The 126723-nt window shown below is 43.0% G+C and overlaps 2 protein-coding genes across 2 annotated transcripts; both read right to left on the bottom strand.

Moving 5' to 3' along the window:
- Window positions 1–23675: 23675 nt before the first annotated feature.
- On the bottom strand, window positions 23676–101244 carry LOC131259368 (putative polypeptide N-acetylgalactosaminyltransferase 9). Its single transcript, XM_058260845.1, has 11 exons — window positions 100938–101244; window positions 97587–98062; window positions 64562–64798; window positions 31450–32317; window positions 31024–31389; window positions 30790–30954; window positions 29958–30151; window positions 29657–29875; window positions 29358–29591; window positions 29073–29183; window positions 23676–25799 (listed from the first exon to the last, which is right to left on the bottom strand). The coding sequence occupies exons 4-11, from the start codon at window positions 31901–31903 to the stop codon at window positions 25530–25532; spliced, it is 2013 nt and encodes a 670-aa protein (XP_058116828.1). The 5' UTR covers window positions 31904–32317; window positions 64562–64798; window positions 97587–98062; window positions 100938–101244; the 3' UTR covers window positions 23676–25529.
- A 3286-nt stretch (window positions 101245–104530) lies between these two features.
- Window positions 104531–116430, bottom strand: LOC131259367 (sodium-dependent serotonin transporter). The gene is made up of 7 exons (XM_058260844.1): window positions 115854–116430; window positions 107957–108428; window positions 107494–107767; window positions 106927–107400; window positions 104985–105185; window positions 104753–104920; window positions 104531–104611 (listed from the first exon to the last, which is right to left on the bottom strand). Exons 1-7 carry the CDS (start codon window positions 116428–116430, stop codon window positions 104531–104533), a joined length of 2247 nt encoding a protein of 748 aa, XP_058116827.1.
- Window positions 116431–126723: the final 10293 nt, after the last annotated feature.

The raw sequence follows: 126723 nt of genomic DNA, 5'->3' as shown, positions 1-126723 counted from the left end.
CCTTCTCGCAAAATCAATCATGCTGCCAATCAACGACAGTTCCCCTGCGATGCGGGAAGACGTGTCCCGCTGAGGGGACGGATCCGGTCCATCGACTAATTGCGTATCAAACGCGTATTTTCTGCTACTGACATGTCTGGGTTGAAAATGTTTTTTTTTTATTTCAAAACGACTGACGTAGTTTTCTGGAAGTGGAATTTTCCCTTCAACAAATGTCGGGAAAAGGGACAAGTCATCTAGGAATCAATGAACAGACGTGGATGGATGAATTGTGATAATTTTTGCATTGACTCGGTCAAACAAAAATAAATAAATATTTTTAAACACACGAAAACGGATTCGTAGAGACACAAACACACGCTTGTGCGTCCTTTTTTCCTTTTTCTTAGTCGCCGGAGGAATAGGCTAACAAGGTTTATCATAACGGAAAGGACAACATTTATGAGATTGGCTTTGTCAAATACACGCGCGACGCAAAGGAAAACAGTGAGCAACTGCTCACCAACACAAACAGTGGGGAAAATGCCAATAATTCTGTCACTAACACCAAACGGTGAGCACAAACAACACGAGCGTTCGAAAGGACGATAACAACACATTACACATATACACCCACACGACATAACGACGAACGTAAAACATACGAACCTGTTGCAATCTTTGAAAGCTTTTGGACAAACGATTCCGACAGGAAATATGATGATTATGGTGGTGGTAGTGGTGGTGGTGGTGGTTGTGGTGTTGGGGATATGATGTATATGCTACTCGTGCAACCGGAAGCGGAGGGAGAGAAGAAGAACAAGAAAATAGACAAGGTGTATGAAAAAATGGGAGCAGAAGGAAGAACGAGAGAATTGAAACAGAAAAAATACAGATGGGAACAACGTGAGAGAGCTCCATGGGAAAACACTCTCCCGTGGACACGTGGTGGTGCGAAATACAGTGCTCGAAGGTATTCTAAGCGCAACCTTTAGCTCCTGTTTTTGTAACTACGCTGGAAGCTTCGTATTTCTAACTAAGGAAAAAAGGAAAGGTGCATCTGCTTTTATTATATTCTTTAGAATAACATTTCATAAGTTGTTTTCCTGAATGTAATTTAACTTCCTTTTGGAGAATATATTGATGGTAAAGAAATAATTTTCAGAATGTATATTATAAATGTATAAACAAGTTTTAGTAAATCAAGATTCTGTTACAGCCGAGCTTAGAACAATCTCGTCCATCTTAGGAAAATTTGAATGTTTATGTACCAAAATCAGTCACAAAATTATTTTAAAAACACATAATGCTTTTAGCAAGTATGCGGACTTATTTTGTAGACAGTTTTTCTACGGTTTTAACTTCTTTGTTTAAATTAATGACACATTTTTAATTTGTAACAATTTAAAGAAGCGACCTTTACGGGTGAAATATAGCTTCACTTAAAGGAATGACGATCGCTTTACACACACTTAATGGTTGAATAATTGTGGCTTGGCTTGAAAAAGGTCAGGCTTCAACGCTCCCAACCTCCTCTCCTCTATACAACCACTGTCCTTCCTACAACCTCTTAGCTCACGTAAGGGTGAATAAATCTGTGCGAATAATCCCGGAGAACTGATAAGGTTTCGAACTGGAGCCTGCGGGCAACCACCATCTTGTACATCCCGGTTGACAGCTTTATTTCCAACACACGCACAAATAAAATGCTACGTCGTAGCGATGCTATATTTAACATATTTCATACTATTAATAATTTTTATGCTTTTATTTGGTTATTAGTTTAGTCTTTCACTTTGTTTTGCTCATTGCTTATACACAGACACGTAGCACACACACACTTGCTTGCCACAAAAAAAACTTATTCTCTCGCACTCGAAGTTGACGACGATGAGGAAAAAGTAGAAGCCTTGGAGCTGTTGCTCCTTTCAATCGTTCTGATACTGCTTTGCTTCCCCGGGAAGGGTGGGTTGTCCTTGTTGGCTTTTTATCTTATAACTTTTTTTTTATTTTAAGCTACTGTCCTCCTATTTGAGAAACAGCGTTCCTACGATAAGGTTTTTGCTCATCTGCTATTTAATTATATTTTACTTTTCGTTTAACATTTTTTTTTCTCTACAGGACTGTACAGAAAACGGAGAAAAAATTGGCAGCTAGTGACTTCCAGGAACGGTTTTTAGATTTCTCTATACTCTTATCGAGCAGGCAAAAACGTTTTCACATGGATTTTCCACAAGGAGTTCCGTATGGAAACTTTTTTCTTCTTGCCTTTTTTCTTTGCACTAGAGCGACCAACCCATCACCAGCAACGATTGCAACACTTTTTCGCACCTTAAACGTATCACGACCCACAAATGAATGTAGTTTTACCCCAACGAAAACCCCGGAAAAGACGAAGAAAATTCTACCTTTATAGAAAGTGAACCGAACCGTTTTCCACCTAAAGTGCAAATTTGCGCACACACAGGCGCACGCACGCACACACACGCACACACCAAAGCTACCCGTGACCAGCCACGGGCCTGTAGTCCGTCCGACTTGTCCGAACGCGTCCAACAGAATGAAACCCCGTCGGATAGATGAATGAGTTTTTCCACCAAAAAGCCCCCGTTGGTAATGGAGGCGCCTGGTGGTGCACGGCAAGGCTGGCGTGGGGAACGGAATCCTGGACGCATGCGCCCGTCGGGGGGTGAGGAAAATGTCGGTTCCTGTTTGTTGTCAAACGGGATGGTGGTGTTGGTGATCCAAGCGATTTACACTTGTAAAGTGTAAATATTGACAAGTATGAGAATATCCACAGGTGCTTCCGTTGTCAACGCTGTTGTTTCATAACATTTTCATCGGGGAAAATGGAGGAAATTGGGAAATAAATGTTCATAATTTGTATCGCGCTGGTATTTTACACCAAAACATATTCAGAATCCAGAAAAAAATTTCTACGAAAAGAGAAAACTGCACAATTTAATATTTAAAATCGGCAAGCAGGTTCCTGGGTTGACATATAGATGGCGCACGTCTAGAAAAATTTGAATGTCGTCGGTTGAGAAATGAGCATGAGTTGATAAATGGGTTGTGTCTAGTGTTCTGTCAACTAACCCTTTTTGATGTGCCGTACTGTGGTACCACACACAGTTTACTGTGCTGTGCATTTGTGGTAGCACAGTAAAGTGTCATGCAGTCATACAACGTCTCTATTTATTCAGCAACCTCTTTTCGATTCAAGAGTGTGTGAGTGTGCAGAGTGGTGTAATTAAAAGGATACAAAAATATCCCAGAATTAAACAATACAAAATTGGTGCACAATTTCTAAGGAACAACACGGATAAGGTGCATAAGTTTGCTTGATATTAGCATGGTCGATAAGGGCTGTAGCTTAACTTTAATATATAATCCATAAGCAATTAGAGCCAGTGTTTAAAATGTGTTCCTTATAAGAAATCATTAGTTATTAAAAGCTAATGTATTCAAAAATCATGCTTTTGGAATTTTACATTGCCCTACTTATCGAATAAAGCTTTTCCGTAAGCGGCTATTTTAGCGCGGAGTGCCGTATCATACAAGATCGAGCAGAATCGAGTATAAATCGATCAGTTCTTACTTTACACATGCGGCATCATACTTTGATATATTATCACCGTGTGGGTGCCTGTAAATCCCTGAGCCGTGGTAGCTGCAGATGTGTAAACAGGTTAGTCTTCAATCTTCTTTAGTTAGAGCAATTGTCCTAAAAAACGTTCTACAGTGAAACAAATATTGAGCAGTTTTGTATGGTATTGCTCGAAAACGTCCTACTTTTGTTTCGATATATTTTTGTTTTACCCACATACAAAAAAGTAGGATGTTTTATGACGATGCCTAGCAGGTTCATGGAAATGGCTGAGAAGATGAACATCAGCTAGATAGTTGCGTACCGTCCTTCCCTGACCCAAGTCATAAGAGCACATTATTGCATGATCGTTCATCACGTTTCCCTAGTTTTCTGCGTTGGTACTCAATTATAAAAGTCGCCAATAGCATCCATTTTTATAGAAAATTATGGATTTGTCAATTCGAGATGCCAAGTTAATGCTTCATATCGCTTTTCCATTTCACTAGTTGCCAAAATAAATCAGACTGATTAAAATATCGTTAAATTTTATCGTGTGTTCGATAATGCCGCAGTAGCTTCTGGGCCGCAGTCTTCGAGAATCATCTCTCTTGATGACATGTTTCTAAAATGAGGACGTTATCACCAAGGCCATCCCACGTAGCAGCCCAATCTGCAATAATCTGTAGGAAGCTTTAATATTTGCATGTATTGTCCTATCTGTACACGGGCCAGCAGCTCACTCTGCTTCCCTCTCATTTCTCTTGAGCTCACCTCTCCAACAAAGTTGAAGATGAAGCGAGATTCTCACTTGGATCATTCTGCGTTCTTTCGCGTTTAGCAGCGTTGACCTTCAACTTATGCATTTCTTTTCAATAATTCTTCCACTTTGTAAGTAAGTTGAAAATGGAATTAAAATCGAATGCGTTATTGAGACACGGCCCAAGGCGAAGACCTATAGACACGCAAGTAAAATCGCACAGTTAGTTTTTTTTTGACGTTTGGTGCCCTTTAAGTGACTTAGGTCGTTCTAGCACCACACTCACGAGTTGGCCACTATTGTTCCTTGTAAATATCACCAAGGCCAATCCACGTAGGAGTTGAATTTTAGAAACCAAGTTTAAACAAAGCACGCCATGCGCTTCTTCGAAAGCCGTGCTGTTACAATAAAGTAAGCTACGTCGCAAAACGCGAACGCAAACAAGGATGACATGAAGAAAATTTTATCACGTTATCGCAGCTTAAATCGGATCTAAAAGCTTTGGGAATGTACATCTTTCGTATTAATGTTAGGTGGTATATAGATTGATCAGCCGGGATTCCACTTCCGCAACGTCACATACGTGGTAACATAACAGTAGACAATTATTTCGTGGTCGATACAAGTAACTATTAGATTATTCTTTGCAAAACTACAACAAGTGAGCCAATTATCCCAAATGGATTATACAATTGCAGTGTTATGTCAATAATTATTTGAATTGAAATTCAACAGTTTTGTTTCAGTTTTATTAAAAATAAACAAGATTTATTGTTTAACAGATTTTAAATAGATTGTCATCTGGAAAATAATTGATATCCAAACCGTGTATCGCGGAACGTCTCTTAACAAAGATAAGGACCTATTTGGGTTGAAGTTATTGTAATCTACAAAATAACACAGATCTTACAGTGTCTGGATGCGAGATTTTGATAATGTATTTTTATTGTTTATTCCAAATGTTATTCTTTGCCATCGTATGATGGTTTTTGCTTATTTACCGGATGTGTAGCTACTCACCTGCTTCACAGTTTCACAATGCCATCATCAGTTCATATCATGACAGTTTTGTGTATGCGATGGGAATTCAAAATACTTCTTACACACAACATTAATACGTTTGACATGGAGGCGCCTAATACTTCATAAACTGTAAGCATCATAAATAAAGTAAGAAAAAGGATTAAGGTCGCGCTTGGACGCAGAAAAAAGATGGTAGATCATAAGTGGGTATGCATCAAGTTGAAATCTTGTCCTTTTCTTAGCAATGGAGTTTTTCGAAAGATTATGGCATAACACGTAACAATGAGCTTTGATTCAATCAAACAAAACATAATTTAAAACAGAGAGGTCCAATAGTTTAAATAATGACACGAATTGATTTAAACTTGAAGCTAGACCTGGCTTCATAGAAACTTTATCGATAAAGATCCTTTTACAGTAAAGCCGAAGTATGCCGCGTAATTACGCCCAAAGTGATCGCTTTATCGTGTTGCGCAAAACTATCCTTTTCTCTGCTTTAACTAACTACGAGGCAGAACTAGTAGGCTGGTAAGAACATTCTACAACGGTTAGTTTATCATCTTGAGGGTGATTGCTTTTATTTCAATTATCATCGTGATGTGGGCTATGATTGGACGGGGACTGAGACTGGGAAAAAGCATGCGCCAAGTAGCGTCGGGATCGGTTCGAACGAACTGTTAACGGTTGTACAATTAACGTGTAGACATGTGATAATATTAAGTGAGGCAAAGCGATGAGAATATCGCGTCTTTTGTTTTGCATCCCATGCCCCCGGTAGCTGCAGTTGTGAAAACTGGTTGACCTTCGATGACGTTGGCTGAGAAGTTGCACACCAGGTAGATGTATGGTTCGTTTACCTCGGTCCATTGTATTAGAGCACATCCCACCTTTTTTGAACGATCGTTCAGAATATTTGCCTCGTTTTCTGTATTGGTACTGAATTGTGAAAGAAGAAAGGCCATGAGTTTTTATTCGAACATGACTGTATCCCAACATTTAAATTACTTACGATGCCGAGTAACTGCTGAATGATCCTGTCTCATAGAGATAGTAGAAGATGTTCAAAGTAGTGACAGCTAAATGATAAATTTTATTTGAAGAGATCTTATATCCGACGAAAGATCCATCGTCTTGAAAACCAGATATCAGCTGCCCTACGTTGGAGTAGCCTGGAATATTCCGACAAGCATCTCTTCCGACGACGCAAGAACGTGCATTGTGACCGGCCTGTGTGGCTAAATTAGCGTCCCACTCGAGCGCGAACATTCGTTTAGCCGGCTCATTTCCCATCATTCCCGAGGCAAATGATTGGCGGTTTCCATTAAAAATTTGTAAGATGACAAATTGGTCTGGTTCGCGAAGCTCAATTACTTGTGAACTCTTTAATGTGATATTAGTTATGGTTAAATAACGTGGAACGCTAGATGGATGAAGTTCAGTTTCCTTTATTAGGTCTTCTCTCTTCCGAATTCAAGACACGACTGACAATTCTTACAGTATTTACATTTGGTAAGGTAAGCTCACCTTTTCCCGATTTGACAGCAACGTCAGGTTGCGTCACTTCATCATGTGGCGGACATTGTTTATCCCAACACCCCCGCTCAATGTTCGGAACTCATTAAGCCCAAATTGCTTCGATGTTTTTGAAACAGATATACAGGTAAACCCTTTGTCATTATATCCGCAATTTGTTCACCAGTAGGGATGTATCTCACCGAAATTAGCCCCCGCTGAATTTCATCGTGAACGAAACGATGCTTCACGTCGACATGCTTCAGTCGACCACTGTCTCGTTCATCCTCCACCACACGTATGGTTGATTGGTTGTCTTCGTGGTACACAACCGGCAATTCTGGTTCTTTATCCAGTTCTCGCAGCAACCGCACAAGCCATTTACCGTGACAAACAGCTACACTCAACGCCATTAGCTCTGCCTCAGTTGACGACAATGCAATTGTCGACTGCTTCTTTGTAGACCAGCTCACAGTAGCACAGCACACGCGAAATAGGTAGCCCGTCAACGAACGCCTGTCCGTCGGATCATTTGCCCAATCGGCATCAGCAAATGCTTCAATATTAGGCGCCGAATCCTTTTCACGGAATACAAGTTCAAAATCCAACGTACCTTTGATGTACCGAAGAATTCTTTTCGCATGCTTCCAGTGAGCTTCTGTGGGACAGCTCTGAAACTGGCTCAAGTAGCTAACGGCTGCGCACAGATCTGGTCTCGATGTCAGCATCACATACATGAGACAACCAATAAGCTGTCTGTATGGCTTGTCTGTACGTTCACTTTCTTCTCCTTTCTTCAAACGAAGATGACACTCCATTGGTGTAGAGACTGGCTTGCACTCATGCATGTTGAATCGAAACAATAAGTTTTTCAGAAAATTACGCTGACTTATTCGAAGACACTTTTCCTCTACATTTCGTTCAATTTTCATGCCAAGAAATGTCTTTACCTCACCAATATCCGACATCTCAAACTCGTTGGACAGAGATTGCTTCACTTCCTCAATAACACTCACTCGATGGCCAACTACAAGCAGATCGTCTACATAAAGCACTAGAATTACTTTATTATTTCCAGTTCCCTTTATGTATAGACACATGTCACTCACACTTCGCCGAAACCCCAGTTTTACAACGAAACCGTGGAATCTTGTGTTCCATGCTCTAGAAGCTTGCTTTAGCCCGTACAGCGATCGGTTAAGCTTGCATACAAGATTATTTTTTAGAACAACTCCTTCTGGTGGTGTCATGTATATTTCTTCCTCTAAACGACCATTGAGAAAAGCAGTTTTCACGTCCATTTGATGAACTACTAATTTTTCATCATTTGCTATGGCTAGAACAACTCGCACTGTATCCAACCGCGCAACAGGAGAGTAAGTTTCAGCATAATCGAAACCAGGTTTCTGGCTAAACCCACGCGCCACTAATCTCGCTTTGTACCGGTCTTCACAGCGAGATTCTCCACGTTTTATTTTAAAAATCCACTTGCAAGTTATTGGAACACGACCATGGGGTAGTTTGGCAAGGGTCCACGTTTTATTCTTTTCAAGAGAATCCATCTCTTCGCCAATAGCAACTTCCCACTTTTTCCAATCAACTGATGCTTTAGCTTCCGCAAGTGAGTTTGGCAAATTATCTACATAGCTGGCAGCATTAAATGCAAAACCTGTGTAGTTCATATCGTAATCTTTATGCCAATCTGGTGGCTGCCGATTTCGCTCACTGCACCTCCTTTGCGTTTCTGAATCCGATTGCTCTTGGCTATCACCAACACAACTACGGAAACTTTCCTCACATAGATTCTCAACCAATGTTTCATCCGGTCCGCTGACACTTTCAATCGGTTGTTCGGAAACGACATCGTCCTCAACATAACTACGGTTGATAGATTCATTCCGAATCGTTCGAACAAGAAATTCATCATTAGTATTGCCAGACTCTGATGATGAAGGTAACTCATTTATGTTTGCGTTTTCCACAAAATCTACGTCTCGCGCAACAACAACTTTCTTTTCGCTTAGATGCCAAATGCGGTACCCACAGGAAGCGTATCCGATAAAAATTCCTTGCCAGGATTTTTTATCCAGTTTGTTTCTGCGCTCCTTTGGTATATGCACAAACACAACACTACCGAATGCACGCAAATTGCTGACGTTAGGTTTACGTTTTTCCCAAACTTCGTATGGTGTCTTCTGATCAAGTGCACTAGCCGGACTGCGATTTACCAAATATGCTGCTGTTTGAATCGCAGGAGCCCAAAACTCTTTGCCGATGCCACTATCGTTGATCATTGAACGAACCTTTTCCACGAGCGTACGGTTCATTCTCTCACTAACACCATTCTGTTCCGGAGAATATGGAACAGTCGACTCGATTTTAATACCCTTCACTTTGCAGAAGTTTTTAAAAACACGACTTTCATATTCTCCTCCATTATCGCAACGTAGTCGCGAAATTCTTTGACCGAACTTTGCTGTGACAACTGCTTCATACGCGATGAACTTGTCCAATACTTCATTTTTAGCGGCGATAGGAAAAACAACGGTAAAACGACTCCAATCATCAATGAAACTCACGAAGTATCGTTCACCATTTAATCCCACCGGTGATATTGGTCCACAAACATCTGAGTGTATGAGCTCAAGCACACGATTCGATCTTCTGATTTCATTTGTAGAAAACGGTTTTCGCGTCTGTTTTCCCACGTGACATGCTTCACAGACAAATTCACTTTCCGGGTTCTTGACGCTTGTTTCCATACCGAGCACCATCCCTTTGCTTATGAGATTTCTTAAGTTTTTCGCACTAAGATGCCCATAACGTCGATGCCAAAGCTCCAATTCTTTAGGCACACGACCACAGGAATAAAGACCCGCACTATCATCACAAGTTTGCCGATAAAGTACAAGTTCGTACAATTTACCGCGGCGTTCACCTTTTGCGACGATTTCCGAATCGTTCTCTATTGTTACGACGCCATTCGCGAACAACACTTTCAACCCAGCAGATTCCGCTTTTCTTACGGACAATAAGTTGACACGCGCTTCAGGGATATAAAGAACGTTTTTCAACGTAATTCCCCTCGGCTTACCTTTTTTCGAAAAAGCAAACAACTGCACATCACCATACTCCTTTGCAACAATAGATTCACCTTCTTTGGCAACCGATATGCGCATAGGTTGTTTCATCGGAATTAGCTTTTTGAAAATCGACCGATCGTTCGACATGTGCTCGGACGATCCCGAGTCAACAATCCAGCTTGCTTCCTCGAATTCCATGCTATTGTCTCCAAAGAAACATGTATCGCTGTTCACTAAATGCGCATTATTTCCTTTCACATTCTTTTGTTTGTCTTTTTCTGGGCAGTCAGCGACTTTATGCCCCTCGCGATGACAACCGAAACACTTCCACTTGATGTTTTTCTTTTTGTTGTTCTTCTGCTGTTTCTTTGCACTAGTTCCTGCGAATGCGGCATCGTCCAATTTCGATTCTCGCGACGTTCCACTTTCCTTCGACTTTTGCTTGATTTCTTCATCAAGAAGTCTGCATTTTACAAAATCCATCGTCAAATTTTCCTCTGGCATGGTTTCCATTGCTGTAACGACTGTAGCAAATTTTGATCCAATTGTCAGCAGCAAATAGCAAACAACGTCGATTTCTTCTAATTTGGCACCCGTGGATTTGTATTCGCGAATCAAGCGGTCAAAAACAAGGAAATGGTCCTGAAGACCACCACTAGTGTGTCGCAACGTTAGAAGCCTCTTTTGCAAGTGAAGACGGCTTGCAATACTTTTTCTCTCGAAAACGCGTTCTAACGCTTTCCAAATTTCTTTGGGAGTCGCCTTGTCCTGAATGTATTCTAACAAATCATCACTGACTCTTGAAATTAACAGGGATTTACAACGGCGATCTTGCTTCTTACGAGCTTTGCGTTTCCCTTTCTTCGACGCTGTATCGTCCGTGGCGTCCTCAGTTGTTTCGTCCAAATCTACATCCGCTTCTATTTCGATGCACTTTTGGAGTTCTAGCTCCTCCAAAAGAGTTCGCATTCGAAACTTCCACTGCGGATAATTTGCACCGGTCAATAGAGGAACACGCGCCACTTCACTTTCACGATCCATTGTCTTTCAAATTAATTTCACTTTCATCAAACTAGTCACTTGTGCACTGGGCCCATAACCTAATGTGATATTAGTTATGGTTAAATAACGTGGAACGCTAGATGGATGAAGTTCAGTTTCCTTTATTAGGTCTTCTCTCTTCCGAATTCAAGACACGACTGACAATTCTTACAGTATTTACATTTGGTAAGGTAAGCTCACCTTTTCCCGATTTGACAGCAACGTCAGGTTGCGTCACTTCATCATGTGGCGGACATTGTTTATCCCAACACTCTTCCCATCGCAACCCGATCCTCCAGTGATTGGAGGTGGGTTGCATCCGACATTCGTAAGCCCTGTAGCACAGTAGGCATTCAGAGCACAAGAGTCCGTCGGACCTGGATCTGGAGTGAGGCCTCCAAGGAGAAAACATGCTGTGAAATAAGTCGACGAACGAGATCAAACGATCAACACTAAGTTCGCTTTCGAAAGGCAACGGAAACGACCCATACTTACAGAATACTAATTTGTCCATCTTATTGTATGCTTCCCTGTGCTTTAAAGAACAGGTCTTTCGAAACACAATAAGCACTGCCGAGAATGTCAATGCCTCTTTAACAACGTCTCGAAACATGCCCCTTTTAAACCGTTGAGGTATGGATATCTGCTTCTGCGTGGCGTGTCTTAACAGCTGGTTTTTAAAAAAGTGCACATTATCACCAAGGTCAATCCACGTAGCAGCTTTCCTAGAACCAACCGTAAGAGAAGCACTCCCCTCTTGTTTTGAAAAACAAGCATGGTTGCTAGGAAAAGTACTGGCTGGTAAAATAAAGTAAGCTATGTCACACAACGAAAACAAACAACCAAATTCTGACGAACTTCGGCGTAAGACGAAGTAAAATGATCAGGTTTGAATCAAAACATGTAGCATTTTTGTCAGTATCCGTTTAAATGCCAGTTAGTGAACAGTTAAAATTTTACTGAAAAATTTGTGAACCCTTTACCTGAGCCACGGATAAAATGGAGTATACGAAAGTTCATCGATGTATGAGATGCTTTTTCATCGGAATGGCCACAAAAACTGGTTTATTGCGGAGAAGCTGATGCTAGATGTAGAGCCAGCGTAGTTCAAAATCCCTCGTGAGATATTTTTAAAACTCATGTGGCGAGGCGAGATGTTGTAGGTATGCTGTTGTACATCTGTAGTCGTGCAACCCGTGGCTTTGTCGTCAGCTTTGTAAACAAGATGGCTTTCGATGAGATTAGTCGCGATTAGTTGGGTCAAGTAACACTTTTTGATGTGCCGTACTGTGGTACCACACACAGTTTACTGTGCTGCGCATTTGTGGTAGCACAGTAAAGTGTCATGCAGTCATACAACGTCTCTATTTATTCAGCAACCTCTTTTCGATTCAAGAGTGTGTGAGTGTGCAGAGTGGTGTAATTAAAAGGATGCAAAAATATCCCAGAATTAAACAATACAAAATTGGTGCACAATTTCTAAGGAACAACACGGATAAGGTGCATAAGTTTGCTTGATATTAGCATGGTCGATAAGGGCTGTAGCTTAACCTTAATATATAATCCATAAGCAATTAGAGCCAGTGTTTAAAATGTGTTCCTTATAAGAAATCATTAGTTATTAAAAGCTAATGTATTCAAAAATCATGCTTTTGGAATTTTACATTGCCCTACTTATCGAATAAAGCTTTTCCGTAAGCGGCTATTTTAGCGCGGAGTGCCGTATCATACAAGATCGAGCAGAATCGAGTATAAATCGATCAGTTCTTACTTTACACATGCGGCATCATACTTTGATATATTATCACCGTGTGGGTGCCTGTAAATCCCTGAGCCGTGGTAGCTGCAGATGTGTAAACAGGTTAGTCTTCAATCTTCTTTAGTTAGAGCAATTGTCCTAAAAAACGTTCTACAGTGAAACAAATATTGAGCAGTTTTGTATGGTATTGTTCGAAAACGTCCTACGTTTGTTTCGATATATTTTTGTTTCACCCCCATACAAAAAAGTAGGATGTTTTATGACGATGCCTAGCAGGTTCATGGAAATGGCTGAGAAGATGAACATCAGCTAGATAGTTGCGTACCGTCCTTCCCTGACCCAAGTCATAAGAGCACATTATTGCATGATCGTTCATCACGTTTCCCTAGTTTTCTGCGTTGGTACTCAATTATAAAAGTCGCCAATAGCATCCATTTTCATAAAAAATTATGGATTTGTCAATTCGAGATGCCAAGTTAATGCTTCATATCGCTTTTCCATTTCACTAGTTGCCAAAATAAATCAGACTGATTAAAATATCGTTAAATTTTATCGTGTGTTCGATAATGCCGCAGTAGCTTCTGGGCCGCAGTCTTCGAGAATCATCTCTGTTGATGACATGTTTCTAAAATGAGGACGTTATCACCAAGGCCAACCCACGTAGCAGCCCAATCTGCAATAATCTGTAGGAAGCTTTAATATTTGCATGTATTGTCCTATCTGCACACGGGCCAGCAGCTCACTCTGCTTCCCTCTCATTTCTCTTCAGCTCACCTCTCCAACAAAGTTGAAGATGAAGCGAGATTCTCACTTGGATCATTCTGCGTTCTTTCGCGCTTAGCAGCGTTGACCTTCAACTTATGCATTTCTTTTCAATAATTCTTCCACTTTGTAAGTAAGTTGAAAATGGAATTAAAATCGAATGCGTTATTGAGACACGGCCCAAGGCGAAGACCTATAGACACGCAAGTAAAATCGCACAGTTAGTTTTTTTTTGACGTTTGGTGCCCTTTAAGTGACTTAGGTCGTTCTAGCACCACACTCACGAGTTGGCCACTATTGTTCCTTGTAAATATCACCAAGGCCAATCCACGTAGGAGTTGAATTTTAGAAACCAAGTTTAAACAAAGCACGCCATGCGCTTCTTCGAAAGCCGTGCTGTTACAATAAAGTAAGCTACGTCGCAAAACGCGAACGCAAAGAAGGATGACATGAAGAAAATTTTATCACGTTATCGCAGCTTAAATCGGATCTAAAAGCTTTGGGAATGTACATCATTCGTATTAATGTGAGGTGGTATATAGATTGATCAGCCGGGATTCCACTTCCGCAACGTCACATACGTGGTAACATAACAGTAGACAATTATTTCGTGGTCGATACAAGTGACTATTAGATTATTCTTTGCAAAACTACAGCAAGTGAGCCAATTATTCCAAATGGATTATACAATTGCAGTGTTATGTCAATAATTATTTGAATTGAAATTCAACAGTTTTGTTTCAGTTTTATATAAAAAAAAAAGATTTATTGTTTAACAGATTTTAAATAGATTGTCATCTGGAAAATAATTGATATCCAAACCGTGTATCGCGGAACGTCTCCTAACAAAGATAAGGAACTATTTGGGTTGAAGTTATTGTAATATACAAAATAACACAGATCTTACAGTGTCTGGATGCGAGATTTTGATAATGTATTTTTGCCATCGTATGATGGTTTTTGCTTATTTACCGGATGTGTAGCTACTCACCTGCTTCACAGTTTCACAATGCCATCATCAGTTCATATCATGACAGTTTTGTGTATGCGATGGGAATTCAAAATACTTCTTACACACAACATTAATACGTTTGACATGGAGGCGCCTAATACTTCATAAACTGTATGCATCATAAATAAAGTAAGAAAAAGGATTAAGGTCGCGCTTGGACGCAGAAAAAAGATGGTAGATCATAAGTGGGTATGCATCAAGTTGAAATCTTGTCCTTTTCTTAGCAATGGAGTTTTTCGAAAGATTATGGCATAACACGTAACAATGAGCTTTGATTCAATCAAACAAAACATAATTTAAAACAGAGAGGTCCAATAGTTTAAATAATGACACGAATTGATTTAAACTTGAAGCTAGACCTGGCTTCATAGAAACTTTATCGATAAAGATCCTTTTACAGTAAAGCCGAAGTATGCCGCGTAATTACGCCCAAAGTGATCGCTTTATCGTGTTGCGCAAAACTATCCTTTTCTCCGCTTTAACTAACTACGAGGCAGAACTAGTAGGCTGGTTAAGAACATTCTACAACGGTTAGTTTATCATCTTGAGGGTGATTGCTTTTATTTTAATTATTCATCGTGATGTGGGCTATGATTGGACGGGGACTGAGACTGGGAAAAAGCATGCGCCAAGTAGCGTCGGGATCGGTTCGAACGAACTGTTAACGGTTGTACAATTAACGTGTAGACATGTGATAATATTAAGTGAGGCAAAGCGATGAGAATATCGCGTCTTTTGTTTTGCATCCCATGCCCCCGGTAGCTGCAGTTGTGAAAACTGGTTGACCTTCGATGACGTTGGCTGAGAAGTTGCACACCAGGTAGATGTATGGTTCGTCTACCTCGGTCCATTGTATTAGAGCACATCCCACCTTTTTTGAACGATCGTTCAGAATATTTGCCTCGTTTTCTGTATTGGTACTGAATTGTGAAAGAAGAAAGGCCATGAGTTTTTATTCGAACATGACTGTATCCCAACATTTAAATTACTTACGATGCCGAGTAACTACTGAATGATCCTGTCTCATAGAGATAGTAGAAGATGTTCAAAGTAGTGACAGCTAAATGATAAATTTTATTTGAAGAGATCTTATATCCGACGAAAGATCCATCGTCTTGAAAACCAGATATCAGCTGCCCTACGTTGGAGTAGCCTGGAATATTCCGACAAGCATCTCTTCCAACGACGCAAGAACGTGCATTGTGACCGGCCTGTGTGGCTAAATTAGCGTCCCACTCGAGCGCGAACATTCGTTTAGCCGGCTCATTTCCCATCATTCCCGAGGCAAATGATTGGCGGTTTCCATTAAAAATTTGTAAGATGACAAATTGGTCTGGTTCGCGAAGCTCAATTACTTGTGAACTCTTCCCATCGCAACCCGATCCTCCAGTGATTGGAGGTGGGTTGCATCCGACATTCGTAAGCCCTGTAGCACAGTAGGCATTCAGAGCACAAGAGTCCGTCGGACCTGGATCTGGAGTGAGGCCTCCAAGGAGAAAACATGCTGTGAAAGAAGTCGACGAACGAGATCAAACGATCAACACTAAGTTCGCTTTCGAAAGGCAACGGAAACGACCCATACTTACAGAATACTAATTTGTCCATCTTATTGTATGCTTCCCTGTGCTTTAAAGAACAGGTCTTTCGAAACACAATAAGCACTGCCGAGAATGTCAATGCTTCTTTAACAACGTCTCGAAACATGCCCCTTTTAAACCGTTGAGGTATGGATATCTGCTTCTGCGTGGCGTGTCTTAACAGCTGGTTTTTAAAAAAGTGCACATTATCACCAAGGTCAATCCACGTAGCAGCTTTCCTAGAACCAACCGTAAGAGAAGCACTCCCCTCTTGTTTTGAAAAACAAGCATGGTTGCTAGGAAAAGTACTGGCTGGTAAAATAAAGTAAGCTATGTCACACAACGAAAACAAACAACCAAATTCTGACGAACTTCGGCGTAAGACGAAGTAAAATGATCAGGTTTGAATCAAAACATGTAGCATTTTTGTCAGTATCCGTTTAAATGCCAGTTAGTGAACAGTTAAAATTTTACTGAAAAATTTGTGAACCCTTTACCTGAGCCACGGATAAAATGGAGTATACGAAAGTTCATCGATGTATGAGATGCTTTTTCATCGGAATGGCCACAAAAACTGGTTTATTGCGGAGAAGCTGATGCTAGATGTAGAGCCAGCGTAGTTCAAAATCCCTCGTGAGATATTTTTAAAACTCATGTGGCGAGGCGAGATGTTGTAGGTATGCTGTTGTACATCTGTAGTCGTGCAACCCGTGGCTTTGTCGTCAGCTTTGTAAACAAGATGGCTTTCGATGAGATTAGTCGCGATTAGTTGGGTCAAGTAACACTTTTTGATGTGCCGTACTGTGGTACCACACACAGTTTACTGTGCTGCGCATTTGTGGTAGCACAGTAAAGTGTCATGCAGTCATACAACGTCTCTATTTATTCAGCAACCTCTTTTCGATTCAAGAGTGTGTGAGTGTGCAGAGTGGTGTAATTAAAAGGATGCAAAAATATCCCAGAATTAAACAATACAAAATTGGTGCACAATTTCTAAGGAACAACACGGATAAGGTGCATAAGTTTGCTTGATATTAGCATGGTCGATAAGGGCTGTAGCTTAACCTTAATATATAATCCATAAGCAATTAGAGCCAGTGTTTAAAATGTGTTCCTTATAAGAAATCATTAGTTATTAAAAGCTAATGTATTCAAAAATCATGCTTTTGGAATTTTACATTGCCCTACTTATCGAATAAAGCTTTTCCGTAAGCGGCTATTTTAGCGCGGAGTGCCGTATCATACAAGATCGAGCAGAATCGAGTATAAATCGATCAGTTCTTACTTTACACATGCGGCATCATACTTTGATATATTATCACCGTGTGGGTGCCTGTAAATCCCTGAGCCGTGGTAGCTGCAGATGTGTAAACAGGTTAGTCTTCAATCTTCTTTAGTTAGAGCAATTGTCCTAAAAAACGTTCTACAGTGAAACAAATATTGAGCAGTTTTGTATGGTATTGTTCGAAAACGTCCTACGTTTGTTTCGATATATTTTTGTTTCACCCCCATACAAAAAAGTAGGATGTTTTATGACGATGCCTAGCAGGTTCATGGAAATGGCTGAGAAGATGAACATCAGCTAGATAGTTGCGTACCGTCCTTCCCTGACCCAAGTCATAAGAGCACATTATTGCATGATCGTTCATCACGTTTCCCTAGTTTTCTGCGTTGGTACTCAATTATAAAAGTCGCCAATAGCATCCATTTTCATAAAAAATTATGGATTTGTCAATTCGAGATGCCAAGTTAATGCTTCATATCGCTTTTCCATTTCACTAGTTGCCAAAATAAATCAGACTGATTAAAATATCGTTAAATTTTATCGTGTGTTCGATAATGCCGCAGTAGCTTCTGGGCCGCAGTCTTCGAGAATCATCTCTGTTGATGACATGTTTCTAAAATGAGGACGTTATCACCAAGGCCAACCCACGTAGCAGCCCAATCTGCAATAATCTGTAGGAAGCTTTAATATTTGCATGTATTGTCCTATCTGCACACGGGCCAGCAGCTCACTCTGCTTCCCTCTCATTTCTCTTCAGCTCACCTCTCCAACAAAGTTGAAGATGAAGCGAGATTCTCACTTGGATCATTCTGCGTTCTTTCGCGCTTAGCAGCGTTGACCTTCAACTTATGCATTTCTTTTCAATAATTCTTCCACTTTGTAAGTAAGTTGAAAATGGAATTAAAATCGAATGCGTTATTGAGACACGGCCCAAGGCGAAGACCTATAGACACGCAAGTAAAATCGCACAGTTAGTTTTTTTTTGACGTTTGGTGCCCTTTAAGTGACTTAGGTCGTTCTAGCACCACACTCACGAGTTGGCCACTATTGTTCCTTGTAAATATCACCAAGGCCAATCCACGTAGGAGTTGAATTTTAGAAACCAAGTTTAAACAAAGCACGCCATGCGCTTCTTCGAAAGCCGTGCTGTTACAATAAAGTAAGCTACGTCGCAAAACGCGAACGCAAAGAAGGATGACATGAAGAAAATTTTATCACGTTATCGCAGCTTAAATCGGATCTAAAAGCTTTGGGAATGTACATCATTCGTATTAATGTGAGGTGGTATATAGATTGATCAGCCGGGATTCCACTTCCGCAACGTCACATACGTGGTAACATAACAGTAGACAATTATTTCGTGGTCGATACAAGTGACTATTAGATTATTCTTTGCAAAACTACAGCAAGTGAGCCAATTATTCCAAATGGATTATACAATTGCAGTGTTATGTCAATAATTATTTGAATTGAAATTCAACAGTTTTGTTTCAGTTTTATATAAAAAAAAAAGATTTATTGTTTAACAGATTTTAAATAGATTGTCATCTGGAAAATAATTGATATCCAAACCGTGTATCGCGGAACGTCTCCTAACAAAGATAAGGAACTATTTGGGTTGAAGTTATTGTAATATACAAAATAACACAGATCTTACAGTGTCTGGATGCGAGATTTTGATAATGTATTTTTGCCATCGTATGATGGTTTTTGCTTATTTACCGGATGTGTAGCTACTCACCTGCTTCACAGTTTCACAATGCCATCATCAGTTCATATCATGACAGTTTTGTGTATGCGATGGGAATTCAAAATACTTCTTACACACAACATTAATACGTTTGACATGGAGGCGCCTAATACTTCATAAACTGTATGCATCATAAATAAAGTAAGAAAAAGGATTAAGGTCGCGCTTGGACGCAGAAAAAAGATGGTAGATCATAAGTGGGTATGCATCAAGTTGAAATCTTGTCCTTTTCTTAGCAATGGAGTTTTTCGAAAGATTATGGCATAACACGTAACAATGAGCTTTGATTCAATCAAACAAAACATAATTTAAAACAGAGAGGTCCAATAGTTTAAATAATGACACGAATTGATTTAAACTTGAAGCTAGACCTGGCTTCATAGAAACTTTATCGATAAAGATCCTTTTACAGTAAAGCCGAAGTATGCCGCGTAATTACGCCCAAAGTGATCGCTTTATCGTGTTGCGCAAAACTATCCTTTTCTCCGCTTTAACTAACTACGAGGCAGAACTAGTAGGCTGGTTAAGAACATTCTACAACGGTTAGTTTATCATCTTGAGGGTGATTGCTTTTATTTTAATTATTCATCGTGATGTGGGCTATGATTGGACGGGGACTGAGACTGGGAAAAAGCATGCGCCAAGTAGCGTCGGGATCGGTTCGAACGAACTGTTAACGGTTGTACAATTAACGTGTAGACATGTGATAATATTAAGTGAGGCAAAGCGATGAGAATATCGCGTCTTTTGTTTTGCATCCCATGCCCCCGGTAGCTGCAGTTGTGAAAACTGGTTGACCTTCGATGACGTTGGCTGAGAAGTTGCACACCAGGTAGATGTATGGTTCGTCTACCTCGGTCCATTGTATTAGAGCACATCCCACCTTTTTTGAACGATCGTTCAGAATATTTGCCTCGTTTTCTGTATTGGTACTGAATTGTGAAAGAAGAAAGGCCATGAGTTTTTATTCGAACATGACTGTATCCCAACATTTAAATTACTTACGATGCCGAGTAACTACTGAATGATCCTGTCTCATAGAGATAGTAGAAGATGTTCAAAGTAGTGACAGCTAAATGATAAATTTTATTTGAAGAGATCTTATATCCGACGAAAGATCCATCGTCTTGAAAACCAGATATCAGCTGCCCTACGTTGGAGTAGCCTGGAATATTCCGACAAGCATCTCTTCCAACGACGCAAGAACGTGCATTGTGACCGGCCTGTGTGGCTAAATTAGCGTCCCACTCGAGCGCGAACATTCGTTTAGCCGGCTCATTTCCCATCATTCCCGAGGCAAATGATTGGCGGTTTCCATTAAAAATTTGTAAGATGACAAATTGGTCTGGTTCGCGAAGCTCAATTACTTGTGAACTCTTCCCATCGCAACCCGATCCTCCAGTGATTGGAGGTGGGTTGCATCCGACATTCGTAAGCCCTGTAGCACAGTAGGCATTCAGAGCACAAGAGTCCGTCGGACCTGGATCTGGAGTGAGGCCTCCAAGGAGAAAACATGCTGTGAAAGAAGTCGACGAACGAGATCAAACGATCAACACTAAGTTCGCTTTCGAAAGGCAACGGAAACGACCCATACTTACAGAATACTAATTTGTCCATCTTATTGTATGCTTCCCTGTGCTTTAAAGAACAGGTCTTTCGAAACACAATAAGCACTGCCGAGAATGTCAATGCTTCTTTAACAACGTCTCGAAACATGCCCCTTTTAAACCGTTGAGGTATGGATATCTGCTTCTGCGTGGCGTGTCTTAACAGCTGGTTTTTAAAAAAGTGCACATTATCACCAAGGTCAATCCACGTAGCAGCTTTCCTAGAACCAACCGTAAGAGAAGCACTCCCCTCTTGTTTTGAAAAACAAGCATGGTTGCTAGGAAAAGTACTGGCTGGTAAAATAAAGTAAGCTATGTCACACAACGAAAACAAACAACCAAATTCTGACGAACTTCGGCGTAAGACGAAGTAAAATGATCAGGTTTGAATCAAAACATGTAGCATTTTTGTCAGTATCCGTTTAAATGCCAGTTAGTGAACAGTTAAAATTTTACTGAAAGATTTGTGAACCCTTTACCTGAGCCACGGATAAAATGGAGTATACGAAAGTTCATCGATGTATGAGATGCTTTTTCATCGGAATGGCCACAAAAACTGGTTTATTGCGGAGAAGCTGATGCTAGATGTAGAGCCAGCGTAGTTCAAAATCCCTCGTGAGATATTTTTAAAACTCATGTGGCGAGGCGAGATGTTGTAGGTATGCTGTTGTACATCTGTAGTCGTGCAACCCGTGGCTTTGTCGTCAGCTTTGTAAACAAGATGGCTTTCGATGAGATTAGTCGCGATTAGTTGGGTCAAGTAACACTTTTTGATGTGCCGTACTGTGGTACCACACACAGTTTACTGTGCTGCGCATTTGTGGTAGCACAGTAAAGTGTCATGCAGTCATACAACGTCTCTATTTATTCAGCAACCTCTTTTCGATTCAAGAGTGTGTGAGTGTGCAGAGTGGTGTAATTAAAAGGATGCAAAAATATCCCAGAATTAAACAATACAAAATTGGTGCACAATTTCTAAGGAACAACACGGATAAGGTGCATAAGTTTGCTTGATATTAGCATGGTCGATAAGGGCTGTAGCTTAACTTTAATATATAATCCATAAGCAATTAGAGCCAGTGTTTAAAATGTGTTCCTTATAAGAAACCATTAGTTATTAAAAGCTAATGTATTCAAAAATCATGCTTTTGAAATTTTAAATTTTTAACGAGTTTATTTGTGCGTCGTGTGTGGTGCCACACTTTACTGTGCTGTGTGCGTTGGATAACACAGTAGCACACGACCCAACACTAGTTGTGTCTATTGGTGGATAAAAATAACTTTTTGCTGTGTGATATGTATTACCTCCTTAAGAAAACATCCATTCTTTTTTTTCGAAATAAATTTTGTTTAATTACTTTATTGTATTACAGTTTCTATCTCTCTTTTGTTTTCATCGGTTCAGTTTGCATGTAACGTTTGTGCCTTACAGTTTTTGGCTTGCACACAGTTTCCACAGCTATTTTTGCCCCTTGCGACTGCCTGTGGTTCCGAGAAACCTCCAAACGATCGCCGCACTTATGAATAAACGCTATTTCCTACACTTCACTTGACCTCCAACTACTCGATCTAACCGTCACAAGTACAAACTCTCTGCTCTAGACGCTTGCAAACTGTTTGTTTTTCCTCGAGTTTCCCTAGCAAATCATGAAACAAAATAAAATAAATCTAGGGAGTCGGCTCGAGGACCTCGAAAAGGTTTCACGCACCTGTGATGTAATGTCATTGTGTTCCCGACTATCAAGTTTACTGGTGTTGGGTTTTACACCATGTAGAAAAGAAAAAAAAAACTATCCTTCAACACACTTCCGCAATACTGCGAGTTTCGTTCTTTTCATGATTGATTATTTGTTTAAGATTTTCACTTGTTACGTCCATAACACATCGTTTCTTGCTTCTCTAGTTTTTCCATTTTTTTTTCTTCCATTGTTTTCTTCGCTCAATAGTTTATCTTCATTTTTTTTGTTTTTTTCCTTTTTCAACTGCATTTCGTATGCATTTTGTTTAATTCATTTCGTAAAAGATATGTGTATGTGTATGTTTTCGTTTCTTTTTTACCATTTGTTTTTTTTTCCATTAATTATTTACATGTCTCTTATTTATCTTGTCTAGCCACGTCTTTGCGTATTTTTTCCCCCCCTCTCTACCTCTGTCTGCTAATTAACGCTCACTTCCTAGGAAAGTACAATTGCCCGAATCATATTATCGCAATGATATGCACTGTCGCGCGAATACCTACACACATGAAAACGAAACTAATCATAGTAAAGATAGTTGGAACTTTCACTTGAACTAACCACATTGCACGCCCTCGCTCCTGGAAGTGTAGGAAGTTGAAGGAATTATTTGGAAACCGTTTTGCATTGCATTTTGGTTCACCTTTCGGCCACCGTTCACCCATCCCGTCTTGTAGTGGTAATTTATAATGCGTGATTTATAAAAAGGCACATTGAGAGAAATTGAAGCATTTCCCCGGTTTAAATATTTCTATTTGTAGTCACTATTGGGCTGTTTGTGTCGGCTACCTTCCTGCGAGCAAGAAGTCGCACTCGACGTGGCCGACAGACGTGGAGAGTTTACTTAACTCAACCAAGTTTTTCATACTAGAGTTGCTTGCAAAATGTTTTCTGTTTGTGGTTTATATATGCACTTCGCCATCTCGTTTTTCCATTTATAATGAAAGTAGTGTTTGAGGGAGATTTATAGAAACATCATTGCCATAAAAGCATGGAAAACAAAACTCTACGTTCTATCTCTATTTGAGGCATAATCGGTTGGTGCATTTAATTGTATAAGACAGGTGGAAGAAAGAGTCTCGTTGTTAGAAAATGAACTTGTGTTTTCAACCGATATCGAAGGTGGATATGTAATAAGAACCGGAAGAGCTGGTCGAGGAGTTTAAAACTGTTTTTTCGTCCGCTTTGTAACTCGGCGATATGTTTAGTACACTTGTCTAACGGGGCTCTATGTATGAACAGCTCAGCTATAATAAATCAACATAAATGTCCAGCAGTTTCTGATATGGATTTGAAGAGTATCTTTTTCCATAACGTCTTCCTTTACTTGTTTCCTTTCACCTATTTCTTGCCTCCGTTGGAATGAATGAATGATACTGTGGTAAAGTTTACTCATGGAATTCGTTAGGATTCAATTGATATGTTGAATTCGTTACACCCGATCATACCGTTTCCCGTTCACTCGCTTTTTTACTATCCCTTTCACTCACTAATGTACTCAAACACTCAACGCCCTTCTTTTGCAAACCAATGTCCACTATAGTACTGCCTCGGTAAACTGTATTCGTCATCATCTCGTGCCTCAAATCGTGCCTTCAACCGGAAGCGACTTATCGTTGTGAGTTGTGCTTTTGAGCAAATTTTTTCCCTTGGTTTCAGTATTTCTATCAAAACGGTAATCAATAAACCACAAAACAGAACCTCTATGGCCGTCATCGACCAACTGTTTAACTGAGTCAAACTCATTGAGAAGATAAGATGGCAGTTTTAGTATCCATCTGCAGTGGAGGGTTAGAGTTTTGTTTGGAGTTTAAAATGGGTTGTTTCATCGTAAGGATTGTCTGTCGAGCGGTTTCCCTTTTCGTTTCGCTTTTTGTTCCGTCTGTTGTTTGGTTGTGTTTTCAAGTGTTGAAATCTTCCGTAGCTAAGTCTTGACGATTGTTGCATTGATTGGGAAATAACCTTTTCTTGTTCGGAAAGCTTTTTAGGTATAACTAATTTCATTCCATTTTGCTGGCTTCCTATCTCAAGTGTGTCTGATTTTTCTTGATTACAACTTTTTCCCTCTTTTTACATACATTATTTTTCCCATCTTTTTCTTTTTTATCAATCGATACTTGGCCGTCGATTGCACGATTATTGCTAGCGAGAAAGAAACAAACAAAAAAAATAAACAACTCGCATTCTCACGTCTCGTATGGCAGTCGTTTTTTTAAAAATAGGTGTAATAGTCACATTTCGCCGGGATTTGTTTTCGTTTTTTTTCATTTCACTAACAAACAAATAAACAAATATTACGTTAAATTAAACAAACCACCTTACGTCCCTTTCTTGGAACGGTTTGTAGGGGTTCTCCTGTCGCTCTATGGAGCAAGCATTTTTTGTTTTCCAGGACAAAAACCAAACGGAAGGCGTGTTTCTTCACTTTTCCATAGCTCCAGAACGTATGTACTTAAATATATACAAGAAAACAGAATGGGTTTAATACTAGTTATCCTCGCGCGTTTAACGTTCGAAGTCTTTCTGTTGTAAGTGATTGTGTTTTGCCTCCTCCGTTCTCTTATTTATCTGTGCCATGTAGGTTCTTTGCGGCCTCAACGTTTGCGACTCAATGTTTTTACATTTGAACGTTTTCTAGCTGGTTAAGTTCGACGCATATTGGCAAGTTCGAGATAACGACGATGGCGAGGAGGCGAAACCGAACGAAACGGTTTTACTTATCAACACTTACCAAACATCACAATCGGGTGGGGTGGTTGGGGGAAGAAAATCAAAATCCTAATTCGCGCTTCCTTTTTATGTCTTTCGTCGTGAATTAAAATAAAATATTCTACCAGCAGCACTCACGAAATGTAAAGTCGTTTTTGTCCGGAACTAATCGCCTGTTTGGAACTTCAAAGCGGATGGAATGGAAGCGTCGGTTCCGGTTCCCGTTAACTTCTTCTCGATTGTGGCATCACCCCATGGAACGGAGGGTTCTAACTAACGCACCGGGAACGGCCATCGGTATCGCATTCCGCTCCGAGCTCCCGGCGTTCACGCGGCGAACGTCCGGACTCACAGCTTGCTCGCGTCGTAGTTCTGGAATGACCACCGTTGCGCCTCGACGGCCGTGTTGCAGTCCTGCATGATCAGCTTGTTCTTCGCCTCGTTGATCGCCAGGCAGCGGTCGGACGAACCGTGGCGCAGCAGGTGCGTGTCGGCCGAGAAGTTCCAGTACTGATTGCCCCGGGACCCATGGCACGGGTACAGCACGACGTCATCGCCAGCGTAATCGAGGCACGCTTCGTCCCGCCGGATTTCGCCCGTTTTGCTCAGCATCCAGTACTGTGGCCCAGTTTGTCGTTGTCGGACGTGGAAGGGACGTGTGTTAGTGGGAAGTTGGCGAGAGAGAAAGGGTTATCGTGAGGTAGAAAGGAGGGAACGAATAGAGTTGGGAAGGCGGGTGGTCGGGGGAAGAAGTAAAATATATTAATAAATTTATTCTCTCATGTTGCTTGGAAAATAAAAAACCACTCTAAAACTATTCTATATAGCGTAACAAACTAAGCAATAGAAAACACAATCCGTTAAGAGAATTTCATTCATTACGGCCCACGGTTAGTCCTGCTCGATGGTGGCACCACTTTTCATCTTCTGATGGAAAACATGTCTTCCCAAGATGACGACAAGGGCCGGTATTCCCCTGATGAGATGGTGTGTGTATTTCTCCCAGTTAGAAATGGCCGTTCTGTTTCGATTCAGTATCTCCCATTTGTTTGTGTTATGCAGTGTGTTTGTTTTAAGGATCCTTGTTCTTTTTAGTGGTTAGTGAATTCTTTTAAAATATTCCCTTTTTTAATACCCATATGGCGCTTCTATACAGGATAATTTGAATTTTAAAACAAAACATCCCACAAATGACTCGATGTCTAACACGATCATGATGATGAGATCAACTACGTACGCGGGAAAACATATGCTGATCGGGAGCGCCCATATTTCCCTGCAAGGATAATCGTTGACCATTAGTGGATACCATAGTTGATGAAAGGAATGTTTTTCCAAGGCTGTGCCAGTTGTGCCAATCGAATGGGAAATGGGCTTACATCACAATGCAAACGAACAGTATGGAAAGGCGAACGTTGACGTTGCGGGACTCTTACAAATGGGGTTAAAGCATTTTTTGTTGTTGTGTACTGTTTTGGTATGTGTATGCGTGTGTGTTTGTTTTAATTTTCATGACCACCATGACGTTGTGAATGAAATTCTCTTACACTTCGGTAGATTGGTGTGTTCTATTCGCAGAACCATCTTCCACAATGAAAGATGAACGTTGCTGTTAAAACCCATCTGCCCAGGGGGAGTGTGGAAAAAAACACGGGTAAATTATGTAAAAATGCCAGGTGAAGAAACACCCTTACACCGCGATAGTATTGATGAATAATACAAATTTTCTTTTTTGTTCTTCAAAGCGAAAGATTTTTAACAGCAACAACAACAGCGGTTCGCATCAGCAGCTTTGGATATTTACAGAGGGACGGAGAGGGGATTTCAGTTTACCAATCATCACCACCAGTTCTTTGATTTTGTTTTTTTTTGTTCTGTTTCCACAGATTTACCATTTTTTTGTTGCGTGTCGTCGTCTTCGAACAGTTTTATAATACTATATTTTGTTTCATTTACTTCTCTTTACTTCTCGATCAACAAACAGGACGAACAGTAAGAAAGGAACCATCTAGAGGGAGGTACGAAATGGAGGACATGCATTTACTTTGCTTTTGTACTGGTCTGGCCAAATTCTTCCTGAACAGCATTAATCGATTAAATTTTAATTACTTCATCGGGTTACCATAGTAACGCGTTGCTATGATTAGTCGATGGAAGATGTCCATTTTGTCGATTGATGTTGTTCGGGTTGGTATGTCGTGTTCGCAAAAGTTTTCTTTTCGCGATTGTTTTTTTAATTTAAGTTTGTGCTGTCCAAATGTCTAAAGTAAATTTTTCGTTTCTGTCTTGGAAGAATGTTTTCGTCAAATTTTGCCGAGTGTATCGTTTTAAATGATCTTATTTGGCATTTTATATACGGTCAAGCACTTTTCCGCTAAATATTGTCGGTTGGAACGAGTTTCGTGATGCATATATATCTACGCGTGAGAGTTGTTTGCGGCTGTCCGATGGATGTTGATCTAAAGTGGCAAATTTAAGGTGACGGCTATATCGTGATGAAGTGCGTGGAAGTTTTACCACACATGGGTGATGTGATTTTTTAAACGTTTTACCTCTTAGTGACTTGTAGTGGTGACGTTGGTACTACAGTTCTACAATGAATTAGAGTCCTAATTAAGTGGAGGACTAAGTGTTTGTAAAGCGTTTAATTTACTGCTTTTTAACAAGCGAAGAAAAGAAAGCTTGAAAAGAATTATATTCTAGAAAATGTTTATGTCGAATATTCTTATCTCATCAAAACAAAACATCGAGGAAAATTTCCCCACTTATGTAAATTTTAAAACATCTCCTACTTTGCAACTTTTGTTTTGTTGTCATCATCGGTTGGTAAGAATTAAAAACATAGAACTAAACTGTAAAATAAGCAATTAATAATTAGTACTGCCTCACCACCAAAATCGTTCGTGTTAAAACGATCCCAAAAGCGACTGAAAGCGTTTTACTTTCTCACGAAGAGAACCAAGAAGCGCAAGGGGAAACTGTAAGAGAAGAACCAAACCCCAAAAACCGCAACCCAAATTTGTCCTTGTTTGATGTGTTCATGTCCGTCCCGTCCCCGTTGGGTTGTCAGTTATTGTCCCGTGTGTTTAGGATGATTTTTGCAATGATAATTTAGCGTTTGTTTTAGTAAAGCGTTCCCAGGTTTTTGTTCCCAGCCGAATGCGTTCCAAATATGTCAGTCGTAAAGGTAACCGCCAAAGAAACAAATGTCCTTCCAGTGTGTTGTCTGTCCGTTGTCCAAAGCGTAGTAGAGGGTAAAAGGAGTCTCTGAGAGCTTGTTTGCGTGTAGGTGTGTGTATGTGTGTGTTTGTGGGTGTAGTGGTGTGTGCGTTCGGTGTTCGGTTGCGTTTGGTGTTACAGTACCTGGTTGCCGCCGGCCTGGTGGCATGGCCAGATGCCTATAGGTGAATGCATGTCCTCGGGCTTTGCCGCCGAATCGATACACAAATTGGACCACTCGTTCCGAATCTGCCCCCGGTCGGTACAAGTGAGGAAACAGGCGCGATTTTCGGTTTGAAATGTCAATTTGACCGCGGGGGAGAGGAAAGAGGTGACGGGGACAATACAAACAAAACACGCAGGGTGGTGGGAAAAAGGAAGAGAGAGAGAGAAAAGAAATAATAAATCGATTAAATGGAGCCAATTGAAGTGACGAATCGAGAGTGACTTTCGGGGGGGCGCATCGGAAAGACTTCAACGCTCACGCAAGCGAGGAACTGAAAATAAAACAAGTGAACGAATACGACGACGACGATGACGAATGCGGAACTGGTTCCGGGTTTGACGATGGTGCTGGTTGTTGGTAATCTGTGGCCCTCTCCACGGGTTTGTTACGCTATACGGTGGTGGTGGCACTACTAGCGAAGCGATAGGTAAAAGGAGGAGCATTACTTGATTGCCACCCTGGTTGTGGCACGGGTACAGTCCGACCGGTTTCCGCAGGTTCCGCTTGCCTCCCGGCGCATCCAGACACGTTCGATTGCCGTAACCCATGTTTCTTACCTACACAGCAAAGTATTTTTGTTTGGGTTTCGTCGAGGAAATAAAATGGTTAATTAAATCAGCTTCAAGGGGGGGAGCAAAACTCTGAAGTTCTAAGAGAACCACTGTTCCAAACAGCAGCGAGGGGAATAAGGTTAGGTCCCTGGGATACACCAGGAGCGAACCGATCATTACCTCGCCCGATGCGACCGCATCGCCCGGCACGAACAGCTCCGGATAGATGTTGTCCAGATACCAGCGGAACGACTTGCAGCCCAACTCCTCGCGCAACTTCTTGCGTGACGTGACGTCGCCGTAGTCACCCTTATCGTTGCCGATACGCTGGTAGTAGTACTGTGCGTACTCGTCCATCCACACCTCCGCCAGCCGGACCGAGTTACGCTTGATCACATTCACGCCGGTTCGCCACTAAAAACAAAAGCAGGAAAAAAGTTTTAGAATCACACACAAATCCTTTGGTAAATTATTAATACCTTGTAGGGTGAACGCTTCCGGAAGATGTGGCCGACGTGCGAGCACGGTATGATCTCCAACGAGCCGCCGCACATCCACGTCTTGAACGACAGCTCCAGATTCTCGCCACCCCAGATGTCGAAACCGGAGTCGTACGTGCCGAGCCGCTCGAAGAACACCCGATCGATGGCAAACAGACCGCCGGCCATCGTTGGCGACCAGACGGGTTCAGCGGGACTCTGTCGGAGTATGGGAAGAAACCCCCGAAAATCTCGGTTAATTCATCGACTACGTAGAGCGGTAGGAGGAGAGGAACCTCACCTGATGCTTTCGCTTCTCGCGCTCCGGGACCGCGTGCCAGTTGAACTGAAGGTTCCAGTCGAACCCGCCAACGTTAACGCCACCGGAATCGCGGTAGTGGTACTCCAGCGTGTTGTCGTCGATCACGTCGATCACCGGGCAGACGACGGTCGTGGAGTTGCGCGCGATTCGATCCAACAGTGGTTCCAGCCAGCCTGAAGGAAATAGGGAAGAACAACATATGGTTAAAACCATTCATGATTTGGATTTAGAGGATAAAGAGTACCATTGTTTAAGAATTTGTTTAAAATGTACCACACAGAGTTCGTTTTTTGAAACATTCGTACGAATTCTTTCAGTTTCATGAGCATACAACATTCTTTTAATCCAAAAACAAAAGCGATTCGATGTTGAAGCGAAGATAATTGAAAGGGACCCATCTTTCTTATTGATAACAGGGAAACTAATGAACTTGTAGAGAATAACAAAATACAACAACACTGTATCAGCATGTTCTATCAAACAAGCTACAAGGTCAGGATAAGCAACAAAAAAGCAAATAACTTACTCTACGTAGGGTTTCAAGTGATATTTAGTTCCGACTGTAGAACTCGGAGTTGACAATACTTCCTTTGTTCGAACAAAAACTACACGACGCACACTATTTGCTATGCGAACATCCATCTCTAACTCGTCTTTCAAAGATTGTAGAGACTAAGCATTTAATATTAAGCCTGACTGGGTTTCGTTATCGTAGTTTACGTAGTTCCCTCGGAAAGAGCTATATTCGAACCGTTACATGTGTTTCACTTTCTCTTATGGAACAACATGGAACACTGATAGATGCACTTACCGGTGGTACATTCACAGTGAGAATCGAGGTAGGTAAGGACGGGTGCCGTTGCATGTCGAGCACCGAGCAGACGGGCACGAATAAGACCCTCGCGTTTGGCCGCCCGCACGATCTTCACCTTCGGGTAGGCCAGGAAGTACTCCTCCAGTTGTTTCTGCGTGTGAGCTGTGGAAGAAAACATCCGAAAGGTCAGTTGAAGATTGACTCAAACAGCAACCTGCTTGTCACACTTACGCATGTCGGAAAAGTCGTCGACGAGGATCACTTCCGCGACGAGATGATCTGGCGATCGATCGAGAACGGAGTGCACGGTACGGAGCAGTACCGACCACGCCTCGTTGTGGAAGCAGATGATGACGGAGGTCGGTGGGAGGTCGTCCCGGTAGCGATTCGGATCCTTACACCAGGCATCCCGTGGATCCGGCAGCGATCGCCGGATCGAGATCATGTCCGCCACGTACTGGTTGAAGGCGTTCTTGGTCCAACCTTCGTCGACTAGCTTCTTCACCTCGGGCGAAAGATCCTTCGGTAGGATGACTGGTTTGCCGAGCTCACCCGGTCCATCGCTCGGCGGTGCGATCACACCGGGCAGTACTAGTGCTGGGAAGAGAACAGGCATTGGTTTAGTATATGAAGTTCTAGTTGCTTACGGACACTTACCACCTCCAATCGGTGACTGTTCCTGCATTCGGCTCGGCTTCGATGGCACCTCCTTGGCCGTCTTCACCACCGGCGGCTCGTCAATGTCCGGATCAACGGCACCGCCCATCTCACCCCCGTTATCATCGTCCGCTCCGTCCAACCCGTTGTGGTCGACAAAGTTCACGTCACGCGCTGGCATCAACGGTTCCTCCGGTCGGTTCGCGTCCTGCCGTGCGTTCTCGATGAACTGATTGAACTTATTCCGGATTCCTTCCAAGGGTAGGGCTCGCCGTGGCGAATCATACTCCATCGCACCGCCACCACTGGCTGCCCCACTTCCACTACCTCCGCTCGGTACAGCGCCCCGACTTCCGTCGTCCGAGTAGAGCACAAACACGGCCATAAACCACAGCACGGCACCAAGGGCCGCTAGTTTGAGGAACGAAGATCTCCGTCTACCGAGGAGTGCCATTTTGACGTTGTGTGTATTGTTTTGTGCTTTCCTGAAGGAATTTATACTGTGTGTTCCAGCTCACTTGGCTGGCACAGAACTTGCTCGAGGAATCCCTTTCTCCAATTCCACTCTCTCTAATGTTTGTGTTTCCTTTCCTTCGCTCTTTTTTAAAAACAAACTTCCCGTGATCCTGTGTTACGTTCTCCGATCCAACGTACGATCACCGGTACGCATCGCTCTTTCTGCGTACAGCTTCTTCTTCTCCTCCTACGATTGCATCCAAAAGGTGGATATGTGTCTCTCTACACGAACGTTATATGTCGAACTTGTCTCAGCAAGTTTCCGTCATCAAGATATGCGACGTGGGGAAGATTTCGTCGTAGATATAAGTTGAGTATGGTGCGTTTCAGGTTGCTGATATGTTGCAATTTCCTAAAACGAGAAAGAATAATGAGAGTTTTAGTACATGAGCGTTGACAGAAAAGGTAAAGTAAAGGTTTCAAAGACAATCCAACCCTCCCTCTCGAGTACCCAAGCATGTCGATTGAATACGTGAACGTTATTTGTAACTTTTTCGGCCGCCAACACACCACCATCGCATGCCTGCACGCTAACATAAGCTTTCGGTATCGCTTGGATGTGCCGGCTTTTTAAGGGAGGGTAGAGAAAAAACCCCTCCTCGTACAAGAATGCGTTCGAAGATTTCACGCCTCAACGCGTAACGCGTCCGTCCGCCCTGCTGGAACGCAGACGTCTTAAACTGAGGCCGGGTGCAGAAGCCTGTCTGTCTCTGTGTTCCAGCAAGCAGGTTCACAGACGAACTGCGTGGTGTTTTCATGGTTGGTTGGTTGGTTGGTTGGTTGGCATAGATTCCTCGGCGGTTCAAGCGAGCGAAAGTGAGTTTCTGGCGTAGAGAACGATAGAAAGGGATAGTGGAGTCGGTCGAAGCTAGAGAGTCGGTCGAGCATCGTTTTGGGGACTTAAAGAAAACAATAGCGGCGCGCATCTCCCAGCGAGCGGGTGCATCCCTCCCATTCCGGAGGGTGTTGCGCAATGACTTCACCGGCAAGATTAAGTCTCGGCTGCGCCGTCGACCCGGGACGGTACGGTGTGTGAAATGTTTTGCCGTGAAATTGAGAGCGCATATATATATTTTTTAGTATTTGAAGGTGAGCTGCTAGAAGTAGGTAAATGCTAACAGAAACTGAACATTAGAAATACAACTTTTTCTATGACGTGTTCCATTTCATAAAATATGGTGGATGTTTCCCATTCAAAATACAGTAAACGAAAGAGCATGAGCAAGAGAAAAATTTCGGGAAAAAGGTTATAAAATCCGTGGTACAAGTTGCAAAATAAATCTTGTTCAGTACAGATAACTCACTTTCTTTCCGAATTTTATATGATGAGTAGTTGGTCATTTCTTGAGTTTGTGATTAAATCAAAGACACTCTTGTCATGTTTTATAAACAAACATAAAACAACCAAATAGATAAAAAATAATGTAAAAAAGCTGTTAAATTCTTATATGTTCATAACTAATCTGGATTCTCAGCTGTAAAGCTAGGTTCAGAAAGCGAAAAATGCTGAAAATCACGTGAAAATATCAGTTTTGCTGTCATTAATGTTAATATTCGTGAGCAAAAGCGCTGATAGGCAAAATATTCGATTCGAAAGATCAACAAAACAGTTCTTTTGAACAGCGATAAGCAAAAGAAGGTAATGAAAAACACTAAGCTAAGTCGTAAAACTTATAGAAGAGTTATTATCTTTTTTCGTTCGTAATAATTCCGATAGGAAAAACGAAGTTATGTAAATTCAAGGAAAACATGAAATCTTCTTCGATAAGTTTATTCTTGTAAAATATCAAATCACCTACAATAAACTCTTATCTTAAAGCATTTTATCACCCAATAAACTCTTATCTTAAAGCGTTTTGTTCTTGTTCAATCTTGTTATTGGTTTTAACAGCGCTATTTTTAAATTGGAAGAAACCAACCATGTATTGAAAATTGATAAAATTGTAGGCCGATTAATATAATTTTTTTTTTAGTCATAAAACCTCATCACCGAAATTCAACCTAAAAATAAAACTACCTTTTTATGTTGGCCCCTGGTTTTTCCCCAAAACTTCTTTCTCTTCGATTTCCCAGAACAAACGAGTGGAAAAGAAGGAAAAACTAAAACTTTAATTTCGCACAGAAGCATAAATTTAATTTCATAACGCTTATCTACCTGATTTGCCACACGCTACCAACCGTCGGCTCCCCCAACCCCGCGTTCGGGACCTCCTATCCCCGGGTGATACCGAACGCCGTCTATCGCCTTTTCCCCTTTTCGCCAGTAGGAAAAAGGGCTAAATTACATAATTGGCACCCTTGGCGGAGCGGCCCAACGAGGCAATCGGGCGCGGGCCTTTATTTTTCCACCCGGCATAACAATAATAACTATCTCATCGGGTTACGGAATTGGGCAGAAGAAGCCAAACCGCTCGCCACACCGCTCCCTTTCTCCGCTCGCAGGAATGCCCTCCCTGCCGGTAGCGCGGAGTAAAATCTGCAAATTGATACCGTCGTTCCGTCACCATCATCACCTTCCACAAAAGCGATTGACGGGCGCCATAAGCGTTTCTTCGTCAACGTTTGATGCGTTTCCAACTGCAAAGCAGACAACACACGCCGTCTCTCGATTTATGTGCAGCATTTTCTGGGCTGAGGTGAGGAAATAAAATGCAACCGACTGCCAGCACCTCAAGTCCGCCCCGACGAGGGCTGTGATTATTTGCGCGAAATGATTTATTGCATCCCCGAGCAGCCGGCGAGAAGATGATAATTCGATTTTTGATGTGCACATTTCAATTCACTCGCTTCGCTGGTAGCCCGGTTTCGTAAATTGTAGATATTACTCATCCGCAGTGGAATTTGATACAATCCATTTGAAAGCATTTAATTTTTATTTTGTAATTTAATGAAACAGATCGGTTTTCAAAGCACAGTTTAAAACACAAATGAATAGATTGTGCTTTGTTTCTTCGTGTGGTATTATTTTCAAAAATGTTGTAACATTGTACTTCGTTTCTTCATGTGGAATTATTTTCATACTCTATTGAATGTTCGTTTCTAATGCTCAGTATTATTTTCTTTTTTTTACTTATTCACTTTTCACTTTTGAGTGCTTGTATTTTTATATTATCAAAAACTTTGAAAGGTTGAACTTTGTTTCTTCATGTGGAATTCTTTTCAAAAATTATTGAATGTTCGTTTCTAATGCTCAGTATCAGTTACTCTTTTTTTACTTATGCCACTATCCACTTTTGAGTGCTTGTTTTTTTATATTTTCAAAAACTTTGAAACATTAAACTGTGTTTTTTCAAGTGGTACTACTTTAAAAAATTATTGGGTGATCGTTTCTAATGCTCAGTATCCTTTTCCTTTTTTTTTGAGTTATTCCATTATCCACTTTTGAGTGCTTGTTTCATTCTTACTTACGCCATGAATGAAAACATGGCATAAAATCATTTTCCTCACTTCGATGTCCACTTTTTCCCACGGCCCAATCAAACGCAAGCATGGCTAGTGTTATAACACGCTCTCCGGCCGACACTTTCCATCGAATCGGAAAATAATGTGAATGAAGCCTTAGATGACAACAAACGCTCACGACACATGCATTCCTCGTAGGGCGGGATGCCAAAAAGGTTTTGTTTCGTTCAGGAGCTTGCGAGCAGAGAAAAAACGATTAGCTTCGTTCACCCGGGACACGAAAGCCGAGTCAAAGGTTATGTCGTCTTCTGGCGCGCGCGGTTTGCGGTTTCGAACGCCGAAAAAGAATACGCCAATGAAATGGAGAAATGCGAAGCGACCAAAACAATGATCGCACGTAATTATGTGATGAGATTGAAAGTTATATCGTTGATGGGAATTTATAGAAATGGCGTGACAAACACACTCACACACACGGGGACCCACCAACGGGGAACGGGGGAGGGAATCATAAATTTTCGTTTGTCAGCCGGCGCAGCGGGAGGATGGTTTATTTTCCTCGCGGCAGCGTGTTTTCCTTTTTTTTTTGGATGGAAAAACACCCCATCTCCCGGGTTGGGCGGGGCAGATTGCGAAGACATTTTGTACAAAATAAGCATGCGATCATTTTCTTCCGCGTTCCGCTGTGGGGAAAACGTTGTTCAGTGCACTTCAATGGTACATTGTTTGTTTGTTCCGTTGATCTGTTTGTTTGCACCGCTTTGAGATGCTCTCCGTTTCTTTAGGTTAATTGAATGGTTCCTCTTTTTTATTAGTTGTGTCTCTGGTTTACGGCTTTTTATGTTTACTCTTTTCCATACAAGGTATTTTCCTTCCTTTTGCTTCAAGCAACCGAAAAACAAGACAAACGAAATGAAAATTGATGGGCGGTATTGCGAAGCGCTCGGTTTCGGCAGAAGTATTATTAGCATGCAAATATGAGCGGATCAGCCGCTCGTTTGCCATAGATCACCAAATTATACCTTCCATTGTCGACCATTTTCCATGGTTCGCTTCTTGGGGTGTTTTTTTGGGTATCTTCCGAAAATTGTGCCCTTCTTCTCCAATTCCATGATCCACTTGTGTGGAACCAAATTTGAACGGATTTTTCCCCCTATTTTTCCTTGTCTCACCATGTTTGGGGGACAATTTGAACTGACCTCTGGACCTCCAAAACGCATCAATTTTCTCACGATGAGACTGACTGAGGGTGAAATAAAAATTACCCGATGACCTTTCCGAGCTGAACTCGACGCAATTGCACACCGAAGCCCTAGAAGAAGCACGAAAGTAAAAAAAAAACACAAGCACACGTGAATTTAAATCAATTTCTGACGACCAAACATTTGATAGTTTAAATTACTTTCCTAGAGTGTCATTAACGGTCGGTGGAAAAAAGTAAGAAACGAACGTTTCCATGAGCAGGTTCACATCTCAGCCGGCTCCCAACAGAAAGGGACAAGGTCGTGGGAGAGTAAATATAGCTACCGGCAGGTCGGATATTAAACCTTCCATTAATCTAGCCCCCGCCTCCATCGGAGGCCTTTGGTTTCGAACGCATTAGGGGGTTTTAATATTTTCATTGAGCCTAATATGGGCGGTGATGTGTATCGACGCTTTGGGGTTCCTTTTGGGGGCTTTCTATGCTATGCTAATATTTCCATTTGGGTCAACAACGACAAAAAAACCCTCTTCAATAACGTCGAGAAAATGAAGCTGTTCGTGTTTGCGAGATGCCAAAGTTGTTCTGATTTTGCATTCATCGGTTTTATTTGCAAATAAAAATAAACAGGGAATGGAATGAGTTTGTTTAATCAAATACAGACATTATCGTTTCGTTTTTAAAATAAATACCATTTCATTAAATAAAACTATATATAATTGACGTTCCACTACTTTTTCATTGCTTAAATAATCCACTGTTCAAAGCTCGCCTCGATCACATAATAAGTTATCGTTTTCCTTCAATTACCGCCATCATTGAGTGGAATTGAATGGAGTAGCAAAGCGGAAAACCCATCCAAAGCACCCAACAGCGTGGGGATGGAAGAAAATCCAATCGCTCATTGCACGAAACACGAACGATTGTAATTATTAAACGAGTAAAAGTGTGCTATAACGCCTTGCGAACGTTTTATTGACATTTGCCATCGGGTTTTATTTTGCAAAATAAAACTAAAAAATTTCCCACGAGAATTAGAGTGTAAAGTAGTAGTGTTTAGCCAATTATCAGTCATAAAATTGGCAACAAGTAAACTTAACCACTAACTTTCCTTGTGCATTTGGGAAACGAAATAAAAACTTCAACGATGAAGCGTTCAGCAGAAATCCAGTAAAGCATCCAGTTTTGGTTGTGATTTTTTTTTTTGTTTCCGCAGCTTTCCGCCTATCAATTTGAAAATGACATAAAACGATGCTGCCGATGACAGCTCATTTGGATGGAAAAAGGCGCGATCGACGTAATCCGAAAACCGATTACCGACCGATCAGCGGCGCTATCGGGCTTCGGTTAGTAAAAGTTTATGGGTGATATCACAACGGGAGAAGAAGGAAAAAACGGAGAAGACATCTCACCGTCTCCAAACTCCACCAAAAAAGGCGGAAGACAACACGATATTTCACACGACGATGGCGTTTCTCCTTCTGCGTTTATTTCTTTTACCTTGTTTTTAGACGCGTCCCGGTGCCATCTTCATCAGTTTGTCCGTCCGTCCGTCGAACACGGGCGTTGATGTCATTAATTATGCCGCTCGTTCGTTTGTTGACTGGCCCGGGGGGAGGGAGGGGGAGTTTGTGGCCTTTTTGTTTTCCATAATTTCATGCGGTACGATTTTTTGGCATTTTTCAAAATTGACCATGAAGATGCAAAGTGATGAGGCTCATTAAAGCGATTCCAAAAAACGCCAATCTTCGAATTTGCTCCGTGGCTTCGCGGGCGTTCGTCGTGAAGGTGGGGGGGAAGGTGGGGGCGTGTTAGAGAGAAAATCGCATTAATTGAATTCGAATTCGATTTTCCACCGGAATGCGGACCAGAAAAATAACCTTGGCGTGTGTTACCGATGAACCGTGCAAGACGGACGTTTGCTGCCATCGATTTTCTTTTCCGGATGGCGTTATTTTTTCCCACACTTTTTCGGACGGGAACTTTCCTTTTCTATCCGGAACGGGGGGGTGCACATACACTGTTGCATGCATTCGTTTCTGTCCCGTTGCCTTTCGCTGCGCGCGATATGTATCAAACAGATGCACCGAAAAAGGGGGAAGAAGCTTTTGCAAGCCTTCTCTTCAATGTGACATTTGAAAATATATTGCACAGTGGTGCTAGAGCGGGCGGAATCCGGATGGAAAGATCTTCCGAGGTGTCCCCCTTTAACGGCGACTTGCCGATGCACATGTCGTCCTCCGGTAAACTTTCGCTCAGCCGGTCACGGATGTACGCGAAAAGGTGGAATTTGCAGCGCACACGTGACATTTTTTCTGCACCGCGAAGGCGGTTGGGTTCCTGGTTTTCTAGACTTCTGGTGTTTTGCCGCCGGTTTATGGCAACGTTTGCGATGCCCAGCACGTCCCCACGGATGTCAAATCATATATTTCTTGCCATTCCTTGACGCCCGACACGGAGAAACCATTCTTACGTAGTAAATAGGTAGGGTAGTAAATCTCCTCACGGAGGAGAACGAGCACCGTGACAGAAATAAAAATTCAAGAGAAAACTATAAACGGTAATAAATTTTGAGTCCATTCACCCAATAAAAGATATTTTTTGTGTTTCCAAATGATCGGGATCAAACATTTTAATTTGTAAATATATCATCCATAGCCATGTGCGCTTTAATCATCCAAACTTCTGTATTTTGTGTTTTTTCTTCCTTTACTACATCTTAAATTAAGATAATATTTTATTTTTTCTCACCTATAATTATAAAAAACTCTTTTTCTGTTCCATTTCGTATTTTTATGTTATGTAAGATATGTTCTTTTATTGAGTGGTTCTACTTTTCCTCTCTGTTGAGGCATTACTTTCGCTTTCTATATCTGGTTTTAGTTTTGCACTAAGATCCAATCCATTTTCCTTTCTATTAGATGCCTTTTTGGTAATCACGATAACTTTTAAACCATGTTAGACATAAACTTCGTTTTTGATAACGTTTCTATTATATTGAGTTCGGTTCTTTCATTTTAAAGTAAGTCTATCAACACTTTTCAGTTGTTGTAATATTGTTTGCGTCCTCTAAATAATTTAAGTTGCATCTACGAAGTTTCTTACATTTCATTTTTCATTCGGTAGCTATTTATAGTTCTTTCGTTTAGATTTTTAACATTTTCCCATTACTTTGTGCAACGCAATGTTGCGTTTGTAAGTTCATCTCACACATGTTTTAATACCCCGCACCATCAATCAAAGTGCGTTTCGTTTGCAGCTGGGAAAGTCGGCAACCTTTCGCTTCACATTCGCCGCCGCGCGTGTGTTGCTCATGGACGTTAAACGCCGAATTGCTGCCCTTCACTTTGCACTCCCGATGGTATGTTTGGTGCACTAGCCGAACCAAACATGAAAACGCGACATCTTCTCGCGGTATGGAGAAGAAGATCCATTGCGTTTCGTTGCCCGCATCCATCCGAATCCGATGATCGTTTCCGTATTATGTTTGATAATCATGTGGAGTGTCATTTTTCTCCGCGTTTTGTCCTTTCGAAAATGCCGTGCAGTGCGCACTTTTACGTTCCGGGAACGAGTGTTGGTCATCGCGGTTATGCAGTTGAAAAAGATTAACGTCGGCTGTTTTGGTGTGACGGTTTAAAGCGCGCCTAGTTTGAGTTTTGCGTGACAAATTTTGTCTCATCGCCGGAAAACGGGCAGTTGGATTGGCTTGAGCTTGCCGGAGCTGGTCGCCGTATTTTCTATCACGTTTTGTTGTTTTCTTTCCCATCTCTTCACACCCACCCGTGAACGTAAAAGTAAAAGTAACGCTCAAGAGTCGAGACGCGCGATCGAAGGAAGATGCGCGCCGTCGAAACGAAACCGAACGGTCATTACGGGGTTGTTTAACTTCTTCAGGGAGTTTGATTGTTTCATGTGGTGTTTTTTTTTTTTTTATTCGCCTTCCTCCTGTGGGAGAAAGTTGCCATCCCAGCGGAGCCTAGCATTCCAAATTCCTCCCCGTTACCGCAGACGTTACGAGACGCCGGACCCGATGGTGCGCATCATCGTCGGCTTACGCGCTTTACGTGGAATCGGGCGGATCGATTAATTAGGCAGACAGTTTCGAGCCCGTCCTCCGCCCCCGGGTCGCATTAATCGATCCTTGGATCGCGATCCTCACCCACTCCGTGCATTTACATACGGCTAGACAAAACCCCGGTTGCGCTGATAAGGGATGACGACGGCAGCTTTTGGCAACTTTCTACCAAATTTATTCCGTCCTAAAGCTCATCTTTCGTGGAGTTTTGAGTGGGTTTTAGTTTTTTTTTTTCTTTTCGTTTTGCCTACAACGACACGAGCTTACCCGCTCACCGGAAACATTTTGTTTGGCCAAAATAAATGATGCGGAATGACATAAAACACCCCCGCCAACCTTTTACAGCGTGAATATTGTGTGGCTAAATATCTGACCCACGAAAATCTATCGGGTTTATTGTTGTCCGCAAACACACCGAAAAATAAGGGAAGCTTTCAAAAAAAAAATGTCTCCTGCCCCGCTTGATTTGGTTGATTTTGCATGCGCAAATAAATAAAACGGCTTCGGTGTTACATAAATTGCTCCCCCGAGGGAGGAGAGGGGGACCAGGGGGAGAGAGTGTCGGAGATGGCACACATAATTAACCGTTCGATTTTTTTTTCCCGCTCGATGACCATTTTTATGCAGATGGCCTCCCCGAGATGGATGGTTTTAAGCCGGGGGTAAATTTTTTGTTCAATTTATAAATTTGAAGTCACGGGTTCGAAGTGGGTGGGAAGGTGCGGGGGAGGATGCTATGAAAAACTTTCGTAATTTGGCTCATCGCCTCCGGTGAAGGAAGGAAAAAAAAGAGCGCTCGAGAGTACACTCGGATCGTTTTGGCAGAAAACTTTGATTTACTGCAAGCGCGAATGAAAAGCGCTGCTTGAAATATGTTTTTTCACTTTTTCCGGCGGGTGGGAAAATTTAAAAACCGTCAAGCGCGAGGCAACGGAAAACATGATAACACTCTTAAGGGCGCTTCAGGGGATGGGACGGAGATTTTAAATTGTTAGCGTGCGGGAAAAAAAACTCCCCATGAAAATGTGTCCGCATGATCGCCACCAAAAGTTTGGTTTCTTTTATTTATTTTGGAGTGTGGTTAGTCCAAACTCGCCCTTAACGACTGCACTGGGGCGGAGTGCCTTTGGATTGGAAACACCACTCCGAAGGCGTAAGGATTTTCGGTGGCGAAATGCTAATTAGTGTCGACACGCAACGCAAACATTGGGAAGGATTCTTTCCCCTTTAAAAAGCGCGCACGAAACGGTTTCCCATTGAAGGTTTTTTTTTCGGGAAATGGTTTTCCCTTGACTGACGTGCTGGCTCAAACACCGTCGGGGCTGTCATTTTCAATCAATTTAACATTTAATGCCCACAGTTTGCTGGGAAATTCGCGTCAATTATGGGCTAGTCCATGAGTCCAATTAAATAGGATCAAAAGAAAGCGTTTGTTTTAAATTCAAAATTGCTTAATTATTCAAACAATCTCGGGAGTGGCGAGCAATAAATAAAGCGATACAAGGTATGTGCCATGAATATATAATTTTCATTTGATTCGATCGACCACGAGATAAGGGCGTTTTCGCCTGACACGGACATTATTTTGGATGGACGTTCTTATCGGCCGATCGAAACAAGCCAAACATGCCTCCAACAAGCGAATAAAAATGTATCTTCCATTCGATTTCCCAGCGGGTTCATCAGACCGACATACACACACGAAGAAGGCAAAGGTTAAATTCCCCCCAAAACCCTAACGGAGCTTCATCGAAGGGAAACTATCTCATGGCGCATCCAACTTTTCGCCCCTCATTCGGATCGAAGAAAATGGAAAGAAAACATACAACATCAAAGATGGAGCGAGGTAAGAGGTAAAGCTTTTTGAACGTGTGGCGATGATGTTTAATGTTCGCTGGTATCGAACCCCTCTCGTCCGAAAACCCCCCTCATCTTCGAGATGCACACGTTTGGGTCCGCTGCACACATAATTGGCGAGTCACGCCATCATCGAACCCATCATCGCGTCATCTGCTCCAGTCGTCGGCTTGAAGACAACTTCGGTTTGATGTTGTTGCGCGGTGCGAGAGCTTAAAACTCTACCCCGGTCGTCGTGTTTGTTTCAATCGGCAAACGTTGTTTGCGGTGGGAATAAAGACGGGGTGTGTTTGAAACTCCATTTAAGACATCACCTTCTCCGGGTAGATATACCAACAACCGACGAAAAACATGAAGCCAACTCCTTCACGATGCTGATATTTGCCGATTTCCCATGACTGATCACCTAATTCAATGGTTTTAACTCCGCCAAAGGTTCGTCTTTGCTGATAAATTGAGGAAAAAAGCGGGAAAACAAAAACAAACTCGATTAAAGGACGATTTCAATTATTTGTCGTTCAACTCATCCACGGCTTTCGAGAACTTTATGTGGATTATTTTTAGTAGGATTGGCCTACGGTGTACATGTACAGGTTGGTACACGATCAGAACGAGAAGATATTGCTAGCAGAGCCCCAGTGAAACAATTTGCCAATGTGCAGATTTGTTCGGCAAAGGTCAATCCGCCATAAATCTTTATCTTCTTCTTGGCAAGCATTTGTCGTGACTTTGATGTGGAAACAACTTTTCAACAGCTTTTAACATCAATATCGATGGCCTAAATTTTGTCTGTGCCTAACAAAATCAAAATTGCTGTTTTTAGATGAATTCAATAAATATTCAATTCAAGAATTTGTTTTAATGTTTACTCTACAAAATTTGGATTTAGTTCTATTTTTTCATAACCAAAGTATGAAATTATTTCACAATACTTGTTTAGATTAGAGTTGTGTAAATCTGATTCAGATTCATGAATCTGAATGAATCTCTGCCTTATAAGGGATTCATGAATCCTAAAGACACACCAACTGATGAAAAGTCACCAGCCAAAAATGGGTTGAGGGACCCTTTTTTTGTTTGGTCGTGATTCGTGACAGATCCATGAAGATTCATTAAGGTTTCGAAAGATGCATTAAGCTTTGAAGATTCGAATCCGCAAAGATCCATGAATCCATCGGAATGAATCTTTGGTGAAAGATTCATATGAATGAATCTCGCCAAAAGATTCATTAAGCACAACACTAGTTTAGATATAGGACAGAAGGATAGAATAGATAAATGCAATCAGTATTATATCAATTATTTGTAGGACATAATTTTCCCAAAGACTAGAAGGAAAACCACAACTGTGAAATGTCAAATCGAGCTGCTCGAATTGGCTGATAGTGTGTGTTCGAAAGTGGGGAGATCAATTAGCACCAGGTTGGAAGTGAAACCCGTGTTTTCTTTCCTGTTTTCCTTGTCGCCGGGCCGACACAGGAGATTGGGAAAAGTGGCCATCGGTTTGCCAAGCTCAGCTGCACTGAACCGGAATCGGACGGAGCCGGCTAGAAATTGACAGTTTCCTCCAGCGCAATTAAGATGATTGGTCGATAACAACGCTAGTATCGCGCAAACCGCGGTTCTCTAAGGTGGGGATCGACAAAATCAGGAACAACTGCAAGCGCCCGGGAGGCGTGAGGGGGGAAAGCGGGAAAAGTGCATTTTAATTAAGCCATAGCGTTAGCCTTCCGCCCCTTTTCTCCGCACCGGATGGAAGGTGTTTGTTTGGAAGCGATTTACTACGACAGGCACGCATCGACGCGCCATCTGCTCCTCTGCTTGGCCGGCTTTGGGTGTGTATATGTGTGTCGGACAACGGTTCCGGTCACCGCCAGCGGAAGGGAGGTGTGGTCGCGCGAGATCGAAATGTAGTGGAAAACTCAAAGGAGGAAAGAAAAATAGCATAATGGAAAATAAAACGGTCCCCCCATAATCAGACCGGAACTAACGGACATATGTGTGCGTATGCTGGCGTCCGGTAACGTCCCTTCTGTGTCAGTGTTTTTTTTTTTTTAGGATCATCCGAACGCGTGAAAGCTTGGGTGGGTGATGAAAATAGCGTCAACCCAAAAATGAAAACTGCAATACGCCGGGCAAATGGGGATAATTCCCGCTATCAAAACACGGATGTGTCAGTTTCAATAGATTTCATTTGTTCAATTATCAATTTCACTGCCCATCTCTTGCTTGCGTGGTTGGTTGCCCAAACCATTAAATATTCTATTAAATTTTAGATACCTTTTTCTCACTATTTTAAATTATTTGAGCAGCAATTTATTACGTCAAATTAATTAATGTCGTTATTGTCTTTGTTTAAACGTAACTTATTGATTATAATAGAATTAATTTGACCTCTGTTTGGAGAACATAAGTTTTAATTTTTAAAATGGTTGTTTTACGTTTCTTTATCAGTTTGTTATCGCCTCGAAATCTGTAATTTTGGCTTTTCTATTTTTTCAAAATCTTATTTATTTTCTCGTCTTACCAGAGGAAAAAGTAAAAATGCCGCGTGTAATTTTTGAGTAATTTTAAATCGCTTTCATTGTTTTAAAAATTAATCTAGATTTGCAAGATACGTAAAGTTGTTTTTCTCCTTTAAAAGACTAAGAGATTCTCTTCATTATCCAATTTGAAACTTGTAGTTAGTAAAACTATTAAACTAAGTTTATAATGCAAACCAGTCAGTATAACGAAATTGACAAGCTCATCTCAATTATCATTATTCAATGGAAGCACATCACAATTAAACTAGGTTATCTGATAAAGAGCAAAAAACAGCAAACAATTGCACGAATCTGTGTCACACAACAAGAGTGATGCATATGAGGGAAGTGCAAAACAGAAGTTAAAACATTAAAACAACAGATTTCATCATTTTTCGATTCTGAAGGTCCTTTGCAGCCGTTGTCTTCCATCGACATTGCCCTTCGTCGTTGGAACAAAAAAAAAGCGCGAATGAATGCATCGTTAAACTATTACAATTAAACACCATTTCGAAACACCACGTCCGTCCACCATCGGAATGAGCGGAATCTTGATCTTAATGTAAATCAGTGGTATTCAAAAAAAAGGTGGGGTAAACCACCCCGGATGCATTCATCAACCGAGCGTGACGCGGATTGTGAAAATATAAAACACCAAAGCTTAATAACTCTCGCAAAAGGTGGAGAGAATTGAAATATATTTTAATTTACACCCACACCGGCGAGTTGGACGGTGTTTGACAAAATAGTTGAAAAAATAGAAGGGTAAACAATTAGCAAACAATTGGTCTTTTGTGGGGACGAAAGGGTTCGTGGCTTGCTGCCATCCCTTCCCGGGGGTGTCGATGTTTGTCGTTCACGCGATTAACCTTCAATTGAATCTCGAGCTAGCGTCCTCCCCGTTTTAGGCCGGTTCGTGTACGCATTCAAATTCCGACCCCAAACTCACCCCCGGTTCTTACCATTTCAATTGGAATTGGTTGTGTTTTTTTTTTTTTTTTGTAAAACAGTGAACCTTGAAAAACGAACCTCACCAAAACGTCCCACATGAAAGCGAAATGCAATTTGGTTTTTGTAATAACATTATGCACCGCGGTGCTCTTGCGACAAATCGAGACCTATTTGCGCACCACCATAGATTGCACGCGAGAGTACGCAACTTCCGGTGCGGAGTAGTGGAGGGTTGATTTTTCCAATTTTACAGTTTACAGACCGTGCAGCACCTGGCTGACCTTCGAGGTCAACTATCATCCGGCGTGAACATTCCAACACTCCTTCCCCACAGGGGGTTTTGCGCCCCTTATTGGGGGCTGACGATGGTGCAAACAACAAAAAGTTTGCGGGCGCCAATTTGCATCGCCATCGACATGTTGATCGTCGTCTTCGGCGATGTCGAAGGTTTTAAGCGCCTGGAGGGGAACGTAAAGGAAACACAACGGCGTGCGTAACTGTGGCGGCACATCCGTTTCAACAATCGCGTTTAGACAACAACCTCCGGCACCTTTCCGGACGGTTGCGCCGCCGTTGCGTATCGTTAGCGTATTTGCCATGGCAAAAAAAAGAAATGGCCACGCAAAGAAAAAGCCATCTTCGACGGTGGCTTTCGCGTATGTAAATTCACCTGGTCGGGAGTGAAATGAATCGTGAAAAAAAAATATTTCCGACAGGGGAAACGTAAAACAGGGTGTCACCAACCCAAGGGTGGACACGGAAAATCAATCTCGTTAGAGCAGGCTTCGTTAGGCGGTTCGTTTTATTTCACCTTTTTAACCATTATTATTTTTAATGCCTCCGGTTTTTTTTCTAAAAATGTTCCCGCAAGAAACGTAAGAGGATAAAAAAAAGAGGATGAATAAACGATTCACCACCACGAGACACGGAAGAAAATCGGATCGGAAATTAAGGTGACGAAATGAACAAAACACCAACAAAACAGCAAACATACCGCAACGGATATGCAAACAAGGTTTTGCTCGTTGGAAACGCAGGAAAAAAGGGACACACAGCTGGACATCGGGAAGCCGGATAGATAAAACAACAAACGACGTAGTCTAGACAACGAACCCCCCCGCACACCACCCGGTCTGGTTGGTCTGATGGGCACAAATCTTTTCCGTTTTCTTTGCATTAAATTGATGGCCGCATTAAAAATGGCAAACCGATCAACGCGTCGAACCGGTGTGAAGTGGAAAGAAAGGGGAGAAACATCGAGCTGCGTGAAGATTAATTCCATCGTTCACCACACGGCGGGAGTATGGCGCGCATAGGAAATCGAAAGAAATCAAAAGAAGTAAAAAAAAAAACGTAACACCCAAAGGCAAAGGCAGGGTACCCAAACACGTGAATTCCAAGCAACATGCGAGTGAAGTTACACCCAAGGGCTGTTGAACTAGGTCGAAAGACGGAAAGCGAAAGCTATTTTCAGCGCTCCTTCGGAGAACCACTTTAATGAAGCTTAAATCCGTGGGGAGCAACGGGGACAGGAAGGAAGGATATTGGATGCGAAACGTGAACAATGCGTTTAGGAAGAGGATCGATCGAAACACGGAAGTGTCCAAGATTAACTAAACATGAAACATTGGAGAGATTTCATCAAACAAATCCAAACGGTAAAATGTTTCCACATTGTTTGTCAATTGAAAACAATTAGATTTTATAATTACATATAAAATTATACCAAAAACTTGTAAACATAATGTTTTCTTCATCCTTCAACTGCAGATGTAGTTTAAACAACAAAATTCCACAACAAACAATTGTTTTTAACCACCTTCCATTTCATATGGAAGCAACTAGAGAGATATGATAGTTACAAAATATGCACCGAGAGACCTTTTTAATTATGAAAAATGGTACCTTCTGGTGTTACGATGGTCCTCTCCAGTTTAATCCCACTTCTTCTAGAGCCATACTCCCACAACAACACCGTAGCAGACGTGTTGCTAAACAACGAAAACATTCCCGCTTTTTTCTTTCCTCCTCTACCGTTGATTGTTCGCGCTCGAGTGAGGAAAGAAGAACGGCGAGTGGCTAGACGACACCGTGGTGGGTGAGGTAACAACCGACCGGGTTTTATGTAAATGTACGATGATGATATTTAACACACGGCTTATGCTAATACATCGTAACAAGCTTCAGCAGGTAGAAGAGGTTGAAGGAGTTTGGATTTCATGTGCTGCGGAGAAGAAGAAGGCGAAAAACCCCCTTTTGCAGATCACAAAAGGTGGAGGTGTGTGTATGACAACATGGGATAAACAAGCGGGTAGCGAAGAAAGTAACAGACACGAGAGCCAGCGCCACGGTAGCTTCCAAAAACGGCCCCTCAATCACGTGCGCACTTTTTGCGACTAATTTCTTTTCTATCGCTCCTCGGAGTCGGAGGCTGACTTTTAACGCCCCGTGATTAGTCATTAGCGTAGAGAGAGAGAGAGTGAAGGTGTGGGGGTGGTTTTGTCACGCGGTAGTAAAATGCCACCCTTACTCCAACGGTCGAGGGTGAAGAAAGTGATGCTGGTTCCCTGTGAAATTTGTTGCATAATTTCGTTCGTCGCCGGCAAAAGCAATTCCGGCCAGCCGCCCATAAACATCTTGAGAAGCAACGAAAACATGTGCAATAAAAACATGACGCGAAAGACAAGAGGGGGGGGAAAACGCACGCGATCCACTCCGTCCGTTCCCAAGAGGGTGTTGTCTAATGCTTTATTTTCTGACGCACACCTCCCGACTGATAGGATTAGAAGATGCGCGCTTTTAGGGATCTTTTTTTTTTTTGTTGGGTTGCTTTATTGTTTTACCACACACTTCCAAGTGTGGTGGTCACGAATCGTAAAAGTCAGCTATCAATGTAATTAAGCTAGTCCGATTTGACACCTTCACCGCTGGGTTTTGGTTGCGTTATAAAATTATATAAAATTTTATCATTATTCACCAGCTGGGAATGCGTTATTAACGCCTGATTAGTAAAAGAAGCTAATAACAGCACTAACGGTAGGGCGAAAAAATTAAAACCATGAAATCATATTAAACAAAAAGAAAAAAAAAAGATTAAAGACCACATTTCAAAAATCGCAAATGAATTGCTAAATGAAATAGAATATAAATAAAAGAAACAACACAAGGTAAAAAGGTGAATAATAAAATTCAAAGTACAAACTGAGTGTTTTTTTAAATATAGTAAATCAACATGTACAACAAACCATTACATCAGTGGAAGCAAAGCTAATTTGTTGCAATAACATGTCGAAGGAAACATTTAACTTGCCCCTTAAAGGGAGAAACACAGGTTTGCAAACTTGTTAACGGACCGTGCAACAAACAAACATCGCCACTTCAGCAGCAGAATTATGAACGCAAGCACTTTTTTAAGCACCCGATAGCGGACACTGATTATTCACGCTCACGTACGGCCCTCGAATTTAGGCTCGGAGTGTGTCTGTTTCTTCCCGTTTTTTTTCACTCCTCCCAACCTCTTCCTTTTTGTTTTGGGCTCCGATCACAACCCTTTTCCCTTTTCGTTCTTTCCCGTTTCAGCAAACGTGACGTTTTGGTCGAGTGCGTCGATCGAAGTGCGTCGTACACTCGACGAAGAGATGCACGATGTTGGTAAACGTGGCTAGAACACACTCTTCGCTACATGACGACAAATTCAAACAGAAAACCCCCCCCCTCCGCCCGGGTGCACCACGTGCTGGGAAACTGTTTATCTTCAGGCAGTTGGAAAAATAAACATAAGATAACACGAAAACCCCTCCACCGGCCGTTGCGTGTTCTAACAAGAAAACGAAAGTTACAACGAACGAAAAGAAAAAACAACACAGCACAAGCTACACCGGCACGGACGATTTGCCGGTGGAAAGGCTATTTCCATTAACAATTTCCACGAGCATCGGCAACACCATCTTCATCATCATCAACACCATCAGCAACACACCGCGGCCGAAGCGGATCATCTTATCTCACCGCACAAATCGTCCGTGGTGAAAAATGCTCAACGTGGGCTCCTGGTTATGTTTTTCGGAAGGTGCCAAAAATTGTGTTCGTGTTCGTTGAAAGCGCAATCGAGTGGATTGAACCGTTAAAACGAAACCTATCGACGATGTTTCGGAGCTGCGGGATGAGGTAAAACGAGCCAGGGTGGGTGTACGCTCGAGTGTACATATTCAATTAACTTCATAATATTTATGTTAAGCTGATGGTTAGTGTTGTTGGAAGCGACGATCTCTAAACATAATGCCCAGATGAGTGTAATTGACGGAAAATATCCAGATGATGTCATTAAACACAGAAATCAAAGTGATTTTATACGAACAACCATGACAAACACAACTCGACAAACTAGTAACGAGTAAGTAAGTATTCAAAATCTAAACCCTGTGTTTATCAACTGATTTCTTTTTGTGGGAAAAATGCAATTATACAAATTAAATCCTCTCACTAGCGAGTCATCGTACTTGAAAGGTTTGATGCGGCAAAACTGATTCACAAACGTTCAACAACCGCACCGAAACCGGTGGGAATGTGCGATCGATTAAACTCGAACTTTCTCAGATCTTTAGCGCGAAGAAAACCATAAGAGCTAAAGAAGCACAAACTCCAGAGAGAAAAAAACGAAAGAGATAGATTCAGGGTTTTATTTACACACATTTCCCTTCCTGATTTACATGCGCTTGAAGCGTTTCAGCTAATAACACACATTTCGGAAGGCACCGCACGGGATTGCAGGGAAAATCTGCTTCGCTCCGATCCGGAAAAACTTCTCCGGCCGTACCTGGATAGGCTTTCGATCTCATCGCATCAACGGAAAATAAAACAAATCACAATACGCCGTCGTTTCTGGCACTAGACTTTTTACCTCTCTTGAGGTGCGTTAATTAGCTTGTAGCGAGCGAGCAACAGACAAGTCTACATGGCCCACGGAACACGGATGAAGTGCGTAAGAGAAGGTTGCAGCCAGGGCGCGCATGAATTTCCCGATCTTCCCCGGCGCACAAGCGGAAGCGCGTCCGGCTACGGGAGTTGCGAGAGGTAAAACGAGAAAATAAAACAGAACGACCAAAGCGGGGGGGAAACAGAACGGCGGGAAACGTAAACACATGGTAAAAGGGGGTAATTAATAGAAGTGTTAAGGCGTCGGTTTCTTTCTTTTTCTAACAACATGAAATGACTTTTACTAAAACCGGTCTGCGCTAGTTCTATTTGAGCGCTTGAAGAAATTGTGTTGATCTTTCAATAGATCTGTGTGTAACACTTTTTAAATTAACGCGTTGAGTACCAAGCGTTTTTATTACAATCTTTTTTTAATATATTTTGTTTGTTACATTAGTTAAACCGATGGTTTTCGAAGGCCAAGCAATGACTTGGCCTCCCAAATAACTTATTTTTAATATTACTATAGTTTTCATGTTGATTTTTCATTTATTTATGGGTCACCAACTTTCTAGAACTAGTTGCTGATGTCACCCACTTTTGGGTGACGTGGTACTCAACGTATTAAAGATATATATAAATAAATACATTGAACAATAAAATATTCTGATTAAAAGGATACAAAAAACCCACAAAGATTTGAAATAAACACATGAGATGAAAATTGAGGTACTTCAGACAATAAAAGATTCGATGAAAAAAGTAACTCCTAGGCAAACAGTTGCTTGCTTCCTTTTATTTTCTATTTTCTATTCTATTTTTTATATTCTTCTTAGATGTACGTCTATTTTTTGTTGTGTGCTTAGTAATTTTGGTATTATGACATTTGTTTTGTCTAACAGGCTTCAATTGCTAACCTTTTTATTAACAACTTGTTTTCTAAAAGATGGTTGACAAAATTAACCGAGGAAGCTCGCGATAGAACATACTCTGATATCCAAAATGTCAATGTTAACATACTGACTCTAACATTACATAATTGACACACTGTTTTCAAAAAAGTTAGTCGTATTGTACCAAACGCTTTCTACCGAATCATGTTTAAATGTAACTACCACAGTTTTGCAACCCGTTAAGGATGAGTCATCAAAAATAATGAACAAACACCACAAAAAGATCATCTGCTTTAGTTTAAATACCATATTTTAAACCCATTCCTACAAAGACTTCCCTGCTGTAGAATTCCTCATCCATCACGATTCGTAGATTTAAATCACTCGTCACATTTTAACAAAACGCACCCCATAACCATCAACGATCGACGAGCGAGTGCGACGACGACACCAAAAAAGCAAACGCAGCCAAGCTTGATGAAATAATGCATACCTGTACCGTACCGGCACGATCTGCCCGGTGATCTTACGAGAGAACTCCCGGCGGAGACCTCATTAGTCAAAGCCAGAGTCAGCATAATGTCCGTCTGAGCCCGAATCCACAAGCCACTATAGTTAACCGGTCGTGCTGTGTTGTGCTCGTCCGGGCATTAATTTGATGTTCCGAACCACGCACTTCGATGATTATGATCATTATTGTTATGATTGTGATGCGGGATGGAGTCCGATGACGATGCGGTTCACTTTGAGCCCCCGGTTCCCCTATTAGTACCCAATCTCATCATCGGGGGGAAAAATGAGGGACATAATTGATCAGAGCTGCAACAGGAAACCTTCGGATACCTTTTTTCTTTTCCTTCTGAGTGCATTGAAAAGCAAATAAATAATTAAATGTTTAACCATTGGCTCTGGAGGACTGAACTATATAAGCTTTCAACAAGCTTAGGGGTTTGAGTGCTCGATGCACCTTCTGTTTCTTCTGCATGGCTGGTGTTAAGTCGATGAAAACTTGCTGCCCGACGACGGGGGCAATGTTCATGATCGATTAATCTGCACGGCGAGCGAACCCCTGTACTTAGCGGTAGGGATATGATTAAGTGAGCTCGAGGTGTAGTGGATACTTTCCAAATATCCAATTCCCTCCTGTGATCCATTGACTCCATTTCTATCTCTATTTACCTTTCGAACAAGCAACCAAACAGCTGTTTGCAGTGACTTAAACCGCACAACGGGGCGCGTTCAATGTTTCACTCTCTATTTTGCGCTTGGTTCATTCAACGAGCAGCCCCTACAAACGGTGCTTAGGACAACGGCGCTGCCGGAACCCTGACCTGCATTACCGCAGGATTATTGCAAATATTTGTTTTACAGTTTAGTGCGCCCTCCGAGTGGCGTGATTTTCAAGCCAAACAACATGCTTACGCCCGAACGAACAAATATGATCGATTTGTAGTTTGAAACACTTCGCCTTTTTTTTTGGTCTTCAAAAATTCACTGCACAGCGATGCCACGGAAAACACGCACCCACAAGCAAAGGGATGGGGAGAAGGAAAAACACACAAATATACAAAACCAACAAGCCGCCACCGTTCGGTCGGTCGGTGATCGAATTTCCCAACACGTCAAACATCGCGCCCGGCACGAGAAACTCAACGCGCCCGTCATTCGTGTGAAGGCGAAAGTCAGGGGCGCGACTTGTTAGAAAACGCTGGCTGGAGAAGGGGGGGAGAAGAAGAGGGAGAGAGAAACAAAACGGTAGGGCTGGTCAGTGCCGGTGTCTAGCGACTTGCGCCCCGGCCTTCCCGGCCTGCCAACGAACCGTTTAGCGTAGTCGGCAACACTTGGTGGTTTGAACAACGCGCTAGGAAAAATGTGACTAAGTAGGAACGATAACAACAAAAAAACTAAACAACCAAACCAAATGGAAATCGCACGATCGCGGAGATCACTGACCGCAGAACGCGCGAGGCGGTGGGCTGTAAGTCAAGGTCCGGTTGTGCGTGCGTACCTTGGCGAAGGACACACTGTCTAGACCTAGTTTCTAGTTTCCGTAAGCCGTTTCTTGGCAAGAATGCAAAAGCTAACCTTAACATAAAATAAAAGAAACTAAAGTGGAAGTGACCCAACAACAGGTTTGGTTAATTAGTTTAAACAAAACATAAAGAAAATATTACGGAACCATTTAGAAAAATAAAACCCCAGCTTCTACTGATAAGCATCAAAAAGGAGAAGAACTGCTACAAGTTCACAATCCTGAACCTATAGTTACCTCCTCCAGTTTATTCCAGAGAACCTGAAAAACCCGTTCGTGTTGCTAAGGGGCTTTGCAGTAAAACATGTCACGAGTGTTGTCAGCTTCTTCTTGCACTCATATTTCTGCGAGAGTATGCTTTGTTTGGTCAGGTGAATCCACTCTCCTTTCGACCTTCAACAAGCTTCTCCATAATGCAGAGAAAAGAATCAGTCTAATACTTGTAAAGCAATAGAAAACCTTTTTTGTTTTTATTTCATATAGTTCTATTACTTTTCCTAATAAACGTCCGTAATACTTTTTACCTATTATTTGTTTTACCTATCCACTTCTTTTTTCGTTTTTGCTATATCTTTCCTCTCTCACTTCTCTCTAATCTTTCCTCTAATTTACATTATAAACTCTTCTAAAATTGTTAGTTATTTTTATTTCATTTCATTCTATTTTTGAGTTGTAATATCATAGTTTGTTTGATTTTGTTTGGATTTGTTATATTCTCTTTTTCTCCAATTTTTTATTATGTTTTTTTATTGTATTCTATGTTATATTAGCATGTTGAGAAAAATTTCCTCCCTTTAAAAGCACATCTCCTTCTTTCGAGAATATATAAAAATTTAAGTCAATGCTATGGAATGGCTCTTCTTATTTTCATTTTCCAAAGAAAATACGGGTATACGCAGACATTTTTTTTCGTTCGAGTCTCTCGCTTTACTGAACTAAATTAAGAACGCATCGTTATCGAACACGTACCAAGCCATGTCTCGGTGGGAAAAGTAAAGTCAACTGTCAAATGGGAAAGGTATCATCATTTGCCGATTAAATCATACTAGCCGAAGCATTCCTAGAACAAGCAAATGGGGCGGTAATTCACTGTCATTTGTGATTGACCATTCACACACGATGGAACGAACAAAAAAAAACAGACCGACTATCTGATCTGTAGTTAGGAAAGCAAACCATTTTGCGCCCTTTTTCGGAGAACGAAACCGGAGCAGAACTGTTGCGTCCGGGGAACACGCAGATAGCAACAGGGAGCTTTGCGGGGGCATCCAAAACGTGCCTGATCGATCTTTAATGACCAACCGTGAAAGAGGTTGTCCGACAACCGATGCTTAACCCCCTCGTAGGTCCCCCCCCGGTCCCCTGCATACTGGTGTGTATTATGTGCTGCTTAGCATAAACTCCCAGTACCCTCTAATCAGCTCTTCTTTCTCTCTTTTTGGGGCCACTCCGCCAGTAGAATGATAGTTTGATGTACATCGTGTGTCTCCGACTGGAAGCGGAAATCAATATGATGGGTTGATGGAGGCGCCCAGCGTACGCCCCTCAATCATCGTTTGCATCGGACGTTCGGGCGTTAATCGAGTGTTTCGGAGGGGATGGAAATTTGGGTCAAACCCGGGAAGCCCCGGGAAACAGGGGGGGTGTATTTCCCAAGAATACACTCACGGATAATGACTGAAATGCGGGTCGTCGGGGGGGTAATGGAAAACATTAAACGGCAGACCGTCATCAATGCAGTTTTTTACCAACGGCAGTATGTCAAATCGATTTAGTACAAATTATTAAACACAATCTTTCGAAGTGCCGCTTCCTGTGAGTGAATGTTTTACTTCGCTCGTCGTCATTTTTGATTATTCGACCCTTTGACAGCCACACGTGCATGTCAGATTTACGAGTTCATGCTAGGAAGGAAAAAGAAAAATTCCTCGTTCCAAATAGGAAACAAATGACTCGAGCACTCTGAGGCCGCTCAGAATAAGACGCACGCGAAGACGGAACAAAACCAACGGCTTCTGCACATTTAAGGCAAAACGCAGACCCGAAAGGCTAATTGTTGCAGCGCGTGTCATTAAGTGGAATTATAGACAGAAGCGCGGGGCAACACGGAGGGCACCGTTAGGGAGGGCAATTTTCTGGCACGTCCGAAAGAAACAGCTTGGCCTCAGAAGTATGTACCTTCCGCGCTTGGAAGGGTCACCACGGAGATCATCCTACACAATTACTCGCCGGAAAAATGCAACACAGGTAACGATATATGTTGAACAACATGTCATGGTCGGCTCCTCCTTCGCGGGGAGGATGAGGGCATAGTAAAGTGGGTCGTGCTGCGCAAAAACCTAAAGCACGCACGCACAAGCCTTCGGTCAAGCCTAAAACAGCATAATCGGTGGCCAATTAGAAACCATCTACCGGCGCACGTGTGCGAAACCTCATACCCGGCCCCCTTCTTGAAACCGAAAACGGGCCCCTCCGGCACGCTGGAAGAAAGTTATCTCCCCAATGCCATCGGCGACAAATCTTCGGGCAAAAGCCCGTGCATCCGCAAAGCGATGCAAATGAGCAGAAGAAAAAGGAAGGAGGGCGTATGAATTTGCATCCCTAACAAACTGGCAAAACCCGCAAAACAAACGTAAACCCGTGGCAATTATGCACCTTCTACCCTTCGGTGCGGTGGAGATTACTTTCGGGCCACGGAAAAGATAACCGGCTGGCGATGGAGTGAAAAGTTCACTCGTTAGGCGAACCGGCCAAAAGCTGCTGCGGTTTGCTCGAACTGTTTTTCGAGCAAAAGCCGTCATAATGACGTTATGTAACCGATTAGATTACAGCCATCGCCACAAAGCTTCTTATGTGCCACGTTGCATCAGGTCTGAGAAGATTGGAAGAATGCGAAAAGCTTTCTGAACCAGAAGGAACGTGTTTCAACAGAAGTTATGTAATTCCAATGTGCCGGTTAGTGATAGTCAGCTTTAAACAAGATTTCATCTCTCTAGAATTCGACAACTTGATCCGCAATTCTTCATTTATTTTATCAATTAACAGATACCTGTTAACTTTTTTTCAAAACCAGAGGCTACATAACAACAAATCACTACATTTTTAAAATCTTTTTTTTTTTAATTTAATCACAAGAAGTATAAAAAGAATTTATGTAAAATGTTCGCTACTTCACGTTTCAAAGTTCAATAAAAAAATACACAAGTTATTCAATATACATCCTTTCCAATCTATGCTTTTAAACATTCAGTACCAGTTTTATATTATAGTGGAAAATGCGGCAAGATGCCCCGGAGTAGGGGAGTAAAATGTACCGAACCTTCTTTAACCGAATTAAGCCATTTAAAACAAAGCGAAGTAATACCATATGTTTCTAAGAATGTCTAATACAGCCTAAGCAACAACAAATGATAAAATAAAATATTGCAAACAAGCAGACATCCATCAAGGCCATATGTTATTTCACGAAGACTGAACAGAATAGAGGCAAATACAACCTCAGCAGGAGTTAATATGAGATGGGGTAAAATGAACTGCTGTAAATGTTTAGCAAAACACTCAAGATACCCAAGTTCCAGCTAAATTAACTCAAGGTTGTATGTAGTCTGCATCCGCTGCGCAAACATGATTAATTATCGATGTTCCATATAGAAATAAATTAAGTGAAATTGATACCACAAATTTTTATTTAAATATTTTTAAAATTGAGATACTCGATTTACATATCTTTAATATGTAGCTCAAAACCTAAAAGTCTCGAAGAATAGCTCTTATTAAATATTTATTAACAAGCGTTCTTCCCAATTTTGACCTTTTTCCCTACAATTTTACATTACGCGTAGCAAAAATAAAAAAGGCAAAAAAATCTTCGTATTAATAACAACCTAAGAGTGTTAATATCATTTTATTATTTTTTTGTAGTGAAAAAGAAGGTAAATAATTTATATGTGAAGCTTTGGATTATGTTTCATGCATTGATAGAAGAAGAAAATAAAAGAAACAAAAGTTCTCCGCTCAAGGGGGCATATTACCTCACATTACCTTACTTAGTACAAGTTTAATCAAACTCAAATTACCGACATTTATTCCCCGGCTCAAGAGACTTATAATTTTTTGTAAAAATAGTTTACGGTACTTTTTCGATATCCAGTTTCGCTAGCACAAAGAGAATTATTTAGGTGATTTCTGTCTCCTCCCCTTTCCACCATTACGGTGTGTTGTGTTGTGTCTAGGAACAAATTGGAATGGGGTTGTTAGCTCGTTAGCTGTCGTAGCCTTCTTATCGACACTCCACTCACTCGCTGCTGCTCCGTAGTGGTCGGCATCGTCCCCGGGCTATTTGAATAACAGGCCGGTGGGTCGGTAGCGGGTAGCGGGTAGGGGGCTGTTGATATGTTTATCGTGTTCTGCGATGCAGCGTCGACGACCCAACATAGCGACCGCGCGCGTTCTACGGGCGCTCTAACTGTTTTTTCATGCAATTTGAATCGTCGTCGTCGTCGTCGTCGCCGTCGCCGTCTTTTCTTTTCCAGCCCACCCTGTTTGTTTATGTATGATGCATCCAAGGCTACCATCTTCCCCGGACCCTCTCTCTCTTCCGTCAACCACTTGAGAGGACTGGAGTCCGATGTCTGGGAAACCAGGAAGGAACGAGAAAGCCTGTGCTCGACTGCCGTGTGTTGATTCGAAACGCATCGAAAAGGTCAATGCACTCGATTGACTCGGGGCGGTTGCTGCAACCGGTTGCAACAGGGAACGGTGGAGGGAAAAGAAATAAACGGGATATGCATCGACCCGCCACCGCCAGATTGCGGACCCCTTCCGCGGGTTTCCATGCGTCCCATCGGTTCATTATCATCAGCACCAAACCCGTTCCCCGAACGGTTCTGGAAGTTGGAAGACTGGCACGATTGCAAAGCGTGGCTACGAATCTCTGAAGAACCTCCTCGATCTTTGAAACCTCTTCGGTGAAGTTCGTGACCGTGACCGGTTTTGAAGATATTCATATTCCTCCACCCAAGAGACAGAGAGAGAGGGAGAGAGAGGGTTTCTTCCTCTTTCATGCTCGGAAATTAGCTCCTGCTAACTGCTGATGTTCACGACAAGAACTCGACTCCGGAAAAATTCACCAGAAGAGAACAACTTTCTCCATCAACTCAGTCAAACAAACTGGAAAAAAAATACTGGAGATACTCCAAAACACCGTCCCGTGGGAAAGCGGCCATAAATATGCAAAGATCATAATTTGCGAGAAGTGTTCATTAGACATAAAACATACAATAAAACTCCCTTCCCTCTCACCCTCACGAACGCACCCACCCTCATGTTTCGCTCGCCCCGTCATGCAAATTTTCGAGGCCGAAGTGGTTTTGCGGCCTATAATTTAACCATTTAACAGTATTTGAAGCTGTGCGTTGCCGTATTTCTTAGCGTTTTAGCTTTTTTCTTTTGGTGCTGGCACAAACTTCCAAAAACGCGCGCGCCCACGGGAAAAGGACCCGACCGGGACTCGGGAGAAGAACAAACTTTCTTCCTCCTAACGGGAAGTGAATGTTTCACGGGTCGCTTGTTCTCGGACGGTGGTTGGGAAGTTTTAAGCTGATTTTTTGTCTCATTCTGGTGTTCTTTTCGCCATTTTTTTACGGAAGAGTTGTGTCGTTTCGCAACCGATCGGTTAAACGCATCGAACTTTTTCGTTGCACCCAAAAAAACCTGTTCGGGTACTTTTTGCTCCGTCTTCCGCACGGTCCGCGTGAGCTTTCTTTAAGAGGAGTTGTTTGGTGTTTGGGAGTTAATGTTTGTCGTAAATTATTCAACAAAAGAATTCCGTTTGAAAAAAGGGGTTTCCCTCGACGAGCTGGGAAGCGACGAGATACCGACTTTGGTGAAAAACGGTGTTGATTTTAACGGTGGAAGCTTTCGAGCGTGCAAAATAGAATCCAGTTTTAGTGGTGCAGTTAATTTGAGTTACCATCATTTAGTGATTTAGCGTTTTTGATTTTTGTCTTTTTCTCTTTTCCTTCCTGACAAATTCCTGATCATCTCACCCGCTCAAACAGGATTACTTTTTTAATAAATGAAAACAGAATTCGAAAGTATTCAAGAAAACGATCATTGTTCCCAATTCTTTTTCTTGGATAAAAATTAATTCCAACATTTACAACATAAAATTATAACTCAGTTACTTTTGGAAGTTCATTTATAAATGCTATCTTCAAAGGTTGTCGCTTTTTCATTTTATTCAGTAAAATGTTTAGCATCTTAGTATTGATATTTAACCGTTCATATACGCGGTTCTACTTTTATAAAGTAGTGTAGATGTTATGCAAGGGCATGTTTCTGTATTATTATATTGTATTGTATTACTCTTTTCTATAATTTGTTAGACTGCCTACACGTTAAAAGGTTGTTTTTAACTTGCATTCATGATTATAAAATAATGAGCAAACAATTTTAAATTTAACTTTTTAAATCCACAATGAGCAACAGAAAGCGAATCACATCAGAATGTATATCAAGTCGTTTAAATGGTGAATCAGAAACAAGTTCGAAGCAACTAAAGGTGAATTTATCATTAATTATCAGATTATCATCATAGGGTTATAGCAGAAATGGAACCACAGAATATAAAATTAGTTACAAGAAAACAAGAATGAATCAAATCACTACACAAAAAGAACTATTTAAAAAAGCAAAGCATGGAAAATATCATTAGTTGTGGATCTCAAATACGAGGGTAGTGTTCAAACAAAAATATGTTGGCTGTCATAATAAATAATCCTTTCTAAACGCTTAAAATAATAAGCGACCTTCTTTATAATATCCGAAAATAATCTACATAAAGGCTCCGACACATCCTCTAAGCATTCCAACACTTAGGATGCCTTTTTTGAGTGATCTACTTTTACGCGCTCCTATCGATAGCATAAAATCCTTTCTTTGTTCTCTTTTCAAAAAACCTCCCAACCCTACACATATCACTCCGATTAAATTTATCACAGCCTTCACCGGCGCGCGTCCGAAAGTACGTAAACCGAGAAGCGCAAAGCAGTTCATATCAGTATCCCTTTTGTTCGGTTTATTTCCGTTTTTTTTTACGATGGACAACGCACGGGAACCCAATTTGTTCCCACAACCGAAGCCCGCTTAGCATTGTGCGGCTTTTGTGGGCCAATTGTTACGGCATTTTATGGAGCATATGTTCGGACGTCCTTTCCGATTAAAATCGTGCACGATGGCGGATGGTGGTTGAACTTTTACAACCTGCCCCACCGTATCGTGGTTCCCTGATCCTGGCGGGAAAACCTAGAACCTGGTGGGAACATGAGGAGGATCGACAAAATGGCGCGCTTCACTTTCAATCGCATCATCTGCGGAACACGACACGAAGCTTTGGGTTTTATATCACCCGGTGCCATAGGATGGTCCGACATGAGATGGTGGCCGATCAAACTCCCACCACCTTGGGAGGGTAAAATTGGTCCAGATGGGGTTCTACACCCCAACACCCATTCCGGCCATAGACCGTGACGAAGTCATCTCATTTTAAAATCAAATTTACCGACTCTCGGAGCGGGCGGAGAAAACGTTCCGAACGCGATATCCCACAAAAGCTTGCGGTTTTTTGTTTTATTTGTTCTCTCTATCTCGCTTTTCTTAATACATTTTATTTTATTCGCAGCCAAGCTGTGTTATGTTGCTTTTTATTACGCATCTCCTTCTTCTGCGCGTCTCTATCTCCGTCGTCGATGGCTGATGTGATCCACATACGAATTTAGGCCAACCGAAGGCCTACCGAAGAGCGGACTTTTCTTGCTGACACAACACACACACACACACTATCGTGTTGCTGTTTGGAAGCCTATTAATCGGCTGTTAAAATTTTAACGACTGCTGAAACGGTATCCCTTATCTCTGCTATTTCTTTTTCCCCTAAACAAACCTATCTGAAAGTACTTCAGTTCATTCGTTCCCAAAAACTCCAAACTATCAACCCAAGCGCGTCAAACGGATGGGCGTAAGTGCACTCGGTCTAGTACACTACAAATTGTACCGTACCTTCCCTCGGGCGACCGTGACCTCACGGACCTGTGGGAAACCCTAGCAGTGCGCCGTGGCTCAGCTTTCACCCCTAGGCCTGAGCACGGTGGTTATCGATTAACAAATTATGATGTACACTTTGGTGTGGCGCTTGGCAGGAGAGGAAGAAATTGGACCCGATTTGGGGATGAAGAACAAGCAGGAAAAAAAATTTAGGACACCGGTACGGCCGGACCAGAGATGATTCACTGACACACAGGATTTTGACACACCAGAAGACGTTCACGTCTCCTACGGTGGCGTCTTCGATCCGAACCAGAAAAAGCATCAACTCGGTATGCTTTGTGCTGGCCAACCTGAAAAACACACACATCAAACCAGGCCAGCGCACGACGGCGGGGCGTGGAAAGGCCAGCAGCAACAACGGGATATATTGGACGCTAACATCTTCCTCACCAAAGCCGGGCGAAGAACCGGTGTAGCGATCGCGCACCGGTTTGGCCTTTCCGTCGTGATCTAGCAGCTTGGGAGTGGTGGAAGAGAAAGAAAACTGGTATATTAACGAAAGTTGCCCACGGCCTAGACCATCCATCGCTGCACGGAGCGAATACATTCGCTTATCCGTTTACATGTGGTCTTCATAGACAGCGATCGCTTCGAGCCTATCATGACTTCCCGGGTTCAAGACTTACCCAGCAAATACCCAGTTCCAGTTCCTATATCTCCAACCCGTTGGTAACGCTAGAACCAACCACAAAGACCACTCCTCGACATTGGCACACCTCCAGCGGAAGTTGTTGGTTGGTCCCTATCTGCCAACGTCGGATCATCTTGCCACGGGCATAATTAAAGAAACCCTTCAACGCTGCACATACCAAACGCTGCAGCCCGATCCGGTTCGTCGACACACAAAACGAGTCCTCTTAAGGCTTTCCCAACACCAGCTGAAGACGTCGTCTGATGGTATCATCCAATCTCTTGCACGACGCATCAATCGTCGACGTCGGCGAGCGAACTCCGATAGCAAAAGCAATCAAATTGCGGACTTAAAGTGGTCCTATTTCTCGCGACCGCAAACCTGTTCCCGATGTGGGCCCGGTCGTGCCGGAATGGTTTATCACCACAACAGCTAGCGAAAGTTTCTTCAACACCAAAGACTAGGACGAGCCTGATGGAAGTATGAAATCGTTGGAACTTATAATGGGCGATTTTATCCGTAAGAAATTGTCAAAAAATCTTGATAGTCCCGTGAATTGCGGTGATTTACGGAAACCATTTCCACTACAGAACGCAAAGCCACCATCAAAATACCTTACCGTGGAGTGTAATTCGTACTGGATGCTACAAATTGCCGGCAGGGCGATGAACTGATCCACCGTGCTTATGAACCTCTCCGCAAAAGTTCAAGGTGAAGCGAACTGAAGCCATCCGATTAAAAGCTGGCAATCGATCAACCGTGAACTCCTCTATCGTGCCTTTGCCATCCACCATCTCTAGGAAGCGGAACATCACGAAGTGGTGTTTTATGGATCCGTGGCCGGCCAAATGGGAGCAAAAAACCGACACGAACAGTTCCTTGGAAGGGTACGTTGGAATCTTCGTTTTCGCAATCATGTTGATCAATGTCCTAAAGCAGTGACTGTGGAGGACCTTGAACCGTATGCAAATTGTAAGAATGTAAAAGATGTTCGAACAAATCTCCAACGAAATCACAAACTACTTTAAAGGTTTTGAGTACTTAACCAAATTAATTCCTCGAAGTCGAAAGATCTTCCGTAGGCCTTCCATTTATCCCATTCAGAATAGCATGAAGAGCTTCCGACCAAACTCACCAAAAGGTCCCCCGTAGAGACATGGCGTGTAGAAGAAGACAAATAGTGCTGGAAGTACCAGGAAATGGCCTCTAAATGTGTGCCACTGGAACTCTGCTCTAGCCCCGCGGTGGTGCGTTTTGCGGTCTTCACGAAAAAGTGGGTCTTCCCGTGGTCCGGGCCGGCGAGTGCAAGGGAACCTGAACTCCCAGACTCCCGGCGATCTGATACACGTTGTCTAGGTCTCGGTCAATCAGAGAGATCAGAGAGAGTGGAACGAATCGCCCGGAATGGATACGTTTGAAGCCGTTCCACATCCGTCGAAGAACACGACGCCTATCATCTGCGAGATGCCGAGGTGCTGGTGCCTACTCCACATACACACACACACAAACACATAGCCATCCAAAAAATCATCAATGTAATCGTAGATCATCAGGAGGAAGCCTCCAAAATGCGCCTTTCTGGCCGACGAATACAAAGTAATTGAACAGGTGTAATGAGATGGGATGACTCCCGGGCACAGAGCACGGGGTTTACAACAGATGAGCTTTTCCTCCACATTTTCCCGCTTCGAAACGGTTTTCTTCATCTACCAATCTCCGGGTAATAAAATTGCCTCCTCCTGCCCCGGTGCAGATGTACCTTTTGGCCAACGCCTTCAGCTCGTACGTTTTTCCATCAAATCAAGTTGATTGCGGCATCTCTACCGAATTGAGGCCAACCGTCTTCAAACCGTGAGCTGATTCTTGCACGTTCTAGTTTCTCGCAAGCACACTTTTCGCTTATTCGCCCACTTTTTAAATCGCACCTCAAAAGGATCAATCTCGAGGTGACCCTCTTCTTAGATTTGTTTTTCCTCCAAACGCAAGAAGAAACTCATTTGACTTACCTTTTACAAATAAAAGTGACGTGTATCTCGCGCTGCAGGTGCTTGCGTTCAGCCTTTCCCTTTTTTTCCCGTCGGTCGGTTGCCTATTGCCACTCTAACACAGTCACGCGCTTTTCGGCGAATCTTGTTGGCGTCTTTTTTGGCATTTGGCGAGTTTTAAATGAACATTTTATTATTGCTCTCCACTTCCCGTTCGCTGCGTCATTCGCTGCCTACTTCGACGCTCCGGTGGAATATCTGCGAGAGGAAAAACAAGACACGAAACATGGAATGAGTAAAAACAGGCTGCTGTGGTAGTTTAAAGTTAGCGGACATATAGAAAAAAAAACAAACTTAAAATCCCCCTATATTTGCCTGCTCAGTTTTTTGACTGCTAAACCTAATTTGAATAAACGACCACCGGTTTTATTGAAGTTCCCGATATTGAACGTCGCGACATAATTCTACCAAACAACGGATTCGCATACACACAAGGAAAGGAAAGGCGAAGGACGTTCAAAGAAATGATCCACTTTGATTCGACATTTTAACGCTGGGCGGGGTGCATATTGGCGAAAATTAAGGAAATTTATGATACAACGTTCACTTCGTGATCCGTTCGTGTGCCACATTCGGAATGTGTGTAAGACAATAAGACCACAAGTGGAAGATGGAATGGTTTCTTTTTGACATTTCATTTGATTCTTCTATTGATCGATTTTGTCACATTGAATATTGTTTCCACAAATGTTTTCATTTTACTTAAATACTTTATATTTTCAATATTTTATAGCCTTCTTGAATGGAATAATTTTTAAATGTCTGCTCCTAATTTGAAAATTCAACTGGAAAATCACAAACGAAAGATGGAATGGTTTCTTTTTGACATTTCATTTGTTTCTTCTATTGGTCGATTTTGTCATTTTGTTGTGTGATTTTGTTGTATCTACAAATGTTTTCATTTTACTTAAAAACTTTAAATTTTTAATATGTTATAGTCTTCTTCAATGGAATAATTTGTAAATGTCTGCTCCTAATTTGTAAATTCAACTGAAAACCATTCTCCATGAGGAACTTATGCCATCATAAAAACAAGCATAACTACTTTGCGACCGTCTGGCTTCGATAAGGCTCTGTCTCTTGGTTTCTAGCTCTAAGATACTCTTTAATGACCACCGGCGTTACTATTGTCATTATCGAACGGAAGCTATAAAAAGCACGAACTGTACTAGAGCCGGCATCGAAGGAACTAAAGATCATAGAAAACGCGACGAAGATGCCCAAACGACTTCGACAGCGACATAAAAATTAAACCGAAATAAATTGCAATGGACCAACCCGAGACATCAACACCCGACCTCAGCGATGCGACTGATAAGCTCGAGCAACCACGAACGGGTGTTTGGAAGCAACTTTTGCGAGTGAAAAGTTTCTACACCCTCTCAAGAAAACTACCACCGCTTGCAGAAGGTCTCGAGGTGTAAGGGTGGGGAAAATACCCCAAAGTTGAACCACAATAAAAAGGATCCGAAGAGTCTATTACGGCGAAACGTTAATGGCGTCGGGCAGGATTGTCCTTTTCGCTATCAATGTTTCTTTTGGTTCGGTGAGTTTAGAAGCGGTTACGTTTTAAGACGCCCGCCGAAGGCAGAAGAACAAATTCACTCCGGAAGCGAAGAGTGATTAAGGTTTTGCACTTCCACTGACCTCAATTGGTAGAACTATTAGTACCAATTTCACGATGTTAAATACATTTAATTTACAAAGTTTTTTAAGACGTGAAACATTCCTTAAGGCCAAATTGAAAATATTGAAATTATCAACATGTTTCAGAACAGTTGAAAAATATTTTATAATTCTTTGATAACGGATTTGATTCTACAAACATCGCAACAAATGCCATCCTAGACTCGCTACGTTACACAATCCACAAGCTAAAAATGGCTTGCCAACAGGAATGTAAATAAACTTCAACAACAACAACAACAAAACGGTCGAGACCTTCACTTGCGCGCTTTTCAAGTTTGCACTTTTTTGCGACGAAGCGTAAAACGAACCAACACATGGGAGGGAAGGTTTTTTTTAACACTTAACCGGCGCTGTCTGAAAAATTGAAAATTCTAACCGAAATGAATTTTTGCTGCAGCTGCAGAAAAAGCAGAAACGAAAATTAAACCATCACCAGCGGAAAAACCGCAGTCCGAAAGCGTGGTGGGGGGGGAGCTTTTCCGAAAACGGCGTCCGGACGCCGAGTCCGAAAGAAATTTTTCGACAAAAATGCACAAATGGAATCATAACATCACAATTTGTACGCCACCACCCCGCTTCCCGCAACCCTTACACACACGCCCGAGGTTCTATTTCGCCGACGTGTGGCCTATTTATTTTCCTACATTACCTCCTGCTATTTTGAGGAGGAGGTTTTAAATTTCCCGCTCCAATGTCAGCGGTGTTTCATGCATGGTGCATTTTTGCAACGGCAGAACATCGCTAGACTTCTGGGCCTCCCCGGCTTCAGCTACGGTTCCACAAAAGTCTCCGCAACGAGATGATGCAAATTAAGCGCTAAATGGTTTTTCGTGTTAAATCTTCAACAACGAAACTTCCCGCAGGTTTGAGTCACTACAGGGTTTTGGGTATGCCGCAATATCCGCAGTTTTCAGGAATTTTCCAGAAACTGGATATTTTTCTGTCCGTTTTCTAATTCTACTTTCAGCTTTTAGTATTTCATCTTTGATAAAGGAAGTACCAAAACATTCTAAATCATTTCTTGTTATTTTATTTACGACTTTTTCATCTGACGAAAGAAGTTCTGAGCAATCCAGATTACAACTTAAGCCTTTAAATAGGTTCAAACAACATTGTCTGAGTGGCCGAATTCGGTCCGCATCGCTCATCCACCATCCATCGAGCTACAACATTGTTTCTGTTTACTTTTCCCACTGATCCGGCACAAAGAAGCACGAAACGTCAATGAAGTTCCTTGAGCTAGGTCGGCACACGACACTCCCGCAGCTCTTCTGTGCGTGTGTGTGTGACTTTGGGTGCGTGAACCATCTTCTCCGAGACGCACACATCTCCGCGGAGGAAACCGGTTCTACTTCTCTAGGCCCTTCAGATTGTCCACCCGTTTCTAGTCCAGTCCCTATCTGAGGAACCTGCTGCCTCACGGAGACTACAACACCGTTTACGCTAATGGTGGTTAGTTTCCTAACAAAAAAAGCACAGGCGTCTCGTGCCGCTTGTTATTTTCTCGCCCTCTCGCTCAGATTCCGTCGACCATTGTCGCCCCGTCCTCATTAGCGCCGACAGCCTTCAAGTTCAATCCGCGACTCGCGCTTCCACCGAAAGGCACCCGTTTTGAAGACCGTTCCTTGACAAAGTTATCGGAACCCCCCGTGTGATCATCTTCCTTACCCGATTCCATGGACCACGAGTTGCAGCTGAAAGCATAAAGAACCGGGGGTGGGGGACACTACGCTGAGGTCGAACAATACAGTTAATTACGTCCATCATCAGAATGAAGGTAGGCAACAGGCAAAGGCCAACCCCGTACGAGTTGGTCACGACAAACTTCTCATGGAAAACGGTTTCCTCGGTGGTCTTGACCTCCCAACCATTGGCGTCGGTAAAGGCATCACAATGTCTAGGCTAATCTTATCGTGGATCAATGAGCGCCCTGCTCCTTTATTTCCCGCACGCCCAGGAATTGATTCGCGGAAAAAGGAAAGATTTTCCTTCCCCGGAAATCGACGTCCGGTAATGGCTTTCCTTTCTCCAGCCCGCGATGACGACGGGCTTTCGGCCGTCGAGTGACTTCATCAAAACAGCCTAATCTCTTGAGGCTTTCGCCGGAGAGATTTCGTCGTATGCCCACTAAAGACGCCTAATCGGACCGTCCTTATCTTCCGGTTAATCCGCCACCAGAGAATTGCGTGTCCATGAGTTGGGGAACTTGCACGGAGGAACAAGTTTTCCGAGTAATTCGAGCTTGCAAGGATTAGGAATGGGTGTTTTGTGAAAGCCTTTAAGCCGAACACAGTCCTACAATGAGCGTGTTATAAAAATCACCATATCTCCGCCTGAAGATGCCACCATTTGGATCTTCACATTTTCATTTCGTGTTTTTCATGATTGGTTCTGCAAAATCTTTCCACTCTACTGTTGCCTCTCTTGAACTTGCAAAGTTCAATCACTTGCACACCGAACTCCACATGCCTTCGAACGTTGGCGAGGAATTCGTGCCTCCTCTTCATTCTCCGCAAAGTGGCCGAACGTGGAGTGAAGTATACACCGTGAAGGCAGAATACCGATGCCACGGCATCGAAAACGGGCAACAAAGAAAGCTTCTGGATCCACCACTCCGTTCCGAAAAACCAGTTCCAGCCGGGTGTTCTGATACCACAAACCGATCCGCTCGCATCTCCATCATGTCCAGCATCTCTCGATGGTTTGTTTCACTAATGACTTCTTGTGTTGTTTTTGCCTTACCTTCCCGCTTTGCGTCGGTAAGCTGATTTCCAGTTTCCGTTCGATTGTTCACAAGCGGTCCAGAAGATTGCCGACTTTGCGAAGATGCTTCTTCGAAGAGTTTGTGCGGATCGCAGTTCGAGTTCGAGCCCAGTGCGTTGCGGGTTTCTTGAGGTGTAAGCTCAATTCGCATAATGTTTTCCGCCGGGGTTTTCTCGCTGGTCCTCGATCACCGAGCAAAAAGGGCATCAAATGGCCTTAACTCTCAAGTTCAAGCGAACGGTTCGGCGCCTGACTCTGGTGCTTCCCCTATGGAGAAGTGTTCCAAGTCCACGAGTTATTGAAAACTTTCGAGGGCACCGTGGAATGCGCGACTCACGATCGAGAGATGGAGAAAAAGGTGTGCGACATGGACGAAGGAGAAACAGAGATGAAGAAGGTAGACTACGATGCTTCCAAAATAGACTTAACCGGACCGGACAGTTACAGGCATGGTCAGAGGCCCTTCTCGGCATAGTCTAGCGCTCAGCAGGAACCGCTTTCCATCTGCAAAAGACGTTTGTTTTTTTGGAGCGACGACTCCACGACAACTCCAAACCAGATGCAGAACCCCAACCGGTACACACTGCCGCGTCTTAATGCGCTAATTGTGCGCCTGTGTGTCCACGAACTCACCCGCTCTTGCCCCTCTCGTGGAACGCCGGCATTTATCCACACCTTCACGACCACCCAGCGATCACCCGCGGCTCCACCGAAAGGTGGCATAGTTTAGCGATGACGATGTATGATTAATCACGGGTCCCCTCTCTCTCTCTCTCGTTTGCTGCAAATATCTTACCCCCGGCTTACAACTGTTTGATGTTTGCAACTACTGGAGCATGATCATGTACCCCAGTCGTCTGGTCGCACCTTTGTTTACCTCTCTTTCAGTTCATTCAATTCAACCTTCCGAGGGCACAGAATTGAGAACCATCAAAACGTGACTTTTTTAAGCAAATAAGCCCACCCCGGATGGGCTTTCGTTTTGCACGATCTCTTGTTTCTGTGAGGCATGAGCGACGTGCTTCGGAAGCGAAGCGAATGCATCTTGCGCCTTACCCATATTTTCTCTTGCAGTTGAAATCAGTATTCTGTCCGGTTTTTCCGAGCGGATTTATTTGGGGCTCATTCTGCTTTTGATTCGCCTCTTATTTTACACTTTCTTTTGATTACCAAAACTGAAAACTCAGGAACTATAATTTATTCTTCTTGGACATCTTAAAAGTAAAATGTTATTTGTTTCATCTTCATTTTCAATAATCTATTTGATTATTTTTGATTGTTTGATAGGTGTATACACTCGTAAACTTGTTGATTAACTTTTTTGTACCAATTTTAATATTTTTGAACTCGACTATACCAAGTTATGTTGTTGTTTTATCGTCAAGAACTAACAGTTACGTTACTTGAACTTGATAAAATATAAATTATTATTCAGTAAATCTACTTTTTTAACAATCTATTAACATGTTTTACCAATTTAGATTATTTTAAACTTGTTTATTTCGTACTGGTAGTTGTGTTGTCTATAAGAACATACGATAAAAATACATTTTGATTCAATCATTCTTCTTTTTACACATCTATTAACTTGTTATTAAAAATTTGAACAAAATGGTTTCCATCTTTCCACATTCATTCTCGATAGCACTCCAATTGAAACTTGCTGCTCGCCTCATAGGCAAATTCCACTTTAGAACCAATTACACGAGCAACGCCGCAGGTAATCAACCTGGCCGAGAAGTCGAGAAACTTTGCCTTCATTTCACACCTGTTATCGAATTAAATTGCAATCCGATTCCCGAAATCCCGAGATACCGAAAAACAAGCCAAACCACCAAAACAAACCAATATGCGCAATGGGATGTAGAGAGAAATTAAAAACAAGAAAGGTGTGTTTTGCACGAATCTCACGAACCAAATCTGCTGCTCTACTGTTTCATCCGTGTTGTTCTGATTATTTTTACCAAATCCGCGCGTCAGCCATAGTTTTTCCCGCGGGCGGAGGGATTATTTTCCCGAGCAACGGTTGGGGAACTCATCAAAACTGTTCTATTACTCGGAACCGCGCCGAGCTACATCGGTTTAACTACATTTTCCTCGCATGGGCGTCCCGCGGGGAGGCCAGATAAACGGGGGAAGGGGAGGGATGCTGCCGCTAATCCAATCATTCGCAAACCCATGTGTTCTGATTATCCCCGAAACACGCACCCGGTGAGCCAATTTCCCCACGCCCGATTGCCTTTCGGCCACTTTAGCGCGGTAGTTGTTCGCTTCTCGGTTTGCTCCTTTTGTAATATCAGTTATGGGTTGTGTTGTGTTTTTTCTTTCGCAAAATTATCCTTCCACCGTTAACCGGGATGCCCTGGTACGTACGTATATGGTCAATTGGATTACTTTTATCGAGCATATCTCGTTCGCCTGCCCGATCTGCTATGACTCTAACGGGTATACACTTGGTTAATCTGCTTTGCTTTCTTCATCGCGCAACAGCCGACCGGGAACCACGATACGCAAATAGGTGGAGGTTCGTTTTTGCCAAATGTTATTTGCTCTATTTAAACCGAAAGCAAAAAAAATTAACAAAAAGAACACAAAGTAAAAACCCGATTCATTATCTTTAACAGGATGCTAAAAATACAGAAAAAGAGGAAAATATCTGCAATCGCAATTACACCCCACAAAAGATCCACCCCATTATAAACACATCGCAAAAAAGTAAACGTGCAAACAAAGTTAGGGAAAAAGGTGCGTGAGAAAGATAGAAAAACAAACTTTCGGGAGGGGGGTGAAAAACCAAACTTACACAAAACGAATCAACAGTGTTGTTTGGGGATACAAAACACCCCCCTCCTAAAACGGGAGCAATGCACAACTAACGCGCACTGATTCAACACCGCGATAGTGACCGCGAGGAGAAGGAAAAACTACCCAAAACTGATCAGGGAAGAAAGAATGGGCCAAAGAATGGAACAAATCAACGGAACACGCGTGTGTTAGGTAAATAGGAGGAAAAAAAAATATGAAAATCTACCGGATGCGATGCGAAGAGGCAAATTAAATGAAGATAAAGCGAGAAAAACGGGGGGGAGGGAGGGAAAAAGAGAGAATGAGCAATTGCTGTTGCCTCAAATGGAAGTTCAGAGTGGAAAAGTGTTGAGTAGGTGAGAGAAGGGAAAAAAAACGTAGCGGGGGAAGCAAAATGACCACTGAAACTTAATGCGAGGTTAGAATGGAAAAGCGTGACGGAATGGAATGGCCGACTTATTTTTATGCCACCGGGCAGGGGGGCGTGGGTGGTGGTGGTGGAAATGTGGGGTGCAAATGGTTCCACAGATGGGTACTTCTGCATAAGAATGCGCAAGAACGGCGATTAACCGTTCCGATTTGCTGGCCAGGGCGAAAAGGGTGGAGAGGACGACTTGCTCAACGGTTTCCGCGGCCTCGCGCGAGAGTTTCCACGCCCAACCCTCCCCCTACGGTGGTGGTCATTGCGCGGTCAATTAATTTCGATTTCCCCAACCTCCTCCCGCCCCCCTCGACACGCAACTCGCGTGCCGTTAGGGTCAGGTCGTGTATGGACATTAGCAACCGGTTGGGGAATTTGTTTCGATTTTAGTTTTTCCGTTTCTTTTTTTCCCATTCGTTTTTATTATTCCACGTGCCGTCGTTACGAGGGGGGAAGGTATGGGAGGAGGGGGTGGAGTGGTAAACGGGAAGCCATACGTTGGTGGAAAAACCCGCTGGTTCACGTTCTAGTTACTCACCGCGCGGCACAGATTTCCACAGTTCGTCACCCACACACACCCGCTTTTCCGACGCGGTCAGTCGTCCCGGACTCAAACTGACCCTCGGGGAGCTCTCTGGTACTTTCCAATTTGTCTAGGCCAAAAGTTCGGGATGCATCCGTTCTGTTTTTTTTCCTGTCTCCTTTTGTATTTTATTTTTCCTTTTCAACCCAACTTTGATTTATACCATTTCCCTTTAACTGTGACCATATTTCACCCGCCACCGAACTTTTATCCCCCCCGGGGGGAAGGGAAATGGTCCCACGGATGGATGTGGATCTAACTTTTTTTATTCTTCCTTTTTGCTTCTTCCCTTCCTTCGGAAAAGCGTCCCCCCGTTCACATATGTGTGACGTACAACGTAGCCACCGGATTTTTCCCGTTGGTTTTCGGTTTTGGAATTTTTAATTCCATACTTTCCCAAAAACCGATGTGTCCAAAAGGCCGGTTCCGTTGTTTCCGAATTGCTGATGAATTGCTCCCGGGGCCCCCGGTTTGGAAAGCAATTCATTCCTGTGTGTGTGTGTGCCTGTTAGAAACGGTTCGAGCTGTTGCGAAAATGTTTCCATCTTATCTTGTCTTGTCCAAAAACAAAAAAAACCTCCGGCGCGCGGACGTGAAAAGCGCGTTCGGCTACAATTTTCAAATTTAAGCACAACAGCTGTCGGGTGTTTGTTTTTTCTCGGTGTATTGCGCAACTCTTTGTTTTCCTTTTCGTGCCTTCTTTTTTATCTTCTTCCTTCTCACTCTAACGGAACTACGACACCTCTTGCTGGCAGTGATTTTTGGCCGCGCGTTTTCGGGGCGAATGTTTTAGTTATTTATTTCTTGCGCCTCCCCTCCCCCAAACACCCACTTTGCGACGGGGTCTGTGTGGCGTCTCATGGGATTGTTTTGTTGTTTTAAAAGCCAGCCAACAGAAGAAAAAAACCTCACCTCTTCATCAACCCTCCTCCTTACCGGGGAACAAAGACTTCCATTAGAAACATTGCAGCACACGATGCTCTCTTGTGGCGCACTTGACCGCGACTCTGCTTTTGGTGAATTTCCTTTTCTCTTTTTTGCCATCCGACACTCGATGCCGTTTCCCCCGGAGGGAATAAGAGCCGGGCACAAATTTATGATAACGATGAAGGATAACGGGAATGTGCTCCGACCGCTTGACGCCGGAAGGATATTCTCGGCTGGCGCAATAAAATAAAGTTGCAGTCGGAAAAATAAAGCACACGAAATGCGCCTGCGGCATTATGATTCGGGATTAATTATGCGAATGGAGGGACGGGCTTTTTTTGTATCTACCACCAAAGTGTCATAATTAAACGCGATGAAAATTCTTTAATGGAAATTTAAATTGGAACAAACCACGTGGAATGTCTTTAAGCCATAACATTTCATCGAATACAAGAGTTTCATTCATACAGGGTTTTTCAGAAGAATTCATAAGCAGTAGCAGTATTTATTCCAACTGCAGCACGTGATATTCCAATAGCGTCAGTTGATTTTATAAAGCGATCATGTTTATTACAACTTTGTCGGATGAAATCAGAATCGTAGCAGTTGATATTATAATCCTCCTGGTACAGCAGCTTGAGCGAAGTAGCGAGTGTAAACGTATATCGCACGAATGACAGTCCAACGTGGATCTACATAGCAGGTGGGTTCATGTCGAATGAAGCTCTTCGATTTCATTGAAACGAAACAGCTTACAAAAAAAAGAGTAAAGAATGACATGCAGTTAACACGAAAATTAATCAGCACTGCTTGACCAAAAATTCCTTTCGTTTTCTAATGAAACTGAAGCGATTCATACGAGACGAAGCCACTCGATATGTTGAACTACCTAGAAGTCTCATTCGTGCGATATACGTTTATACTTGCTAGTTAGGCGCATCGCTCGACCTTCTATACCCACTATATAATATCAACTGCTACGATTCTGATTTCATCTGACAGAGTTATAATAAACATGATTACGTTATAAAATCAACTGGTACAGTTGGAGTATCATGTGCTGCAGTTAGAATAAATACTGGTACTATTTTGATATCATCTGAAAAACCCTGTAATCTCTACTTTAATAATTCTCAGCTATAAACATCATGTCCTCAACTATGTTAAAGTGGACGTTAAGCATGTTTTTTTCGAATGTGAATTCTAAGTGGAAACGGAACTCGAACCCTGGAAAGAGCGAAGCCATGGTTTAACGTTCCTTCCAGAGCCAAAGTTATTAAATCGAGAGGAAATATCGCTACTTGCTTGAATAAATTGCAAACTCTTTTGCTTCAAAGCTAAGATATAAATTTCTTAAATGAGTGATTTATTCTTGGAACTATAAAATGTTTCCAATAAAATAAAAGCGGTTGCAGTCATCTTCATCAAATTACATTGCAATACTTCCATTCAATTCAATTTTCTCCGAAACATTATTAAATAAAACATCCCCGAACCACGGCTCTATGAAATTGCATCCTTAGAATACAAAAGTCACTGAAAGCGAAGCAGCAAACCCGCTCGGATCATCTACGGTATAAAAGACGCTGACATATACTCCCCCCGTATGACATCCATCTTTTTCGTTCGCAATTTCTTGCAGCTGAACAAAAAAAAAAGAAACAACGGCAAGCCGAGAACGAGCCATCATCACCATATAAACGGCCGGAGCGAGCGAGCTCGGTGATGATAAAAAGCCGGAAAACTTACCAAATTGAAAACCATCCATTCAAGGGCGGGTTCGGTGTTGGCCTTTTCGCCGGCGAAAAACCCTCCGGAAGCGATGGCTTCCTACCGACGTTACTGTCGCCCAAGTGAACGGCTGGAGCACGTGCATGTGTACGTGCGTGGGAGGCCCAATGTGACAAGATGCAGGAAAAATTACTTTCCATCGATCCGGGGCAAGGGTGCGAAGGAAGAAGCGAGGAGAGTGGTGGAAAACAAGAGAAAAGTTTTACAACCCAGTAGCGCACCTTGGAACCGGTTTCGAGTGGCCAAAGGGGGGAGGGGCAAGAAGAGGTTGTGCAGGCAAATGAAAACTCTTAGCGTCAAAAGTTTCCCTGCTTGACTCTTCCGACCGGGGGGGATAAAGGAAAAAAAGCAGTTGGAGTAACATTTTCTTTTTTACTTTCATTTAACGTATTTTTTCCTACTTTATGATCCTACGCTAGGAGTGAATAAAATTCCTGCACTTTTCCGGTACATTTTTCATTCAATTTCTCCCATTCTTTCTCTCTCTCTACCTCGCACCTCTCTCCTTCAATCGCACTTTATGAAAGATGTTCTTAGCACTTTTGCTCGATATTTATTCTGTTCCCTTTTTCTTTTTTTGCTTTTCACATTCAGCTCCTTTTTCCGTTCTGATTCACATTGACTTTTTCCGGCACTTTTAACACGTTCCCACCGGTTCCCCACAGGGATACGCATTTCCATCCCCACTCCGCTCTTTTCAAAGGACACATATTTTCCTTCGAAAAGAATGTCCCGTACGGTGGAAAACTCTTTTCAGATTGATGCACCGTGAAAGCTTCCCGTTTGCCACCCGACGTGTTTCCCGTCGAAAGGGCATCTTGAAAGACATTTTCCAACTCGCTCTGATGTTTGTAGCAGCACACGCCTACAACTAACGGTAAATGGGGATGGGATGCACGAGATTTCCTTTTTGTTTTTCTCCTATCTCCACTTCTTTACAAATCCCTCTTCAAGGATGCTCCGCTTTGGTAAGTGTAAAAACCAGGAAATGAAAGACATCATCTCACTCCGCATGCTCGTATGAAGTAATGCTGCATCCTTGCTTTGGTTTTCTGCACCAGGGCGAATGTTATGTGTGTGTGTTTGGAATGTTTTCAATGCATTAAGAGGAAGGGTGGCCCTGTATGACCCACATGTCCCACTTTTCCGGCGCTAAAAAAAAAACACAGACAAACACACAAGAACCAAAGAACCATGCATGAAATAACCATCACCTCGGCTCTAATCTTTCGCCAGCCAACGTGAGAGATGCTCGGGCGTCCTTGGGTGTGAAAGTCAAGCAGCACCAAAGTGCACCAGCCTGCAGCTCCGCAGGTCGCGAAGGGTGGAAAACCCAAACCCGGACTGGGACCGGATGCACGTCGTCGAAGGAAATGAGGTTAACATTTCCATTCGCCCGCGTCCATAAACCTAACGACCAAGCGTTTGTGTTTTTTGTTCTAACCATTTGGAGCCGTTTTGAAATGTTCAGGAAGCATGCTTGTACCTCTTCAGAAATTGACGTCATATGAAGAAGAAAAAAAAGACCGATGTTTACAGTAACGTTTGAAGTATCAACACGAAATTTCGGAGCTTTAAGAGCAGGGATGTCAAACATGATCCTTGAGTATTGGCTTTCGTTTGAATAGCAAAATATTTGTTGTAAATGGTTTCACGAACTGCGAATTGCAAGAAAACTGAACGAATTTCAATTAAAACAATTTCTTCAAGAAAGTGATATACAACTTTGATTCACATCACGCCGATATATTGCGATTGAGAAGAGCAAAGGTTTACACAGATTTTTTGAGACAAGCGGATAAATAGTGTTTATAGAAAACAAACGTGATGAACTTCAAGAGCATTCCAAATAAAATAACAGATGTAGAGCAATAAGTTAGCTATAATAATAATACACCTTTACTTTTCTAAAATCTTTATCAATATACACAATAGTGTTGAACTGCAAAATATATTTTAAAAAAAAACTTGATTTGAATTCGTTAAAATTTGGAAAACGATTGACAAATAAACCTTCTCTTTTACTCGAATTTGTAAATTTTATAAGAAGTAATATAATATAAAAAAAAAAATGGGAAAGTGTAAAACATGATTGACTGTTAAGATAAAACCACACAGATAAGAACATATTTTCATCAATCCAATCAATTACACGTTTTGGCCCGCGAACCTCTTTTTTTTGAGGTTTGACATCACTGTTTAAGAACAATCCAAGCTTTAAAACTTGACAGAGACAAGTTTTCTATTCGCTACGCCACACAGTTTTCTCCACTCGCAAATTTACACTTCATGCTTATCCCTTCATCGCTCGACAACTTTAAGTTTTATTTTTAATTATTCATGCTCCACGGCATCGTCGGCGTGAGCATAATCGAGCGCCAGGCATCTCGAAACGGGCCCTCGCCGCTTCGATGCGGCGTGTTCCGCTGACGGAGTTTTTCCTTAGTGCGCCTAATGTTTATGACGCTTTGCGCCGTTTCCGCCTTCCCGGTTTGCTTGTAGTTATTTGTCACACTAATGAAAACACCCGATCGTGGGCGATCGTACAGATAAGAGCGTTTTTCCCCCCCAGGGAGAAGAAAACTCGAGCTCAAGCGGTGGATGAAAACTTTAGCAGTTATGTTTTGAACTTTAATAACTTACCAAGTCATAGGTTTAGTTGCTTTGATTAGTGAGTGGAAAATTTGTTAAACATTTCCAGAGATTTAAACAATGTGAATTCAATGGAATCTACTAAACTTCAAGATTAGAAAAATCTCATCTCTTCCCAAGCATATCTTCCTCGTTATTAGCCTCGCACCGCAAGGGTTCTAATAATTAAATAAAATCCCTAAAATTACTCCATCGACAGCTGTAGGGCGTCGGGCCTACGTCCATGCGTAAACTTTTGCCCTTCGCCGCTTTTCCATGGGACAAGGCAGGGCCGCCAACAAACCCACACACACACATATTTTTTCACCTTCTGTTTCCAATTAGATTGTGTTTCATTTGCGTCGCTTGCCTGTATTTTTCCCGGCTTTTTCTTCCCCGTTTTCCCAGCAGATGGCAATGTGGAGCTGATGCCTTTTGCCTGCAATTGAATTATCCAAATGATGGCGCAACGTGTCGTGGGCCTGTTTAGTGATTTTTGTTGTTGTTGTTTTTCCATCCCCCGCCGTTCGTTTTGCTTATCCACTTTCGCGTACCGAAATGAAATTAATTAAACGAAAGTGAAATTCCCCAAAGTGCATGAGGTGGCGGGGGAGAAGGGAGACGAGCGAGGCGAGAAATCGAACGAGATTCTCTTACACCTAGCATAAACGAGATAAATGACATTAAAGCAAAAGATGGGAAAAAAACCGGGGCGACGGAAAAATCATTGCAAATCTCCTCGATCCTCGCGGTGTGATATAAAAGATGCTCATTGCCTTTTAGTAAGAAGAAAAATTGGAGAACAACAGTGGTTGCGAAGGAAGCATCGGAAGAAAACGAAACTCCACCACTTTATGCCGAAGCAAATCGAATCCCGAAAACGAGCGAAACAAGCGTTCGCCGCAAAAAGCACAAAGGTTACGGTTGCCATTAATGTTCGTCGTTTCCTCCATTTACTTTTACTCTTCGCGCAGTAAATTTTGATCTAAATTTCCGCCTTTTCCTTGGGTCTTTTCACCCGGTGCACTTCGTGGAAATTTAAATGTTTCCACCAACTGCCGAACATTCTCAACCGTTCGTGGGAGATTTTTTGTTTAAAGTTTATTTTAGGTTCCATCACTTTTTTTTTCCTCCCGCTTCTCTAATTGATACCCCATGCCGGTCCTTGCGAAAAGCTCCACCCATTTATATTTTCATTCCCTTCCTTGCGATTCCCTGTTGCCCTTAATTCCTCGCGATCTGTTACCCGGAGCGTAGGAGGAAGGGAAAAATTGAATGGATTTAAAAAAAAATGAAAAAGTCTTCAATTGAATCCAGGGACGCCCACAAACACGTCTAATTTGGGAATTTTTAATAAACGGGGGGAGAAATTATTGCACCCCGGACGCAGAAACAAAAGTGCACACACGCAAGAAACGCTTGATATCAAGCAAGTTTACGCTTCATTTTACGTTTGTTGGTTTTTGTTTCCAGTCCAATAAAAATGGCAACAGCTCGTAAACGAGGTTTTTTGTTTGATCTTGTGATTTTGCTTCAATATCTTTACAACGATTCCACCACCTTCCGCCCGGCACATGGGATGTATAATTATTTGCCTTTCCCATCGGCATCGACCGCTGTTTTGCTCGTTATTTGCTCGTCGTGCAAAGAAAATGTTTCCCCGGATCGTCGGGAACGCGTCGGGAAAAGTGGATTGGAAAACGTAACGCCACTGGAAGCTGCATCTCTTCCGAGCTTGTGCCCGACATTAGCGAGTATACCACGGCATCGGGAAACATCATCCGTGAAGGCACAATCCCAACAACAACACAAAAGTCACGGTTTTCGCCTTTTCGTTTCCGAATCCCATCCGATTCTTCTTCCTTTCGGTCGCGTAAGCATTTGTTTACCAGCATCCCAAAGAAGGTCGTCACCAAAACGGGGAGGGAAACCCGCTGGAGTGCTTCGTTCCATTTCGCAATTGAAAATTTACTTATCGAAACTCGTGGGAAGCTTGTTATAATTAACGGCAGAAATCTATCCAGCGGAGTCGCGATTTGCGATTGCCATCGCAGCAGAAGAAGCCAAAGGGCTTTAAGGGGTAATTAAAGATTCTGTAGGCGTCTTACGACGGTGTGACATCCTCCCCGGGGGCGGTTGAGGTGCTTAATATTCAGTGGAATTCAATAAATCACACGGTTACCGACAGTTTAAGTTCCATGAAAGTATCACCACTTTAAAAGAAAGATTCAATATTACTTAACGGAGGAAAAAGAAGTTTGTTTATCACTATTATTGTTTAAAGTTATTAACCAAGAAACATTCAGGATTTCTTCAAATTCAATAAAATTAAATTTCCCCTTCCAATGCAACGTAAAGAACTTCCATTAACTTTTCAATTCCTTAACCTCGACCACGTCACTCGAAGCCAAACTCGAGCAAAACGTGGCGCTGCAGCTGAGTCGTGGCCGGGTCGCGGTATCTTCGTTGTCAGTTTGCACAGTTGGCATTTCTCGAAGGCATCGCTCCCTCTCCCCCCACCCACACTCCCCTTGGTGGTACGTGATCTACCTACATTCAAGTGACATTCAAGAAGCTCTCGCCCCGCCGTCGGGCGAGCCTTACGAAATCGATGACACGGTTGTCCGTTTTCGCTTGTTCTCTTCTCGCGGCCTGGTGTCTGTGGGGCGATGCTCGAGGTGCGATCGAAAGGACGGGGCGAAAACTGGGTGTAGATGTGTATTGCCGTTCTATCGAGATGCGCCGGAGAGAAGACCCTAACGGTACGCCACCGCTACGCTAGTAGATCGTGCTAGTCGTTCGCTGATCGCTACACCCGTTTGCGCAGCTGGCAGAGGATCGCCTTTCTGGGTCGAGGCTATCGGTGGCAGCTTGGGGGTTTTGGTTGTGCCGCAAAAAAAGAACGAACCTCAAGATCGAGTTGCATCCACTTTTCTTCTATTTTGCATGTTTTCCTTTATTTTTTATATTTTAAATTAAGCTCAAGGAGTGCTTTCAGTGATTTATTAAGCATGAAAAATGCGTTAAGCTATTTGTTTTATTTTATGCATCACTGTCGACTAAAAACTCGAGCCAAGTATGGTGGAAGAAAATGGTTGATCAGCACGTACTGAGTTTTACAATGTTAAACAGTTAAAGAAAAACGTCTATGTAGAGTTATCGCAAGTGAAATAAAAACAGAACAAACTTAACAAAACAAAAAGAACACAGTAAAACTTATAAGATGTTAAAACAAAATAAATAAAAAACTGAATAAAACGCAATATCGAATCATAAAAATATCATTTAAAAAGGAAGTAAAGTATAAAAGTAAAAGCAAAACAAGTAACAATCAAACACAAAATGAACCAATTTATAATTTAAGAAACATACAACACTAAAATCATTCACAAACTTCCAAAAACTAGAGTGAAATGTAGAAGAATGAACACAGAAAAACCATGCAAACTACAAAAGATAGATTGAACTCAAAACTGGTGAATAACATTAATTGTGAAACTACAACAGAAATACAGAAAAATCTAAATGATTTCGGAAAACAATATTTTAAAACTTTCAACTTGTGTGTGCTTATGTTAATATTTAGTTTAAATATTTATTTTCCGACATCCAATTCTTTCTTCTCTAAACTCTACCACCATTCCACCTTTTACAACTACCTACAATCCTACACCGTTGTCGCGTAATTGCTACACATGTTCCAGCGCGTTCGATTATTAACAAAATTCCCCCCTTTTTCAAGTGCTTCAGATACCGTAATCGGCGCGTTGTGGTAAACAATGCCAGCCACATTCCTCGACGGTCCAAACAACGGGCAAAAGTTCGTTGCCGAGGGGAAAATCAGCTCCCGTTTGTTAACTCGCGGGCTTGGCCGGCGGCGAAGAAACAACACACGCTAGATTACGCGACATCAGAAACCATCATGGCATCATCGTGCTCCCGTTCTGCGAGCACAAGTGTGTGTGTATGTGTGTTCGGTATGTGGGAACGTTGTTTGTTAACATCAGCAAATAGTAACATGCTAGATTTGTTACATACCGCATGTTCACCGTGCATGCGGCTCATCTTTTCTGCTATTTTCTCCTCCCACTTTAGTTCTTTCTTTCCCACAATTTTCCCTCTGAAGATCTTCCCTTCCCCGGACGCAATCGGTGTTACTTAATTGTTGATCCAGTCCCTTCCCAGCCGCTTCCATCGGTCTTCTCCCGTCTTTCGCGATCGTTTTCCTTTGTTTTCCACATTGTTTTCCTTGGCGGCGCGCGTGAAACATTCGCGTGGCATCATCATCATCGTCGTATCAGGCGCCCGGTAGGCAAAGCGCTCGAACGACTCCGATCCGATTGCGACACCGATCGATTCTTTAATGCTAAGCCGTTAAGCCAATTGAAAGCCTTCCTCCCGCTGGCCCCATTTTCCTCTCTCCAACCCCTGCTGGGAAACCTTTTGCGAAACCCGAACCAATTGTTCGTTCTGGATTATTTTCCACTTTGATGCTTCTTCGGAGATCAAAGAGGGAGTTTCGAAGGGGTTACGGTGGCCGCTTCCGGTTGCCATTTGTTTTCTACCCTTCTCCCCCGTGTCACCCACAACCACCACGATCGTGGAACAGATGATCTGCTTCTGTTTTGCCAGTTTTTTACCCTCGTCCCCTCGTGATTGATGCGATGAGTTCACTGGGAGAATTTGCGCAATCGTGCCAAATCAATGAAAGTGAAAGGAATGAAGACGCGATCGGCGACGAAGGTCTTGCGCATTGGTTCGTGGGCATAGGGCCACCCGAAAAACAAAAGCCCCGCAATGAGCGGAAAGGGAAACACTTCAAACCGCGCACGAATGGCGGCAAGCAGGCAGGCAAGCAGGCAACCAAGCAAGGTGGATTGATGTGAGTCAGTTGGGCGATTTCATCAGATGTAAATTTAAAGTCGCTCCGTTTCTGACGCCAGGCTCTGAGGCCGAGGCATTACAACACACTGATTTCGATGGCTGGCATATCAATTTATCAAGTCGCTTGAAGGAAGCTGTTCATCGACAAGCTTTTCATTTGACAGGTACTTAATTGATGTTCCTCTGGAATGATTTAGTTGTTTACTGTTGGTTTTTATTTCGATATGATTGCCAAATTGTATTGAGACTAATTGCAGATATTATAAGTGAAGGACAACATTCACTTAATTCATTAAAGAACCAATGTAATACAGGGTTTCGATCCATATAATGGAATGTTTCAATAGGTAGAGAGAACATTTTAAAAGCATAGGGGATATTTTCAACCGGCTGAAAGAACTTTGCAATCATATAGAGGAATGTGTCAGATAGCTAGGGAAATTGTGCAAACCCACCGAGGAGCTTTGCAACCGGTTAGGGGAGTAAACTGTAAACCCCACAAAAGTCCTCGTTTGTTGTAATTTGTTTGTTTACTTTGATCCATCCCTGTACGTTCACGCAAGAAAAGTAAATTAATTACTGTGTATTTTTACACGTCTATTAATTAAATTGAAATTTGTGTCTTCAATTTTTCCATCAACTAGTTTACATTCGTTTATCAAGCAACGAATTTAGTACGCTAAACGCGGAGAACCTCACATCGCATATCGTTGACATTGGCTTGCCACTTTGCGTTCAGCAGATCGATTGTTTGACCGAACCGTTCGTAACAAGTCGAAAAAGTAGATTTGCACGATTCCCCTAGCTGTCTGAAACATTCCCTTATATTATTACAAAGTTCTCTCAACCGGTTGAAAATATCCCCTATGCTTTTGAAATATTCTCTCTACCTATTGAAACATTCCATTATATGGATCGGAACCCTGTAATAAACTTTCCTCTAACATGTTGTTCACTTGAGAGAAAACACCATCCGGTAAACATTATTTTCCAGTAAAAAGAAGTTTAATTAACAAGAAACCATATAAAACAACTGCTCAGTACGATTAGATAAGACAGCATAAGTTTTAAGGCCAAAAACAAACGAACCACTAGACGCGAAGTGTTTCGTCTGTTTTAATAACTTTCTTTGCCATGTTCATTACCATGTTCATTACCATGTTCATGATACGTGTCAATTATGAGCTAACTGAGTTGTTGTTTTTCTTTGCCAAAGAATTATAATAAAAGTCACGTCTCCCAAGGGAACCGACAGCTTTTCGCCGAGAAAAACATACGACGAGTCACAACACTGCACATTCCAGTTTTCATCACCATCGCCAGGAGAAAAACTCGGCGCCCGGTGCTTTTCTCCTGGCCAAGACGGTGCGCCCGAAGTAGTGAAGGTGGAACTAATTAAAATCATTTCCTGGCACCCCCCCTCCCGTCGCACCGGGAGGACTTCTCTCGGCGTACTAATTAACTTCGACCGAAACTTCCCTTTTATGTCACCGTTTACCGGCGCAAACGACGGGCTCTCGGCATCGAGGTGGCCATCTGCCGGCCGGCTGTCGTCCCTGCAACAGATTGCACTTCTTCCCGGAGATCTTCCCGATGTCCTGTGGATGTGTGTGTTGGTTGGGTTTTAATAGCTCTCCTAGCCCGACCGACCGACCCCCGGCGGACCTCAACAACATTCTTTTCGAAGCTTTTCGGGTCGTCGCTTTAGAACAATGAAGTTGTCTCGGTCCGAAAGAGACCATGCCTTTCCATGCCAATGATTGCAATATCATTACGCAATGGTGGTGATGATGCTCCACCACCTTTTCAACTTTGTCCCGAACGAATGGGACGTGCGAGTGCCATAAATTTCGACACCATAAAAGCGAGAGCCTTCATTTCCCGAACCCGAAAAGCGTAAAGTGTGTCCCGCGAGGATGCTCATACCGGCACTTACAATTCTGGAACAAAAGTTTTCCTCCGTTTGAAACACAACACAAGGAAGACCCTCCCGGGTGGGAAACTAAAAACAGACTCACTTTTGGCAAAAAGAAAAAACAAAACAAAGCAATGGGAAACCGAAGCATTCGACGACGGACAAATGAAGCAGTCACTTACAGATGTGCAATCTGTAAGGAGACCGGGATCGATTTTGAGAGACCTCGTTTAGAGTTTTCCGGTAGTGTCTATTAACCAAACTGACTTGGAACCTTCCGAAATACTCGTGCTTTGTTTACTTTTAGAAAAGAAACTGCCATTAAGGGGAAAATGGAAGACTTTTACATCGTGTTTAAAAAAGGTCTATCCCATCTTTTTACACATTACGTACGTGTACCTACTCGATGTTACATTTCCGGTCCGCCAGATCTTCCCATTAAAAACACCGAAGAGTGTTGTCCGTTATACCGTACCTAAAAGAAAGGGGAAAATGGAAAAAATACACCGTTAGCAATTAAACATAGATCGATCATCCTTCATCTGTTGCTCGCTACTGCAGTGGTTTCTCTTTCGATTAATCTGTTTCTACCTCCCTCCATCGCATAAGGTCAAATGTTACGAAAGGGAAAGCGTATCATTAAAAGCCGGTCGAGATCACGGGAAAACACTCACTTCCTGTAGGAAATCGTAAGCTTGTCAGCGTCGGATGCCGATCGAGCGAACACATTTTGTGAAGATGTTTCATTATGTTTCACTCCAGTTTACACAGCTTCACAAAGAAATCGATAGCTCTTGTTTTTTCTAGTTCCAAAAAAAATACCTACAAACATAACCTGATTGCTAGATATCATGTAAAAAACACCCCCTTTTTCTTTGTTTGCCTTACTAAAGGTTTGGATGAGAAAAAAAAGGTTCGAACATCTTGGGGGAGGGTCCATTTCGCCCATTGTGGAAATTTCGCGTCCCACATTGGACGGTACAATCTTCCCTCCGGTGGCACACAGAAGGATGGGATCACTCAACAACTACCTTAGTTGGGGTGTGTTGGTGCAACAAACACTACCTTCCCACACCCGGCGGGTTTTTCGATGGCTTCGCGGGCTTTAATATGAAGCCCGTCCATCATCAAAAACATACTAACAAGGGAGTGGAGAGAAGAAAAAAACTATACAAAAGTCAATAGACATCCGTGCGCCGTATCTTTCCGCGAGAGTAGTTCGTTCGCCGGTCGGTGGCATGATTGGCAATCGCGGGGAGGGAAATGATCAACGGAAAAAGAAAAAAACCCTCCGGAGGCATCGATAAAACGAAGAAAGACGCCGAAACCTGGTGAAATGCTGTAAAACGAACGATAAACCCTTGGCAATAAGAGGAAAAAAAGGCCAATGAAAATGCAAACAACAATACTACACAAGTAGACTATCAGAGTGCGTCTAAAGCCTGCCCGAAGGCGGTGCAGCTTCTTCATTACCGACTGCCTGCCCTTCAAAACCCCCCCCCCCCCTTCCCTGCTAAGGGCACCCCTCTTTTGAAAGCGAAAATCAAACCATCCCGTTTCAGTTCCCTTTCGCATCGAATAAAAAACAAACCCGCGGGTTTGCTACTAATCGGCCGTTTGCTGCATTTCGTGCATTTAGAAAGTGAGTGTTTCCGCACGCTTCCGGCCCACGGAGGCGCCTAGGCTCCCCCTCACCCACCTCCCCACCTCACTTCCCTCTCTCCAAGCCAGGGGGGGAGTCCGGGACCGGATCGAAAAATCGCACACCGATCGAAGGACCACCGGCCGCGGGGTTTGTGTCGTGGAAATCGTGCTCGCTGAGGCGGAAAAACGCAAATTCCCCCACCACCGGGCGCTCGTTAGCGACCGGTTGGAGTGCGCTTCTGACCACCACCCCCCCTCCCCCCTCGCATGTGCGAAATTCTTGGCTCAATAAAACCCTCGCCGAGGCAATAAATAAAACGCGCGCAGGCGAAAGGCGACGCTTTCGTCGGTTTCTTTTCCCGCTCTAGCGCGAAACACCCCCCGTGGAGAAGGGGTGGGAAACTCCCGCGGGGGGTGGTGCAAGTGGAAAGTGAGTAGTTTGCAGCGTGCAGCAAAAGCTAGTTTTGTCCGGCAGACATTGGTTCCGATAAAGAGATATGCTTTGCGCCTTGCCTTCTTCCATCCAGACCAGAAAAATTACATTCAGCCTCACGATTGTGGTTTTCCACTCGTTTCAGGACGGGATCAGTAATTTTCCTCGGGAGTAACCGCATGCCACAAAAGTGTTTTGAGGGCCAAACGAGCGAAGTTTTGTTTTCAGGATTTTTCCCGACATAACAAAAAACTGTCGATCACTCGCCGAGGAGAAATCGAACGGAAGATCATTACATTTCCCTATTTTCCCTATTGTTAACCTTCGACCACAAACCGGGTGCGTGCGGTTTCTGTGTTGGTTGCAATTTTATTCCACTCCATACAACCATTTTTCCTTTCCCTCTCTCTACACGAAGAAATATGGAGAGGCAAAAACGGAAACAAAACAAATTTATCTCACTGTCGGCTTTTGCCAATTAAGATGACAAGTCTGACAATTGTTGCGTGAAGTGTTTCTCCCCTCCCCACCCACCAAGGTGGGGGAAAGGAAAGGTTCATTAATAGGTTCCATTTTGGGGCCCACAACGTACATCGATATTCCATTCGATTGACAGACGCCGACATCGGCTCACCTTTTGGGCGATTTCCACCAGCTTCGCCCCGTTTTCCTTCACGCTTTTCATCCCCGACACAAAGGAAGACGCTCGATGAGGTTAATGGAAGTTGGGAAAAGTGTCACCCGCAAGAATCGCTGTCGAGCGCAGAGCAAATAATCCATAATATTCGCTTGGGATCTGGAAAAGCGTACTTCGAAACCGTCTAATTAAGCTCTCGTCTTCATTTTCACGAAACTGCCAACTTTTTTCCTCCCGACGAGCTAATGCAACATGTTTTGCCTAATCGATCGGGTCTCTGTCCTGTTGATAAGCGACCCAAAAAAAAAAAAGGTGACACATACCTCCCCAATCAGCTCCATTAGCCGGGGACAAGGGCCCGAACGAGGAGTCTTCTGCAACCTGTGTTCACACGAGAAAAGTAAACCTTCATCCTTGTGTCCATCTTCATGTTCTAGTATCGTTCCGTTATCTGGGCCCAACAGCGACGAGGCCAGCCAGAGTGACACACGGGAGGGAAATGGCAGACAATGTAAGAGTATCTTGTCCGCCTTATCAGGAGGTGGCTCTCATTGCGGAACGACCCGAATGTCAATCGATACTGTCAAACGATAAGCGGGAGGCGCGAACCGGTTTGAAAGGGGCGGGGTATAACCATGTCATCAATTTTAGGTGATTTTATCGAAAAAACAAAACCCTTGTACGGTTACACACCACTTGTACTCTAATGCCTCGGGATATCAGAACTTCCCAAAGAGAGTACTCGGTGAGCCTAATGTATTTCTATTACGCACAACGTCACACAGAACTCCACATGACCTGATAACATCCAACAAACCTCCGACCGTTTCCAAGTACCCAAACTAAGGCGTAAGTTCTTCAATGTAAGACTGGAGAACTAGGGACGTCATCAAATCGTTCTCCGACAACTGGAAGTAGATAAACGAATCCATTCATGTACTTACACGGAACTTTGTTGCTATACGCGTTAAGGTATCATTTACAGCGCTCTGTCGCGCTTATGGAACCCTGTGGCTTGTTGTTGTAGAATTCGTCAATTGGAATAGAATTCACCACGTGCGTGGGCCCTTGTTTAGGCAGGTGTTTCCAAGCCGTATCGAAATATTGGCGTGACGTAGATACTCCGTACAGAATTCGTATCCTTTAAGGTTGAGTTCCAACTCACCAAAGCGCCAACTCAAAAAAGGTAGTCGCCTTGGGCTACAGCTAAGAAATTGCCACTAGTCCTAACCATCCGGTGGCCCATGTTTGCTTACGGAGATAAATGAACTAATTAATATTTGTACCATCGTGCGCGCCATGGCACCGTGCAGTTAGTTCCTCGGTTGTTTGCGCGTCTCCCAAACATCAAACACCGCTTCCGAGACCCCACACACGCACACTGCTATTTCTGGTGCATCGTCCAACAACACATGGCTCCGGCTGGTGTCGAACGAGCTTGCGTGTGTTGCCATCTCCCACCAGTGCTGCCAGTGATTAATATCCGCCAAGAGCCCACTCCACTTCCTTCGCTATCTTGCGCGGCGAATGACGAATGACGAACGCGTTGTTGGCCACGTTTGTTTTTTCGCACCACGACGGTACAACCACCACCATCACCACAAGCCTTCAGATATGCGTCCAGAAAACGGGCTACTCCACTACTTCTTCCCCGCGCACAAACACGCTGTTGGGAAGGGGCATTGATAACGATAACAGCTCACGAAACGCAGCTTCAGAGGGAGAGGGCCACGCCGGAACAAATGTGTTTCTGTTGTACGCTGTCCGACCAACATTTACCATCCGATGCCGACGTGGCTTCCAGATGCAGTAGGATCATCATCTTCAGCTCACAACAAGGCGGCTTTTTGGTTGCGTGTTTGGACTCCGAATTCTAGAAGCAAATAAAACGAATTACCCTGTCGAGCCTCTCGGTTCACATGTGAAGGAATTACTCGAAGTAAATCGCACCACCGGGAGCCGTCACCGAGGAACTCCAATTACGCCGCCTCACGCAACGCAACGCGGCTTGTCGATAGGCGGTCGTCGTCCTGGGGGATTTTTGCTATCCATCGCGAAGTGACCTACCGCCGGGAGCCTTCGATGTATCGTGCCTGACAGCTCTCTAGGCACCGGGAAAAAAGGGGTAGTAGATTATGTCTTCGCGTGATTGATGTCCGGGCGATAGGACAGGAACACATGCGCCACCTCATCACATCGGGCCTCGGGTGTGACAAGTGCACACCACCCCACATTCCAGCCTAGTGCAAGTAGTACCTGATGAGTTCAAAGCAAAAATAACTCACCAGTTACCGTATCGCCTACCGCTTATCGCCGGCGCTTGCGGAGGAAGGATCCGGTTGCGCCAATATACATCCGGCCTTTGAAGGGGTGGGTGGTTCGGGATGGAGTTCATTAAATTTGCATCGCAAAACGTCAGGAAGATGACACGATCGCTACGGAAGGGCTCAACCATTTACGACAGAAACGATCGGTAATAAGCGTTATCCGATATAGCGCCGAGCCTTTAGAGGAGGTTCAAGGTGGTTTGCGAGAAGAAATCCCAATGGCGGAAAAGCTCCAGGGGAACGAGAAAAAAACAAGCTTGCTGAACTTGAGTACTCAAGACTGTCACGACCAGCGCCGCAATGTGGAAATCCTTCTCGATTGACGCCCGCCGATAATGCCGATGGATAATAAAAATTCTGACTTCCTCCGACAGGAAACGATGGTAAGCAGATAGACGGATAACAAGCCAGGATATGTTTCGTTTCGCCTGGTTGGTAACATCCAATATTCCCCACCTCGCCACGAGACCCTCCCCAGCTGAAGAGGAGCAAAATTAAATCAAACCTACCAGCCGAACCCTGCCAAGGTCGCCGAAGTCGTCGTCTCCGCCGATGGCCTGTCAATTCCAGAGCTCCCAGGAGCTCAAATAGCTCTATCCCTGATTGACGAAATTATCGACGATTTTTGCTTCCACCTAACGATGCGGTCACCGGCTATTCTCTCGCAACCTTTAACCGCAATCCGCAATCCACTTTGGTTAGCAGAAGTTTTTTTTCGCCCCCCCAGAATACACAAAGAAGCTAAAAGCTCTCGATGTTCTCTCACGCGAAAATCTGATGAACGAGATTTCCATAACGCGTGCCTCGAATTTCCCCGCATCTTCGCAAATCGCGGGGCGATTGGAAAATTATGCAAACAATCTGGCGAAATGATGTACCATCGGGGAAGAGTTTCGGAGACGGAGGAAGCCAATTTCAGTCCCTTTTCTTAGGAAGGAAGCACCGAAATGAAATATGGTATGAGTGATAACCTGCTTAATCCTACCAGCTGTCGAGTCGGGGGGAGGGGGGGGGGGACTAATTCTGGCAATAAAGGAAGAAAGACAACGAACTCCGGGCAACGGAGCCGATTCCCGCCGATTAGGAATGACAAAATGATAGACCATTATCTGGCAAATGAGGCGTTGAAATGTCGGCTCTCTTCTTCGGAGCCGGCCTCTCCACAAAAGGGGAATCCATTTTTAGCAGCACAGTGTTATTATTATTTTTTGATTACGGTGTCAATATTGAACCTAATAACACGCAAACGGGACACTTCTCGATGGCATAACCTCATGGAGGAACGGTGATAAGATAAAATGTCTCATTTTCGCAACGTTCATTTTGTGACTTTGTGAAGGAAAGGGTCAACGAATATAAATTGTGAACGAACTGTAAACTGATAAATAAGTATCCATTTCGAATCAGCTCATCCAAACACACAGCCCTGTATCAGAGAGCCCTCTTAACAGCGTGTGACTTTTAGCTCGCCTGGATCTACTGTCATCCTTCATCAACTGATCCAACGTTACAGGATTCTTCCGAAGTTCGCCACCCTTTTCCCTGATTGCAATATCAGATACCATCTGAGCGACGCCGAGGGCGAAGCTAGATCTATTTTTCAAGCCAAAACAAGCAACAAAATTCCCATACGAAATGGGAAAAACTCCCTCCCCTGCGGTCATGATCGGTTCGACGACCCACTTCTTCCTGGCGTTATCTGGAATCCAAAGCGCGTATAAGCGTATTCCGGTAAGAAATGGGGCCAGCTTAATTCTAAAGCTTGTGTTGCCCTCCCTTTTCTTCCTTTAGGACGAACACATTCCCTTTTCTCCACATGTCGTCGTCGTCGTCGTCGGGGGGAGGATTAAAATAAATCGAACATCTCGTGCGGCAATCGAGATGAAAATCGACGCAACCGTTGAATGGATGAAGCGAAATCGTTTAATCGGATATGAGAAATGGAACCGATCGGCGGCGGGAGCGCCTCGCAGATAAATGTGTTTTCCCAGAAAGCGTTCGTCATTTTTCCTGTCATCTTTGGCTCAAATCGGAAGAAAAGGCCCTTGGGGGATGGTTGGGAAATCGGTTGGAGGAGGGGTGAAATTTTCCTTCCATATCTGTGCCTTAGAAATCAACCCCAGCGGTGTTTAATATTATTCCATTCGGGCGAACTTTTGTATTCTTTCCAGTTCAGCAAAAAACAACTTCGGCGAATGTGTTGTCCTTAAAAAAGGACGCCTCTACTCGGGAAACCGTTTCATTCATGTGAGCCAACCTTCGAAAAACCGAACGTTTGCGAGTTTGGTTCCGTTTTGTTCGATAAGAAGTTCGTTTATTGAAATTTTATTTACGTCCCATCGTTGCCACTAATCCTTCGCCATCCACCCCGAGGGCAGGGTGTGTAAAACAAAAAATAAAAGGGATAAACGTAACGAGGGGCACACACCTCCGGAAAGTTCAAGGTGCCCGATCAATAAATAATCCAACGTCCGTCGGAAAACATGCCCGCCGGCGAATCTTGCGAGGAAGAATTATTTATTAAACAGATTATATTGAGAAACTTTTCGGAGCAAAACGTAAGCCATGCGAAAAAAACGGAGGACAAAAAAGTTGGGGGTGACTGTGAAAATCTATCGCTGGAAAAACCATCAAGCTTCGATCGAGACGACGGGCATCTACGAGAGCTCGCAGAGAAATAGCAAAACGTTACCATTTTGGTAGGAAAAAGAGAAACTCCCGAGCTTCGGAGGATCGAATAATTGATAACAGAGGAAAAGGAAGAAACCGATCAGGCCACACGTCAAATGAATGTCTCGGCTATTCACTCCCGCCTCAACCGGATACTGTTCGTCAAACCCCCCTGCTGAGTGCCTGGGTGGAAGGAGAAAAGGACAATCCTGGCGATTCACGTGCGATATTTATCTCATTCCGAAGCAAGCGATCGATTTTTATGCGATGTAGAGACATCGCTCATTCGGTATCAATTTTCCCGGTATTCTAAGAATAAAAGAATCAATCGGTACCATTTTTAGGCTATGTAAGAATGTGTTTGTGTGTGCTCTCCAATGGCAACTCCCCGTTGGATTGGGGGAATTTCCAGTAAATCTATTTTTACCCAAACAAAATTAATTCCTTCGATCCAATTATTAGGATTTCTTTTGGGAGGATTATTGAATGCAAATTGAATAGATAATCACACCAATTCTGAATAATAAAAGTATTGATATTTCATATAGAAATTCTTATTCCGTCAAGAGATAAACCGTATTAAATACCTAATTTAGGAATTAATGGTAAAATAAGGAAATCGAATTGAATTTACAGTAAAGTGAAGAAAAAAACCGACGGTTCCCAGCGTAATCCGATTATGGCATCTCGGGGAAAAAAAACGTGGCGTGCTTTTCCCCGCCGAGAGGGAAAACTTCCACGACCCGCGGTAACGGATACATCGACCCGGTCGCCGCCGCCGCCGCCGCTTCCCGGCGCTTTTTGAGTGCCCTCCTCCCGATCGCTTGGGAAACTTTTCCTTTCCTCTCGTATAGTTATTTGTTCGGCTCACTTTTCGCCGGCTTTTCCATCCGGCCAAACTTCTTCTCACGCCACGCCGACCTTCACAAAAATGATGGATTCGAATCGAACGCGCGTTACTTTTTCTTTCACTCCCCCCCCTCAAAGGTGTGCACACCTATCGCTTCGGAAATATGGGGAGAAAAGGCTCGGGCATGCGAATGTGAGTGACGAGAATCCTGTTCCACTTTAATGCTGCTGGAAGAAATGGGCAAATCCTGTACACGCGAAAAAAAATCGAGCCTCTAAGTGTGACAAACCGAGCCGACGGGGAACTCTCTTGCGACGCTGCGTGCCGTGCGTACATGATGGCGATCGGTGCAGGGAAGGAAAATAAACAAGAAGCGAAGTGACTCCATGCGAGAACACTGCCTTTTGGGGCCCGGCGTGCTGAATATCAAAGAGGCGAAACACTTGACGCACCCGGGCGAACTGCGGACAAAAATGAAGTCGCAATAAAACCTGACAGCTGTCAAGCGCGCACAACACCCCCAACGCCAGCCCGGAGAAGAGGAGCACCAGGTCGAGGACGAGAGGCTGATGTTGGAAGTACCAGAGTTTTCACTCGCGCCAAGTCGCGTCCTCGTGTAAACAAATCACGTTCTCACACATCATGGGGAGGAAGGAAATTCCGGGGGGTGGAGCCCTACGGTTGGAGCCGAAAAATTTCACATTTGCAACACCAGGCCGAAGCCAGGACGCGCCGAATTTTATTTTCGCCCACATTTAACTGCCTTCCTCCACACACCATTTTATTCTCCTCCTTCCAGAGGTTCTTTCCTCCTTATGAAGCTTGAATTAGCATTCCTGAAGCAACACTTTTTTTGCTCCATTTTCATGCCATTTTCCCTTGGTTCACTTAATTTTTTTTTTTTTTAAGTTTTTCCTACATCCATCCACCAGCAAGAGGCGATCGATAACCATTGAAGAAAACTCGAGCCGGGTTTGCTTTTATTTTACCTAAGGAAGGAGAAGGTACCGCTTCCCTTAATGTTGTAATTTTACCGACCACTCACGGGGCAGAAGGATTTTTTCAAAATTATGTTACACTCGCATCGGGAAATTTGAAAGAAAAACAGAAAAGTCTACGCTCTTCAACGCGGTGAAAACTTCGACTTCGAACGGAAAGAGACAAGGAGTGTGTGTGTGTGTGTTTTATTCCTTCGCTTCCTTCAATTTCTGACACACTTGAGCGCCAAGTGCCGACGACCTGCAGGTACGCCCTGCAGATCTCCGGAACCACTTATGGCACCTGCGAGGGATTGTGGAAAAACCCACCCACACACACACACACACCCACACCCAAGGAAAAAAGAAAAGCAAAGTTTTAGCAACGCGTCTGCAGCAGAACTTTCCTCCCTGTTTAATAATTCAACCGTTCCATTCGTCGCTCGTGGATACGAGACGCCCTTTTTTCCGAGTGGAGAGGGAGGAAGGGATATGAGGATTGAGCCGGTGGCAATGATTGAGCCAGAGAGAAAGCTCCCAAATGGCGCCATTCAAACGTCCTTCAATTCGCAGCGCAGCTTCCGGTGCTTGCGGGAGGTTGGTTGGTTCTGCCTTTCGCGTGGGATAACTGATGGAGCTGCTGGAGTGTAATCGGAACAAAAAAAAAGTACAAGCTCCCCGTAGGATAACCCCTTAGCTTCGCACACGAAACCCTACACGAGCTTTTCCACTTGAAAAACACTATAAATTTCTCACCGCTCCATGTCCAATTTACAAACCCGTAGTCGAGAGTGTTACTTAAAGTTTCCATTTCCGGGGAAAATCAATGACCATCCCTGACCGGGAAATACCGTCAATCACACCATCATCTCTTCCTCGGGAAAATGCAGACGGGAAAGTTTGGCCCTCCGACCGACTACTTATTTATTCATAACCGATCTTTTGCGTTCCAACCGGAACTACGAACCAAACTTTTCCCATAGAAGAGTTGAAGGACTTTCCAGGATGGTGAAAGAACAAGTGTCAGGATGCTGAACAAGGGACGGCCACAATGTCGAGGAACCTTCCACTGTGGTCAGCATCATGATTGTTTCGTTATCAATCTTCTGGGAGTCGGCGAGAAAATAATTGCTCTTCCTCCCTATGGTCGGCAGTGGCGAGAGAACGACCATTAGCAGGCAGAAGATGTAGTCCGAAACGTCCACCAAGGACCATCTACTAGCTGTTGAAGCAGGTCGGAAAAAAATAAACAAGCCCTACAAGAACACGTCTAATTGCCAAACGTGTCCATAATTGAGCTGGAGCAAATAAAACCAGAAAGAAAGTTGTGATAACATTCGCCTATCGCTTTTGGAGCTTCCCGGAATTGGGGCACAAGTTGGTACCCTCGACGGTGAGGTCTACGTGCCTAAGCGTGGTTTTTGGGATATCGACCATATCGGAGTTCTCGGGGATACAGATTGTTCGCGGCAAGCCAGGTCCATGCCGATTCCCTCGATAAGTCACGTCGCAGACAAGAGAACAAACTGTTCCAGAATAATGGTCTGCAAACAGGGCCGCCTCACACGTATGGGCGGTTGATAGCGAGGCTTTCGCTCGTTCTGGTCCAACATCCTAAGGGTCTGGGGGAGAAGCCGTAACTCGCGTGACATTGTTCAAATTCACTGTTAAACAGGTTCACGTTTGCGAGCGAGGTCGGGGTTTTTCGGTTTTCCCCGGAACCCGGCCGGAAGGCTCTTACCCAACAGCACGTGGCGTACGACCGGGGTTAGACATCGTGTCTGGGGCACCGTTTCATCACCCCCCAATCCGACACCCAATAATCGTTCCCAGCGGGTCGGGAGAACACCCGATGTAATGTTGTACAACCCGAGCCGGAGGCGCGAGGTCGCGGTACAAAATTCCGCCTGCCAAAACACTAGATTCGCCGATTCAACAGAAGGAACGTGCGCCGTTCGCACAGGGGCTCTATACTGCTCAGTGATGTTGCCCACCCGGCGGGCAAGATAAGAATCTAACCGGTAACATAATGCTCCCACGATCTGCTCCCCAACGCCCCGAAGAGTAGGCCTCCTTGAAACAATGATGGTTTATCCAGTTGGTTCTTTTTGCGTACCGAAGGAGGTTTCCAGGGAAATAGTCTAGAGTAGGCAATGGGTTGGTAGAGGGTGAAAAAGTGAGCCGTGTCCATGGTAACATAGGTTTCTTGGATGGTTCCGGGGCATTTTGGAAGGCACGCGAATGAAACTGCAATTGAATCGACAGGCGAACAACTGCTTTACAATGGAGTTAGTTGTTCAGGAGTTTGGCAGTTGATCGATATCAGTTGTGATCCGAAGTAACTTGGTACACATTAAATTCCCCAAGCGAACCTTAAATTCGAACAAGAGGCTTTAGGCTATCGACATCGTATGAATCCATCAGTAACTGTTCAACCTGAACGAAACCGGAGAGGGAAAATACAACTTTCCGTCAAGGTTCAGCCGATTTTGTTAACCCCAAATTTCGCAAACCAAACTGCATTCACCTTTCACAACGGTACATACGACATCATTCTGAGCCTGGAGAACCGGTTGTCTGAACTGATTACGGCAGACTTTCTAAAGCCCATGTATGGTACACCTCGTCCACCTCGCGGGAGTCCGAGAACGTTGTGGAATTCGAACTCCGAGAACCTTTCTCTTTAACGGTGTATTTATTTCTTTCGGCGCAAAGCATCTTGCTCGTTAAGAGGTGATAGTTGATGCAGTTTTCATCTTAATTGGAGTGAGCTTTCTAAAGGAAATATGCAAGAGAATGCGTCGCAATGTTCGTTCTACAGCCTACTCGGTTATGTCCGATATAAAAACACTTGAAGGGACTGGCCACGTTCGGTAGTGTCATTTGCATAAGATGAGCTGGTGCCTAAACGGTTCCTATTAACTCCAGCACATTAAAAAGATGACAGGAGTTCCGGCGGACACTTTATCCCATGTTCAACCCCGCCCGGACAATAAAAGCAATACAATCGTGGGTACGTGACGTTCATACTCAACTTACCTCTACTTTCCGTGCTCTGGGCCGCAACTCCGGCTGTCGACGAAATTCCGGAACTTGTCAATCGACTCGACGAGCCTCCGGGCGTGATAGTCCCTTGTCCCCTTGACGTACTCCAACAGTTCGCGATGGGTTGCCGCTTCCTGTACTGCAGGTCGGTAATGGTTACCCCTTTTTCTACCCAAACGCGTCACGAACACCTTCCGCCTCTTCTGGCCGCCTAGAGCGACCTTTCCAATCGCCTCCGTGAGGTTATGTCAAGCAATATCTTTTCTACCTTCTTTTCTTCTCCTTTTTGGATTTGATGATTCGCTCACAGATTTGCACCGCTTGCTAGGGATTCGTAGCCGAGACCGGTTTCTCTTTCACTTTGCACACTTCAACAAACACGCGCAGGGGCTGGAAGGGATGGATGCATGTAGGTGCCGCCGCTTCTACAACCTTTTGACATTTGCCGTCCTATGGTAAACGGAATCAGCCTGCAAAGACAACCGGGAGGGCGGTTGAAGCACGGGAGCTTATAACTTATAAGAGGGGTAGATATCGTAATACACAGAGTGGGAATTAATACGACACTGGTGGAGGTGTTGAGTCGTCTGCCTTCGTTTACACCGAAGGTATAATAGCTACCATAGAGGTTGACGATTGATTCTCCAAGGTAAATAACGGCTTCTCACAAAGCTCCTGATGTTTACCGAAGGAAGGATCCTCTTTACTTGTACCAAGAAAGTAATCAGTTTATCTTGACATTTCCCCTAGTATTTATGTGTGCTTTATGATTATTTTATTCATTGAATTATTTGAAGATAAGGTAAGCTAAGGTACTTGCAAGGTGTACAAATGCAACTTCTTGTAAAAGTAACCGCTACCGTATATTTTTCTTCTCAAAAACAACTTCTTACAACAATAACGTTGTCTGCCGTGGACCTTTAAAATAACAATACTACCAGCACCTTCCGCAGCATCCACGCATTTTATTATGCATAGGACACGTGCTGGAGAATACTTTCCCAGAATTAAGTCACGTAAAGCAAATCTCGTGTAAACCTTTTCTTGGAATGGAAGTGAAACAACACACAGCCGGAATTCGGGGGTGTTGGTTTTGCTGTTCAACACAGTGACATTTTAGACGCCCATGGCCAAGTGGTGCGTGTCTCGACGAACGACGCATGGGTGGCGCATCCTCAAGCAACCGCCAACGGTTTGGAAAAGCGTTTGTTGAACAGAAAAAAAAAACAAAACATCCCGACGTGTGCCTAGCAGGATGATGGTGGGAAATTGGAAACAACAGACCCAGCCGTTCCGGCTTATCCCCTCCCGCTGTCACCGGGGAGCACCGGGAGCAAAATTATATGCATCTGGGTGGGCGGCATATATACCTTTTCCCCGCGCCCGGACTTTGCGCCAATTTATGCTACGTGCGTTCGTGATTTTCGGCAGCGATTATTTGGTTTTATTTCTTGTTTTTCACCCCTCCCCAAACGGTTCGGTTGTGGTTCGGAAGCAGCAAGCAAGAAGAGATTACGGCGGGGAACTACGGATACCGGGGTACGCACAGACCAGCGCTCAGCTCGAAAGAAGGTCATACGCAAACAACATCAATAACGTGGCGCAAAACGGGGCGGGAACCTGGCGAGCCGAGCACGCAGTAACCAAGCCGAGCAAAAACCTTCGAAAATTATCGATTACACCTTTCGCCAAAGCGCGCGTCACGTCCATCCCCCATTCACCAGGGTTGGCGTCCCGCGACCTCCGGGAGTACCTGTTAGAGCCGCTTCTTGTTTTCCTTCCCTCCGGTTACGTCGGTTGTTTGATGAAGAGTTATGTCGAACCACCGACCGAACACGTCGTGGAGCTGGTTGGCGTACCGTCCGCACCATCTCCAGGGTAAACCAATAAAATGAGAATAGATAACGGGTTCTGGCCTCCCCGCGGGGCGTGAAGAAGCACCGGACTTCTTCGTGCTTCGCGTTACAAACGCAATCCCTCCGGTGCGGTCGTGACCATCGGTGGGAATTGATTGGAATCAACTTGTGACTTTAGTCTCTTGCTGTTACTTCCAGGTCTAGACGCGCTTTCCAGTTGTAAAAGTGACGTAAAAAGCCCCCGAAGGAACGCAGATATTTGATGAGGAGATCCTTCATATATCTGATTGGGTGAAATTGCAAGGAACCCCATCGATTCATCCTCTTCAGCGTTTCGTAGCTACAAAACCGGGTGATGGAGAACTTTCACAAATTATCTCATGGGCACCAAAGACCATCATCGTCATTATCGTAAACGCAGCGGGTCAAGTGGACCTTGCTCCCCTTGAGTCCAAGAGTGGATGGTACAAAACCTGACGAACTCCTAGAGAGAGATCCCCTTCCAAAGTCCACCTGCGGCAACATTGCACTGCACACCTCCATGATTAACCAAGATTGCAGCCGACGAGGAAGGCCATCCAAGGTGGCGAGCTCGAAAAGGTCCAAAACATTCCCAACCGAACCGGAGTGCTGAGTGTGGTTTTTGGTGACTTCATCACAGGAATTTCCTTTGGCGTGAAGCGAAAAGCATGGGTTTCCCTGAACCCTTCGGTGGCAAACCGGAATACAACGTGGGCTTCCGGTGGAAGAGGCCCGAAGGGGGGTGGAAGCTCATTCACCCAAACATCATGGCCACCTGGCACACACACACGCTTATTCTCCTGATACTCCTGTGTTTTGCTCTCTTTCTCTGTTTGTGCCTTCTCTCTACAAAGGTACGCGAACCGGATACGCACGCCACAGACTCAGCGCCATCCGGTGCACCACAATCACAACAGACCGGACCTGTCAAGCATCGTGGCTTCATCGAACACTGATTGAATATTCAAGGAATGCAGTACCAAGAAGCGACAATGGTTAAGTTGTAAATTCCTTGTTGAAACGCAAAGATTTCATTCAAAAATGTCCCATAAAAAGGTGTTTGATTTAACGCGAACTACAAACGACTGAAAAGTTCACCTGTCAATTACAGATCCTGTTAGTATGGATGGAAAAAGGAAAAACAGGTTTGACAGCCGAGAGGATATCCCTAATACATCTGCACCGTACGCCAAACCGAGAGGAGTCCTGTCAACTCGGAATGCGGAAATCGGTGGCAGATTTTCTCGGAACTTCTTCCGCCACAAGGCAACACTGCGGAAGAAAGGCGGAACAATTATGCGCAACGGACACGCACAAACAACAGACATCTTCCCACCCACACACGCACACACAGTCCTTTTGTTCCTTTTTTTCCGCCGCTTCTGAAGAAGCAATTCAACGACCGTTTGTCTTCGCGCGGCTCTTCGCAAGACGAAGCATACGAAGGATAACGTACACAAACACTCACAACCAAAGCAAAGCTCTCCCTCTCTCGCACACCTGTCTCTACGGGGTTTGCGTGATGCGTGGAAAGGATTCCGCAAGGAATGGGATCCGGAAATTATCTGCAAAATCCTGCCTACTTTCTTGTCGTGACACCACTCGCGCACCAACCTTTGGAAAATCGTTGCTCTAGCAACAACCGGATTTTGGACTACAAGCAAACACAAGCACACCGCGAGCACCACTCGCAAACACACACGCACGCGCGCGCCTCACAACACACAACACACGCGAATGCGGACCGCGGCTTCGGTTTACCACGCGAAAAAGACGTCCGAGCGCATCGACGGGCGGAACGAGACTGCTTTAATATCAGCTGTCCATATTCGAGGTAGACGAAGCATTTTGCTTCCAACAACGACCAAGGTTCTTGCAACAAAAAGTTTCCACTTGTCACAAGTGCTTAAAATGGCAAATTCTCGTATAACTTTTTAGTTCCTCAACCGATTTCCACAAATGACCCCTCAAACGAATGGTCTTTGTAAAACACCCGACTCTGTCGAAAATAAAAAATAACCAGCATTTCTTGATTTTGAGAAAAAGACCTGCGTGAAAACGAGTTCGCCTTCGGGCGAAAAGGTAAAGCAACCTTGATTTCCAATTTAGATATAAAAGCAAATTCTCGCATAACTTTTTAGTTTCTTAACCGATTACCACAAATGACCCCTCTAACGAATGGTCTATTCAAGACACATAACTTTGTCGCAAGTGTGTTACTACATTTTGACCATATTTTATACTTTTTCTAATTGCTCTCGTCAAGCAAAGAGAGCACAGTTTTCTGAATTCGCCTTTTCGCCCCAAAAACGAGCGGCGAAAATGTAGAGCTGGTGGTGGGTAATTCAAACCTGATCTTGTGAATAAAACAGCTCGCATGGCCAGCGACTGGGAATTGAATGTCCCAAATACGGGATATATGTAATACGTAAGATATATTGTAATATGATATGATATGATAAGACAATATGATATGACGCATTGGAATTCGGATTTGGAGATCCGGATCTCAGAATGGAATTTAATCAAAAGATTCGATCCGTTCCGGCTGCGGGAAAGCTGCACCCAGTTGTTAACAAATTTCAAAATCACAATTTGCGGGGAAAGCTTACCAGGTTTTGCCAAATTTAACGACGATCAGTTAAAAATTGTTATGCAAAAAAAAGTCTTACTGTTATTAAAAACCAAAATTTTGAACATTTCATCTGATAGGCAAGGGAAAATGTATTTCTTGTTGATGTATGATTAATAGCACATGCGGGATGTCTGCAATTTCTTTTACTTTATTCTTTCGCACCTGCTTGTCCTAGTTTGAGTTTGGCTTGAATTAAAGCACCATATTTTACGTGTTTTGAACAACATTTATGAACCTTCTGTGTTTCGCTTTAATTTCGCGAAGTGTAGTTTGGATCAAGCTTTTTTTAATAAAGCTTATAAAAGCTTTATTCCGTCAAAGCTATTGGTTGTGCTCAACGATTGTGGATAGGAAAACTCAACAAATCGCAAGTTGTACGCAACTTGAAGGAGGAAAACATCGGGAAAACAAGTCGTGAAGAAATGAAAAACTTTCTAAACCATCTGAGAGCTGTAAAATGTGTTCAAAAATCGTTGGAGAATTTTCTGTGCACAAACACAAACATTTTATTATTTATACCAAAAACTACAATTTTTCGGATACAGAAGCTGTTAGCAACAATTTGGAGAAAGATTTTTAACGTATATGAAAGCAAATAAATCATCATACAACTTTATTGTCCGTTTTGTGCTGTCCTAAAGCTACGGTTCTTAGAAACGTTTATACCTGACTTGAACAAAATTCGAATGCCCTCCAACAAATGCTGTTCCTCTGCTAATTTTAACCCGTCTCCTCCTTTGGCACCAATACCATACGGGTGGGTGGATGGAAATCGAACACCAAATGGCTGTGTTGCTGTCCGATTTATCAATTTCCCTTAGCACTTTCAATCATTTCGTCACACGGAGAGAGTCAAATAATACGTATAAATGGTAAGGCAAATGAGTTTCACAAACATTTTACAACAAATATGCAATACGTAAACGTCTTCAACATTTTCTTAACACCTTGTCCTCAGACGCGTTGTACAGATTGTGGTTTTCCTATTCGTTTGTTGTTGAACGATGGTCTTGGCTAGCATTTGTTTGACAGTGAATAACGTACTCTAGCTGCTCCTGCTTGATTTGTTTTTCGATTCTTTAGTTATATATTTTTCCTACGGCTACGGTTAGATTCCATAAAAATAGTCCTACTATGCAACACATTCAGCAGTTATACTCTTGACACGGTATATAGCTAACACTATCTGTATGTATATAAATTTCTAGTTTATATACGGAGATATAAATATCTGTTTAAATACTTTCCTCCCAATTAGCCTATTAAATGCATCGATCGCTAGAAATATGTAAAACTTTATAAAAGCATCTAACAACGCGCACTATGTCCGGCAGCCGATGGCAACAAAATCTGGTCCGTCGCAGGGTTTGGTTCAACGAACGTGGAGGTTTCTTCATTCTTGCCTTTGCAATTTGTTTCCAACTTGTTACTACTAATTTTGCCTATTTTCTTGTCACACTATTCGCTACTTTTTAAGAGCTTTCTCTTTAACATGATATTTATTCATCCCTTGTTCTAATCCATCCTTTGTATACCAAACGTTATCGACTTCACGTTGTTGTTAAAAAAATCAGTTTGAATCCACAAAGTGAATAGTTAGACAAAGATCGTCAAGAGTTCTACCGGGAAGTACTTCAGATTATTCTCAGAGGAAAGAGGTAGTCTTGGCAAGCAACTCGCTTTCCGTAGATGGCTGAAACTACGGACGGTTGGCGGTAGATCCCTCCCTCACCTGAAATAGTAATGTGCCTTGCGATCTAAACTAACCATTCGGTGGCCAACGGAAACGTTAACTTTCCCCGCAACGTCGTCGAACCGGCGTAACAGGGGATGGCGTGGGAGAGCTTTTGTGCCGGACAACTGCGCTGAAACAGATCGAAAGGATAGCACCCAGTGGTGCTGCTAGTGGAACGGGGGCAGGCGTTCTCGAGGAGTAACACCGCCGAAGCTACCGGGACACCACCGTAGGCGGGACTAAACGCCTCGTCACAATCGCACCGACAGTGGCGGGAATGGCCACGGTGGGCCCTACTAGTACTGCTACAACTACAGCCATTTCCGGCACGAACACTGGCACCGGTACTATCATATTTACCACTTCCGCCGGCAGCACCGTTTGCGCATCTACCTTGGCTACCAAGAGGACACCTATTGCTACTGCCATGTTGGCTACAATGACCGTGGCTACTAATACTACCGTTGCTGCTGCTACTACTGCCACTACTTCTAGTACTACCTCTATTGCAACTGCTTCTACTTCGTCTAGGTTCGCGGCTACAACGATGACTACTACTGGTTTGACTACGACAACGACGATCATGATTAGCGACGGTAATGGTGACATTTGGGGAACAGCAGGAGTTCGTTGGTGAATCGAGGCGCACGAAGACACCGCGCCGTATGCAGCTTTTTTCCGCGCAATCATGTCAGACGGAGGTGCCGGTGTACAGCTGGCCGGGAATGGCCGTCGGTATGAGCGGTTCCGGGTTGAATATGCGTCTCAATCGCTGGAACGTACAAGAATAACAAAATCCACTCAGTACTCAATTGGGGTCTCAATGTCAAACAAATGTAACTACTTTTGGACAATTCTCCAAAAACTTCAGTGTGTCTCTCTGTTTTTTTAAAAGTAATGAAATGTGACATACTTCTCTACAGTTGCCAGAACCTTTCAAGAACTTGAAGATCGCGTAAGTTGGAATGCAAAGTACCGACGACAGCGTCAACGTCCAACCGGCAGCGACACTCCATTCGGGGTACTTATACTCCTCGCCGAGCATATCCTCATAGCCGAGCAGGGAGAATATTAAAATGCACTAAAACGAAACAATTTAGAAATTTGGTTACTCTAGACCTTATTCAGCCTTCGTAAGTACTTACGAACAAAAACGTCGGACTGATGTACTTCCAGCAGATGCGCCAGAAGAGCGACGGCTTCTTGCCAAGCATCTGCTCGATGTCGGCGGAAAATTTGTCCACGCCGTAGAACCAGAAGACGCCCGCCGCCTCGACGAACACGACGAACAGAATGGCTAACCCGGGCCCGTAAACGTTCAGGAAGTTGACCAGATAAACACCACCCTGTGGAAAAGTTTAAATGTTTCGTCAATGGTATGAAATGGAATGAGTACTAATAGAGGTAATAGTTAGAACTCCAACAAGTGGCTGCTCGGTCGTTCAAAGGAGATGATAAACCTTAAATCAGCAAACAAACCACAAGATAAACGATAAGCATTAATGTCCACACCAAAGAAACACGGCCTCAACCCAAAATTCAAAGGCACCATTTGGAAGATTCTCATAAATTCTGTTGCAAATTCGCCAACTCCAGACTTTCGCCAAACAACCCGATTACGCCCGTTTACAATGGTCAGATAAAGCGTGCCAACGGAATCGACCGGCCATACATTTTCCGTGCAATGACATGAAAACGGCCATCCTTTATCCTACCCGGAGCACCACGCAGGATAGTTTCGAGGTGGTAGAAAGAATGTAGTGTCAGATAAATCGCCTCCAACTCGGTGCACACACTCCTAACCTCACAATTCCGCCGACCACAAACACCACGTGCGGAGATTTAAACGGCGTTCCATTAGCTCATGCATATAAACATGAAACCGTCCTCGGCGTTTCGCTCCTGTTTCAGTTGGAACTGTTTTTCCACCTCGTGCCACATCGGAGGCGCGTATCGTAAGTGATTGAATTAACTCCGGAACATTATTTATCACTCATCCTCCCCCAGGGCTAAGTGTCCAATGATTGAGCGAGAGTTGGTGGGAGGGATTTTACTTATCAATTCAAATGTTGTGAGAACACACTTGGATGGTCAGTACGATGGAACGTCGACACCAGCGATACCGACCTCGCTACGATTAGAAATCGTACTCGAAGAGCTACACGAGGCTGAGATTGGAATTGATTTTTCGTTTCCCTTTCGGTACCTCTTCTTTGCAGAGGAAGCGAAGAAGCTACCATCAGTGCCAAACTCATCAACTTAAACCACAACGGTTACAGTACCGTTGCGGTCTTTTAGCTTCTTGACCGTCGATTCCTTGAACCCAAACCGTTCACCTTCTCTCAAGATCCTTTCTCAAGTGAAGCAGAAGTGGATAGTCCTGCTTTTCGGTCTGTTTTTCCTCTTCGGGCTCGAAAGGAACGGACTTTTTCCTGCTCAGTTCCTTCACGGATCGATTGAAAGAACAGTTCGTCGTAGAGTTTCTTTTTTTTCTCTTGAAATCGTTCACCTTGTTATTTCTACATCCAAACCTAAAGCCTATCGACGTTTGATGTTTGATGAGCACGGAGGAGCCATCGGGTTTCTTTCGCCAAGAATGGTTGAAAACATCGTTTTAGAATAATGTTTTTGTGTTGTATGTTCAAGTGGTTTTTGTTAAAGTTTTTGTAAATTTCGCTCCTGTAAAAGTAGAACCCTCTACAATCCAACCAGGCGACGAGTAATTTGTTTATTGATTAATGCATTCATGGTATTCAACAGAATCGAAACAGCGGGAAAACAAATTAAACCAATTAAGTAACACTAAAGGGACAATTAAAAAAGGAAGATGAGAAAACCATTTTTGCGTACACAAAAAATTCAAAGTTTTGGCGGAGCTTACTGACAATTGAGAAGGAGACTTAAATGCCAGAAAAGATTGAAACCATTGTTTAAAAAAATGTGTTGAATTTAATAGAAAGATAACTAAATTATTATGCTAAGTTATCCGATACCGAAACATAATTTCGATCAAATTTGAGGAATACTCCAGCAAAATCCTTTTTTTATTATTGCACTGTTTGGAAGACTCCAAACTTTGATACTCACATAAGTCATTGTCGGTAACGCACAGATGTAGATGAGCCCGAGCAGAATCAGCACAAACAACTCCCTCCGACGGCCGATGGTTCGCGGATACTCATCACAAAGCGCCGTAATCATCGCCTCCAAACCACCGAAGGTCGAGTCCAACCCGAGGGTAATGAGCATCAGGAAGAAGATGATTGACCAGAACACCGATCCCTTCATCATGGCGATCGCTTCCGGGTAGACGATAAACACCAGTCCCGGCCCTTCAAGCCCAACCTCTTCGATCGACTTGTTCTGCACCTGTGCCATATAGCCGAGCACGGAGAAGATAACGAACCCGGCCAGGAAGCTCGTGAGACAGTTGATACTGCTCGTCAGCAGGGCGTCCCGGTAGCAGTTGTTGTTGAACTTGTTGTAGCTGGACAGGGCTAGCAGCGTGCCGAAACCGGGGCCGAGGGAGAAAAAGATCTGCGACGCGGCATCAATCCAAACCTAGCGAAATAATAATATTCCATTGGAAAAAAGACATCAGATATAAAGTATCAAGAGCTTCCCGGAGAGCGACACCAGAGGACGCCACCTTACCCTGGAGTTGTTCAATTTGTTCCACTGTGGCGTTAGGTAGTAACGGATGCCTTCGGCGGCACCGGGCAGCGTGACTCCACGGGCAAGCAGAATCAGCAGGACGACGTAGGGAGCGAGGGCCGTCACCCACACCACCTTCCCCGCACTGCGGACGCCCTTCCAGAGGGAGAAATAAACGAGCACGAACACGCCAAAGACGCAGAGGGCAAGCGACGGCTTGACCGGGCCCATAAAGTCCAGTCCGTCCGATTTGTACTGCTCCAGAACCTGACGTCTTGAAGAAAGAGTAGACAATACCAAATTTTAAACCTTTTTCCTAAAAACTTAACACCTGATGGAAGTCATTAAATGTCGCCACTAATCCGGGAAAAAGTCCTTTTTATTAGCACCAGTGAACACATGAACAACATGTATTTTACGACAATTCCAGCAGAATTACCTGTACTCCGATGTCGATACTTACTCGAAAAATTCTCTCGCCGGACTGGACAGCACAGGACCTTCCGTCACCACTCCCACGACTTCACTGACAACCGCCGCCACCGTACTGGACGAGAAGTTGGATAACATCGTTGGTAAGGTGCTGGTTAGAAGGTTATGTTCGTGGTGGTAATGCAGCTGATGTGCGGTGGAAGCGAACGGAGTGGCCAGTGTGGAGTTGCCCAGCACGGACGCAACCAGTGCCGTCGCACCGGTCGCAGAACTGGCTGCGTTCGTCGAGAGAAGCGTCGTCGCTGCCGTGGTCGTTGATGTGAGGGTCGTATTTAGACGCCCCGTAACGGGCGAACAGGCATCGGTGTTCCACGGGTTACCGCACTTGGTCCAGGGCAGCTCGGAGCTGAACGATGCGAACAGGTAGTACACGGCCCACCCGATGATGGTGTTGTAGTACATGCCCATGTAGATGTCTATCAGGCAAATGGCATAACCGACACCTGTGACGAATGGAAGAACCGAGTATTAGAACCGAGTAAATCGCTATCGTCGAAGAAGAACCCCGTGATGTATTGAACCGTTAAACCGTCACCCGGATACATCCCCTCTCACCCCTCTTTCCAATGAAACGTTCAAGTGTCCGGATGGTTCGGATGGAATTTTTCAAAAAATATATTACCCCCTATCCGATTGAGTTATTGGTCAGTCACGCATTAAATCTGATAGTGTCCTTCACTCAATACTGGTGATTTACGACGTTGCACCATTCCATCTAGGTACCTTGTCACCCTCCCCGGTATGTCTCGAACGTCTCACCCACTACTCCCCTCCCCGCAGCACGGTTCGATATAACATCCGAGTAAATCGATCCACCACAAACGTGTGCTCGCCATTAAATTCTGAAATTCCGCAACAACGCTCGAAACCATCGAGTGCGTGTACATAAATGTGTCTCACCGATATCCTCTTCGGGAGGACCCCATCAAGTGCGCCCGGGGGAGTCATTTTGGTGAGAATTATTTCCAAATGATTCAACCGGTTGTCCTTCAACCTTTCGAGGGTTGCCCGGATTTGAGCGGTGTTGGATTTAAGCTGAGGAACAAGGGTCATTACTTTATTGAATCCGCATTAATAATGGTCATTATGACCAGGTCGATCTCAGGTTTGTTTATAGTCAACATTTGTATAATATTGTTATGAAGATGCGGTCGCCAATCAGAAGAACGTTGCATGATTTTCATTTAATCCAAGGGCATAAAATTTCTATATTTTAACCCCTGAAAATGACAATTTATGGGATTTCAGCTTCTAAATTCATTGGATGGTTTTATATAGGATCTAGTTTTAAGGCGAATATTGCTTAAAAATCTTGAACTACTATTTAAGAACTTTATACTGAAGAAAACAAAGCTTAACTTATAAGAACTGCTGAATGTTAATATATTTCATTAAAAACTTTAAATTGTATCCAAGTGGAAAAGACTGAAAATCGTTACCCTACACAAGTATCTTTCCTGTTCCAATGGAAAACTCACTCTCACAATGGCCGTAAACCACAAATTTAATCCATTCGCCAACAAAACGTTGAATTGACTCCTTTTCTTCCTTTTTCATGTAATGACATCTTTCTGTGACTGTAGTCTAAGGTTTGTATAGTGGATTAAATCCGTTCCTTTCTATTCTCTACACCGATTTCCGGACAGACATTAGTTCTGCGGCAGAATATGTTCGTTCCAGTTCTGATGCCGCTCTCAGACAATAGTAAACACTCGTAGTTCCCCGGTAGAAGAGGAAAGAGGCGACGAAAGGCGTAGAGTAGCATGAATGAAAAAGAGTTCTCCTCCATTGGCGTAAAAGTAAGGCCCTACTACAAACAGTTTTCATTCGCCCTCAAAACCACGTCCCATTGGGTTGGCACTTCTGAAAACCGAAGTGGGATTTACTCTGCCGGTTCGGTGCGGATTCTTTCCCTCTTGAGGTTCATTCTCGCCACTATGTAGGACACTTGTTGCTTCCTGTCCGCATAGTAAACGCAAGGATCTCCATTTGCCAACCATCGATTCAACAAGTAGAGGTTGGTGGTGCATGGAACTAGCTTTTTCCTTCGCTAGTTCCCGTTTTATTTCTCTCACTCTAAAGAGATTGACAAGCCTCCAACTATAAATCTGCACGCTGCTGGAGTGAGGTTAGGTACTTCGATGTTTTATCGGATGGAGATCCCGACCTGTGTCGACGTTCCTTCGCTGGTTTCGTCTTCACTTTACCTTTCGCAACCTCAACGCCAACTGTGTTTTGCTAATGGAAAGCCTGCGCTAGTGTTTATTTATTTGCTACTAATCACTAAATGGACCGGAGTCGCTTCTCCCGACGGACAATACGACTGCCGATAGCAATTAATCAGAGTCGAGCTCTGAAGACGGAACGTCTGGGATCGCCTTTTTATCGTCCAACCGAAAGCTTCTTGGTGTCGTACGGTTCGAAAGACAAGACCTTCTGTTCCGCAAGTTAATTGCTCGTGACAAACCGTAAAAGAAGGCAATCACTGTGCGCCTCCGATTGGTCGTGTGTCGTTGTGTGGATGACGGAGCGAGTTTAGGTAAAGAACAAAATGGTCTGAAAAATACAAAAATGCGGCACGCAAATAGCGGACACACCCTCGCAAGCTACCGAGGTTGGCTGGCTCCCGGCCGGAAGTGAGTATCCTCGAAGAGGAGTCGCCAGGGTGGCGGTTGGAAAATTAATTTGCAAACTCACAACCACCCGCATGAGTCGCCGAAGTCCGAAGCGACGGAAAACCGTGTCATCTCGCCTCGGTCGGGTTTTGTCACTCGACTCGCGTCGCCAGTCATAATTTATAGCAGCCCGAACTGCTGGAAGTACGAGAACTTTAGCTTCGTTTAGGGTCTTTACACACGCGGTAATGTAAAGCTCAACCATCATCATTGACTCTACCGGGGGTTTCCTTCCAGCGATGTCCTGATTCGAGAGAAGCCGACGAAACCCGGCATTGTTTATGACGTTATCGCCCGAGTTTGTCCCGCTTTCTGAAGAGCCCGATACATAGGGGCACGTTGGCCTTCACCCTCCGAGGGAAAGTTACTCCTGGTCGGATGCTATGAAAGGATTTTCCCATTTTTCTCCCCTTTCGTTCACAAATGGCAGCATAATTGTCACTTGTTGTCTCCGTAGCTCAATTTTCCCATGGACTCGACATTGGCACATCTTAAAGATGTTGGAAATTAATTTTTCACCACCACGCCGACGATGAGGTCACAGGCCGGTAACGAGCCCTCGGGATTTGAGTGGCGTGACGGACAACTTTCCATCGGCCTCAGCTGTGCCAGCAAGAAACAGGCAGCAACGGCCAATCTCCGTAATCCCATGTCATGTGTCGTTGATTTTCGAGTACGTCTTCGGCTCGATAGAATCCTTCAAGACGCTCGTGCGAGCCGTTCTGAAGCAAAAGGACGTCTGAATTTCCCACATCCTGTCTCCAGCACCGTCCAAAAGGGTGGCAAAAATTTAATCTAATTCTTTCCAACTCTCAATCCTCGCAATCAATACCATCCGGGTGCGGGAGCTCAAGAAAGCTGTCCCGTGTATCTCCGGCCCGGAGGGATGACTCCATCTTAACCCTCGGTTCGGGTTGTGATAAATGGATGCTAAATTGTCTATTCAAAAACAATTTCAAATTATTATCAAGCCGTTCTTTGGGAAATTTGTTTCGTTTCTCCTCTTGAACGGTCTTTCCCGCTTGCTGATCATGTGGATTAAACTTTACGAAGGAAAGGTAGTCAAAGTTTAAAACATGACGTCATATGCCAACTTCTGGATATATTTGGCCTAGTTTATGTGTCAAGATGTTGCGCTTCCAGTTTATTTTTCCTATGCTTTTCGATTAATTCTATCGTTCGGTCCTTATTTGCTTACTTTATTCTTCTGTAAGATTTGTTTTGAATCAGAAGATTCTATAAAAATTGACTATTAATTTATTGGTCCATATCATTTTTGTAATGGGGTTTATGCATGAAACTACTTCAATATAATTTTCGAACTCATCTGTCCATATGTGAGAATTTTAAAAAAATGTAGCCTTTGAAAATGTAACATAAAATAAAAGGCTGGTAGAACAAACTGTGCTTGAGTGTAAGTTGATTAAATTATTTTTTCTCTGGTGGAAAGACTACATTTAATATTGCTACTTCGTTAGGAAAACAAACAGAAGAAAAATCATTCAATATTTAAAAATTTTGACTATTTTGTTACCCTTACACAGTATCTTTAACCAAAACTGTTAAAGAACTACCACTAGAACATTATGAATCTTGGGATTAAAAATATATGTTGTGTGCTGAAAGATGTGACTAGAAAAATGTCATGTTATCTTGTCAGAACACGTGTTACTAATTCGTTATTAGCCTCTTAATCCTTGTAAATAAAAATCACCAAACCGACCACCAGCAAACCCCGCTTCGTAACCACAGTCATAACAATCAACCACTTCAATAAAAGAAACGCGTTTTCCTTTGGTTAAAATGCAAAAAAAAATCCCACCACATAATCTGTAATTCCACAATCGACAAGGCTGTTGCTGTCGAACGCATTCAATTCCAGACGGCCCAACGGGTTGCGTTTGAGGGAAGTCGTTTGGTGGCATCGTTTGAAAAATCATTGACCACCGCTCGATTCTCTCGGGATCCCCTGCCCAAGCGCCGGAAGGCATGAAAAGAAGTGAAAAGAATAAAAAATAAACAGAAACCATAACGTAACAGCAGCACAACTTCAACCAATAATCGTTAGCACTTGTCAAGTTTTTGTACACTCGAGCGTCCCCGCTTCCGTTCGGGCTTTTCCGATTACACCTTCGCATATTTATGCGACGTGTTTTATTGCCCCCGAGCTTACCCGGGGCCGCAATGTACGCAACATAATCTGCCCGATAACCCGGATTTGTTCCGTGCGGAACACCGTTTTCGTTCCTCTTGCTGTTCCTTCGGTTATTTTTTGTAAAAGGAAGGATTTTACTTCCGTGCATGCTGGGGGAAAAATCAGTGAAAAAAAAAATGACGGTTCCCTTTCCGATTGCAGCAGATTGAGCAAAGTGTACGATACGGTATGATGATGGCAATTGTAGACGAGCATGCGAAACTATCCCAGATAACGTACAAGATTCAGCGGAACTCAGCAAAAAATGATATTGAACAGACTAAGGAGAAATATTCAAACGAAAGCACAACTTTTTACGAGCAGAGAAAAACTAAATGGGTTGGAAAACATTTCATACGTTATGTTGTTATTCAAAAGAGTAAAAAAAAGTGTTTTAAGGGACAAGAAAACTGATTTTTTTGTAAAATTAAAATAGCAGAGCAGAGAAATATTTCTTACAACCAAAACATTTTTAATAAAATATAAAACTATCCCAGATAACGTACAAGATTCAGCAGAACTCAGCAAAAACTGATATTGAACAGACTAAGGGGAAAATATATAAACGAAGGGACAACTTCTTACGAGGAGAGAAAAACTAAATGGGTTGGAAAACATTTCATACGTTATGTTGTTCTTCAAAAGAGTAAAAAACAGTGTTTTAAGGGACAAGAAAACTGATTTTTTTTATAAAACTAAAATAGCAGAGCAGAGAAATCTTTCTTACAACCAAAACATTTTTAAATAAAATATAATTTGATGCTCGAAATAGTTTTTTCCACCATATTGATAACATCGACATGCAACCCTAGGAAAAAATAAAGTTCCATGACATGAACCGTGATAAAAACTGCAGCATCATCAATATCATCGAACGGTGCTATTTACTCTCGGAATCAGCGAGGAAAACCCCACAGCCCCGTTTATAACGCCTTGGGGAAAGTGGGTGAGATTATCCATGCCATCCTTCGAGGTTGATTTTCCTCTCAAAAGGATCATCGGCGCGTCGAGTGTAGCAGGTGAACCGCCCTTTGTAAGCCCCCGTGGCCATTGCGGTAGGTACCCTTGATATTTGCACATCGAAAAGTAACTTCCGATTTTCCCAACACACGCCCGTTTTCCCGCAGAGGTGATATGTGAAGCGAAAATGTTTTCAACATTTGCTACGTTCGGGAAAACGTTTGAGAACGATGGTGGAGTCGGGGAAAGGGAACGTCGATTCGTGTCGTTGATTTGTTGATTTACTGCGTGATGAAAAGAAAGAAAAATTTGAAAGCAAGTAATCGGAAAAGCCGGGGTGTGATATTTCTTCAACGCTCCAGCGGGAATGCTTTGCGAACAACCACGGCAATCAAAGCAGGTCTAGCCGAGAAAAAAGAGAGAGAGAGAGAGCGAGAAGAAAGGAAAGAAACATCCTCGTCCATCGTACAAAGTGAGCAAAAAAGCGACGAAAAGAAAAAATGAAAACCCAAGGACCACGCGGCGACAAAGCGAGGGAAATCATCTAAATGATGAGTGATTCTCTCACCCCTTTTCATCCCCTCCCTCGCCCGCTCAACCTTCAACAGGCTGCAACAGTGTATATCACCTTCATTCAAATGCCGGTAGCGGTGGAAAGCCCGGGTTGGGGGAAAACTTCCTGATTTCTTTCCCGATTTCCGGTGCGCCCCAGCCCGGATGGCAAAGCAATTGTGGCCATTATACCGTAGGCACGTGCGTTTGCGTCTGCAAAACCTGTATGAATGTGGTTGTGTACGTTTTTTCCCCGTTTTTTCCTTTTCAATTTTCCCAACCAAGTCCGTACCACATTCCTCGTCCTACTGATTTGTCTACGATGCTTGATTGCTCACCATCATAGCTGTTACCGATCTTGGTCCGTTTTTTTGCGTATTGGTATCATTTCCCGCTTTCCTATTGAAACCGGATCGCGTCACCGGAAAGGCGGAACACACGGAAAATCGACGGACTTTTGCGCCGATCGATCCTGCGAAACATTAAATTGTCACGTACGGTTTTGCGGGGTATTGTGGGGGGGAAAAAAGACAAACGGACCTTTTTTTATCATGTCTTCAAAACATCTAACAACGGTCCGAAAGATAGCAACGAATAGAAGGTAAAATCACAAGTGACCACCAGTTAATGTTGCTCTACTTACTGTCTAACCAAACCTTTTTGTTCCATCCCCAAGAAAGGTAAGTTTTTCTCGGAAGGTACACAAGCGAAACCGACTGAAAGAAACCCAAAAAGCCCACAAAACCAAAAAGCAACATTTTTGTTTCCAACATTTCTTAACCATACAAAAAACAAGTATCTTTCGTTGTATCCAATCAAGTCAGATTACATTAATTAGAGAATTATGATGTTCCATTTGAAAGAAGTGGAAAAATTGACACAAAACAATCGATACAACAAAATTATTTGCCTACTATTTATATAATTTTTTAACTGTATATACCATGATACATAATTTATCTAAGACATGTACGGTTCAATTAACATAACCAGCTATCCAAATAAATCATTGAATTGTTGAATTCACAGGAATTCACATTGTTCACAAACAAGGCTCACAAGGTGTTTGTGATCTAACAGGATTCTAACGACAACTTTCTGTTTTTATTTAATAAACATCACATTACACAAATATTTATACTTCAATAAAATACACAATCACATTTTTTCAGAATTTCTATATTAATAAACAGAGACAAATTAAAGATTTTACGAGTTTAGCTAACTGTTCTTATCTTTGGTTTGTTTATAGTTATTATTTTTATGTCCGTTTTCGTTAGCGTTGGCGTATTTTTTTGTTTATTTGTACTAGTCTATCTTTTACGAATTATTTCTCACATTCTTTAGTAGTATTTTTCCACAATTTTATTGTTTCCCAAAACATTATTCCTTTGTTTTAATTGAGAGTTTTTCTTACGATCATCTACCATCTAATTTGTAACCTTTCCATTTACTTCTTGTTTGTTATTTATTTCCACAGTACTTACCCTTCAGCGCCGGACAGATACGCTTCCAGATCGAGAGGCAGCCGCATCGATGGAACTGACCGAGTGCCAGCTCCATGTAGAACAGCGGAAGTCCTCCGAACAGCAGCATGATGCAGTACGGAATGAGGAACGCGCCACCTCCATTCTGGTAGCAGATGTACGGAAAGCGCCACACGTTGCCCAAATCCACGGCGAACCCAATGACCGCGAGCAGGAACTCCGCCTTCTGGCTCCAGGTCTCCCGCCGCCGTTCGCCCGTCAACGCCACCACCATGCTCCGCTCCTTGCCGCTCGGCAGCACCTGAGCCATCGTTTCCGTGGTCGCCGTGGTGCTGGCGGAAAGTGGCTGCTTCTTTCCTCCCCCACCATCGACGCCCGACGAGTTCCCGTTGGTGGCAGGTTCTCTTCCGTCGGGCGGTTCATCATGGCCGGCATCGCCCCCCGAAGTCCCGTTGGCCCCGCCGGCGGACGGTGGAGGGGAGGTCGTGTGCCAGGAGTCACGCTTGCGAGCCGTCCGCGAACCGGATCCACCCGAACCGGCCGAAGAGTTCGTTGTCCCCGTCGGCTCCGTTCCCATCGTTCGATTTCGATTGGCACTCGTCAACCGTTGATCAAATGTCTGCACGAAGCTGTTCCCGTGTTCCAATCGGTCACTTTTCTTCCTTTCCTTTCCAACGAAGAATTTCCCAATCAATCGTATCGTACCTTTGTTGTCCCCCGCGCAGAGGAAAAGGATCAAACCCGGACGACGCTAGAATGCGACCACAAACGACGCTGCGGTGGCCATTTTGGTTTCCCTTCGAACCAACCACCCGCTCATCTCATCTTCCGCCCGTTTGTGGGGTGGTCCTCAGGCAAGCAGACGATTTTATTGTTTTCCGCCTTTCCTTCCGTCGTTTTCTGCGTCTGAAGATCAACGGAGGCTCTAATTATTACCATCGCCCGAGTGTAACATTGCCCTTGTCTGACCTTTCAGTGACAGCTGGAAAGAAAAGCAAGGAAAAAATACTTTGAAGTTAAAAAAATTAAAAATATTCATTTTTTTACACAGTAAAGAAACAAAAACGCAAGTGAAAAACTTAAGAATGTGGTGAAAAGAACAACATTCTCTTTGAGCAATAATGTTTTTTAAATCTTCAAACAACCGAATGAAAATTTCCTCATTTTTTAACTTTCCTTTGGCGGTTACTTTTCCTCATTTAAATGCCCAAAACCACAAAGGCATAAAATAACCACCCAGTTCGGACAAACTGGAAAAAACACAACCAAACAGAACATCGGCAGCACACAAAGCAAAACTCCCCCGTAAAACATTTCCGGTTACGATAAGCTCTTCTGGTTCATGCAAACGAAACGGATTGCTAAAGACGGTCGCAAAGTCGCAAAAGTAAAATGACGCAGAAAAGTGTGCACTCGACTGGCAAATAGCTTTGGCCGTTTCATTGTCCTTCCGTGGTGCGGAAAAGCGGCCGACCCATGTTTTCACGCAGCTTCTGTTCAGGGAAAATTTATTAGAAATTTAATCCAGTTTCGGCGGCTTTAAAATTGCACGTTAATTTGTTGATTGAAAAATGTTTTGGCATCGATATATTTAACTCCTTTGCTGGAAAATTATATTGCAACGGTTCCCGTGTGGGTTTATTATGATTGAAAAGCATTTCAAACAAGACCGAAACGGGGGGAAAACGAAATTATGACACACCAAACAAGATTTTCCACCATGGAGGCGCCTGGTGTTTTATTCGCTTCGAGTGACAAAAAACCGCCAAATCGCATTTCGGTCCGGAATTGAGTCAACAAGAACAACTCGCACCGGTTCGCCGCTTGCAAAAGTTTCGATAAGAATCGTTCTGCGTAATGGAAACATTAAACGGTTTCCACGCATAATATTTTCCTTCACAAGTCAAACAGTCAAAACGGGCCATTACCCCCACCGGTCGCACACCGACCGAATTGGGGGCGCTTTTCATCCCTTTTCAATAACGGTTTTCCCGCTCGTGACGAGATCATTATCGCCACGGTTGAAGAAACGACGGGATGCAAGGAAAAAAAAACTGTGCAGTGCTGGCGAGCACAGTTTTTCCTCTCCATTAGCTCCGTACAGGACGAAGCAGGTGGAAATGGCGCAAGCAAACCCGACCGCTTACGTTCCATACCAACGCAAACATGAGCTTCACTCTCGGACCGCTTCAAAGTGGAAAAAAGTTTGCCCAACGCAGGGAAATCCGGGTGGAATCTTTCCGACGGTGGGGTGGAATAAAAGTCAAACAATTCCGGTTAAAAACCAGTAAAGCTATCATTTCCGACCAACAGCGGAGAAGAAAAACCAACTCGATAAAAAGGTCCGAAAGCATTCCCTTAGGAGCGACGCGGTAAAGGTGGAAAACAATTTTCCTTCTCGCATCACTAGCGCCCGCTTATCTCGTTGATCTTGCGTGTTTTTACTGATTACCTTATCTGTAAACAAAATACGGTGAGCTTCCGTTTCGGGGTGGGATGTGTTTTTTTTACCGGTTCCAGTTTTTCCTCCTCGTACTTGCTGCTCTAATGAAAAGAGGGTCGTTTTAAGGGATTGTTCAAAATTCGAATAGGAATCGAAAGCGCAAAGGAAAAGGTCTTTTACATCGAAAAACAAACGCTTACCAAGTTGCCAGACAGAACCGTGGGAAAGTAAAGATTTTCTAGAGATTGTTGCTGTTGGGAACCTCGGTAATTTCGTCTTGAGAAAAATTCTCCCTTTTCCAAGGAAACATGTAAGGTGGCTTTTCCCCTCTCCAAGGAAGACTCGTAAGGAAATTGCTAACGGCTCATAAACGGGTACATTCGCGCGGTGGTAAACGATACACACACCCTAACGAGCCGTTGGTGGAAAATTGGTTCAAATTTTCCGCCCATTATTGACGCTATTTTTGAAGTACGCTGCAAATAGAGCATCCCATTTCCGGTGGTGGAATTGTTTCCGTTGACATTCAACCCGTGAGCTATTTTCATCAGATTCGATGGTAGCTTTTCTTGAAGTACAATCAACAATTAGCTATTTACAGAAATGGATATCAGTAATGAAATAAATGTTGCTTAACTATGCTGCGTACTTTTAACCTAAATTCTTTTTCACAATAAGGAGAAAAACACATGGTTTATTTTATTTACCTTATAATTATTACCAAATAAGAAAATCAGTAACTTAACAGTTCCTTTTATCAATTTTAAAATGAACAAAGGACATTTTATGTAAATCGAAGTTTAAATTTTTGATATCAAAGTTCAAGCAAAGTTATTGTAAAAGTTTGTTGTACTACTTTGCTTGTAATTCAGAAAAGAAACACTTAAATTTTATACATTATCAAGATGAAAAAACTTTGGGTTAGTACTAAATTATATACCAAAGCTATTTCTAAAATACGTATCTTTGACCTGTATAATGGAGTTTTATCGTATTAGAATTAGAATAGAATAAGAAAAAGTATTGGAATATTTTTTGAATAGTATTGTCCACAACTATTATAAATATAATAAATAAATATAAACATTATTTTGTCACCGTAAAAAAGAACACAAAGATATCAGATAACAAACACACGATTAAGCTTCAGTATTCCACAGCTAACCTAAAATCCCTCAGTGATTCATCGAATGAACAGACAGAGACGCTATCTTCCAACGTTCATATTACTCATCGCACTTCATAATCTGCGAGCATTTAAATAAAAAAGCCAAGCAACGGTAAGTGATATCAATTGAAAACAATCGTTACATAATGGCCGCATGTCGAACGGCGCATCGATGACGAATTGGTTGTCAAGGAGGAGACCACCGTGCGGACGTCTTCCCCCCTCCCACCACACTTTTTTTTTATTCGTCGATAAACACTTATCACCATAATCTGACGGGTTCCGTACAAATATTATCTTTCACACTTGCTGCCCGTTGGCCACTTGAGATGCGATGGATTGTGATTGGGAAAAAAATACCTCTCAAATACCAGACAAGACAGGGTGAGTGTGCCGAGCAAAAACCCCTAAGCTAAGCTACCCGTTCTGTCAAACAAAACGGGAATACAAACGAAAACTGATCAGCTGGTCAATTTACATATTTCACGGGTCATGAATCAATTTTATCATTTGAAACAATGGTGTATGCAAAGCAAACAAACGGAAAACGTCAAAAACAAAATGGCAACTCACCCAGGGTGTGTGTGTGTTACAACATTGTGTGACTCATAGCCAAAAAGACCCACTCTTTAAACATTGCACAACGTTTGGGATTGCTTCCGCATCGTTTTCCGTCTATTTGTCGAGCCTTCGCCTTCTCACCTGGCGTGTTCCAACATTTCGGGAAGATTTTGTCAAGTCACTACCAGAAATAAAATCAACACCCCTTAACGCAAAAAAGGGGTGTGTGCGCGTGTGTTGTGGCGCGCGAAACCATCACCCTCGAGGCTCAATTTCGTTGTCATTCCAACGATTACAAAATAGGTTAATGGTGCATGGTGGCCGGTGTAAAATAAAGCGTAAACAAGCAAAAAAAAAAACTTCAATTCATGTAGTTTAATTTCGACCCTTGGCCACCGAGCGGCGGGTGACCTGCAGACACCCAGACGGAATGGCTGGCCAATATCATAAATACCATTTGAATGGTTTTTTGAGCCGTGTTTTGCGTCGGAAAACCAATTGTTCGATGCGAATCGTACTCGTTTAACGAATATCGATCGGTGGAAATTTTTAAACGTTTCCGAAAAATGGATTATCACCACCCTTGGAGGGGTGCAGAGGGTTTACCAACCGATTGTTTATCAACAAAAAGAAACCTCCCCTTTCCGAGAAGCGTTGATTTCCTGGCAGATAAACATTTGCCCACGCGTGAGTTGATCCGTTTGCTTATCGATAATAACTCGATGGGTCTTAAATCGGTAAAATGACCGTGTTTTACATCCAAGGGTAATTTGGAAGCGACATCAAATTTTTATCGTTTTTAATTACCAGACGTGTAGAAGTAAAAATGATCTAATCTCAATAATATGTTCATGAACAATTCTCTCAACTTGTTTTAACATTTTTTCCCCATCAAAAAATGCAAAACTACTTTGAAAATTGAATCCAATCCACCCGACACTAACCAGACACGCCAATGCACTAGTGAACAGAGACGAGAGCGCCCGATTTCAACCTACGAAACGATTGATTAGTTTCGATTTGTGCACCGAAAGTCGACGCCATGTTTACCAAACATCCAAAGTGCTGCACCATGTTTGAACTCGTCGGGAGGGAGACAAGCCCGTAAACAGAAACCAGTTGCGCCGACAGTTGGAGTGGATTCAATTTCGCGTTCACAGTTTCGGAAAATTCGTCCGACGGCACGTGTTTGGCACCCTTTGCCGTCCTACGGATGTAATTAAACAGAGCCGGGCGAGCTCTGAGTGCGATTTGGCGTCCCGTGGTCTGTCGGATTCGTGGTTTTTTGAGCAGCCAATTGCAAGCAGACGGTTCACGATAAACCGGCTTAAGTTCGGGGTTAATATTAGAGCAATCAGTTTCACTCGAAAGTACAAATACGGCGTTGTAAGGTACGTAACCTTTACGAAAAATAAAAGTAAAATGAATAAAACTTTCACTTTTGCAGACGACTTCACAACAAAATCACTTTAGCTCATTGAAAAATTGTTGCTACAACAAAACTTTTAAACTAATTTTTAACATAAGTAACATATTCAATCCCACAAACCTATCGTTAATTTACAATATGAAAGGGAATTCCTTTTTTTGTTTTGTTTTATAACATAGAAAACTTTATTTAGTTTTGTTTTAAATTTTAGATTTTTACGATTTAGCGATAAATGATAACAAATCACAACATATTCACTTGACTTGTTTTAATGCCAACAAAGGTTATCTTCTTTCTACCACAGCAACTTATCTTCATAAATAAAATAAGACTTCAATCCTTTCTAATTACTTAATCCACCCTGTGATTCATCATGGTATTTTATTTGCACTCATTTTCTTGAGCTTACATTAACACAAACTTTTTAACAAAACTGCACAGTCGCGGGTTCAATTAGCACTCTCGACGTACTTGACCATCGCGCCGATCCCGTTGCAAAGCAGGACCCGGAAAAGCACTCGTGAAAAAGGGTAAATTACCGCCAACCCAGCGGGTGACAGGTCGCCAGATTTCAAACCCCTCGCTATGTAAACGTCATCCTTTAACGCAAATCGGTGGGAATTCCGATTGCCGCGTACCGAAACCGGACCAATTAGGGTGGCTCCAAAATAAAACTAAAAAAAACGAAAGCGAACCACGATGGCAGAATACAGTCGCGCCGAGTGCGAGATAAATAGAAATGAAATAATTCACTTGAGCGGCAGACGTTTTACGTCGCAGCTTTACGGAAGAAGAGTCGTTTTTCCACATGGGGAAAAGGGGTGCAACGAAAAATAAAAAAACAGTAACCGGGTCGCTCTTTTATTTTATTTCGTCAAAACGGTGGAAAAAGTGTGACAGGCTCTTCTTTTTAAATTGTAATCGTTGTTCTTTTTCTTTTTCTCGTTCTTGGTAATCTCACTCAAGTGCTTTTGGGTTTGATTTCAAAATTCGTTTCGTTATGCGAAATCATCTTGCTGTGTGGATTTACACTGGAAGATCGTGTGGCCTGTTCTTTTTCACACCGAAACTCCAAACGTGAACTACTATTTTCTTTACTTTCTGTCAGACAGCGTGATGTGTTATTTTCACCATTTTTGTGTCCAAATTATGACTTCTTCATTTCAACCTTCTTGCTACTGTTAACGTACTTTAATTGATACATTCTACTGAACACAAGTTATATCAAACTGGGAAATAATCTTCTCTCCAGACGAAGGATCTTTTCCAGAGCAAGCAAATTGTTTTTCAACCGACCATTTAAAATCTTCACCAAATGCGTTTCCCGCATTAGCTCTAATTAGTTATTCTTTCCTTTTTCTTTTCCATCCCTTGTTATTATTTGCAAATCTCTTCCAGTTCGTCATTCCAGCATTGCTGCATGTTTTGTATGGAGGCTTTTTTCCATTCTTTTATCCTTTACCCTTTTCTGCCAACAAATGACGCGATCACGTTTATATTTTACCCACAAAGTAGGCTTTCCCCGGCCGACATGAAAAACCATAATCCGATTTTCTGCTCCATCTACAAATGATGACGTTGTTTATATTTTCCCCTTTTCCCCTTGATGTCAGTGGTAAGTTTGTTTTATTTGTTCCTTTTTTCGAATCTGCTTAGTTTTTCTTTGTTTTTTGCTAAACTGGGATTTTTTCTTTTTTAATCCTTTTACTTCATCTTTTATACTCCAAAGAATTCCGTGGTATAGATTTGTTGTGCACAAGTAAAACAAGTTTCACAGTGTTCATTCGAATCCCAATCGAAAACGGGGCAATTGCGTGAGAATCAATCATTAAAAAAAAATTAAAAACACTCTTAGGAACGTCATTGAACTGGCCGCAACCGTTGAAAGTGAACGCTGCAAACTCGCGCCGGTTTACCGATAAGCCGATCTGTCATAACATGTCCATCCGAAATGGTATTTCCTGCAGATCGGTTGAACCGTTCAAAAATAGAAGCAAGTGTAAAAATTGACTCCTTCACAACAAAACAGAGCACAAACAATCGTGAAGCATTACGTCCGAAAGTCAGTTTAATTTGGTATGGGAATCTGGAGCGAACTGCTTTATGAATTCAGTGCTGCATAACAACTTTGATGGTCTATCTTTGCGGGGGACAGCGTGAAAGATTACACTTTCCAGTTGGGTTTGAATGTTTCGTCTGCACGGAAGAGGTCAAAATATTGAACTCCAGTTCCAGATAAGCATTTATAAAGGGTGCTCGTGTACTTACACGATAATAAATTGGGTTGAGCTGACCGTAAATTGCCTGCTCGATGTGCAAGTCTGTTGCACCTCTTGGTGGGCGAGAAAACCTTCCAGTTTACATCACCCAATAATCTCGTTTACCAGTTTCCAGAACCAACTGAATCCCCGAGCTCGAGGCGTTCGTTAGATAAATCGTTTGATTTTATAGCAAATGCTAAACGTCTTCAATTCCTGACGTGCCTCCATGACGAGCGTCCCAAGATCAACGGCTAAAGTGTGCTCGTTGTCAGCAAACGACTGTCGGCAGGAAGCTGCAAGGAGGAGCAATTTCAAATTAAACCCGCACGTAACTTACGGCCGGTCTTATTACATCCTCTTTTGAAGCCGAGCTGTGCTTTTATTTTTTTTTTTTGTACCATCTTAACTCTTCCAAGACTTCGTCGCACGATAAGGGAAGCGAAAAGCGAGATTCTAGAACCATCACAAGGTGATTTGTTTTCAGGTTTTGTTTGTTTTCACTCTTTCAGCCATTTTCTAAAATTTTCTAATTTTTATTTCAGTTAAAAGATTTTTTCTTCAATGCTTTTCCTAAAACAGATTAAACCTTTGGGATCCATGAATCAATCTTAATGACCATAATTGAGCAAAAATATTAGAAACATTTTCAAGAAATTCCAATAAATGGGGGCCCTAAATTAAAGAGATAAACTGCCTGCAATCGGCACTGCTTCAGTGCGAAAAATGAATAAATTTCATCCAAGCATCTTCCCATCCTCATTAGGTCGACCTACCGGGACCTTGCCCTTCCTACTTCCCGCTAGTAAGACGCCCCGAGCGACACATTGTTGCAATAGTGGGGAATAAAAGTCATTTTCGTTCGGCGGCTCGGTTCATTCCGTTTGTCAAACCGGAAGCAGTAATGGTTTATTACCATTCCTACAGGACGTTTCCAATCGCACGCAAAGAGATCCTGGAGTGGAAACTCCCAGTAGGGCCATCGGCTTCGGTAACGGGTGTTCGGTTCAAGCAAAACCCAACTGTGGCCCACATGCTTCCCGACGGCAGAGTAGAGTAGAGCAAGACAAACATTTACAATCGCAAACCGGGTGCGCCTGTGGGCAAAAAGGGCGCGCTTGTAATCAAGAGAGTTTAAAGGATGCAAGAAAGGGGGCATGGAGTGGGGCAGGTACTTAATTGGGTTACGACAATGGCAATGGGTGGAAAATGAATTACACGAAATCAATAAACTATACCATCGAGAGCAGATCGAGCCTTCCAACCGGGAGGGCAACCGTCGTACCGGCATCCGGTTTTGCACTGCAGCGGGCTGCCAGATCTTGCAAGACAGATAGTGTCGAACAAAGCACGAAACACCGTCGTGAAGGACTTGCACGAGGAAAGCGGAAAATGGTTTCTATAGAAAAAAAAGCAAAACAATACAAAACCTCAGAAAGGAAGTTACGCTAATCTAGAGGTAGCATCAAGACAAGAAACGACCTTCTTTACTACCTCGCCTTGGCAGGAACTGGAAGCCTTTCGAGCTGTCTGGAATTGCCCTTGAAAAGCTTGCCTGCCGGGAGCTTCCGGGATGAGCGGATGAAACGGTTTGTCGGCAATCTCCCATCCCGGAATCGGAACTAAAGTTTGAAGGTAATTAACTAGTCCAATGCAACTTTTACGCTTAGAAAACGATTAGAGGAAGGTTTCAAAGGCAAGGATTACAAATACATCTTGGCTCAAAAGAAAAAGCACTGAATTGACTAGATTGACTCCGAATTCCGAGTGCTTCAAATTCATCCTTGACACTTATTGCTTTCTCTTCCGTCGTTTCGTCTCAAACGATCAAAACTATAACCTCTGCAGATCAATTAGATGTTTGTCAAAAACAATTAATTTACGTCAACTTGTTGTCAACTGAAATGATGAGACGATCGTTTGATTCGGTTTCTGAATTTCTTGATTGCTTGATTGATGATTCATAGGTGCATGTTTCGCGATTCTCAACTCTGCTTGACGCTTTGATTAAATTGTGCCATTTGAAGAGGGTAAATTTTGAAAAACGCTACCGCTAATAACACAGCCTAAATGATACAGCAATTTTATCATATGCAATCAAAGAAATCAGTTTCCGAAAAAGGGGTAAAAAATAAAGCCCCAAGAAAGATAAGCTAAACATGATATCGTATCGTGCAAATTTATCAAAATTCACTATTATAAAATGTAGACAATTTTTTAAAAATCAAGTAAAAAAAATTTACCAAACATGAAATATTTTATCTATTGTAACATAAAACGAAAAATATGTATGAATGAATTTTAATTACAAAAAAGAATTACCATTCCAGAAACAAAGAGCAAATAGTAGTCAAAACTGTGGATTTATATCAGACTTCAGTAGGTATTTCAGGACTTCAGTAGGACTTCACCGTCTTTTATCCCAGAAAAATAGATTTAAAGGTAGTATTTGCCGTTTCCCCTTCTTATGAACTCCATTTTGTTGCAATTTATTTAATAACTTTATTTTATTTGATATCTTGACTATCTTCCGACTTTTACGAGTTTGAGGTGTTAATAATCACATCCTTTTATGAGGTAACAAATCAGTTAATCCGATTGAATTTAAAATCAACTCGAATGTAGATTTTAAGGGAAATTTTATCCGTATCTTAGCTTTTAAATCGATCTTTTACAAGCGACCATTTAATATTTCGCTGTTCACCCGTAGGCAACGCGTGCGTCCCCTTTCGGTTTCTCTTCGCACGCTTTAGTCCCGAAAAAACAGAACAAAACTTTAATTGACTGCTTGCAAGCAATTAATAAAAGATCAACCAACGCCTGAACACACTGGGCGAGACACACTTTCAATTAAGGAGGAAAAGGCACACTTCAGAATTTGCAAAGAAAAAGGTTATACGGTAGGGCAAACCGTTCGGTTAATGTTGGCTAAAAATTAATCTTTCTTAAGTGGCAGTAATTAGTGTGTAAATATGTGCACGTTCCGACTGGTCGAAAGTTTGCATAAAAAG

This window comes from Anopheles coustani, chromosome 3 (assembly GCF_943734705.1).
Source record: "Anopheles coustani chromosome 3, idAnoCousDA_361_x.2, whole genome shotgun sequence".
In the NCBI taxonomy this organism is placed as follows: domain Eukaryota; kingdom Metazoa; phylum Arthropoda; class Insecta; order Diptera; family Culicidae; genus Anopheles; species Anopheles coustani.
The sequence above is the reverse complement of the archived record's forward strand: the minus strand, read 5'-3'. Positions and strand labels throughout refer to the sequence as shown.

What these genes read in the sequence shown, in the direction of transcription:
- LOC131259368 (XM_058260845.1), bottom strand. Translation starts at nt 31,903, where the DNA reads ATGGCACTCCTCGGTAGACGGAGATCTTCGTTCCTCAAACTAGCGGCC. An exon ending in GCGAGAAGCGAAAGCATCAG is followed by an intron (nt 29,876 to 29,957) that starts GTGAGGTTCCTC and finishes ATACTCCGACAG; the next exon opens with AGTCCCGCTGAACCCGTCTG. An exon ending in ACAACCAGGGTGGCAATCAA is followed by an intron (nt 25,800 to 29,072) that starts GTAATGCTCCTC and finishes ACTGGGCCACAG; the next exon opens with TACTGGATGCTGAGCAAAAC.
- LOC131259367 (XM_058260844.1), bottom strand. Translation starts at nt 116,430, where the DNA reads ATGGGAACGGAGCCGACGGGGACAACGAACTCTTCGGCCGGTTCGGGT. An exon ending in TATCTGTCCGGCGCTGAAGG is followed by an intron (nt 108,429 to 115,853) that starts GTAAGTACTGTG and finishes CATTCGTCACAG; the next exon opens with GTGTCGGTTATGCCATTTGC. An exon ending in CCGGCGAGAGAATTTTTCGA is followed by an intron (nt 107,768 to 107,956) that starts GTAAGTATCGAC and finishes TCTTTCTTCAAG; the next exon opens with ACGTCAGGTTCTGGAGCAGT.